Source organism: Hyperoodon ampullatus (assembly GCF_949752795.1).
Source record: "Hyperoodon ampullatus genome assembly, chromosome: 6".
In the NCBI taxonomy this organism is placed as follows: Eukaryota; Metazoa; Chordata; class Mammalia; order Artiodactyla; family Ziphiidae; genus Hyperoodon; species Hyperoodon ampullatus.
Window position 1 is genome coordinate 95,407,526 of NC_136919.1, and position 144,179 is coordinate 95,551,704.

A 144,179-nucleotide genomic window follows, 5' to 3' on the forward strand; every position below is an offset into this window, starting at 1 on the left:
TCAGGTGCAAGGCAGAATATATACATAAAACTGGAACTGGAACAAGGAACAAGGATGTTTTCAAAGACTGGTAGGATCTCTAAAACATTTGTAAAGTACATGTCATTGATAAAGCTAAATACTCAAAGGTTGTGTAATACAACAGATTAATCATTGAGAAGAGTGAAATTATGCTGTTTTGAAAACTATGGCAGGTCAGATTTTCTGCCTAATGATATAAGAAGATTTCTCTCAAAAATACACATTATTTCAAAGACTTATTGGCTGTGAAATAAGTGAAGGGTATTTCAAATGGCTTGTCTGCAAAGAAAGGTGAGATGTAGGGAATCACAGAAAGTCGAGGGGAAAATATGTCAATATATACATTGCTATATGGTGAACTAAGCCTTAGGCCAGCAACAATGGAGAGGACCTGACCCTTAGAAACTTACAAGTAAGCTGGAATCTTCAAAAGTTCAAATCTTTATAAGTAAAAAGATTTATTAAAATGAATAACCAAGTGTTTTAATTGACATCAGATGATCCAAACAACAAACCCTGAGAACATAGAAAAAATATAAATAAAGATATGAGCAGAACTTAATACAACAGAAAACGTATAAAATTGAGGTGATTTAGTAAGTCCAAAGAATATTCTTTGAAAAGATTTAAAAGACACACTTTGATTAAGGAAAACATAAACATATGTAAAGAATATACAGAAAGAATCAGGACAATGTTATAGCAGAGAATATATGAAATGCCAGTAAATTTGAACATTTCTGTAAAGGGGACCATTTCCTAGCTCCTAAAGTTGACCAAAACTGACACAAGAGGAAATCATTGAAGGTCATCATGTCTGCCCTTGGCATTCTTGGAACGCCCTGGCCTCAGAATGCAGCATCGGTAGTCCATGGTAACCTGCGGAGAGGGGGTGGGGCTGAAGGAGGTTGGAACACTGCCCTCACTGAGGGAGTGGGTGTGGCCATCTCTGCTGTGACTGAACAAAGGGCAGGGGAGCAGGGGGCCCAGGGCAGGGCCCTCAGAGCCCGGCAGGACCAGGGGAGTGTCACAAGCATTTGGCCCAGGCCAAAGGGCGCCTTCTTTGTCTGCACAGCTTCCCAAACACTCACATTTCCACTCAGGCCGCCCTCTTTGTTGAAGTGTGTGTGGAACGTGTCCTCGCAGTACACCTCGCTGCACAGCTAACCATAGGACTGGGCATCGTACCTTCCTGCCAGGTGACCGAAGTTCGCAGGCAGATGGGTCACTGGGACCAACGCGGAGAGGCTCCTGCCCTGACCACAGGTCAACCACAGCCGCTGCCCCAGATCGGGGGTTGCAAAGCAGCCCTGTCTGAATCCCCTGCCTCTAGAGGGAGTATTGGACCAACACTTCTAAAAAATGGGGTCCTTGCGGGCAACTCATCGGAGGGACACAAAAAAATCTTTGCCGACTTTCTCCTGAAGCTTACGAGCGTTCACACTTAAGCCTTTTACAATGTCAGCTGTTTAGCTAAACATGAGCTCAAGATCTAAATTTACACAATAATGAAGAAATCAGCTACAAGGGGAGACAATCAGCAAAAACAATCAATATGAGAATTAGTTTCCCAAGGCCACCCATCAGATGTTGGAATAATCAGGTGCAAGGCAGAATATATACATAAAACTGGAACTGGAACAAGGAACAAGGATGTTTTCAAAGACTGGTAGGATCTCTAAAACATTTGTAAAGTACATGTCATTGAGAAAGCTAAATACTCAAAGGTTGTGTAATACAACAGATTAATCATTGAGAAGAGTGAAATTATGCTGTTTTGAAAACTATGGCAGGTCAGATTTTCTGCCTAATGATATAAGAAGATTTCTCTCAAAAATACACATTATTTCAAAGACTTATTGGCTGTGAAATAAGTGAAGGGTATTTCAAATGGCTTGTCTGCAAAGAAAGGTGAGATGTAGGGAATCACAGAAAGTCGAGGGGAAAATATGTCAATATATACATTGCTATATGGTGAACTAAGCCTTAGGCCAGCAACAATGGAGAGGACCTGACCCTTAGAAACTTACAAGTAAGCTGGAATCTTCAAAAGTTCAAATCTTTATAAGTAAAAAGATTTATTAAAATGAATAACCAAGTGTTTTAATTGACATCAGATGATCCAAACAACAAACCCTGAGAACATAGAAAAAATATAAATAAAGATATGAGCAGAACTTAATACAACAGAAAACGTATAAAATTGAGGTGATTTAGTAAGTCCAAAGAATATTCTTTGAAAAGATTTAAAAGACACACTTTGATTAAGGAAAACATAAACATATGTAAAGAATATACAGAAAGAATCAGGACAATGTTATAGCAGAGAATATATGAAATGCCAGTAAATTAGAACATTTCTGTAAAGGGGACCATTTCCTAGCTCCTAAAGTTGACCAAAACTGACACAAGAGGAAATCATTGAAGGTCATCATGTCTGCCCTTGGCATTCTTGGAACGCCCTGGCCTCAGAATGCAGCATCGGTAGTCCATGGTAACCTGCGGAGAGGGGGTGGGGCTGAAGGAGGTTGGAACACTGCCCTCACTGAGGGAGTGGGTGTGGCCATCTCTGCTGTGACTGAACAAAGGGCAGGGGAGCAGGGGGCCCAGGGCAGGGCCCTCAGAGCCCGGCAGGACCAGGGGAGTGTCACAAGCATTTGGCCCAGGCCAAAGGGCGCCTTCTTTGTCTGCACAGCTTCCCAAACACTCACATTTCCACTCAGGCCGCCCTCTTTGTTGAAGTGTGTGTGGAACGTGTCCTCGCAGTACACCTCGCTGCACAGCTAACCATAGGACTGGGCATCGTACCTTCCTGCCAGGTGACCGAAGTTCGCAGGCAGATGGGTCACTGGGACCAACGCGGAGAGGCTCCTGCTCTGACCACAGGTCGACCACAGCCGCTGCCCCAGATCGGGGGTTGCAAAGCAGCCCTGTCTGAATCCCCTGCCTCTAGAGGGAGTATTGGACCAACACTTCTAAAAAATGGGGTCCTTGCGGGCAACTCATCGGAGGGACACAAAAAAATCTTTGCCGACTTTCTCCTGAAGCTTACGAGCGTTCACACTTAAGCCTTTTACAATGTCAGCTGTTTAGCTAAACATGAGCTCAAGATCTAAATTTACACAATAATGAAGAAATCAGCTACAAGGGGAGACAATCAGCCAAAACAATCAATATGAGAATTAGTTTCCCAAGGCCACCCATCAGATGTTGGAATAATCAGGTGCAAGGCAGAATATATACATAAAACTGGAACTGGAACAAGGAACAAGGATGTTTTCAAAGACTGGTAGGATCTCTAAAACATTTGTAAAGTACATGTCATTGAGAAAGCTAAATACTCAAAGGTTGTGTAATACAACAGATTAATCATTGAGAAGAGTGAAATTATGCTGTTTTGAAAACTATGGCAGGTCAGATTTTCTGCCTAATGATATAAGAAGATTTCTCTCAAAAATACACATTATTTCAAAGACTTATTGGCTGTGAAATAAGTGAAGGGTATTTCAAATGGCTTGTCTGCAAAGAAAGGTGAGATGTAGGGAATCACAGAAAGTCGAGGGGAAAATATGTCAATATATACATTGCTATATGGTGAACTAAGCCTTAGGCCAGCAACAATGGAGAGGACCTGACCCTTAGAAACTTACAAGTAAGCTGGAATCTTCAAAAGTTCAAATCTTTATAAGTAAAAAGATTTATTAAAATGAATAACCAAGTGTTTTAATTGACATCAGATGATCCAAACAACAAACCCTGAGAACATAGAAAAAATATAAATAAAGATATGAGCAGAACTTAATACAACAGAAAACGTATAAAATTGAGGTGATTTAGTAAGTCCAAAGAATATTCTTTGAAAAGATTTAAAAGACACACTTTGATTAAGGAAAACATAAACATATGTAAAGAATATACAGAAAGAATCAGGACAATGTTATAGCAGAGAATATATGAAATGCCAGTAAATTAGAACATTTCTGTAAAGGGGACCATTTCCTAGCTCCTAAAGTTGACCAAAACTGACACAAGAGGAAATCATTGAAGGTCATCATGTCTGCCCTTGGCATTCTTGGAACGCCCTGGCCTCAGAATGCAGCATCGGTAGTCCATGGTAACCTGCGGAGAGGGGGTGGGGCTGAAGGAGGTTGGAACACTGCCCTCACTGAGGGAGTGGGTGTGGCCATCTCTGCTGTGACTGAACAAAGGGCAGGGGAGCAGGGGGCCCAGGGCAGGGCCCTCAGAGCCCGGCAGGACCAGGGGAGTGTCACAAGCATTTGGCCCAGGCCAAAGGGCGCCTTCTTTGTCTGCACAGCTTCCCAAACACTCACATTTCCACTCAGGCCGCCCTCTTTGTTGAAGTGTGTGTGGAACGTGTCCTCGCAGTACACCTCGCTGCACAGCTAACCATAGGACTGGGCATCGTACCTTCCTGCCAGGTGACCGAAGTTCGCAGGCAGATGGGTCACTGGGACCAACGCGGAGAGGCTCCTGCTCTGACCACAGGTCGACCACAGCCGCTGCCCCAGATCGGGGGTTGCAAAGCAGCCCTGTCTGAATCCCCTGCCTCTAGAGGGAGTATTGGACCAACACTTCTAAAAAATGGGGTCCTTGCGGGCAACTCATCGGAGGGACACAAAAAAATCTTTGCCGACTTTCTCCTGAAGCTTACGAGCGTTCACACTTAAGCCTTTTACAATGTCAGCTGTTTAGCTAAACATGAGCTCAAGATCTAAATTTACACAATAATGAAGAAATCAGCTACAAGGGGAGACAATCAGCCAAAACAATCAATATGAGAATTAGTTTCCCAAGGCCACCCATCAGATGTTGGAATAATCAGGTGCAAGGCAGAATATATACATAAAACTGGAACTGGAACAAGGAACAAGGATGTTTTCAAAGACTGGTAGGATCTCTAAAACATTTGTAAAGTACATGTCATTGAGAAAGCTAAATACTCAAAGGTTGTGTAATACAACAGATTAATCATTGAGAAGAGTGAAATTATGCTGTTTTGAAAACTATGGCAGGTCAGATTTTCTGCCTAATGATATAAGAAGATTTCTCTCAAAAATACACATTATTTCAAAGACTTATTGGCTGTGAAATAAGTGAAGGGTATTTCAAATGGCTTGTCTGCAAAGAAAGGTGAGATGTAGGGAATCACAGAAAGTCGAGGGGAAAATATGTCAATATATACATTGCTATATGGTGAACTAAGCCTTAGGCCAGCAACAATGGAGAGGACCTGACCCTTAGAAACTTACAAGTAAGCTGGAATCTTCAAAAGTTCAAATCTTTATAAGTAAAAAGATTTATTAAAATGAATAACCAAGTGTTTTAATTGACATCAGATGATCCAAACAACAAACCCTGAGAACATAGAAAAAATATAAATAAAGATATGAGCAGAACTTAATACAACAGAAAACGTATAAAATTGAGGTGATTTAGTAAGTCCAAAGAATATTCTTTGAAAAGATTTAAAAGACACACTTTGATTAAGGAAAACATAAACATATGTAAAGAATATACAGAAAGAATCAGGACAATGTTATAGCAGAGAATATATGAAATGCCAGTAAATTAGAACATTTCTGTAAAGGGGACCATTTCCTAGCTCCTAAAGTTGACCAAAACTGACACAAGAGGAAATCATTGAAGGTCATCATGTCTGCCCTTGGCATTCTTGGAACGCCCTGGCCTCAGAATGCAGCATCGGTAGTCCATGGTAACCTGCGGAGAGGGGGTGGGGCTGAAGGAGGTTGGAACACTGCCCTCACTGAGGGAGTGGGTGTGGCCATCTCTGCTGTGACTGAACAAAGGGCAGGGGAGCAGGGGGCCCAGGGCAGGGCCCTCAGAGCCCGGCAGGACCAGGGGAGTGTCACAAGCATTTGGCCCAGGCCAAAGGGCGCCTTCTTTGTCTGCACAGCTTCCCAAACACTCACATTTCCACTCAGGCCGCCCTCTTTGTTGAAGTGTGTGTGGAACGTGTCCTCGCAGTACACCTCGCTGCACAGCTAACCATAGGACTGGGCATCGTACCTTCCTGCCAGGTGACCGAAGTTCGCAGGCAGATGGGTCACTGGGACCAACGCGGAGAGGCTCCTGCCCTGACCACAGGTCAACCACAGCCGCTGCCCCAGATCGGGGGTTGCAAAGCAGCCCTGTCTGAATCCCCTGTCTCTAGAGGGAGTATTGGACCAACACTTCTAAAAAATGGGGTCCTTGCGGGCAACTCATCGGAGGGACACAAAAAAATCTTTGCCGACTTTCTCCTGAAGCTTACGAGCGTTCACACTTAAGCCTTTTACAATGTCAGCTGTTTAGCTAAACATGAGCTCAAGATCTAAATTTACACAATAATGAAGAAATCAGCTACAAGGGGAGACAATCAGCAAAAACAATCCATATGAGAATTAGTTTCCCAAGGCCACCCATCAGATGTTGGAATAATCAGGTGCAAGGCAGAATATATACATAAAACTGGAACTGGAACAAGGAACAAGGATGTTTTCAAAGACTGGTAGGATCTCTAAAACATTTGTAAAGTACATGTCATTGATAAAGCTAAATACTCAAAGGTTGTGTAATACAACAGATTAATCATTGAGAAGAGTGAAATTATGCTGTTTTGAAAACTATGGCAGGTCAGATTTTCTGCCTAATGATATAAGAAGATTTCTCTCAAAAATACACATTATTTCAAAGACTTATTGGCTGTGAAATAAGTGAAGGGTATTTCAAATGGCTTGTCTGCAAAGAAAGGTGAGATGTAGGGAATCACAGAAAGTCGAGGGGAAAATATGTCAATATATACATTGCTATATGGTGAACTAAGCCTTAGGCCAGCAACAATGGAGAGGACCTGACCCTTAGAAACTTACAAGTAAGCTGGAATCTTCAAAAGTTCAAATCTTTATAAGTAAAAAGATTTATTAAAATGAATAACCAAGTGTTTTAATTGACATCAGATGATCCAAACAACAAACCCTGAGAACATAGAAAAAATATAAATAAAGATATGAGCAGAACTTAATACAACAGAAAACGTATAAAATTGAGGTGATTTAGTAAGTCCAAAGAATATTCTTTGAAAAGATTTAAAAGACACACTTTGATTAAGGAAAACATAAACATATGTAAAGAATATACAGAAAGAATCAGGACAATGTTATAGCAGAGAATATATGAAATGCCAGTAAATTTGAACATTTCTGTAAAGGGGACCATTTCCTAGCTCCTAAAGTTGACCAAAACTGACACAAGAGGAAATCATTGAAGGTCATCATGTCTGCCCTTGGCATTCGTGGAACGCCCTGGCCTCAGAATGCAGCATCGGTAGTCCATGGTAACCTGCGGAGAGGGGGTGGGGCTGAAGGAGGTTGGAACACTGCCCTCACTGAGGGAGTGGGTGTGGCCATCTCTGCTGTGACTGAACAAAGGGCAGGGGAGCAGGGGGCCCAGGGCAGGGCCCTCAGAGCCCGGCAGGACCAGGGGAGTGTCACAAGCATTTGGCCCAGGCCAAAGGGCGCCTTCTTTGTCTGCACAGCTTCCCAAACACTCACATTTCCACTCAGGCCGCCCTCTTTGTTGAAGTGTGTGTGGAACGTGTCCTCGCAGTACACCTCGCTGCACAGCTAACCATAGGACTGGGCATCGTACCTTCCTGCCAGGTGACCGAAGTTCGCAGGCAGATGGGTCACTGGGACCAACGCGGAGAGGCTCCTGCCCTGACCACAGGTCGACCACAGCCGCTGCCCCAGATCGGGGGTTGCAAAGCAGCCCTGTCTGAATCCCCTGCCTCTAGAGGGAGTATTGGACCAACACTTCTAAAAAATGGGGGCCTTGCGGGCAACTCATCGGAGGGACACAAAAAAATCTTTGCCGACTTTCTCCTGAAGCTTACGAGCGTTCACACTTAAGCCTTTTACAATGTCAGCTGTTTAGCTAAACATGAGCTCAAGATCTAAATTTACACAATAATGAAGAAATCAGCTACAAGGGGAGACAATCAGCCAAAACAATCAATATGAGAATTAGTTTCCCAAGGCCACCCATCAGATGTTGGAATAATCAGGTGCAAGGCAGAATATATACATAAAACTGGAACTGGAACAAGGAACAAGGATGTTTTCAAAGACTGGTAGGATCTCTAAAACATTTGTAAAGTACATGTCATTGATAAAGCTAAATACTCAAAGGTTGTGTAATACAACAGATTAATCATTGAGAAGAGTGAAATTATGCTGTTTTGAAAACTATGGCAGGTCAGATTTTCTGCCTAATGATATAAGAAGATTTCTCTCAAAAATACACATTATTTCAAAGACTTATTGGCTGTGAAATAAGTGAAGGGTATTTCAAATGGCTTGTCTGCAAAGAAAGGTGAGATGTAGGGAATCACAGAAAGTCGAGGGGAAAATATGTCAATATATACATTGCTATATGGTGAACTAAGCCTTAGGCCAGCAACAATGGAGAGGACCTGACCCTTAGAAACTTACAAGTAAGCTGGAATCTTCAAAAGTTCAAATCTTTATAAGTAAAAAGATTTATTAAAATGAATAACCAAGTGTTTTAATTGACATCAGATGATCCAAACAACAAACCCTGAGAACATAGAAAAAATATAAATAAAGATATGAGCAGAACTTAATACAACAGAAAACGTATAAAATTGAGGTGATTTAGTAAGTCCAAAGAATATTCTTTGAAAAGATTTAAAAGACACACTTTGATTAAGGAAAACATAAACATATGTAAAGAATATACAGAAAGAATCAGGACAATGTTATAGCAGAGAATATATGAAATGCCAGTAAATTTGAACATTTCTGTAAAGGGGACCATTTCCTAGCTCCTAAAGTTGACCAAAACTGACACAAGAGGAAATCATTGAAGGTCATCATGTCTGCCCTTGGCATTCTTGGAACGCCCTGGCCTCAGAATGCAGCATCGGTAGTCCATGGTAACCTGCGGAGAGGGGGTGGGGCTGAAGGAGGTTGGAACACTGCCCTCACTGAGGGAGTGGGTGTGGCCATCTCTGCTGTGACTGAACAAAGGGCAGGGGAGCAGGGGGCCCAGGGCAGGGCCCTCAGAGCCCGGCAGGACCAGGGGAGTGTCACAAGCATTTGGCCCAGGCCAAAGGGCACCTTCTTTGTCTGCACAGCTTCCCAAACACTCACATTTCCACTCAGGCCGCCCTCTTTGTTGAAGTGTGTGTGGAACGTGTCCTCGCAGTACACCTCGCTGCACAGCTAACCATAGGACTGGGCATCGTACCTTCCTGCCAGGTGACCGAAGTTCGCAGGCAGATGGGTCACTGGGACCAACGCGGAGAGGCTCCTGCCCTGACCACAGGTCGACCACAGCCGCTGCCCCAGATCGGGGGTTGCAAAGCAGCCCTGTCTGAATCCCCTGCCTCTAGAGGGAGTATTGGACCAACACTTCTAAAAAATGGGGTCCTTGCGGGCAACTCATCGGAGGGACACAAAAAAATCTTTGCCGACTTTCTCCTGAAGCTTACGAGCGTTCACACTTAAGCCTTTTACAATGTCAGCTGTTTAGCTAAACATGAGCTCAAGATCTAAATTTACACAATAATGAAGAAATCAGCTACAAGGGGAGACAATCAGCCAAAACAATCAATATGAGAATTAGTTTCCCAAGGCCACCCATCAGATGTTGGAATAATCAGGTGCAAGGCAGAATATATACATAAAACTGGAACTGGAACAAGGAACAAGGATGTTTTCAAAGACTGGTAGGATCTCTAAAACATTTGTAAAGTACATGTCATTGATAAAGCTAAATACTCAAAGGTTGTGTAATACAACAGATTAATCATTGAGAAGAGTGAAATTATGCTGTTTTGAAAACTATGGCAGGTCAGATTTTCTGCCTAATGATATAAGAAGATTTCTCTCAAAAATACACATTATTTCAAAGACTTATTGGCTGTGAAATAAGTGAAGGGTATTTCAAATGGCTTGTCTGCAAAGAAAGGTGAGATGTAGGGAATCACAGAAAGTCGAGGGGAAAATATGTCAATATATACATTGCTATATGGTGAACTAAGCCTTAGGCCAGCAACAATGGAGAGGACCTGACCCTTAGAAACTTACAAGTAAGCTGGAATCTTCAAAAGTTCAAATCTTTATAAGTAAAAAGATTTATTAAAATGAATAACCAAGTGTTTTAATTGACATCAGATGATCCAAACAACAAACCCTGAGAACATAGAAAAAATATAAATAAAGATATGAGCAGAACTTAATACAACAGAAAACGTATAAAATTGAGGTGATTTAGTAAGTCCAAAGAATATTCTTTGAAAAGATTTAAAAGACACACTTTGATTAAGGAAAACATAAACATATGTAAAGAATATACAGAAAGAATCAGGACAATGTTATAGCAGAGAATATATGAAATGCCAGTAAATTAGAACATTTCTGTAAAGGGGACCATTTCCTAGCTCCTAAAGTTGACCAAAACTGACACAAGAGGAAATCATTGAAGGTCATCATGTCTGCCCTTGGCATTCTTGGAACGCCCTGGCCTCAGAATGCAGCATCGGTAGTCCATGGTAACCTGCGGAGAGGGGGTGGGGCTGAAGGAGGTTGGAACACTGCCCTCACTGAGGGAGTGGGTGTGGCCATCTCTGCTGTGACTGAACAAAGGGCAGGGGAGCAGGGGGCCCAGGGCAGGGCCCTCAGAGCCCGGCAGGACCAGGGGAGTGTCACAAGCATTTGGCCCAGGCCAAAGGGCGCCTTCTTTGTCTGCACAGCTTCCCAAACACTCACATTTCCACTCAGGCCGCCCTCTTTGTTGAAGTGTGTGTGGAACGTGTCCTCGCAGTACACCTCGCTGCACAGCTAACCATAGGACTGGGCATCGTACCTTCCTGCCAGGTGACCGAAGTTCGCAGGCAGATGGGTCACTGGGACCAACGCGGAGAGGCTCCTGCCCTGACCACAGGTCGACCACAGCCGCTGCCCCAGATCGGGGGTTGCAAAGCAGCCCTGTCTGAATCCCCTGCCTCTAGAGGGAGTATTGGACCAACACTTCTAAAAAATGGGGTCCTTGCGGGCAACTCATCGGAGGGACACAAAAAAATCTTTGCCAACTTTCTCCTGAAGCTTACGAGCGTTCACACTTAAGCCTTTTACAATGTCAGCTGTTTAGCTAAACATGAGCTCAAGATCTAAATTTACACAATAATGAAGAAATCAGCTACAAGGGGAGACAATCAGCAAAAACAATCCATATGAGAATTAGTTTCCCAAGGCCACCCATCAGATGTTGGAATAATCAGGTGCAAGGCAGAATATATACATAAAACTGGAACTGGAACAAGGAACAAGGATGTTTTCAAAGACTGGTAGGATCTCTAAAACATTTGTAATGTACATGTCATTGAGAAAGCTAAATACTCAAAGGTTGTGTAATACAACAGATTAATCATTGAGAAGAGTGAAATTATGCTGTTTTGAAAACTATGGCAGGTCAGATTTTCTGCCTAATGATATAAGAAGATTTCTGTCAAAAATACACATTATTTCAAAGACTTATTGGCTGTGAAATAAGTGAAGGGTATTTCAAATGGCTTGTCTGCAAAGAAAGGTGAGATGTAGGGAATCACAGAAAGTCGAGGGGAAAATATGTCAATATATACATTGCTATATGGTGAACTAAGCCTTAGGCCAGCAACAATGGAGAGGACCTGACCCTTAGAAACTTACAAGTAAGCTGGAATCTTCAAAAGTTCAAATCTTTATAAGTAAAAAGATTTATTAAAATGAATAACCAAGTGTTTTAATTGACATCAGATGATCCAAACAACAAACCCTGAGAACATAGAAAAAATATAAATAAAGATATGAGCAGAACTTAATACAACAGAAAACGTATAAAATTGAGGTGATTTAGTAAGTCCAAAGAATATTCTTTGAAAAGATTTAAAAGACACACTTTGATTAAGGAAAACATAAACATATGTAAAGAATATACAGAAAGAATCAGGACAATGTTATAGCAGAGAATATATGAAATGCCAGTAAATTAGAACATTTCTGTAAAGGGGACCATTTCCTAGCTCCTAAAGTTGACCAAAACTGACACAAGAGGAAATCATTGAAGGTCATCATGTCTGCCCTTGGCATTCTTGGAACGCCCTGGCCTCAGAATGCAGCATCGGTAGTCCATGGTAACCTGCGGAGAGGGGGTGGGGCTGAAGGAGGTTGGAACACTGCCCTCACTGAGGGAGTGGGTGTGGCCATCTCTGCTGTGACTGAACAAAGGGCAGGGGAGCAGGGGGCCCAGGGCAGGGCCCTCAGAGCCCGGCAGGACCAGGGGAGTGTCACAAGCATTTGGCCCAGGCCAAAGGGCGCCTTCTTTGTCTGCACAGCTTCCCAAACACTCACATTTCCACTCAGGCCGCCCTCTTTGTTGAAGTGTGTGTGGAACGTGTCCTCGCAGTACACCTCGCTGCACAGCTAACCATAGGACTGGGCATCGTACCTTCCTGCCAGGTGACCGAAGTTCGCAGGCAGATGGGTCACTGGGACCAACGCGGAGAGGCTCCTGCCCTGACCACAGGTCGACCACAGCCGCTGCCCCAGATCGGGGGTTGCAAAGCAGCCCTGTCTGAATCCCCTGCCTCTAGAGGGAGTATTGGACCAACACTTCTAAAAAATGGGGTCCTTGCGGGCAACTCATCGGAGGGACACAAAAAAATCTTTGCCGACTTTCTCCTGAAGCTTACGAGCGTTCACACTTAAGCCTTTTACAATGTCAGCTGTTTAGCTAAACATGAGCTCATGATCTAAATTTACACAATAATGAAGAAATCAGCTACAAGGGGAGACAATCAGCAAAAACAATCCATATGAGAATTAGTTTCCCAAGGCCACCCATCAGATGTTGGAATAATCAGGTGCAAGGCAGAATATATACATAAAACTGGAACTGGAACAAGGAACAAGGATGTTTTCAAAGACTGGTAGGATCTCTAAAACATTTGTAAAGTACATGTCATTGATAAAGCTAAATACTCAAAGGTTGTGTAATACAACAGATTAATCATTGAGAAGAGTGAAATTATGCTGTTTTGAAAACTATGGCAGGTCAGATTTTCTGCCTAATGATATAAGAAGATTTCTCTCAAAAATACACATTATTTCAAAGACTTATTGGCTGTGAAATAAGTGAAGGGTATTTCAAATGGCTTGTCTGCAAAGAAAGGTGAGATGTAGGGAATCACAGAAAGTCGAGGGGAAAATATGTCAATATATACATTGCTATATGGTGAACTAAGCCTTAGGCCAGCAACAATGGAGAGGACCTGACCCTTAGAAACTTACAAGTAAGCTGGAATCTTCAAAAGTTCAAATCTTTATAAGTAAAAAGATTTATTAAAATGAATAACCAAGTGTTTTAATTGACATCAGATGATCCAAACAACAAACCCTGAGAACATAGAAAAAATATAAATAAAGATATGAGCAGAACTTAATACAACAGAAAACGTATAAAATTGAGGTGATTTAGTAAGTCCAAAGAATATTCTTTGAAAAGATTTAAAAGACACACTTTGATTAAGGAAAACATAAACATATGTAAAGAATATACAGAAAGAATCAGGACAATGTTATAGCAGAGAATATATGAAATGCCAGTAAATTTGAACATTTCTGTAAAGGGGACCATTTCCTAGCTCCTAAAGTTGACCAAAACTGACACAAGAGGAAATCATTGAAGGTCATCATGTCTGCCCTTGGCATTCTTGGAACGCCCTGGCCTCAGAATGCAGCATCGGTAGTCCATGGTAACCTGCGGAGAGGGGGTGGGGCTGAAGGAGGTTGGAACACTGCCCTCACTGAGGGAGTGGGTGTGGCCATCTCTGCTGTGACTGAACAAAGGGCAGGGGAGCAGGGGGCCCAGGGCAGGGCCCTCAGAGCCCGGCAGGACCAGGGGAGTGTCACAAGCATTTGGCCCAGGCCAAAGGGCGCCTTCTTTGTCTGCACAGCTTCCCAAACACTCACATTTCCACTCAGGCCGCCCTCTTTGTTGAAGTGTGTGTGGAACGTGTCCTCGCAGTACACCTCGCTGCACAGCTAACCATAGGACTGGGCATCGTACCTTCCTGCCAGGTGACCGAAGTTCGCAGGCAGATGGGTCACTGGGACCAACGCGGAGAGGCTCCTGCCCTGACCACAGGTCGACCACAGCCGCTGCCCCAGATCGGGGGTTGCAAAGCAGCCCTGTCTGAATCCCCTGCCTCTAGAGGGAGTATTGGACCAACACTTCTAAAAAATGGGGTCCTTGCGGGCAACTCATCGGAGGGACACAAAAAAATCTTTGCCGACTTTCTCCTGAAGCTTACGAGCGTTCACACTTAAGCCTTTTACAATGTCAGCTGTTTAGCTAAACATGAGCTCAAGATCTAAATTTACACAATAATGAAGAAATCAGCTACAAGGGGAGACAATCAGCAAAAACAATCCATATGAGAATTAGTTTCCCAAGGCCACCCATCAGATGTTGGAATAATCAGGTGCAAGGCAGAATATATACATAAAACTGGAACTGGAACAAGGAACAAGGATGTTTTCAAAGACTGGTAGGATCTCTAAAACATTTGTAAAGTACATGTCATTGATAAAGCTAAATACTCAAAGGTTGTGTAATACAACAGATTAATCATTGAGAAGAGTGAAATTATGCTGTTTTGAAAACTATGGCAGGTCAGATTTTCTGCCTAATGATATAAGAAGATTTCTCTCAAAAATACACATTATTTCAAAGACTTATTGGCTGTGAAATAAGTGAAGGGTATTTCAAATGGCTTGTCTGCAAAGAAAGGTGAGATGTAGGGAATCACAGAAAGTCGAGGGGAAAATATGTCAATATATACATTGCTATATGGTGAACTAAGCCTTAGGCCAGCAACAATGGAGAGGACCTGACCCTTAGAAACTTACAAGTAAGCTGGAATCTTCAAAAGTTCAAATCTTTATAAGTAAAAAGATTTATTAAAATGAATAACCAAGTGTTTTAATTGACATCAGATGATCCAAACAACAAACCCTGAGAACATAGAAAAAATATAAATAAAGATATGAGCAGAACTTAATACAACAGAAAACGTATAAAATTGAGGTGATTTAGTAAGTCCAAAGAATATTCTTTGAAAAGATTTAAAAGACACACTTTGATTAAGGAAAACATAAACATATGTAAAGAATATACAGAAAGAATCAGGACAATGTTATAGCAGAGAATATATGAAATGCCAGTAAATTTGAACATTTCTGTAAAGGGGACCATTTCCTAGCTCCTAAAGTTGACCAAAACTGACACAAGAGGAAATCATTGAAGGTCATCATGTCTGCCCTTGGCATTCTTGGAACGCCCTGGCCTCAGAATGCAGCATCGGTAGTCCATGGTAACCTGCGGAGAGGGGGTGGGGCTGAAGGAGGTTGGAACACTGCCCTCACTGAGGGAGTGGGTGTGGCCATCTCTGCTGTGACTGAACAAAGGGCAGGGGAGCAGGGGGCCCAGGGCAGGGCCCTCAGAGCCCGGCAGGACCAGGGGAGTGTCACAAGCATTTGGCCCAGGCCAAAGGGCGCCTTCTTTGTCTGCACAGCTTCCCAAACACTCACATTTCCACTCAGGCCGCCCTCTTTGTTGAAGTGTGTGTGGAACGTGTCCTCGCAGTACACCTCGCTGCACAGCTAACCATAGGACTGGGCATCGTACCTTCCTGCCAGGTGACCGAAGTTCGCAGGCAGATGGGTCACTGGGACCAACGCGGAGAGGCTCCTGCCCTGACCACAGGTCGACCACAGCCGCTGCCCCAGATCGGGGGTTGCAAAGCAGCCCTGTCTGAATCCCCTGCCTCTAGAGGGAGTATTGGACCAACACTTCTAAAAAATGGGGTCCTTGCGGGCAACTCATCGGAGGGACACAAAAAAATCTTTGCCGACTTTCTCCTGAAGCTTACGAGCGTTCACACTTAAGCCTTTTACAATGTCAGCTGTTTAGCTAAACATGAGCTCAAGATCTAAATTTACACAATAATGAAGAAATCAGCTACAAGGGGAGACAATCAGCAAAAACAATCCATATGAGAATTAGTTTCCCAAGGCCACCCATCAGATGTTGGAATAATCAGGTGCAAGGCAGAATATATACATAAAACTGGAACTGGAACAAGGAACAAGGATGTTTTCAAAGACTGGTAGGATCTCTAAAACATTTGTAAAGTACATGTCATTGATAAAGCTAAATACTCAAAGGTTGTGTAATACAACAGATTAATCATTGAGAAGAGTGAAATTATGCTGTTTTGAAAACTATGGCAGGTCAGATTTTCTGCCTAATGATATAAGAAGATTTCTCTCAAAAATACACATTATTTCAAAGACTTATTGGCTGTGAAATAAGTGAAGGGTATTTCAAATGGCTTGTCTGCAAAGAAAGGTGAGATGTAGGGAATCACAGAAAGTCGAGGGGAAAATATGTCAATATATACATTGCTATATGGTGAACTAAGCCTTAGGCCAGCAACAATGGAGAGGACCTGACCCTTAGAAACTTACAAGTAAGCTGGAATCTTCAAAAGTTCAAATCTTTATAAGTAAAAAGATTTATTAAAATGAATAACCAAGTGTTTTAATTGACATCAGATGATCCAAACAACAAACCCTGAGAACATAGAAAAAATATAAATAAAGATATGAGCAGAACTTAATACAACAGAAAACGTATAAAATTGAGGTGATTTAGTAAGTCCAAAGAATATTCTTTGAAAAGATTTAAAAGACACACTTTGATTAAGGAAAACATAAACATATGTAAAGAATATACAGAAAGAATCAGGACAATGTTATAGCAGAGAATATATGAAATGCCAGTAAATTTGAACATTTCTGTAAAGGGGACCATTTCCTAGCTCCTAAAGTTGACCAAAACTGACACAAGAGGAAATCATTGAAGGTCATCATGTCTGCCCTTGGCATTCTTGGAACGCCCTGGCCTCAGAATGCAGCATCGGTAGTCCATGGTAACCTGCGGAGAGGGGGTGGGGCTGAAGGAGGTTGGAACACTGCCCTCACTGAGGGAGTGGGTGTGGCCATCTCTGCTGTGACTGAACAAAGGGCAGGGGAGCAGGGGGCCCAGGGCAGGGCCCTCAGAGCCCGGCAGGACCAGGGGAGTGTCACAAGCATTTGGCCCAGGCCAAAGGGCGCCTTCTTTGTCTGCACAGCTTCCCAAACACTCACATTTCCACTCAGGCCGCCCTCTTTGTTGAAGTGTGTGTGGAACGTGTCCTCGCAGTACACCTCGCTGCACAGCTAACCATAGGACTGGGCATCGTACCTTCCTGCCAGGTGACCGAAGTTCGCAGGCAGATGGGTCACTGGGACCAACGCGGAGAGGCTCCTGCCCTGACCACAGGTCGACCACAGCCGCTGCCCCAGATCGGGGGTTGCAAAGCAGCCCTGTCTGAATCCCCTGCCTCTAGAGGGAGTATTGGACCAACACTTCTAAAAAATGGGGTCCTTGCGGGCAACTCATCGGAGGGACACAAAAAAATCTTTGCCGACTTTCTCCTGAAGCTTACGAGCGTTCACACTTAAGCCTTTTACAATGTCAGCTGTTTAGCTAAACATGAGCTCAAGATCTAAATTTACACAATAATGAAGAAATCAGCTACAAGGGGAGACAATCAGCAAAAACAATCCATATGAGAATTAGTTTCCCAAGGCCACCCATCAGATGTTGGAATAATCAGGTGCAAGGCAGAATATATACATAAAACTGGAACTGGAACAAGGAACAAGGATGTTTTCAAAGACTGGTAGGATCTCTAAAACATTTGTAAAGTACATGTCATTGATAAAGCTAAATACTCAAAGGTTGTGTAATACAACAGATTAATCATTGAGAAGAGTGAAATTATGCTGTTTTGAAAACTATGGCAGGTCAGATTTTCTGCCTAATGATATAAGAAGATTTCTCTCAAAAATACACATTATTTCAAAGACTTATTGGCTGTGAAATAAGTGAAGGGTATTTCAAATGGCTTGTCTGCAAAGAAAGGTGAGATGTAGGGAATCACAGAAAGTCGAGGGGAAAATATGTCAATATATACATTGCTATATGGTGAACTAAGCCTTAGGCCAGCAACAATGGAGAGGACCTGACCCTTAGAAACTTACAAGTAAGCTGGAATCTTCAAAAGTTCAAATCTTTATAAGTAAAAAGATTTATTAAAATGAATAACCAAGTGTTTTAATTGACATCAGATGATCCAAACAACAAACCCTGAGAACATAGAAAAAATATAAATAAAGATATGAGCAGAACTTAATACAACAGAAAACGTATAAAATTGAGGTGATTTAGTAAGTCCAAAGAATATTCTTTGAAAAGATTTAAAAGACACACTTTGATTAAGGAAAACATAAACATATGTAAAGAATATACAGAAAGAATCAGGACAATGTTATAGCAGAGAATATATGAAATGCCAGTAAATTTGAACATTTCTGTAAAGGGGACCATTTCCTAGCTCCTAAAGTTGACCAAAACTGACACAAGAGGAAATCATTGAAGGTCATCATGTCTGCCCTTGGCATTCTTGGAACGCCCTGGCCTCAGAATGCAGCATCGGTAGTCCATGGTAACCTGCGGAGAGGGGGTGGGGCTGAAGGAGGTTGGAACACTGCCCTCACTGAGGGAGTGGGTGTGGCCATCTCTGCTGTGACTGAACAAAGGGCAGGGGAGCAGGGGGCCCAGGGCAGGGCCCTCAGAGCCCGGCAGGACCAGGGGAGTGTCACAAGCATTTGGCCCAGGCCAAAGGGCGCCTTCTTTGTCTGCACAGCTTCCCAAACACTCACATTTCCACTCAGGCCGCCCTCTTTGTTGAAGTGTGTGTGGAACGTGTCCTCGCAGTACACCTCGCTGCACAGCTAACCATAGGACTGGGCATCGTACCTTCCTGCCAGGTGACCGAAGTTCGCAGGCAGATGGGTCACTGGGACCAACGCGGAGAGGCTCCTGCCCTGACCACAGGTCGACCACAGCCGCTGCCCCAGATCGGGGGTTGCAAAGCAGCCCTGTCTGAATCCCCTGCCTCTAGAGGGAGTATTGGACCAACACTTCTAAAAAATGGGGTCCTTGCGGGCAACTCATCGGAGGGACACAAAAAAATCTTTGCCGACTTTCTCCTGAAGCTTACGAGCGTTCACACTTAAGCCTTTTACAATGTCAGCTGTTTAGCTAAACATGAGCTCAAGATCTAAATTTACACAATAATGAAGAAATCAGCTACAAGGGGAGACAATCAGCAAAAACAATCCATATGAGAATTAGTTTCCCAAGGCCACCCATCAGATGTTGGAATAATCAGGTGCAAGGCAGAATATATACATAAAACTGGAACTGGAACAAGGAACAAGGATGTTTTCAAAGACTGGTAGGATCTCTAAAACATTTGTAAAGTACATGTCATTGATAAAGCTAAATACTCAAAGGTTGTGTAATACAACAGATTAATCATTGAGAAGAGTGAAATTATGCTGTTTTGAAAACTATGGCAGGTCAGATTTTCTGCCTAATGATATAAGAAGATTTCTCTCAAAAATACACATTATTTCAAAGACTTATTGGCTGTGAAATAAGTGAAGGGTATTTCAAATGGCTTGTCTGCAAAGAAAGGTGAGATGTAGGGAATCACAGAAAGTCGAGGGGAAAATATGTCAATATATACATTGCTATATGGTGAACTAAGCCTTAGGCCAGCAACAATGGAGAGGACCTGACCCTTAGAAACTTACAAGTAAGCTGGAATCTTCAAAAGTTCAAATCTTTATAAGTAAAAAGATTTATTAAAATGAATAACCAAGTGTTTTAATTGACATCAGATGATCCAAACAACAAACCCTGAGAACATAGAAAAAATATAAATAAAGATATGAGCAGAACTTAATACAACAGAAAACGTATAAAATTGAGGTGATTTAGTAAGTCCAAAGAATATTCTTTGAAAAGATTTAAAAGACACACTTTGATTAAGGAAAACATAAACATATGTAAAGAATATACAGAAAGAATCAGGACAATGTTATAGCAGAGAATATATGAAATGCCAGTAAATTTGAACATTTCTGTAAAGGGGACCATTTCCTAGCTCCTAAAGTTGACCAAAACTGACACAAGAGGAAATCATTGAAGGTCATCATGTCTGCCCTTGGCATTCTTGGAACGCCCTGGCCTCAGAATGCAGCATCGGTAGTCCATGGTAACCTGCGGAGAGGGGGTGGGGCTGAAGGAGGTTGGAACACTGCCCTCACTGAGGGAGTGGGTGTGGCCATCTCTGCTGTGACTGAACAAAGGGCAGGGGAGCAGGGGGCCCAGGGCAGGGCCCTCAGAGCCCGGCAGGACCAGGGGAGTGTCACAAGCATTTGGCCCAGGCCAAAGGGCGCCTTCTTTGTCTGCACAGCTTCCCAAACACTCACCTTTCCACTCAGGCCGCCCTCTTTGTTGAAGTGTGTGTGGAACGTGTCCTCGCAGTACACCTCGCTGCACAGCTAACCATAGGACTGGGCATCGTACCTTCCTGCCAGGTGACCGAAGTTCGCAGGCAGATGGGTCACTGGGACCAACGCGGAGAGGCTCCTGCCCTGACCACAGGTCGACCACAGCCGCTGCCCCAGATCGGGGGTTGCAAAGCAGCCCTGTCTGAATCCCCTGCCTCTAGAGGGAGTATTGGACCAACACTTCTAAAAAATGGGGTCCTTGCGGGCAACTCATCGGAGGGACACAAAAAAATCTTTGCCGACTTTCTCCTGAAGCTTACGAGCGTTCACACTTAAGCCTTTTACAATGTCAGCTGTTTAGCTAAACATGAGCTCATGATCTAAATTTACACAATAATGAAGAAATCAGCTACAAGGGGAGACAATCAGCAAAAACAATCAATATGAGAATTAGTTTCCCAAGGCCACCCATCAGATGTTGGAATAATCAGGTGCAAGGCAGAATATATACATAAAACTGGAACTGGAACAAGGAACAAGGATGTTTTCAAAGACTGGTAGGATCTCTAAAACATTTGTAAAGTACATGTCATTGAGAAAGCTAAATACTCAAAGGTTGTGTAATACAACAGATTAATCATTGAGAAGAGTGAAATTATGCTGTTTTGAAAACTATGGCAGGTCAGATTTTCTGCCTAATGATATAAGAAGATTTCTCTCAAAAATACACATTATTTCAAAGACTTATTGGCTGTGAAAAAAGTGAAGGGTATTTCAAATGGCTTGTCTGCAAAGAAAGGTGAGATGTAGGGAACCACAGAAAGTCGAGGGGAAAATATGTCAATATATACATTGCTATATGGTGAACTAAGCCTTAGGCCAGCAACAATGGAGAGGACCTGACCCTTAGAAACTTACAAGTAAGCTGGAATCTTCAAAAGTTCAAATCTTTCTAAGTAAAAAGATTTATTAAAATGAATAACCAAGTGTTTTAATTGACATCAGATGATCCAAACAACAAACCCTGAGAACATAGAAAAAATATAAATAAAGATATGAGCAGAACTTAATACAACAGAAAACGTATAAAATTGAGGTGATTTAGTAAGTCCAAAGAATATTCTTTGAAAAGATTTAAAAGACACACTTTGATTAAGGAAAACATAAACATATGTAAAGAATATACAGAAAGAATCAGGACAATGTTATAGCAGAGAATATATGAAATGCCAGTAAATTTGAACATTTCTGTAAAGGGGACCATTTCCTAGCTCCTAAAGTTGACCAAAACTGACACAAGAGGAAATCATTGAAGGTCATCATGTCTGCCCTTGGCATTCTTGGAACGCCCTGGCCTCAGAATGCAGCATCGGTAGTCCATGGTAACCTGCGGAGAGGGGGTGGGGCTGAAGGAGGTTGGAACACTGCCCTCACTGAGGGAGTGGGTGTGGCCATCTCTGCTGTGACTGAACAAAGGGCAGGGGAGCAGGGGGCCCAGGGCAGGGCCCTCAGAGCCCGGCAGGACCAGGGGAGTGTCACAAGCATTTGGCCCAGGCCAAAGGGCGCCTTCTTTGTCTGCACAGCTTCCCAAACACTCACATTTCCACTCAGGCCGCCCTCTTTGTTGAAGTGTGTGTGGAACGTGTCCTCGCAGTACACCTCGCTGCACAGCTAACCATAGGACTGGGCATCGTACCTTCCTGCCAGGTGACCGAAGTTTGCAGGCAGATGGGTCACTGGGACCAACACGGAGAGGCTCCTGCCCTGACCACAGGTCGACCACAGCCGCTGCCCCAGATCGGGGGTTGCAAAGCAGCCCTGTCTGAATCCCCTGCCTCTAGAGGGAGTATTGGACCAACACTTCTAAAAAATGGGGGCCTTGCGGGCAACTCATCGGAGGGACACAAAAAAATCTTTGCCGACTTTCTCCTGAAGCTTACGAGCGTTCACACTTAAGCCTTTTACAATGTCAGCTGTTTAGCTAAACATGAGCTCATGATCTAAATTTACACAATAATGAAGAAATCAGCTACAAGGGGAGACAATCAGCAAAAACAATCAATATGAGAATTAGTTTCCCAAGGCCACCCATCAGATGTTGGAATAATCAGGTGCAAGGCAGAATATATACATAAAACTGGAACTGGAACAAGGAACAAGGATGTTTTCAAAGACTGGTAGGATCTCTAAAACATTTGTAAAGTACATGTCATTGATAAAGCTAAATACTCAAAGGTTGTGTAATACAACAGATTAATCATTGAGAAGAGTGAAATTATGCTGTTTTGAAAACTATGGCAGGTCAGATTTTCTGCCTAATGATATAAGAAGATTTCTCTCAAAAATACACATTATTTCAAAGACTTATTGGCTGTGAAATAAGTGAAGGGTATTTCAAATGGCTTGTCTGCAAAGAAAGGTGAGATGTAGGGAATCACAGAAAGTCGAGGGGAAAATATGTCAATATATACATTGCTATATGGTGAACTAAGCCTTAGGCCAGCAACAATGGAGAGGACCTGACCCTTAGAAACTTACAAGTAAGCTGGAATCTTCAAAAGTTCAAATCTTTCTAAGTAAAAAGATTTATTAAAATGAATAACCAAGTGTTTTAATTGACATCAGATGATCCAAACAACAAACCCTGAGAACATAGAAAAAATATAAATAAAGATATGAGCAGAACTTAATACAACAGAAAACGTATAAAATTGAGGTGATTTAGTAAGTCCAAAGAATATTCTTTGAAAAGATTTAAAAGACACACTTTGATTAAGGAAAACATAAACATATGTAAAGAATATACAGAAAGAATCAGGACAATGTTATAGCAGAGAATATATGAAATGCCAGTAAATTTGAACATTTCTGTAAAGGGGACCATTTCCTAGCTCCTAAAGTTGACCAAAACTGACACAAGAGGAAATCATTGAAGGTCATCATGTCTGCCCTTGGCATTCTTGGAACGCCCTGGCCTCAGAATGCAGCATCGGTAGTCCATGGTAACCTGCGGAGAGGGGGTGGGGCTGAAGGAGGTTGGAACACTGCCCTCACTGAGGGAGTGGGTGTGGCCATCTCTGCTGTGACTGAACAAAGGGCAGGGGAGCAGGGGGCCCAGGGCAGGGCCCTCAGAGCCCGGCAGGACCAGGGGAGTGTCACAAGCATTTGGCCCAGGCCAAAGGGCGCCTTCTTTGTCTGCACAGCTTCCCAAACACTCACATTTCCACTCAGGCCGCCCTCTTTGTTGAAGTGTGTGTGGAACGTGTCCTCGCAGTACACCTCGCTGCACAGCTAACCATAGGACTGGGCATCGTACCTTCCTGCCAGGTGACCGAAGTTCGCAGGCAGATGGGTCACTGGGACCAACGCGGAGAGGCTCCTGCCCTGACCACAGGTCGACCACAGCCGCTGCCCCAGATCGGGGGTTGCAAAGCAGCCCTGTCTGAATCCCCTGCCTCTAGAGGGAGTATTGGACCAACACTTCTAAAAAATGGGGTCCTTGCGGGCAACTCATCGGAGGGACACAAAAAAATCTTTGCCGACTTTCTCCTGAAGCTTACGAGCGTTCACACTTAAGCCTTTTACAATGTCAGCTGTTTAGCTAAACATGAGCTCATGATCTAAATTTACACAATAATGAAGAAATCAGCTACAAGGGGAGACAATCAGCAAAAACAATCCATATGAGAATTAGTTTCCCAAGGCCACCCATCAGATGTTGGAATAATCAGGTGCAAGGCAGAATATATACATAAAACTGGAACTGGAACAAGGAACAAGGATGTTTTCAAAGACTGGTAGGATCTCTAAAACATTTGTAAAGTACATGTCATTGATAAAGCTAAATACTCAAAGGTTGTGTAATACAACAGATTAATCATTGAGAAGAGTGAAATTATGCTGTTTTGAAAACTATGGCAGGTCAGATTTTCTGCCTAATGATATAAGAAGATTTCTCTCAAAAATACACATTATTTCAAAGACTTATTGGCTGTGAAATAAGTGAAGGGTATTTCAAATGGCTTGTCTGCAAAGAAAGGTGAGATGTAGGGAATCACAGAAAGTCGAGGGGAAAATATGTCAATATATACATTGCTATATGGTGAACTAAGCCTTAGGCCAGCAACAATGGAGAGGACCTGACCCTTAGAAACTTACAAGTAAGCTGGAATCTTCAAAAGTTCAAATCTTTATAAGTAAAAAGATTTATTAAAATGAATAACCAAGTGTTTTAATTGACATCAGATGATCCAAACAACAAACCCTGAGAACATAGAAAAAATATAAATAAAGATATGAGCAGAACTTAATACAACAGAAAACGTATAAAATTGAGGTGATTTAGTAAGTCCAAAGAATATTCTTTGAAAAGATTTAAAAGACACACTTTGATTAAGGAAAACATAAACATATGTAAAGAATATACAGAAAGAATCAGGACAATGTTATAGCAGAGAATATATGAAATGCCAGTAAATTTGAACATTTCTGTAAAGGGGACCATTTCCTAGCTCCTAAAGTTGACCAAAACTGACACAAGAGGAAATCATTGAAGGTCATCATGTCTGCCCTTGGCATTCTTGGAACGCCCTGGCCTCAGAATGCAGCATCGGTAGTCCATGGTAACCTGCGGAGAGGGGGTGGGGCTGAAGGAGGTTGGAACACTGCCCTCACTGAGGGAGTGGGTGTGGCCATCTCTGCTGTGACTGAACAAAGGGCAGGGGAGCAGGGGGCCCAGGGCAGGGCCCTCAGAGCCCGGCAGGACCAGGGGAGTGTCACAAGCATTTGGCCCAGGCCAAAGGGCGCCTTCTTTGTCTGCACAGCTTCCCAAACACTCACATTTCCACTCAGGCCGCCCTCTTTGTTGAAGTGTGTGTGGAACGTGTCCTCGCAGTACACCTCGCTGCACAGCTAACCATAGGACTGGGCATCGTACCTTCCTGCCAGGTGACCGAAGTTCGCAGGCAGATGGGTCACTGGGACCAACGCGGAGAGGCTCCTGCCCTGACCACAGGTCGACCACAGCCGCTGCCCCAGATCGGGGGTTGCAAAGCAGCCCTGTCTGAATCCCCTGCCTCTAGAGGGAGTATTGGACCAACACTTCTAAAAAATGGGGGCCTTGCGGGCAACTCATCGGAGGGACACAAAAAAATCTTTGCCGACTTTCTCCTGAAGCTTACGAGCGTTCACACTTAAGCCTTTTACAATGTCAGCTGTTTAGCTAAACATGAGCTCATGATCTAAATTTACACAATAATGAAGAAATCAGCTACAAGGGGAGACAATCAGCAAAAACAATCCATATGAGAATTAGTTTCCCAAGGCCACCCATCAGATGTTGGAATAATCAGGTGCAAGGCAGAATATATACATAAAACTGGAACTGGAACAAGGAACAAGGATGTTTTCAAAGACTGGTAGGATCTCTAAAACATTTGTAAAGTACATGTCATTGATAAAGCTAAATACTCAAAGGTTGTGTAATACAACAGATTAATCATTGAGAAGAGTGAAATTATGCTGTTTTGAAAACTATGGCAGGTCAGATTTTCTGCCTAATGATATAAGAAGATTTCTCTCAAAAATACACATTATTTCAAAGACTTATTGGCTGTGAAATAAGTGAAGGGTATTTCAAATGGCTTGTCTGCAAAGAAAGGTGAGATGTAGGGAATCACAGAAAGTCGAGGGGAAAATATGTCAATATATACATTGCTATATGGTGAACTAAGCCTTAGGCCAGCAACAATGGAGAGGACCTGACCCTTAGAAACTTACAAGTAAGCTGGAATCTTCAAAAGTTCAAATCTTTATAAGTAAAAAGATTTATTAAAATGAATAACCAAGTGTTTTAATTGACATCAGATGATCCAAACAACAAACCCTGAGAACATAGAAAAAATATAAATAAAGATATGAGCAGAACTTAATACAACAGAAAACGTATAAAATTGAGGTGATTTAGTAAGTCCAAAGAATATTCTTTGAAAAGATTTAAAAGACACACTTTGATTAAGGAAAACATAAACATATGTAAAGAATATACAGAAAGAATCAGGACAATGTTATAGCAGAGAATATATGAAATGCCAGTAAATTTGAACATTTCTGTAAAGGGGACCATTTCCTAGCTCCTAAAGTTGACCAAAACTGACACAAGAGGAAATCATTGAAGGTCATCATGTCTGCCCTTGGCATTCTTGGAACGCCCTGGCCTCAGAATGCAGCATCGGTAGTCCATGGTAACCTGCGGAGAGGGGGTGGGGCTGAAGGAGGTTGGAACACTGCCCTCACTGAGGGAGTGGGTGTGGCCATCTCCGCTGTGACTGAACAAAGGGCAGGGGAGCAGGGGGCCCAGGGCAGGGCCCTCAGAGCCCGGCAGGACCAGGGGAGTGTCACAAGCATTTGGCCCAGGCCAAAGGGCGCCTTCTTTGTCTGCACAGCTTCCCAAACACTCACATTTCCACTCAGGCCGCCCTCTTTGTTGAAGTGTGTGTGGAACGTGTCCTCGCAGTACACCTCGCTGCACAGCTAACCATAGGACTGGGCATCGTACCTTCCTGCCAGGTGACCGAAGTTCGCAGGCAGATGGGTCACTGGGACCAACGCGGAGAGGCTCCTGCCCTGACCACAGGTCGACCACAGCCGCTGCCCCAGATCGGGGGTTGCAAAGCAGCCCTGTCTGAATCCCCTGCCTCTAGAGGGAGTATTGGACCAACACTTCTAAAAAATGGGGGCCTTGCGGGCAACTCATCGGAGGGACACAAAAAAATCTTTGCCGACTTTCTCCTGAAGCTTACGAGCGTTCACACTTAAGCCTTTTACAATGTCAGCTGTTTAGCTAAACATGAGCTCATGATCTAAATTTACACAATAATGAAGAAATCAGCTACAAGGGGAGACAATCAGCAAAAACAATCAATATGAGAATTAGTTTCCCAAGGCCACCCATCAGATGTTGGAATAATCAGGTGCAAGGCAGAATATATACATAAAACTGGAACTGGAACAAGGAACAAGGATGTTTTCAAAGACTGGTAGGATCTCTAAAACATTTGTAAAGTACATGTCATTGAGAAAGCTAAATACTCAAAGGTTGTGTAATACAACAGATTAATCATTGAGAAGAGTGAAATTATGCTGTTTTGAAAACTATGGCAGGTCAGATTTTCTGCCTAATGATATAAGAAGATTTCTCTCAAAAATACACATTATTTCAAAGACTTATTGGCTGTGAAATAAGTGAAGGGTATTTCAAATGGCTTGTCTGCAAAGAAAGGTGAGATGTAGGGAATCACAGAAAGTCGAGGGGAAAATATGTCAATATATACATTGCTATATGGTGAACTAAGCCTTAGGCCAGCAACAATGGAGAGGACCTGACCCTTAGAAACTTACAAGTAAGCTGGAATCTTCAAAAGTTCAAATCTTTATAAGTAAAAAGATTTATTAAAATGAATAACCAAGTGTTTTAATTGACATCAGATGATCCAAACAACAAACCCTGAGAACATAGAAAAAATATAAATAAAGATATGAGCAGAACTTAATACAACAGAAAACGTATAAAATTGAGGTGATTTAGTAAGTCCAAAGAATATTCTTTGAAAAGATTTAAAAGACACACTTTGATTAAGGAAAACATAAACATATGTAAAGAATATACAGAAAGAATCAGGACAATGTTATAGCAGAGAATATATGAAATGCCAGTAAATTTGAACATTGCTGTAAAGGGGATCATTTCCTAGCTCCTAAAGTTGACCAAAACTGACACAAGAGGAAATCATTGAAGGTCATCATGTCTGCCCTTGGCATTCTCGGAACGCCCTGGCCTCAGAATGCAGCATGGGTGGTCCATGGTAACCTGCGGAGAGGGGGTGGGGTTGAAGGAGGTTGGAACACTGCCCTCACTGAGGGAGTGGGTGTGGCCATCTCTGCTGTGACTGAACAAAGGGCAGGGGAGCAGGGGGCCCAGGGCAGGGCCCTCAGAGCCCGGCAGGACCAGGGGAGTGTCACAAGCATTTGGCCCAGGCCAAAGGGCGCCTTCTTTGTCTGCACAGCTTCCCAAACACTCACATTTCCACTCAGGCCGCCCTCTTTGTTGAAGTGTGTGTGGAACGTGTCCTCGCAGTACACCTCGCTGCACAGCTAACCATAGGACTGGGCATCGTACCTTCCTGCCAGGTGACCGAAGTTCGCAGGCAGATGGGTCACTGGGACCAACGCGGAGAGGCTCCTGCCCTGACCACAGGTCGACCACAGCCTCTGCCCCAGATCGGGGGTTGCAAAGCAGCCCTGTCTGAATCCCCTGCCTCTAGAGGGAGTATTGGACCAACACTTCTAAAAAATGGGGTCCTTGCGGGCAACTCATCGGAGGGACACAAAAAAATCTTTGCCGACTTTCTCCTGAAGCTTACGAGCGTTCACACTTAAGCCTTTTACAATGTCAGCTGTTTAGCTAAACATGAGCTCATGATCTAAATTTACACAATAATGAAGAAATCAGCTACAAGGGGAGACAATCAGCAAAAACAATCAATATGAGAATTAGTTTCCCAAGGCCACCCATCAGATGTTGGAATAATCAGGTGCAAGGCAGAATATATACATAAAACTGGAACTGGAACAAGGAACAAGGATGTTTTCAAAGACTGGTAGGATCTCTAAAACATTTGTAAAGTACATGTCATTGATAAAGCTAAATACTCAAAGGTTGTGTAATACAACAGATTAATCATTGAGAAGAGTGAAATTATGCTGTTTTGAAAACTATGGCAGGTCAGATTTTCTGCCTAATGATATAAGAAGATTTCTCTCAAAAATACACATTATTTCAAAGACTTATTGGCTGTGAAATAAGTGAAGGGTATTTCAAATGGCTTGTCTGCAAAGAAAGGTGAGATGTAGGGAATCACAGAAAGTCGAGGGGAAAATATGTCAATATATACATTGCTATATGGTGAACTAAGCCTTAGGCCAGCAACAATGGAGAGGACCTGACCCTTAGAAACTTACAAGTAAGCTGGAATCTTCAAAAGTTCAAATCTTTATAAGTAAAAAGATTTATTAAAATGAATAACCAAGTGTTTTAATTGACATCAGATGATCCAAACAACAAACCCTGAGAACATAGAAAAAATATAAATAAAGATATGAGCAGAACTTAATACAACAGAAAACGTATAAAATTGAGGTGATTTAGTAAGTCCAAAGAATATTCTTTGAAAAGATTTAAAAGACACACTTTGATTAAGGAAAACATAAACATATGTAAAGAATATACAGAAAGAATCAGGACAATGTTATAGCAGAGAATATATGAAATGCCAGTAAATTTGAACATTTCTGTAAAGGGGACCATTTCCTAGCTCCTAAAGTTGACCAAAACTGACACAAGAGGAAATCATTGAAGGTCATCATGTCTGCCCTTGGCATTCTTGGAACGCCCTGGCCTCAGAATGCAGCATCGGTAGTCCATGGTAACCTGCGGAGAGGGGGTGGGGCTGAAGGAGGTTGGAACACTGCCCTCACTGAGGGAGTGGGTGTGGCCATCTCTGCTGTGACTGAACAAAGGGCAGGGGAGCAGGGGGCCCAGGGCAGGGCCCTCAGAGCCCGGCAGGACCAGGGGAGTGTCACAAGCATTTGGCCCAGGCCAAAGGGCGCCTTCTTTGTCTGCACAGCTTCCCAAACACTCACATTTCCACTCAGGCCGCCCTCTTTGTTGAAGTGTGTGTGGAACGTGTCCTCGCAGTACACCTCGCTGCACAGCTAACCATAGGACTGGGCATCGTACCTTCCTGCCAGGTGACCGAAGTTCGCAGGCAGATGGGTCACTGGGACCAACGCGGAGAGGCTCCTGCCCTGACCACAGGTCGACCACAGCCGCTGCCCCAGATCGGGGGTTGCAAAGCAGCCCTGTCTGAATCCCCTGCCTCTAGAGGGAGTATTGGACCAACACTTCTAAAAAATGGGGTCCTTGCGGGCAACTCATCGGAGGGACACAAAAAAATCTTTGCCGACTTTCTCCTGAAGCTTACGAGCGTTCACACTTAAGCCTTTTACAATGTCAGCTGTTTAGCTAAACATGAGCTCATGATCTAAATTTACACAATAATGAAGAAATCAGCTACAAGGGGAGACAATCAGCAAAAACAATCAATATGAGAATTAGTTTCCCAAGGCCACCCATCAGATGTTGGAATAATCAGGTGCAAGGCAGAATATATACATAAAACTGGAACTGGAACAAGGAACAAGGATGTTTTCAAAGACTGGTAGGATCTCTAAAACATTTGTAAAGTACATGTCATTGATAAAGCTAAATACTCAAAGGTTGTGTAATACAACAGATTAATCATTGAGAAGAGTGAAATTATGCTGTTTTGAAAACTATGGCAGGTCAGATTTTCTGCCTAATGATATAAGAAGATTTCTCTCAAAAATACACATTATTTCAAAGACTTATTGGCTGTGAAATAAGTGAAGGGTATTTCAAATGGCTTGTCTGCAAAGAAAGGTGAGATGTAGGGAATCACAGAAAGTCGAGGGGAAAATATGTCAATATATACATTGCTATATGGTGAACTAAGCCTTAGGCCAGCAACAATGGAGAGGACCTGACCCTTAGAAACTTACAAGTAAGCTGGAATCTTCAAAAGTTCAAATCTTTCTAAGTAAAAAGATTTATTAAAATGAATAACCAAGTGTTTTAATTGACATCAGATGATCCAAACAACAAACCCTGAGAACATAGAAAAAATATAAATAAAGATATGAGCAGAACTTAATACAACAGAAAACGTATAAAATTGAGGTGATTTAGTAAGTCCAAAGAATATTCTTTGAAAAGATTTAAAAGACACACTTTGATTAAGGAAAACATAAACATATGTAAAGAATATACAGAAAGAATCAGGACAATGTTATAGCAGAGAATATATGAAATGCCAGTAAATTTGAACATTTCTGTAAAGGGGACCATTTCCTAGCTCCTAAAGTTGACCAAAACTGACACAAGAGGAAATCATTGAAGGTCATCATGTCTGCCCTTGGCATTCTTGGAACGCCCTGGCCTCAGAATGCAGCATCGGTAGTCCATGGTAACCTGCGGAGAGGGGGTGGGGCTGAAGGAGGTTGGAACACTGCCCTCACTGAGGGAGTGGGTGTGGCCATCTCTGCTGTGACTGAACAAAGGGCAGGGGAGCAGGGGGCCCAGGGCAGGGCCCTCAGAGCCCGGCAGGACCAGGGGAGTGTCACAAGCATTTGGCCCAGGCCAAAGGGCGCCTTCTTTGTCTGCACAGCTTCCCAAACACTCACATTTCCACTCAGGCCGCCCTCTTTGTTGAAGTGTGTGTGGAACGTGTCCTCGCAGTACACCTCGCTGCACAGCTAACCATAGGACTGGGCATCGTACCTTCCTGCCAGGTGACCGAAGTTCGCAGGCAGATGGGTCACTGGGACCAACGCGGAGAGGCTCCTGCCCTGACCACAGGTCGACCACAGCCGCTGCCCCAGATCGGGGGTTGCAAAGCAGCCCTGTCTGAATCCCCTGCCTCTAGAGGGAGTATTGGACCAACACTTCTAAAAAATGGGGGCCTTGCGGGCAACTCATCGGAGGGACACAAAAAAATCTTTGCCGACTTTCTCCTGAAGCTTACGAGCATTCACACTTAAGCCTTTTACAATGTCAGCTGTTTAGCTAAACATGAGCTCAAGATCTAAATTTACACAATAATGAAGAAATCAGCTACAAGGGGAGACAATCAGCAAAAACAATCAATATGAGAATTAGTTTCCCAAGGCCACCCATCAGATGTTGGAATAATCAGGTGCAAGGCAGAATATATACATAAAACTGGAACTGGAACAAGGAACAAGGATGTTTTCAAAGACTGGTAGGATCTCTAAAACATTTGTAAAGTACATGTCATTGATAAAGCTAAATACTCAAAGGTTGTGTAATACAACAGATTAATCATTGAGAAGAGTGAAATTATGCTGTTTTGAAAACTATGGCAGGTCAGATTTTCTGCCTAATGATATAAGAAGATTTCTCTCAAAAATACACATTATTTCAAAGACTTATTGGCTGTGAAATAAGTGAAGGGTATTTCAAATGGCTTGTCTGCAAAGAAAGGTGAGATGTAGGGAATCACAGAAAGTCGAGGGGAAAATATGTCAATATATACATTGCTATATGGTGAACTAAGCCTTAGGCCAGCAACAATGGAGAGGACCTGACCCTTAGAAACTTATAAGTAAGCTGGAATCTTCAAAAGTTCAAATCTTTATAAGTAAAAAGATTTATTAAAATGAATAACCAAGTGTTTTAATTGACATCAGATGATCCAAACAACAAACCCTGAGAACATAGAAAAAATATAAATAAAGATATGAGCAGAACTTAATACAACAGAAAACGTATAAAATTGAGGTGATTTAGTAAGTCCAAAGAATATTCTTTGAAAAGATTTAAAAGACACACTTTGATTAAGGAAAACATAAACATATGTAAAGAATATACAGAAAGAATCAGGACAATGTTATAGCAGAGAATATATGAAATGCCAGTAAATTTGAACATTTCTGTAAAGGGGACCATTTCCTAGCTCCTAAAGTTGACCAAAACTGACACAAGAGGAAATCATTGAAGGTCATCATGTCTGCCCTTGGCATTCTTGGAACGCCCTGGCCTCAGAATGCAGCATCGGTAGTCCATGGTAACCTGCGGAGAGGGGGTGGGGCTGAAGGAGGTTGGAACACTGCCCTCACTGAGTGAGTGGGTGTGGCCATCTCTGCTGTGACTGAACAAAGGGCAGGGGAGCAGGGGGCCCAGGGCAGGGCCCTCAGAGCCCGGCAGGACCAGGGGAGTGTCACAAGCATTTGGCCCAGGCCAAAGGGCGCCTTCTTTGTCTGCACAGCTTCCCAAACACTCACCTTTCCACTCAGGCCGCCCTCTTTGTTGAAGTGTGTGTGGAACGTGTCCTCGCAGTACACCTCGCTGCACAGCTAACCATAGGACTGGGCATCGTACCTTCCTGCCAGGTGACCGAAGTTCGCAGGCAGATGGGTCACTGGGAGCAACGCGGAGAGGCTCCTGCCCTGACCACAGGTCGACCACAGCCGCTGCCCCAGATCGGGGGTTGCAAAGCAGCCCTGTCTGAATCCCCTGCCTCTAGAGGGAGTATTGGACCAACACTTCTAAAAAATGGGGTCCTTGCGGGCAACTCATCGGAGGGACACAAAAAAATCTTTGCCGACTTTCTCCTGAAGCTTACGAGCGTTCACACTTAAGCCTTTTACAATGTCAGCTGTTTAGCTAAACATGAGCTCATGATCTAAATTTACACAATAATGAAGAAATCAGCTACAAGGGGAGACAATCAGCAAAAACAATCAATATGAGAATTAGTTTCCCAAGGCCACCCATCAGATGTTGGAATAATCAGGTGCAAGGCAGAATATATACATAAAACTGGAACTGGAACAAGGAACAAGGATGTTTTCAAAGACTGGTAGGATCTCTAAAACATTTGTAAAGTACATGTCATTGATAAAGCTAAATACTCAAAGGTTGTGTAATACAACAGATTAATCATTGAGAAGAGTGAAATTATGCTGTTTTGAAAACTATGGCAGGTCAGATTTTCTGCCTAATGATATAAGAAGATTTCTCTCAAAAATACACATTATTTCAAAGACTTATTGGCTGTGAAATAAGTGAAGGGTATTTCAAATGGCTTGTCTGCAAAGAAAGGTGAGATGTAGGGAATCACAGAAAGTCGAGGGGAAAATATGTCAATATATACATTGCTATATGGTGAACTAAGCCTTAGGCCAGCAACAATGGAGAGGACCTGACCCTTAGAAACTTACAAGTAAGCTGGAATCTTCAAAAGTTCAAATCTTTATAAGTAAAAAGATTTATTAAAATGAATAACCAAGTGTTTTAATTGACATCAGATGATCCAAACAACAAACCCTGAGAACATAGAAAAAATATAAATAAAGATATGAGCAGAACTTAATACAACAGAAAACGTATAAAATTGAGGTGATTTAGTAAGTCCAAAGAATATTCTTTGAAAAGATTTAAAAGACACACTTTGATTAAGGAAAACATAAACATATGTAAAGAATATACAGAAAGAATCAGGACAATGTTATAGCAGAGAATATATGAAATGCCAGTAAATTTGAACATTTCTGTAAAGGGGACCATTTCCTAGCTCCTAAAGTTGACCAAAACTGACACAAGAGGAAATCATTGAAGGTCATCATGTCTGCCCTTGGCATTCTTGGAACGCCCTGGCCTCAGAATGCAGCATCGGTAGTCCATGGTAACCTGCGGAGAGGGGGTGGGGCTGAAGGAGGTTGGAACACTGCCCTCACTGAGGGAGTGGGTGTGGCCATCTCTGCTGTGACTGAACAAAGGGCAGGGGAGCAGGGGGCCCAGGGCAGGGCCCTCAGAGCCCGGCAGGACCAGGGGAGTGTCACAAGCATTTGGCCCAGGCCAAAGGGCGCCTTCTTTGTCTGCACAGCTTCCCAAACACTCACATTTCCACTCAGGCCGCCCTCTTTGTTGAAGTGTGTGTGGAACGTGTCCTCGCAGTACACCTCGCTGCACAGCTAACCATAGGACTGGGCATCGTACCTTCCTGCCAGGTGACCGAAGTTCGCAGGCAGATGGGTCACTGGGACCAACGCGGAGAGGCTCCTGCCCTGACCACAGGTCGACCACAGCCGCTGCCCCAGATCGGGGGTTGCAAAGCAGCCCTGTCTGAATCCCCTGCCTCTAGAGGGAGTATTGGACCAACACTTCTAAAAAATGGGGGCCTTGCGGGCAACTCATCGGAGGGACACAAAAAAATCTTTGCCGACTTTCTCCTGAAGCTTACGAGCGTTCACACTTAAGCCTTTTACAATGTCAGCTGTTTAGCTAAACATGAGCTCATGATCTAAATTTACACAATAATGAAGAAATCAGCTACAAGGGGAGACAATCAGCAAAAACAATCAATATGAGAATTAGTTTCCCAAGGCCACCCATCAGATGTTGGAATAATCAGGTGCAAGGCAGAATATATACATAAAACTGGAACTGGAACAAGGAACAAGGATGTTTTCAAAGACTGGTAGGATCTCTAAAACATTTGTAAAGTACATGTCATTGATAAAGCTAAATACTCAAAGGTTGTGTAATACAACAGATTAATCATTGAGAAGAGTGAAATTATGCTGTTTTGAAAACTATGGCAGGTCAGATTTTCTGCCTAATGATATAAGAAGATTTCTCTCAAAAATACACATTATTTCAAAGACTTATTGGCTGTGAAAAAAGTGAAGGGTATTTCAAATGGCTTGTCTGCAAAGAAAGGTGAGATGTAGGGAACCACAGAAAGTCGAGGGGAAAATATGTCAATATATACATTGCTATATGGTGAACTAAGCCTTAGGCCAGCAACAATGGAGAGGACCTGACCCTTAGAAACTTACAAGTAAGCTGGAATCTTCAAAAGTTCAAATCTTTCTAAGTAAAAAGATTTATTAAAATGAATAACCAAGTGTTTTAATTGACATCAGATGATCCAAACAACAAACCCTGAGAACATAGAAAAAATATAAATAAAGATATGAGCAGAACTTAATACAACAGAAAACGTATAAAATTGAGGTGATTTAGTAAGTCCAAAGAATATTCTTTGAAAAGATTTAAAAGACACACTTTGATTAAGGAAAACATAAACATATGTAAAGAATATACAGAAAGAATCAGGACAATGTTATAGCAGAGAATATATGAAATGCCAGTAAATTTGAACATTTCTGTAAAGGGGACCATTTCCTAGCTCCTAAAGTTGACCAAAACTGACACAAGAGGAAATCATTGAAGGTCATCATGTCTGCCCTTGGCATTCTTGGAACGCCCTGGCCTCAGAATGCAGCATCGGTAGTCCATGGTAACCTGCGGAGAGGGGGTGGGGCTGAAGGAGGTTGGAACACTGCCCTCACTGAGGGAGTGGGTGTGGCCATCTCTGCTGTGACTGAACAAAGGGCAGGGGAGCAGGGGGCCCAGGGCAGGGCCCTCAGAGCCCGGCAGGACCAGGGGAGTGTCACAAGCATTTGGCCCAGGCCAAAGGGCGCCTTCTTTGTCTGCACAGCTTCCCAAACACTCACATTTCCACTCAGGCCGCCCTCTTTGTTGAAGTGTGTGTGGAACGTGTCCTCGCAGTACACCTCGCTGCACAGCTAACCATAGGACTGGGCATCGTACCTTCCTGCCAGGTGACCGAAGTTCGCTGGCAGATGTGTCACTGGGACCAACGCGGAGAGGCTCCTGCCCTGACCACAGGTCGACCACAGCCGCTGCCCCAGATCGGGGGTTGCAAAGCAGCCCTGTCTGAATCCCCTGCCTCTAGAGGGAGTATTGGACCAACACTTCTAAAAAATGGGGTCCTTACGGGCAACTCATCGGAGGGACACAAAAAAATCTTTGCCGACTTTCTCCTGAAGCTTACGAGCGTTCACACTTAAGCCTTTTACAATGTCAGCTGTTTAGCTAAACATGAGCTCATGATCTAAATTTACACAATAATGAAGAAATCAGCTACAAGGGGAGACAATCAGCAAAAACAATCAATATGAGAATTAGTTTCCCAAGGCCACCCATCAGATGTTGGAATAATCAGGTGCAAGGCAGAATATATATATAAAACTGGAACTGGAACAAGGAACAAGGATGTTTTCAAAGACTGGTAGGATCTCTAAAACATTTGTAAAGTACATGTCATTGATAAAGCTAAATACTCAAAGGTTGTGTAATACAACAGATTAATCATTGAGAAGAGTGAAATTATGCTGTTTTGAAAACTATGGCAGGTCAGATTTTCTGCCTAATGATATAAGAAGATTTCTCTCAAAAATACACATTATTTCAAAGACTTATTGGCTGTGAAATAAGTGAAGGGTATTTCAAATGGCTTGTCTGCAAAGAAAGGTGAGATGTAGGGAATCACAGAAAGTCGAGGGGAAAATATGTCAATATATACATTGCTATATGGTGAACTAAGCCTTAGGCCAGCAACAATGGAGAGGACCTGACCCTTAGAAACTTACAAGTAAGCTGGAATCTTCAAAAGTTCAAATCTTTATAAGTAAAAAGATTTATTAAAATGAATAACCAAGTGTTTTAATTGACATCAGATGATCCAAACAACAAACCCTGAGAACATAGAAAAAATATAAATAAAGATATGAGCAGAACTTAATACAACAGAAAACGTATAAAATTGAGGTGATTTAGTAAGTCCAAAGAATATTCTTTGAAAAGATTTAAAAGACACACTTTGATTAAGGAAAACATAAACATATGTAAAGAATATACAGAAAGAATCAGGACAATGTTATAGCAGAGAATATATGAAATGCCAGTAAATTTGAACATTTCTGTAAAGGGGACCATTTCCTAGCTCCTAAAGTTGACCAAAACTGACACAAGAGGAAATCATTGAAGGTCATCATGTCTGCCCTTGGCATTCTTGGAACGCCCTGGCCTCAGAATGCAGCATCGGTAGTCCATGGTAACCTGCGGAGAGGGGGTGGGGCTGAAGGAGGTTGGAACACTGCCCTCACTGAGGGAGTGGGTGTGGCCATCTCTGCTGTGACTGAACAAAGGGCAGGGGAGCAGGGGGCCCAGGGCAGGGCCCTCAGAGCCCGGCAGGACCAGGGGAGTGTCACAAGCATTTGGCCCAGGCCAAAGGGCGCCTTCTTTGTCTGCACAGCTTCCCAAACACTCACATTTCTACTCAGGCCGCCCTCTTTGTTGAAGTGTGTGTGGAACGTGTCCTCGCAGTACACCTCGCTGCACAGCTAACCATAGGACTGGGCATCGTACCTTCCTGCCAGGTGACCGAAGTTCGCAGGCAGATGGGTCACTGGGACCAACGCGGAGAGGCTCCTGCCCTGACCACAGGTCGACCACAGCCGCTGCCCCAGATCGGGGGTTGCAAAGCAGCCCTGTCTGAATCCCCTGCCTCTAGAGGGAGTATTGGACCAACACTTCTAAAAAATGGGGGCCTTGCGGGCAACTCATCGGAGGGACACAAAAAAATCTTTGCCGACTTTCTCCTGAAGCTTACGAGCGTTCACACTTAAGCCTTTTACAATGTCAGCTGTTTAGCTAAACATGAGCTCATGATCTAAATTTACACAATAATGAAGAAATCAGCTACAAGGGGAGACAATCAGCAAAAACAATCAATATGAGAATTAGTTTCCCAAGGCCACCCATCAGATGTTGGAATAATCAGGTGCAAGGCAGAATATATACATAAAACTGGAACTGGAACAAGGAACAAGGATGTTTTCAAAGACTGGTAGGATCTCTAAAACATTTGTAAAGTACATGTCATTGATAAAGCTAAATACTCAAAGGTTGTGTAATACAACAGATTAATCATTGAGAAGAGTGAAATTATGCTGTTTTGAAAACAATGGCAGGTCAGATTTTCTGCCTAATGATATAAGAAGATTTCTCTCAAAAATACACATTATTTCAAAGACTTATTGGCTGTGAAATAAGTTAAGGGTATTTCAAATGGCTTGTCTGCAAAGAAAGGTGAGATGTAGGGAATCACAGAAAGTCGAGGGGAAAATATGTCAATATATACATTGATATATGGTGAACTAAGCCTTAGGCCAGCAACAATGGAGAGGACCTGACCCTTAGAAACTTACAAGTAAGCTGGAATCTTCAAAAGTTCAAATCTTTATAAGTAAAAAGATTTATTAAAATGAATAACCAAGTGTTTTAATTGACATCAGATGATCAAAACAACAAACCCTGAGAACATAGAAAAAATATAAATAAAGATATGAGCAGAACTTAATACAACAGAAAACGTATAAAATTGAGGTGATTTAGTAAGTCCAAAGAATATTCTTTGAAAAGATTTAAAAGACACACTTTGATTAAGGAAAACATAAACATATGTAAAGAATATACAGAAAGAATCAGGACAATGTTATAGCAGAGAATATATGAAATGCCAGTAAATTTGAACATTTCTGTAAAGGGGACCATTTCCTAGCTCCTAAAGTTGACCAAAACTGACACAAGAGGAAATCATTGAAGGTCATCATGTCTGCCCTTGGCATTCTTGGAACGCCCTGGCCGCAGAATGCAGCATCGGTAGTCCATGGTAACCTGCGGAGAGGGGGTGGGGCTGAAGGAGGTTGGTACACTGCCCTCACTGAGGGAGTGGGTGTGGCCATCTCTGCTGTGACTGAACAAAGGGCAGGGGAGCAGGGGGCCCAGGTCAGGGCCCTCAGAGCCCGGCAGGACCAGGGGAGTGTCACAAGCATTTGGCCCAGGCCAAAGGGCGCCTTCTTTGTCTGCACAGCTTCCCAAACACTCACATTTCCACTCAGGCCGCCCTCTTTGTTGAAGTGTGTGTGGAACGTGTCCTCGCAGTACACCTCGCTGCACAGCTAACCATAGGACTGGGCATCGTACCTTCCTGCCAGGTGACCGAAGTTCGCAGGCAGATGGGTCACTGGGACCAACGCGGAGAGGCTCCTGCCCTGACCACCGGTCGACCACAGCCGCTGCCCCAGATCGGGGGTTGCAAAGCAGCCCTGTCTGAATCCCCTGCCTCTAGAGGGAATATTGGACCAACACTTCTAAAAAATGGGGGCCTTGCGGGCAACTCATCGGAGGGACACAAAAAAATCTTTGCCGACTTTCTCCTGAAGCTTACGAGCGTTCACACTTAAGCCTTTTACAATGTCAGCTGTTTAGCTAAACATGAGCTCATGATCTAAATTTACACAATAATGAAGAAATCAGCTACAAGGGGAGACAATCAGCAAAAACAATCAATATGAGAATTAGTTTCCCAAGGCCACCCATCAGATGTTGGAATAATCAGGTGCAAGGCAGAATATATACATAAAACTGGAACTGGAACAAGGAACAAGGATGTTTTCAAAGACTGGTAGGATCTCTAAAACATTTGTAAAGTACATGTCATTGATAAAGCTAAATACTCAAAGGTTGTGTTATACAACAGATTAATCATTGAGAAGAGTGAAATTATGCTGTTTTGAAAACTATGGCAGGTCAGATTTTCTGCCTAATGATATAAGAAGATTTCTCTCAAAAATACACATTATTTCAAAGACTTATTGGCTGTGAAATAAGTGAAGGGTATTTCAAATGGCTTGTCTGCAAAGAAAGGTGAGATGTAGGGAATCACAGAAAGTCGAGGGGAAAATATGTAAATATATACATTGCTATAGGGTGAACTAAGCCTTAGGCCAGCAACAATGGAGAGGACCTGACCCTTAGAAACTTACAAGTAAGCTGGAATCTTCAAAAGTTCAAATCTTTATAAGTAAAAAGATTTATTAAAATGAATAACCAAGTGTTTTAATTGACATCAGATGATCCAAACAACAAACCCTGAGAACATAGAAAAAATATAAATAAAGATATGAGCAGAACTTAATACAACAGAAAACGTATAAAATTGAGGTGATTTAGTAAGTCCAAAGAATATTCTTTGAAAAGATTTAAAAGACACACTTTGATTAAGGAAAACATAAACATATGTAAAGAATATACAGAAAGAATCAGGACAATGTTATAGCAGAGAATATATGAAATGCCAGTAAATTTGAACATTTCTGTAAAGGGGACCATTTCCTAGCTCCTAAAGTTGACCAAAACTGACACAAGAGGAAATCATTGAAGGTCATCATGTCTGCCCTTGGCATTCTTGGAACGCCCTGGCCTCAGAATGCAGCATCGGTAGTCCATGGTAACCTGCGGAGAGGGGGTGGGGCTGAAGGAGGTTGGAACACTGCCCTCACTGAGGGAGTGGGTGTGGCCATCTCTGCTGTGACTGAACAAAGGGCAGGGGAGCAGGGGGCCCAGGGCAGGGCCCTCAGAGCCCGGCAGGACCAGGGGAGTGTCACAAGCATTTGGCCCAGGCCAAAGGGCGCCTTCTTTGTCTGCACAGCTTCCCAAACACTCACATTTCCACTCAGGCCGCCCTCTTTGTTGAAGTGTGTGTGGAACGTGTCCTCGCAGTACACCTCGCTGCACAGCTAACCATAGGACTGGGCATCGTACCTTCCTGCCAGGTGACCGAAGTTCGCAGGCAGATGGGTCACTGGGACCAACGCGGAGAGGCTCCTGCCCTGACCACAGGTCGACCACAGCCGCTGCCCCAGATCGGGGGTTGCAAAGCAGCCCTGTCTGAATCCCCTGCCTCTAGAGGGAGTATTGGACCAACACTTCTAAAAAATGGGGGCCTTGCGGGCAACTCATCGGAGGGACACAAAAAAATCTTTGCCGACTTTCTCCTGAAGCTTACGAGCGTTCACACTTAAGCCTTTTACAATGTCAGCTGTTTAGCTAAACATGAGCTCATGATCTAAATTTACACAATAATGAAGAAATCAGCTACAAGGGGAGACAATCAGCAAAAACAATCAATATGAGAATTAGTTTCCCAAGGCCACCCATCAGATGTTGGAATAATCAGGTGCAAGGCAGAATATATACATAAAACTGGAACTGGAACAAGGAACAAGGATGTTTTCAAAGACTGGTAGGATCTCTAAAACATTTGTAAAGTACATGTCATTGATAAAGCTAAATACTCAAAGGTTGTGTAATACAACAGATTAATCATTGAGAAGAGTGAAATTATGCTGTTTTGAAAACTATGGCAGGTCAGATTTTCTGCCTAATGATATAAGAAGATTTCTCTCAAAAATACACATTATTTCAAAGACTTATTGGCTGTGAAATAAGTTAAGGGTATTTCAAATGGCTTGTCTGCAAAGAAAGGTGAGATGTAGGGAATCACAGAAAGTCGAGGGGAAAATATGTCAATATATACATTGATATATGGTGAACTAAGCCTTAGGCCAGCAACAATGGAGAGGACCTGACCCTTAGAAACTTACAAGTAAGGTGGAATCTTCAAAAGTTCAAATCTTTATAAGTAAAAAGATTTATTAAAATGAATAACCAAGTGTTTTAATTGACATCAGATGATCCAAACAACAAACCCTGAGAACATAGAAAAAATATAAATAAAGATATGAGCAGAACTTAATACAACAGAAAACGTATAAAATTGAGGTGATTTAGTAAGTCCAAAGAATATTCTTTGAAAAGATTTAAAAGACACACTTTGATTAAGGAAAACATAAACATATGTAAAGAATATACAGAAAGAATCAGGACAATGTTATAGCAGAGAATATATGAAATGCCAGTAAATTTGAACATTTCTGTAAAGGGGACCATTTCCTAGCTCCTAAAGTTGACCAAAACTGACACAAGAGGAAATCATTGAAGGTCATCATGTCTGCCCTTGGCATTCTTGGAACGCCCTGGCCTCAGAATGCAGCATCGGTAGTCCATGGTAACCTGCGGAGAGGGGGTGGGGCTGAAGGAGGTTGGAACACTGCCCTCACTGAGGGAGTGGGTGTGGCCATCTCTGCTGTGACTGAACAAAGGGCAGGGGAGCAGGGGGCCCAGGTCAGGGCCCTCAGAGCCCGGCAGGACCAGGGGAGTGTCACAAGCATTTGGCCCAGGCCAAAGGGCGCCTTCTTTGTCTGCACAGCTTCCCAAACACTCACATTTCCACTCAGGCCGCCCTCTTTGTTGAAGTGTGTGTGGAACGTGTCCTCGCAGTACACCTCGCTGCACAGCTAACCATAGGACTGGGCATCGTACCTTCCTGCCAGGTGACCGAAGTTTGCAGGCAGATGGGTCACTGGGACCAACACGGAGAGGCTCCTGCCCTGACCACAGGTCGACCACAGCCGCTGCCCCAGATCGGGGGTTGCAAAGCAGCCCTGTCTGAATCCCCTGCCTCTAGAGGGAGTATTGGACCAACACTTCTAAAAAATGGGGGCCTTGCGGGCAACTCATCGGAGGGACACAAAAAAATCTTTGCCGACTTTCTCCTGAAGCTTACGAGCGTTCACACTTAAGCCTTTTACAATGTCAGCTGTTTAGCTAAACATGAGCTCATGATCTAAATTTACACAATAATGAAGAAATCAGCTACAAGGGGAGACAATCAGCAAAAACAATCAATATGAGAATTAGTTTCCCAAGGCCACCCATCAGATGTTGGAATAATCAGGTGCAAGGCAGAATATATACATAAAACTGGAACTGGAACAAGGAACAAGGATGTTTTCAAAGACTGGTAGGATCTCTAAAACATTTGTAAAGTACATGTCATTGATAAAGCTAAATACTCAAAGGTTGTGTAATACAACAGATTAATCATTGAGAAGAGTGAAATTATGCTGTTTTGAAAACTATGGCAGGTCAGATTTTCTGCCTAATGATATAAGAAGATTTCTCTCAAAAATACACATTATTTCAAAGACTTATTGGCTGTGAAATAAGTGAAGGGTATTTCAAATGGCTTGTCTGCAAAGAAAGGTGAGATGTAGGGAATCACAGAAAGTCGAGGGGAAAATATGTCAATATATACATTGCTATAGGGTGAACTAAGCCTTAGGCCAGCAACAATGGAGAGGACCTGACCCTTAGAAACTTACAAGTAAGCTGGAATCTTCAAAAGTTCAAATCTTTATAAGTAAAAAGATTTATTAAAATGAATAACCAAGTGTTTTAATTGATATCAGATGATCCAAACAACAAACCCTGAGAACATAGAAAAAATATAAATAAAGATATGAGCAGAACTTAATACAACAGAAAACGTATAAAATTGAGGTGATTTAGTAAGTCCAAAGAATATTCTTTGAAAAGATTTAAAAGACACACTTTGATTAAGGAAAACATAAACATATGTAAAGAATATACAGAAAGAATCAGGACAATGTTATAGCAGAGAATATATGAAATGCCAGTAAATTTGAACATTTCTGTAAAGGGGACCATTTCCTAGCTCCTAAAGTTGACCAAAACTGACACAAGAGGAAATCATTGAAGGTCATCATGTCTGCCCTTGGCATTCTTGGAACGCCCTGGCCTCAGAATGCAGCATCGGTAGTCCATGGTAACCTGCGGAGAGGGGGTGGGGCTGAAGGAGGTTGGAACACTGCCCTCACTGAGGGAGTGGGTGTGGCCATCTCTGCTGTGACTGAACAAAGGGCAGGGGAGCAGGGGGCCCAGGGCAGGGCCCTCAGAGCCCGGCAGGACCAGGGGAGTGTCACAAGCATTTGGCCCAGGCCAAAGGGCGCCTTCTTTGTCTGCACAGCTTCCCAAACACTCACATTTCCACTCAGGCCGCCCTCTTTGTTGAAGTGTGTGTGGAACGTGTCCTCGCAGTACACCTCGCTGCACAGCTAACCATAGGACTGGGCATCGTACCTTCCTGCCAGGTGACCGAAGTTCGCAGGCAGATGGGTCACTGGGACCAACGCGGAGAGGCTCCTGCCCTGACCACAGGTCGACCACAGCCGCTGCCCCAGATCGGGGGTTGCAAAGCAGCCCTGTCTGAATCCCCTGCCTCTAGAGGGAGTATTGGACCAACACTTCTAAAAAATGGGGGCCTTGCGGGCAACTCATCGGAGGGACACAAAAAAATCTTTGCCGACTTTCTCCTGAAGCTTACGAGCGTTCACACTTAAGCCTTTTACAATGTCAGCTGTTTAGCTAAACATGAGCTCATGATCTAAATTTACACAATAATGAAGAAATCAGCTACAAGGGGAGACAATCAGCAAAAACAATCAATATGAGAATTAGTTTCCCAAGGCCACCCATCAGATGTTGGAATAATCAGGTGCAAGGCAGAATATATACATAAAACTGGAACTGGAACAAGGAACAAGGATGTTTTCAAAGACTGGTAGGATCTCTAAAACATTTGTAAAGTACATGTCATTGATAAAGCTAAATACTCAAAGGTTGTGTAATACAACAGATTAATCATTGAGAAGAGTGAAATTATGCTGTTTTGAAAACTATGGCAGGTCAGATTTTCTGCCTAATGATATAAGAAGATTTCTCTCAAAAATACACATTATTTCAAAGACTTATTGGCTGTGAAATAAGTTAAGGGTATTTCAAATGGCTTGTCTGCAAAGAAAGGTGAGATGTAGGGAATCACAGAAAGTCGAGGGGAAAATATGTCAATATATACATTGATATATGGTGAACTAAGCCTTAGGCCAGCAACAATGGAGAGGACCTGACCCTTAGAAACTTACAAGTAAGCTGGAATCTTCAAAAGTTCAAATCTTTATAAGTAAAAAGATTTATTAAAATGAATAACCAAGTGTTTTAATTGACATCAGATGATCCAAACAACAAACCCTGAGAACATAGAAAAAATATAAATAAAGATATGAGCAGAACTTAATACAACAGAAAACGTATAAAATTGAGGTGATTTAGTAAGTCCAAAGAATATTCTTTGAAAAGATTTAAAAGACACACTTTGATTAAGGAAAACATAAACATATGTAAAGAATATACAGAAAGAATCAGGACAATGTTATAGCAGAGAATATATGAAATGCCAGTAAATTTGAACATTTCTGTAAAGGGGACCATTTCCTAGCTCCTAAAGTTGACCAAAACTGACACAAGAGGAAATCATTGAAGGTCATCATGTCTGCCCTTGGCATTCTTGGAACGCCCTGGCCTCAGAATGCAGCATCGGTAGTCCATGGTAACCTGCGGAGAGGGGGTGGGGCTGAAGGAGGTTGGAACACTGCCCTCACTGAGGAAGTGGGTGTGGCCATCTCTGCTGTGACTGAACAAAGGGCAGGGGAGCAGGGGGCCCAGGTCAGGGCCCTCAGAGCCCGGCAGGACCAGGGGAGTGTCACAAGCATTTGGCCCAGGCCAAAGGGCGCCTTCTTTGTCTGCACAGCTTCCCAAACACTCACATTTCCACTCAGGCCGCCCTCTTTGTTGAAGTGTGTGTGGAAAGTGTCCTCGCAGTACACCTCGCTGCACAGCTAACCATAGGACTGGGCATCGTACCTTCCTGCCAGGTGACCGAAGTTTGCAGGCAGATGGGTCACTGGGACCAACACGGAGAGGCTCCTGCCCTGACCACAGGTCGACCACAGCCGCTGCCCCAGATCGGGGGTTGCAAAGCAGCCCTGTCTGAATCCCCTGCCTCTAGAGGGAGTATTGGACCAACACTTCTAAAAAATGGGGGCCTTGCGGGCAACTCATCGGAGGGACACAAAAAAATCTTTGCCGACTTTCTCCTGAAGCTTACGAGCGTTCACACTTAAGCCTTTTACAATGTCAGCTGTTTAGCTAAACATGAGCTCATGATCTAAATTTACACAATAATGAAGAAATCAGCTACAAGGGGAGACAATCAGCAAAAACAATCAATATGAGAATTAGTTTCCCAAGGCCACCCATCAGATGTTGGAATAATCAGGTGCAAGGCAGAATATATACATAAAACTGGAACTGGAACAAGGAACAAGGGTGTTTTCAAAGACTGGTAGGATCTCTAAAACATTTGTAAAGTACATGTCATTGATAAAGCTAAATACTCAAAGGTTGTGTAATACAACAGATTAATCATTGAGAAGAGTGAAATTATGCTGTTTTGAAAACTATGGCAGGTCAGATTTTCTGCCTAATGATATAAGAAGATTTCTCTCAAAAATACACATTATTTCAAAGACTTATTGGCTGTGAAATAAGTGAAGGGTATTTCAAATGGCTTGTCTGCAAAGAAAGGTGAGATGTAGGGAATCACAGAAAGTCGAGGGGAAAATATGTCAATATATACATTGCTATATGGTGAACTAAGCCTTAGGCCAGCAACAATGGAGAGGACCTGACCCTTAGAAACTTACAAGTAAGCTGGAATCTTCAAAAGTTCAAATCTTTATAAGTAAAAAGATTTATTAAAATGAATAACCAAGTGTTTTAATTGACATCAGATGATCAAAACAACAAACCCTGAGAACATAGAAAAAAATATAAATAAAGATATGAGCAGAACTTAATACAACAGAAAACGTATAAAATTGAGGTGATTTAGTAAGTCCAAAGAATATTCTTTGAAAAGATTTAAAAGACACACTTTGATTAAGGAAAACATAAACATATGTAAAGAATATACAGAAAGAATCAGGACAATGTTATAGCAGAGAATATATGAAATGCCAGTAAATTTGAACATTTCTGTAAAGGGGACCATTTCCTAGCTCCTAAAGTTGACCAAAACTGACACAAGAGGAAATCATTGAAGGTCATCATGTCTGCCCTTGGCATTCTTGGAACGCCCTGGCCTCAGAATGCAGCATCGGTAGTCCATGGTAACCTGCGGAGAGGGGGTGGGGCTGAAGGAGGTTGGAACACTGCCCTCACTGAGGGAGTGGGTGTGGCCATCTCTGCTGTGACTGAACAAAGGGCAGGGGAGCAGGGGGCCCAGGGCAGGGCCCTCAGAGCCCGGCAGGACCAGGGGAGTGTCACAAGCATTTGGCCCAGGCCAAAGGGCGCCTTCTTTGTCTGCACAGCTTCCCAAACACTCACATTTCCACTCAGGCCGCCCTCTTTGTTGAAGTGTGTGTGGAACGTGTCCTCGCAGTACACCTCGCTGCACAGCTAACCATAGGACTGGGCATCGTACCTTCCTGCCAGGTGACCGAAGTTCGCAGGCAGATGGGTCACTGGGACCAACGCGGAGAGGCTCCTGCCCTGACCACAGGTCGACCACAGCCGCTGCCCCAGATCGGGGGTTGCAAAGCAGCCCTGTCTGAATCCCCTGCCTCTAGAGGGAGTATTGGACCAACACTTCTAAAAAATGGGGGCCTTGCGGGCAACTCATCGGAGGGACACAAAAAAATCTTTGCCGACTTTCTCCTGAAGCTTACGAGCGTTCACACTTAAGCCTTTTACAATGTCAGCTGTTTAGCTAAACATGAGCTCATGATCTAAATTTACACAATAATGAAGAAATCAGCTACAAGGGGAGACAATCAGCAAAAACAATCAATATGAGAATTAGTTTCCCAAGGCCACCCATCAGATGTTGGAATAATCAGGTGCAAGGCAGAATATATACATAAAACTGGAACTGGAACAAGGAACAAGGATGTTTTCAAAGACTGGTAGGATCTCTAAAACATTTGTAAAGTACATGTCATTGATAAAGCTAAATACTCAAAGGTTGTGTAATACAACAGATTAATCATTGAGAAGAGTGAAATTATGCTGTTTTGAAAACTATGGCAGGTCAGATTTTCTGCCTAATGATATAAGAAGATTTCTCTCAAAAATACACATTATTTCAAAGACTTATTGGCTGTGAAATAAGTGAAGGGTATTTCAAATGGCTTGTCTGCAAAGAAAGGTGAGATGTAGGGAATCACAGAAAGTCGAGGGGAAAATATGTCAATATATACATTGCTATATGGTGAACTAAGCCTTAGGCCAGCAACAATGGAGAGGACCTGACCCTTAGAAACTTACAAGTAAGCTGGAATCTTCAAAAGTTCAAATCTTTATAAGTAAAAAGATTTATTAAAATGAATAACCAAGTGTTTTAATTGACATCAGATGATCAAAACAACAAACCCTGAGAACATAGAAAAAAATATAAATAAAGATATGAGCAGAACTTAATACAACAGAAAACGTATAAAATTGAGGTGATTTAGTAAGTCCAAAGAATATTCTTTGAAAAGATTTAAAAGACACACTTTGATTAAGGAAAACATAAACATATGTAAAGAATATACAGAAAGAATCAGGACAATGTTATAGCAGAGAATATATGAAATGCCAGTAAATTTGAACATTTCTGTAAAGGGGACCATTTCCTAGCTCCTAAAGTTGACCAAAACTGACACAAGAGGAAATCATTGAAGGTCATCATGTCTGCCCTTGGCATTCTTGGAACGCCCTGGCCTCAGAATGCAGCATCGGTAGTCCATGGTAACCTGCAGAGAGGGGGTGGGGCTGAAGGAGGTTGGAACACTGCCCTCACTGAGGGAGTGGGTGTGGCCATCTCCACTGTGACTGAACAAAGGGCAGGGGAGCAGGGGGCCCAGGGCAGGGCCCTCAGAGCCCGGCAGGACCAGGGGAGTGTCACAAGCATTTGGCCCAGGCCAAAGGGCGCCTTCTTTGTCTGCACAGCTTCCCAAACACTCACATTTCCACTCAGGCCGCCCTCTTTGTTGAAGTGTGTGTGGAACGTGTCCTCGCAGTACACCTCGCTGCACAGCTAACCATAGGACTGGGCATCGTACATTCCTGCCAGGTGACCGAAGTTCGCAGGCAGATGGGTCACTTGGACCAACGCGGAGAGGCTCCTGCCCTGACCACAGGTCGACCACAGCCGCTGCCCCAGATCGGGGGTTGCAAAGCAGCCCTGTCTGAATCCCCTGCCTCTAGAGGGAGTATTGGACCAACACTTCTAAAAAATGGGGGCCTTGCGGGCAACTCATCGGAGGGACACAAAAAAATCTTTGCCGACTTTCTCCTGAAGCTTACGAGGGTTCACACTTAAGCCTTTTACAATGTCAGCTGTTTAGCTAAACATGAGCTCATGATCTAAATTTACACAATAATGAAGAAATCAGCTACAAGGGGAGACAATCAGCAAAAACAATCCATATGAGAATTAGTTTCCCAAGGCCACCCATCAGATGTTGGAATAATCAGGTGCAAGGCAGAATATATACATAAAACTGGAACTGGAACAAGGAACAAGGATGTTTTCAAAGACTGGTAGGATCTCTAAAACATTTGTAAAGTACATGTCATTGATAAAGCTAAATACTCAAAGGTTGTGTAATACAACAGATTAATCATTGAGAAGAGTGAAATTATGCTGTTTTGAAAACTATGGCAGGTCAGATTTTCTGCCTAATGATATAAGAAGATTTCTCTCAAAAATACACATTATTTCAAAGACTTATTGGCTGTGAAATAAGTTAAGGGTATTTCAAATGGCTTGTCTGCAAAGAAAGGTGAGATGTAGGGAATCACAGAAAGTCGAGGGGAAAATATGTCAATATATACATTGCTATATGGTGAACTAAGCCTTAGGCCAGCAACAATGGAGAGGACCTGACACTTAGAAACTTACAAGTAAGTTGGAATCTTCAAAAGTTCAAATCTTTATAAGTAAAAAGATTTATTATAATGAATAACCAAGTGTTTTAATTGACATCAGATGATCCAAACAACAAACCCTGAGAACATAGAAAAAATATAAATAAAGATATGAGCAGAACTTAATACAACAGAAAACGTATAAAATTGAGGTGATTTAGTAAGTCCAAAGAATATTCTTTGAAAAGATTTAAAAGACACACTTTGATTAAGGAAAACAAAAACAGAAGTAAAGAATATACAGAAAGAATCAGGACAATGTTATAGCAGAGAATATATGAAATGCCAGTAAATTTGAACATTTCTGTAAAGGGGACCATTTCCTAGCTCCTAAAGTTGACCAAAACTGACACAAGAGGAAATCATTGAAGGTCATCATGTCTGCCCTTGGCATTCTCGGAATGCCCTGGCCTCAGAATGCAGCATCGGTAGTCCATGGTAACCTGCGGAGAGGGGGCGGGGCTGAAGGAGGTTGGAACACTGCCCTCACTGAGGGAGTGGGTGTGGCCATCTCTGCTGTGACTGAACAAAGGGCAGGGGAGCAGGGGGCCCAGGGCAGGGCCCTCAGAGGCCAGCAGGCCCAGTGGTGTGTCACAAGCATTTGGCCCAGGCCAAAGGGCACCTTCTTTGTCCGCACAGCTTCCCAAACACTCACCTTTCCACTCAGGCCGCCCTCTTTGTTGAAGTGTGTGTGGAACGTGTCCTCGCAGTACACCTCGCTGCACAGCTAACCATAGGACTGGGCATCGTACCTTCCTGCCAGGTGACTGAAGTTCACAGGCAGATGGGTCCCTGGGACCAACGCAGAGAGGCTCCTGCCCTGACCACAGGTCGACCACAGCCGCTGCCTCCGATCGGGGGCCGCAAAGCAGCCCTGTCTGAATCCCCTGCCTCTAGAGGGAGTATTGGACCAACACTTCTAAAAAATGGGGTCCTTGCGGGCAACTCATCGGAGGGACACAAATAAATCGTTGCCGACTTTCTCCTGGAGCTTACGAGCGTTCACACTTAAGGCTTTTACAATGTCAGCTGTTTAGCTAAACATGAGCTCATCATCTAAATTTACACAATAATGAAGAAATCAGCTACAAGGGGAGACAATCAGCAAAAACAATCCATATGACAATTAGTTTCCCAAGGCCACCCATCAGATGTTGGAATAATCAGGTGCAAGGCAGAATATATACATAAAACTGGAACTGGAACAAGGAACAAGGATGTTTTCAAAGACTGGTAGGATCTCTAAAACATTTGTAAAGTACATGTCATTGATAAAGCTAAATACTCAAAGGTTGTGTAATACAACAGATTAATCATTGAGAAGAGTGAAATTATGCTGTTTTGAAAACTATGGCAGGTCAGATTTTCTGCCTAATGATATAAGAAGATTTCTCTCAAAAATACACATTATTTCAAAGACTTATTGGCTGTGAAATAAGTGAAGGGTATTTCAAATGGCTTGTCTGCAAAGAAAGGTGAGATGTAGGGAATCACAGAAAGTCGAGGGGAAAATATGTCAATATATACATTGCTATATGGTGAACTAAGCCTTAGGCCAGCAACAATGGAGAGGACCTGACCCTTAGAAACTTACAAGTAAGCTGGAATCTTCAAAAGTTCAAATCTTTATAAGTAAAAAGATTTACTAAAATGAATAACCAAGTGTTTTAATTGACATCAGATGATCCAAACAACAAACCCTGAGAACATAGAAAAAATATAAATAAAGATATGAGCAGAACTTAATACAACAGAAAACGTATAAAATTGAGGTGATTTAGTAAGTCCAAAGAATATTCTTTGAAAAGATTTAAAAGACACACTTTGATTAAGGAAAACATAAACATATGTAAAGAATATACAGAAAGAATCAGGACAATGTTATAGCAGAGAATATATGAAATGCCAGTAAATTTGAACATTTCTGTAAAGGGGACCATTTCCTAGCTCCTAAAGTTGACCAAAACTGACACAAGAGGAAATCATTGAAGGTCATCATGTCTGCCCTTGGCATTCTTGGAACGCCCTGGCCTCAGAATGCAGCATCGGTAGTCCATGGTAACCTGCGGAGAGGGGGTGGGGCTGAAGGAGGTTGGAACACTGCCCTCACTGAGGGAGTGGGTGTGGCCATCTCTGCTGTGACTGAACAAAGGGCAGGGGAGCAGGGGGCCCAGGGCAGGGCCCTCAGAGCCCGGCAGGACCAGGGGAGTGTCACAAGCATTTGGCCCAGGCCAAAGGGCGCCTTCTTTGTCTGCACAGCTTCCCAAACACTCACATTTCCACTCAGGCCGCCCTCTTTGTTGAAGTGTGTGTGGAACGTGTCCTCACAGTACACCTCGCTGCACAGCTAACCATAGGACTGGGCATCGTACCTTCCTGCCAGGTGACCGAAGTTCGCAGGCAGATGGGTCACTGGGACCAACGCGGAGAGGCTCCTGCCCTGACCACAGGTCGACCACAGCCGCTGCCCCAGATCGGGGGTTGCAAAGCAGCCCTGTCTGAATCCCCTGCCTCTAGAGGGAGTATTGGACCAACACTTCTAAAAAATGGGGGCCTTGCGGGCAACTCATCGGAGGGACACAAAAAAATCTTTGCCGACTTTCTCCTGAAGCTTACGAGCGTTCACACTTAAGCCTGTTACAATGTCAGCTGTATAGCTAAACATGAGCTCATGATCTAAATTTACACAATAATGAAGAAATCAGCTACAAGGGGAGACAATCAGCAAAAACAATCAATATGAGAATTAGTTTCCCAAGGCCATCCATCAGATGTTGGAATAATCAGGTGCAAGGCAGAAAATATACATAAAACTGGAACTGAAACAAGGAACAAGGATGTTTACTAAGACTGATAGGATCTCTAAAACATTTGTAAAGTACATGTCATTGATAAAGCTAAATACTCAAAGGTTGTGTAATACAACAGATTAATCATTGAGAAGAGTGAAATTATGCTGTTTTGAAAACTATGGCAGGTCAGATTTTCTGCCTAATGATATAAGAAGATTTCTCTCAAAAATACACATTATTTCAAAGACTTATTGGCTGTGAAATAAGTGAAGGGTATTTCAAATGGCTTGTCTGCAAAGAAAGGTGAGATGTAGGGAATCACAGAAAGTCGAGGGGAAAATATGTCAATATATACATTGCTATATGGTGAACTAAGCCTTAGGCCAGCAACAATGGAGAGGACCTGATCCTTAGAAACTTACAAGTAAGCTGGAATCTTCAAAAGTTCAAATCTTTATAAGTAAAAAGATTTATTAAAATGAATAACCAAGTGTTTTAATTGACATCAGATGATCAAAACAACAAACCCTGAGAACATAGAAAAAAATATAAATAAAGATATGAGCAGAACTTAATACAACAGAAAACGTATAAAATTGAGGTGATTTAGTAAGTCCAAAGAATATTCTTTGAAAAGATTTAAAAGACACACTTTGATTAAGGAAAACATAAACATATGTAAAGAATATACAGAAAGAATCAGGACAATGTTATAGCAGAGAATATATGAAATGCCAGTAAATTTGAACATTTCTGTAAAGGGGACCATTTCCTAGCTCCTAAAGTTGACCAAAACTGACACAAGAGGAAATCATTGAAGGTCATCATGTCTGCCCTTGGCATTCTTGGAACGCCCTGGCCTCAGAATGCAGCATCGGTAGTCCATGGTAACCTGCGGAGAGGGGGTGGGGCTGAAGGAGGTTGGAACACTGCCCTCACTGAGGGAGTGGGTGTGGCCATCTCTGCTGTGACTGAACAAAGGGCAGGGGAGCAGGGGGCCCAGGGCAGGGCCCTCAGAGCCCGGCAGGACCAGGGGAGTGTCACAAGCATTTGGCCCAGGCCAAAGGGCGCCTTCTTTGTCTGCACAGCTTCCCAAACACTCACATTTCCACTCAGGCCGCCCTCTTTGTTGAAGTGTGTGTGGAACGTGTCCTCGCAGTACACCTCGCTGCACAGCTAACCATAGGACTGGGCATCGTACCTTCCTGCCAGGTGACCGAAGTTCCCAGGCAGATGGGTCACTGGGACCAACGCGGAGAGGCTCCTGCCCTGACCACAGGTCGACCACAGCCGCTGCCCCAGATCGGGGGTTGCAAAGCAGCCCTGTCTGAATCCCCTGCCTCTAGAGGGAGTATTGGACCAACACTTCTAAAAAATGGGGGCCTTGCGGGCAACTCATCGGAGGGACACAAAAAAATCTTTGCCGACTTTCTCCTGAAGCTTACGAGCGTTCACACTTAAGCCTTTTACAATGTCAGCTGTTTAGCTAAACATGAGCTCATGATCTAAATTTACACAATAATGAAGAAATCAGCTACAAGGGGAGACAATCAGCAAAAACAATCAATATGAGAATTAGTTTCCCAAGGCCACCCATCAGATGTTGGAATAATCAGGTGCAAGGCAGAATATATACATAAAACTGGAACTGGAACAAGGAACAAGGATGTTTTCAAAGACTGGTAGGATCTCTAAAACATTTGTAAAGTACATGTCATTGATAAAGCTAAATACTCAAAGGTTGTGTAATACAACAGATTAATCATTGAGAAGAGTGAAATTATGCTGTTTTGAAAACTATGGCAGGTCAGATTTTCTGCCTAATGATATAAGAAGATTTCTCTCAAAAATACACATTATTTCAAAGACTTATTGGCTGTGAAATAAGTGAAGGGTATTTCAAATGGCTTGTCTGCAAAGAAAGGTGAGATGTAGGGAATCACAGAAAGTCGAGGGGAAAATATGTCAATATATACATTGCTATATGGTGAACTAAGCCTTAGGCCAGCAACAATGGAGAGGACCTGACCCTTAGAAACTTACAAGTAAGCTGGAATCTTCAAAAGTTCAAATCTTTATAAGTAAAAAGATTTATTAAAATGAATAACCAAGTGTTTTAATTGACATCAGATGATCAAAACAACAAACCCTGAGAACATAGAAAAAAATATAAATAAAGATATGAGCAGAACTTAATACAACAGAAAACGTATAAAATTGAGGTGATTTAGTAAGTCCAAAGAATATTCTTTGAAAAGATTTAAAAGACACACTTTGATTAAGGAAAACATAAACATATGTAAAGAATATACAGAAAGAATCAGGACAATGTTATAGCAGAGAATATATGAAATGCCAGTAAATTTGAACATTTCTGTAAAGGGGACCATTTCCTAGCTCCTAAAGTTGACCAAAACTGACACAAGAGGAAATCATTGAAGGTCATCATGTCTGCCCTTGGCATTCTTGGAACGCCCTGGCCTCAGAATGCAGCATCGGTAGTCCATGGTAACCTGCGGAGAGGGGGTGGGGCTGAAGGAGGTTGGAACACTGCCCTCACTGAGGGAGTGGGTGTGGCCATCTCCACTGTGACTGAACAAAGGGCAGGGGAGCAGGGGGCCCAGGGCAGGGCCCTCAGAGCCCGGCAGGACCAGGGGAGTGTCACAAGCATTTGGCCCAGGCCAAAGGGCGCCTTCTTTATCTGCACAGCTTCCCAAACACTCACATTTCCACTCAGGCCGCCCTCTTTTTTGAAGTGTGTGTGGAACGTGTCCTCGCAGTACACCTCGCTGCACAGCTAACCATAGGACTGGGCATCGTACATTCCTGCCAGGTGACCGAAGTTCGCAGGCAGATGGGTCACTTGGACCAACGCGGAGAGGCTCCTGCCCTGACCACAGGTCGACCACAGCCGCTGCCCCAGATCGGGGGTTGCAAAGCAGCCCTGTCTGAATCCCCTGCCTCTAGAGGGAGTATTGGACCAACACTTCTAAAAAATGGGGGCCTTGCGGGCAACTCATCGGAGGGACACAAAAAAATCTTTGCCGACTTTCTCCTGAAGCTTACGAGGGTTCACACTTAAGCCTTTTACAATGTCAGCTGTTTAGCTAAACATGAGCTCATGATCTAAATTTACACAATAATGAAGAAATCAGCTACAAGGGGAGACAATCAGCAAAAACAATCCATATGAGAATTAGTTTCCCAAGGCCACCCATCAGATGTTGGAATAATCAGGTGCAAGGCAGAATATATACATAAAACTGGAACTGGAACAAGGAACAAGGATGTTTTCAAAGACTGGTAGGATCTCTAAAACATTTGTAAAGTACATGTCATTGATAAAGCTAAATACTCAAAGGTTGTGTAATACAACAGATTAATCATTGAGAAGAGTGAAATTATGCTGTTTTGAAAACTATGGCAGGTCAGATTTTCTGCCTAATGATATAAGAAGATTTCTCTCAAAAATACACATTATTTCAAAGACTTATTGGCTGTGAAATAAGTTAAGGGTATTTCAAATGGCTTGTCTGCAAAGAAAGGTGAGATGTAGGGAATCACAGAAAGTCGAGGGGAAAATATGTCAATATATACATTGCTATATGGTGAACTAAGCCTTAGGCCAGCAACAATGGAGAGGACCTGACACTTAGAAACTTACAAGTAAGTTGGAATCTTCAAAAGTTCAAATCTTTATAAGTAAAAAGATTTATTAAAATGAATAACCAAGTGTTTTAATTGACATCAGATGATCCAAACAACAAACCCTGAGAACATAGAAAAAATATAAATAAAGATATGAGCAGAACTTAATACAACAGAAAACGTATAAAATTGAGGTGATTTAGTAAGTCCAAAGAATATTCTTTGAAAAGATTTAAAAGACACACTTTGATTAAGGAAAACAAAAACATAAGTAAAGAATATTCAGAAAGAATCAGGACAATGTTATAGCAGAGAATATATGAAATGCCAGTAAATTTGAACATTTCTGTAAAGGGGACCATTTCCTAGCTCCTAAAGTTGACCAAAACTGACACAAGAGGAAATCATTGAAGGTCATCATGTCTGCCCTTGGCATTCTCGGAATGCCCTGGCCTCAGAATGCAGCATCGGTAGTCCATGGTAACCTGCGGAGAGGGGGCGGGGCTGAAGGAGGTTGGAACACTGCCCTCACTGAGGGAGTGGGTGTGGCCATCTCTGCTGTGACTGAACAAAGGGCAGGGGAGCAGGGGGCCCAGGGCAGGGCCCTCAGAGGCCAGCAGGCCCAGTGGTGTGTCACAAGCATTTGGCCCAGGCCAAAGGGCACCTTCTTTGTCCGCACAGCTTCCCAAACACTCACCTTTCCACTCAGGCCGCCCTCTTTGTTGAAGTGTGTGTGGAACGTGTCCTCGCAGTACACCTCGCTGCACAGCTAACCATAGGACTGGGCATCGTACCTTCCTGCCAGGTGACTGAAGTTCACAGGCAGATGGGTCCCTGGGACCAACGCAGAGAGGCTCCTGCCCTGACCACAGGTCGACCACAGCCGCTGCCTCCGATCGGGGGCCGCAAAGCAGCCCTGTCTGAATCCCCTGCCTCTAGAGGGAGTATTGGACCAACACTTCTAAAAAATGGGGTCCTTGCGGGCAACTCATCGGAGGGACACAAATAAATCGTTGCCGACTTTCTCCTGGAGCTTACGAGCGTTCACACTTAAGGCTTTTACAATGTCAGCTGTTTAGCTAAACATGAGCTCATCATCTAAATTTACACAATAATGAAGAAATCAGCTACAAGGGGAGACAATCAGCAAAAACAATCCATATGACAATTAGTTTCCCAAGGCCACCCATCAGATGTTGGAATAATCAGGTGCAAGGCAGAATATATACATAAAACTGGAACTGGAACAAGGAACAAGGATGTTTTCAAAGACTGGTAGGATCTCTAAAACATTTGTAAAGTACATGTCATTGATAAAGCTAAATACTCAAAGGTTGTGTAATACAACAGATTAATCATTGAGAAGAGTGAAATTATGCTGTTTTGAAAACTATGGCAGGTCAGATTTTCTGCCTAATGATATAAGAAGATTTCTCTCAAAAATACACATTATTTCAAAGACTTATTGGCTGTGAAATAAGTGAAGGGTATTTCAAATGGCTTGTCTGCAAAGAAAGGTGAGATGTAGGGAATCACAGAAAGTCGAGGGGAAAATATGTCAATATATACATTGCTATATGGTGAACTAAGCCTTAGGCCAGCAACAATGGAGAGGACCTGACCCTTAGAAACTTACAAGTAAGCTGGAATCTTCAAAAGTTCAAATCTTTATAAGTAAAAAGATTTACTAAAATGAATAACCAAGTGTTTTAATTGACATCAGATGATCCAAACAACAAACCCTGAGAACATAGAAAAAATATAAATAAAGATATGAGCAGAACTTAATACAACAGAAAACGTATAAAATTGAGGTGATTTAGTAAGTCCAAAGAATATTCTTTGAAAAGATTTAAAAGACACACTTTGATTAAGGAAAACATAAACATATGTAAAGAATATACAGAAAGAATCAGGACAATGTTATAGCAGAGAATATATGAAATGCCAGTAAATTTGAACATTTCTGTAAAGGGGACCATTTCCTAGCTCCTAAAGTTGACCAAAACTGACACAAGAGGAAATCATTGAAGGTCATCATGTCTGCCCTTGGCATTCTTGGAACGCCCTGGCCTCAGAATGCAGCATCGGTAGTCCATGGTAACCTGCGGAGAGGGGGTGGGGCTGAAGGAGGTTGGAACACTGCCCTCACTGAGGGAGTGGGTGTGGCCATCTCTGCTGTGACTGAACAAAGGGCAGGGGAGCAGGGGGCCCAGGGCAGGGCCCTCAGAGCCCGGCAGGACCAGGGGAGTGTCACAAGCATTTGGCCCAGGCCAAAGGGCGCCTTCTTTGTCTGCACAGCTTCCCAAACACTCACATTTCCACTCAGGCCGCCCTCTTTGTTGAAGTGTGTGTGGAACGTGTCCTCACAGTACACCTCGCTGCACAGCTAACCATAGGACTGGGCATCGTACCTTCCTGCCAGGTGACCGAAGTTCGCAGGCAGATGGGTCACTGGGACCAACGCGGAGAGGCTCCTGCCCTGACCACAGGTCGACCACAGCCGCTGCCCCAGATCGGGGGTTGCAAAGCAGCCCTGTCTGAATCCCCTGCCTCTAGAGGGAGTATTGGACCAACACTTCTAAAAAATGGGGGCCTTGCGGGCAACTCATCGGAGGGACACAAAAAAATCTTTGCCGACTTTCTCCTGAAGCTTACGAGCGTTCACACTTAAGCCTTTTACAATGTCAGCTGTTTAGCTAAACATGAGCTCATGATCTAAATTTACACAATAATGAAGAAATCAGCTACAAGGGGAGACAATCAGCAAAAACAATCAATATGAGAATTAGTTTCCCAAGGCCACCCATCAGATGTTGGAATAATCAGGTGCAAGGCAGAATATATACATAAAACTGGAACTGGAACAAGGAACAAGGGTGTTTTCAAAGACTGGTAGGATCTCTAAAACATTTGTAAAGTACATGTCATTGATAAAGCTAAATACTCAAAGGTTGTGTAATACAACAGATTAATCATTGAGAAGAGTGAAATTATGCTGTTTTGAAAACTATGGCAGGTCAGATTTTCTGCCTAATGATATAAGAAGATTTCTCTCAAAAATACACATTATTTCAAAGACTTATTGGCTGTGAAATAAGTGAAGGGTATTTCAAATGGCTTGTCTGCAAAGAAAGGTGAGATGTAGGGAATCACAGAAAGTCGAGGGGAAAATATGTCAATATATACATTGCTATATGGTGAACTAAGCCTTAGGCCAGCAACAATGGAGAGGACCTGACCCTTAGAAACTTACAAGTAAGCTGGAATCTTCAAAAGTTCAAATCTTTATAAGTAAAAAGATTTATTAAAATGAATAACCAAGTGTTTTAATTGACATCAGATGATCCAAACAACAAACCCTGAGAACATAGAAAAAAATATAAATAAAGATATGAGCAGAACTTAATACAACAGAAAACGTATAAAATTGAGGTGATTTAGTAAGTCCAAAGAATATTCTTTGAAAAGATTTAAAAGACACACTTTGATTAAGGAAAACATAAACATATGTAAAGAATATACAGAAAGAATCAGGACAATGTTATAGCAGAGAATATATGAAATGCCAGTAAATTTGAACATTTCTGTAAAGGGGACCATTTCCTAGCTCCTAAAGTTGACCAAAACTGACACAAGAGGAAATCATTGAAGGTCATCATGTCTGCCCTTGGCATTCTTGGAACGCCCTGGCCTCAGAATGCAGCATCGGTAGTCCATGGTAACCTGCGGAGAGGGGGTGGGGCTGAAGGAGGTTGGAACACTGCCCTCACTGAGGGAGTGGGTGTGGCCATCTCTGCTGTGACTGAACAAAGGGCAGGGGAGCAGGGGGCCCAGGGCAGGGCCCTCAGAGCCCGGCAGGACCAGGGGAGTGTCACAAGCATTTGGCCCAGGCCAAAGGGCGCCTTCTTTGTCTGCACAGCTTCCCAAACACTCACATTTCCACTCAGGCCGCCCTCTTTGTTGAAGTGTGTGTGGAACGTGTCCTCGCAGTACACCTCGCTGCACAGCTAACCATAGGACTGGGCATCGTACCTTCCTGCCAGGTGACCGAAGTTCGCAGGCAGATGGGTCACTGGGACCAACGCGGAGAGGCTCCTGCCCTGACCACAGGTCGACCACAGCCGCTGCCCCAGATCGGGGGTTGCAAAGCAGCCCTGTCTGAATCCCCTGCCTCTAGAGGGAGTATTGGACCAACACTTCTAAAAAATGGGGGCCTTGCGGGCAACTCATCGGAGGGACACAAAAAAATCTTTGCCGACTTTCTCCTGAAGCTTACGAGCGTTCACACTTAAGCCTTTTACAATGTCAGCTGTTTAGCTAAACATGAGCTCATGATCTAAATTTACACAATAATGAAGAAATCAGCTACAAGGGGAGACAATCAGCAAAAACAATCAATATGAGAATTAGTTTCCCAAGGCCACCCATCAGATGTTGGAATAATCAGGTGCAAGGCAGAATATATACATAAAACTGGAACTGGAACAAGGAACAAGGATGTTTTCAAAGACTGGTAGGATCTCTAAAACATTTGTAAAGTACATGTCATTGATAAAGCTAAATACTCAAAGGTTGTGTAATACAACAGATTAATCATTGAGAAGAGTGAAATTATGCTGTTTTGAAAACTATGGCAGGTCAGATTTTCTGCCTAATGATATAAGAAGATTTCTCTCAAAAATACACATTATTTCAAAGACTTATTGGCTGTGAAATAAGTGAAGGGTATTTCAAATGGCTTGTCTGCAAAGAAAGGTGAGATGTAGGGAATCACAGAAAGTCGAGGGGAAAATATGTCAATATATACATTGCTATATGGTGAACTAAGCCTTAGGCCAGCAACAATGGAGAGGACCTGACCCTTAGAAACTTACAAGTAAGCTGGAATCTTCAAAAGTTCAAATCTTTATAAGTAAAAAGATTTATTAAAATGAATAACCAAGTGTTTTAATTGACATCAGATGATCAAAACAACAAACCCTGAGAACATAGAAAAAAATATAAATAAAGATATGAGCAGAACTTAATACAACAGAAAACGTATAAAATTGAGGTGATTTAGTAAGTCCAAAGAATATTCTTTGAAAAGATTTAAAAGACACACTTTGATTAAGGAAAACATAAACATATGTAAAGAATATACAGAAAGAATCAGGACAATGTTATAGCAGAGAATATATGAAATGCCAGTAAATTTGAACATTTCTGTAAAGGGGACCATTTCCTAGCTCCTAAAGTTGACCAAAACTGACACAAGAGGAAATCATTGAAGGTCATCATGTCTGCCCTTGGCATTCTTGGAACGCCCTGGCCTCAGAATGCAGCATCGGTAGTCCATGGTAACCTGCGGAGAGGGGGTGGGGCTGAAGGAGGTTGGAACACTGCCCTCACTGAGGGAGTGGGTGTGGCCATCTCCACTGTGACTGAACAAAGGGCAGGGGAGCAGGGGGCCCAGGGCAGGGCCCTCAGAGCCCGGCAGGACCAGGGGAGTGTCACAGCATTTGGCCCAGGCCAAAGGGCGCCTTCTTTGTCTGCACAGCTTCCCAAACACTCACATTTCCACTCAGGCCGCCCTCTTTGTTGAAGTGTGTGTGGAACGTGTCCTCGCAGTACACCTCGCTGCACAGCTAACCATAGGACTGGGCATCGTACATTCCTGCCAGGTGACCGAAGTTCGCAGGCAGATGGGTCACTTGGACCAACGCGGAGAGGCTCCTGCCCTGACCACAGGTCGACCACAGCCGCTGCCCCAGATCAGGGGTTGCAAAGCAGCCCTGTCTGAATCCCCTGCCTCTAGAGGGAGTATTGGACCAACACTTCTAAAAAATGGGGTCCTTGCGGGCAACTCATCAGAGGGACACAAATAAATCTTTGCCGACTTTCTCCTGAAGCTTACGAGGGTTCACACTTAAGCCTTTTACAATGTCAGCTGTTTAGCTAAACATGAGCTCATGATCTAAATTTACACAATAATGAAGAAATCAGCTACAAGGGGAGACAATCAGCAAAAACAATCCATATGAGAATTAGTTTCCCAAGGCCACCCATCAGATGTTGGAATAATCAGGTGCAAGGCAGAATATATACATAAAACTGGAACTGGAACAAGGAACAAGGATGTTTTCAAAGACTGGTAGGATCTCTAAAACATTTGTAAAGTACATGTCATTGATAAAGCTAAATACTCAAAGGTTGTGTAATACAACAGATTAATCATTGAGAAGAGTGAAATTATGCTGTTTTGAAAACTATGGCAGGTCAGATTTTCTGCCTAATGATATAAGAAGATTTCTCTCAAAAATACACATTATTTCAAAGACTTATTGGCTGTGAAATAAGTTAAGGGTATTTCAAATGGCTTGTCTGCAAAGAAAGGTGAGATGTAGGGAATCACAGAAAGTCGAGGGGAAAATATGTCAATATATACATTGCTATATGGTGAACTAAGCCTTAGGCCAGCAACAATGGAGAGGACCTGACCCTTAGAAACTTACAAGTAAGTTGGAATCTTCAAAAGTTCAAATCTTTATAAGTAAAAAGATTTATTAAAATGAATAACCAAGTGTTTTAATTGACATCAGATGATCCAAACAACAAACCCTGAGAACATAGAAAAAATATAAATAAAGATATGAGCAGAACTTAATACAACAGAAAACGTATAAAATTGAGGTGATTTAGTAAGTCCAAAGAATATTCTTTGAAAAGATTTAAAAGACACACTTTGATTAAGGAAAACAAAAACATAAGTAAAGAATATACAGAAAGAATCAGGACAATGTTATAGCAGAGAATATATGAAATGCCAGTAAATTTGAACATTTCTGTAAAGGGGACCATTTCCTAGCTCCTAAAGTTGACCAAAACTGACACAAGAGGAAATCATTGAAGGTCATCATGTCTGCCCTTGGCATTCTCGGAATGCCCTGGCCTCAGAATGCAGCATCGGTAGTCCATGGTAACCTGCGGAGAGGGGGCGGGGCTGAAGGAGGTTGGAACACTGCCCTCACTGAGGGAGTGGGTGTGGCCATCTCTGCTGTGACTGAACAAAGGGCAGGGGAGCAGGGGGCCCAGGGCAGGGCCCTCAGAGGCCAGCAGGCCCAGTGGTGTGTCACAAGCATTTGGCCCAGGCCAAAGGGCACCTTCTTTGTCCGCACAGCTTCCCAAACACTCACCTTTCCACTCAGGCCGCCCTCTTTGTTGAAGTGTGTGTGGAACGTGTCCTCGCAGTACACCTCGCTGCACAGCTAACCATAGGACTGGGCATCGTACCTTCCTGCCAGGTGACTGAAGTTCACAGGCAGATGGGTCCCTGGGACCAACGCAGAGAGGCTCCTGCCCTGACCACAGGTCGACCACAGCCGCTGCCCCCGATCGGGGGCCGCAAAGCAGCCCTGTCTGAATCCCCTGCCTCTAGAGGGAGTATTGGACCAACACTTCTAAAAAATGGGGTCCTTGCGGGCAACTCATCGGAGGGACACAAATAAATCGTTGCCGACTTTCTCCTGGAGCTTACGAGCGTTCACACTTAAGCCTTTTACAATTTCAGCTGTTTAGCTAAACATGAGCTCATGATCTAAATTTACACAATAATGAAGAAATCAGCTACAAGGGGAGACAATCAGCAAAAACAATCCATATGAGAATTAGTTTCCCAAGGCCATCCATCAGATGTTGGAATAATCAGGTGCAAGGCAGAATATATACATAAAACTGGAACTGGAACAAGGAACAAGGATGTTTTCAAAGACTGGTAGGATCTCTAAAACATTTGTAAAGTACATGTCATTGATAAAGCTAAATACTCAAAGGTTGTGTAATACAACAGATTAATCATTGAGAAGAGTGAAATTATGCTGTTTTGAAAACTATGGCAGGTCAGATTTTCTGCCTAATGATATAAGAAGATTTCTCTCAAAAATACACATTATTTCAAAGACTTATTGGCTGTGAAATAAGTGAAGGGTATTTCAAATGGCTTGTCTGCAAAGAAAGGTGAGATGTAGGGAATCACAGAAAGTCGAGGGGAAAATATGTCAATATATACATTGCTATATGGTGAACTAAGCCTTAGGCCAGCAACAATGGAGAGGACCTGACCCTTAGAAACTTACAAGTAAGCTGGAATCTTCAAAAGTTCAAATCTTTATAAGTAAAAAGATTTACTAAAATGAATAACCAAGTGTTTTAATTGACATCAGATGATCCAAACAACAAACCCTGAGAACATAGAAAAAATATAAATAAAGATATGAGCAGAACTTAATACAACAGAAAACGTATAAAATTGAGGTGATTTAGTAAGTCCAAAGAATATTCTTTGAAAAGATTTAAAAGACACACTTTGATTAAGGAAAACATAAACATATGTAAAGAATATACAGAAAGAATCAGGACAATGTTATAGCAGAGAATATATGAAATGCCAGTAAATTTGAACATTTCTGTAAAGGGGACCATTTCCTAGCTCCTAAAGTTGACCAAAACTGACACAAGAGGAAATCATTGAAGGTCATCATGTCTGCCCTTGGCATTCTTGGAACGCCCTGGCCTCAGAATGCAGCATCGGTAGTCCATGGTAACCTGCGGAGAGGGGGTGGGGCTGAAGGAGGTTGGAACACTGCCCTCACTGAGGGAGTGGGTGTGGCCATCTCCACTGTGACTGAACAAAGGGCAGGGGAGCAGGGGGCCCAGGGCAGGGCCCTCAGAGCCCGGCAGGACCAGGGGAGTGTCACAAGCATTTGGCCCAGGCCAAAGGGCGCCTTCTTTGTCTGCACAGCTTCCCAAACACTCACATTTCCACTCAGGCCGCCCTCTTTGTTGAAGTGTGTGTGGAACGTGTCCTCGCAGTACACCTCGCTGCACAGCTAACCATAGGACTGGGCATCGTACCTTCCTGCCAGGTGACCGAAGTTCGCAGGCAGATGGGTCACTGGGACCAACGCGGAGAGGCTCCTGCCCTGACCACAGGTCGACCACAGCCGCTGCCCCAGATCGGGGGTTGCAAAGCAGCCCTGTCTGAATCCCCTGCCTCTAGAGGGAGTATTGGACCAACACTTCTAAAAAATGGGGTCCTTGCGGGCAACTCATCGGAGGGACACAAAAAAATCTTTGCCGACTTTCTCCTGAAGCTTACGAGCGTTCACACTTAAGCCTTTTACAATGTCAGCTGTTTAGCTAAACATGAGCTCATGATCTAAATTTACACAATAATGAAGAAATCAGCTACAAGGGGAGACAATCAGCAAAAACAATCAATATGAGAATTAGTTTCCCAAGGCCACCCATCAGATGTTGGAATAATCAGGTGCAAGGCAGAATATATACATAAAACTGGAACTGGAACAAGGAACAAGGATGTTTTCAAAGACTGGTAGGATCTCTAAAACATTTGTAAAGTACATGTCATTGATAAAGCTAAATACTCAAAGGTTGTGTAATACAACAGATTAATCATTGAGAAGAGTGAAATTATGCTGTTTTGAAAACTATGGCAGGTCAGATTTTCTGCCTAATGATATAAGAAGATTTCTCTCAAAAATACACATTATTTCAAAGACTTATTGGCTGTGAAATAAGTGAAGGGTATTTCAAATGGCTTGTCTGCAAAGAAAGGTGAGATGTAGGGAATCACAGAAAGTCGAGGGGAAAATATGTCAATATATACATTGCTATATGGTGAACTAAGCCTTAGGCCAGCAACAATGGAGAGGACCTGACCCTTAGAAACTTACAAGTAAGCTGGAATCTTCAAAAGTTCAAATCTTTATAAGTAAAAAGATTTATTAAAATGAATAACCAAGTGTTTTAATTGACATCAGATGATCCAAACAACAAACCCTGAGAACATAGAAAAAATATAAATAAAGATATGAGCAGAACTTAATACAACAGAAAACGTATAAAATTGAGGTGATTTAGTAAGTCCAAAGAATATTCTTTGAAAAGATTTAAAAGACACACTTTGATTAAGGAAAACATAAACATATGTAAAGAATATACAGAAAGAATCAGGACAATGTTATAGCAGAGAATATATGAAATGCCAGTAAATTTGAACATTTCTGTAAAGGGGACCATTTCCTAGCTCCTAAAGTTGACCAAAACTGACACAAGAGGAAATCATTGAAGGTCATCATGTCTGCCCTTGGCATTCTCGGAATGCCCTGGCCTCAGAATGCAGCATCGGTAGTCCATGGTAACCTGCGGAGAGGGGGCGGGGCTGAAGGAGGTTGGAACACTGCCCTCACTGAGGGAGTGGGTGTGGCCATCTCTGCTGTGACTGAACAAAGGGCAGGGGAGCAGGGGGCCCAGGGCAGGGCCCTCAGAGGCCAGCAGGCCCAGTGGTGTGTCACAAGCATTTGGCCCAGGCCAAAGGGCACCTTCTTTGTCCGCACAGCTTCCCAAACACTCACCTTTCCACTCAGGCCGCCCTCTTTGTTGAAGTGTGTGTGGAACGTGTCCTCGCAGTACACCTCGCTGCACAGCTAACCATAGGACTGGGCATCGTACCTTCCTGCCAGGTGACTGAAGTTCACAGGCAGATGGGTCCCTGGGACCAACGCAGAGAGGCTCCTGCCCTGACCACAGGTCGACCACAGCCGCTGCCCCCGATCGGGGGCCGCAAAGCAGCCCTGTCTGAATCCCCTGCCTCTAGAGGGAGTATTGGACCAACACTTCTAAAAAATGGGGTCCTTGCGGGCAACTCATCGGAGGGACACAAATAAATCGTTGCCGACTTTCTCCTGGAGCTTACGAGCGTTCACACTTAAGCCTTTTACAATGTCAGCTGTTTAGCTAAACATGAGCTCATGATCTAAATTTACACAATAATGAAGAAATCAGCTACAAGGGGAGACAATCAGCAAAAACAATCCATATGAGAATTAGTTTCCCAAGGCCATCCATCAGATGTTGGAATAATCAGGTGCAAGGCAGAATATATACATAAAACTGGAACTGGAACAAGGAACAAGGATGTTTTCAAAGACTGGTAGGATCTCTAAAACATTTGTAAAGTACATGTCATTGATAAAGCTAAATACTCAAAGGTTGTGTAATACAACAGATTAATCATTGAGAAGAGTGAAATTATGCTGTTTTGAAAACTATGGCAGGTCAGATTTTCTGCCTAATGATATAAGAAGATTTCTCTCAAAAATACACATTATTTCAAAGACTTATTGGCTGTGAAATAAGTGAAGGGTATTTCAAATGGCTTGTCTGCAAAGAAAGGTGAGATGTAGGGAATCACAGAAAGTCGAGGGGAAAATATGTCAATATATACATTGCTATATGGTGAACTAAGCCTTAGGCCAGCAACAATGGAGAGGACCTGACCCTTAGAAACTTACAAGTAAGCTGGAATCTTCAAAAGTTCAAATCTTTATAAGTAAAAAGATTTACTAAAATGAATAACCAAGTGTTTTAATTGACATCAGATGATCCAAACAACAAACCCTGAGAACATAGAAAAAATATAAATAAAGATATGAGCAGAACTTAATACAACAGAAAACGTATAAAATTGAGGTGATTTAGTAAGTCCAAAGAATATTCTTTGAAAAGATTTAAAAGACACACTTTGATTAAGGAAAACATAAACATATGTAAAGAATATACAGAAAGAATCAGGACAATGTTATAGCAGAGAATATATGAAATGCCAGTAAATTTGAACATTTCTGTAAAGGGGACCATTTCCTAGCTCCTAAAGTTGACCAAAACTGACACAAGAGGAAATCATTGAAGGTCATCATGTCTGCCCTTGGCATTCTTGGAACGCCCTGGCCTCAGAATGCAGCATCGGTAGTCCATGGTAACCTGCGGAGAGGGGGTGGGGCTGAAGGAGGTTGGAACACTGCCCTCACTGAGGGAGTGGGTGTGGCCATCTCCACTGTGACTGAACAAAGGGCAGGGGAGCAGGGGGCCCAGGGCAGGGCCCTCAGAGCCCGGCAGGACCAGGGGAGTGTCACAAGCATTTGGCCCAGGCCAAAGGGCGCCTTCTTTGTCTGCACAGCTTCCCAAACACTCACATTTCCACTCAGGCCGCCCTCTTTGTTGAAGTGTGTGTGGAACGTGTCCTCGCAGTACACCTCGCTGCACAGCTAACCATAGGACTGGGCATCGTACCTTCCTGCCAGGTGACCGAAGTTCGCAGGCAGATGGGTCACTGGGACCAACGCGGAGAGGCTCCTGCCCTGACCACAGGTCGACCACAGCCGCTGCCCCAGATCGGGGGTTGCAAAGCAGCCCTGTCTGAATCCCCTGCCTCTAGAGGGAGTATTGGACCAACACTTCTAAAAAATGGGGTCCTTGCGGGCAACTCATCGGAGGGACACAAAAAAATCTTTGCCGACTTTCTCCTGAAGCTTACGAGCGTTCACACTTAAGCCTTTTACAATGTCAGCTGTTTAGCTAAACATGAGCTCATGATCTAAATTTACACAATAATGAAGAAATCAGCTACAAGGGGAGACAATCAGCAAAAACAATCCATATGAGAATTAGTTTCCCAAGGCCACCCATCAGATGTTGGAATAATCAGGTGCAAGGCAGAATATATACATAAAACTGGAACTGGAACAAGGAACAAGGATGTTTTCAAAGACTGGTAGGATCTCTAAAACATTTGTAAAGTACATGTCATTGATAAAGCTAAATACTCAAAGGTTGTGTAATACAACAGATTAATCATTGAGAAGAGTGAAATTATGCTGTTTTGAAAACTATGGCAGGTCAGATTTTCTGCCTAATGATATAAGAAGATTTCTCTCAAAAATACACATTATTTCAAAGACTTATTGGCTGTGAAATAAGTGAAGGGTATTTCAAATGGCTTGTCTGCAAAGAAAGGTGAGATGTAGGGAATCACAGAAAGTCGAGGGGAAAATATGTCAATATATACATTGCTATATGGTGAACTAAGCCTTAGGCCAGCAACAATGGAGAGGACCTGACCCTTAGAAACTTACAAGTAAGCTGGAATCTTCAAAAGTTCAAATCTTTATAAGTAAAAAGATTTATTAAAATGAATAACCAAGTGTTTTAATTGACATCAGATGATCCAAACAACAAACCCTGAGAACATAGAAAAAAATATAAATAAAGATATGAGCAGAACTTAATACAACAGAAAACGTATAAAATTGAGGTGATTTAGTAAGTCCAAAGAATATTCTTTGAAAAGATTTAAAAGACACACTTTGATTAAGGAAAACATAAACATATGTAAAGAATATACAGAAAGAATCAGGACAATGTTATAGCAGAGAATATATGAAATGCCAGTAAATTTGAACATTTCTGTAAAGGGGACCATTTCCTAGCTCCTAAAGTTGACCAAAACTGACACAAGAGGAAATCATTGAAGGTCATCATGTCTGCCCTTGGCATTCTTGGAACGCCCTGGCCTCAGAATGCAGCATCGGTAGTCCATGGTAACCTGCGGAGAGGGGGTGGGGCTGAAGGAGGTTGGAACACTGCCCTCACTGAGGGAGTGGGTGTGGCCATCTCTGCTGTGACTGAACAAAGGGCAGGGGAGCAGGGGGCCCAGGGCAGGGCCCTCAGAGCCCGGCAGGACCAGGGGAGTGTCACAAGCATTTGGCCCAGGCCAAAGGGCGCCTTCTTTGTCTGCACAGCTTCCCAAACACTCACATTTCTACTCAGGCCGCCCTCTTTGTTGAAGTGTGTGTGGAACGTGTCCTCGCAGTACACCTCGCTGCACAGCTAACCATAGGACTGGGCATCGTACCTTCCTGCCAGGTGACCGAAGTTCGCAGGCAGATGGGTCACTGGGACCAACGCGGAGAGGCTCCTGCCCTGACCACAGGTCGACCACAGCCGCTGCCCCAGATCGGGGGTTGCAAAGCATCCCTGTCTGAATCCCCTGCCTCTAGAGGGAGTATTGGACCAACACTTCTAAAAAATGGGGGCCTTGCGGGCAACTCATCGGAGGGACACAAAAAAATCTTTGCCGACTTTCTCCTGAAGCTTACGAGCGTTCACACTTAAGCCTTTTACAATGTCAGCTGTTTAGCTAAACATGAGCTCATGATCTAAATTTACACAATAATGAAGAAATCAGCTACAAGGGGAGACAATCAGCAAAAACAATCCATATGAGAATTAGTTTCCCAAGGCCACCCATCAGATGTTGGAATAATCAGGTGCAAGGCAGAATATATACATAAAACTGGAACTGGAACAAGGAACAAGGATGTTTTCAAAGACTGGTAGGATCTCTAAAACATTTGTAAAGTACATGTCATTGATAAAGCTAAATACTCAAAGGTTGTGTAATACAACAGATTAATCATTGAGAAGAGTGAAATTATGCTGTTTTGAAAACTATGGCAGGTCAGATTTTCTGCCTAATGATATAAGAAGATTTCTCTCAAAAATACACATTATTTCAAAGACTTATTGGCTGTGAAATAAGTGAAGGGTATTTCAAATGGCTTGTCTGCAAAGAAAGGTGAGATGTAGGGAATCACAGAAAGTCGAGGGGAAAATATGTCAATATATACATTGCTATATGGTGAACTAAGCCTTAGGCCAGCAACAATGGAGAGGACCTGACCCTTAGAAACTTACAAGTAAGCTGGAATCTTCAAAAGTTCAAATCTTTATAAGTAAAAAGATTTATTAAAATGAATAACCAAGTGTTTTAATTGACATCAGATGATCAAAACAACAAACCCTGAGAACATAGAAAAAAATATAAATAAAGATATGAGCAGAACTTAATACAACAGAAAACGTATAAAATTGAGGTGATTTAGTAAGTCCAAAGAATATTCTTTGAAAAGATTTAAAAGACACACTTTGATTAAGGAAAACATAAACATATGTAAAGAATATACAGAAAGAATCAGGACAATGTTATAGCAGAGAATATATGAAATGCCAGTAAATTTGAACATTTCTGTAAAGGGGACCATTTCCTAGCTCCTAAAGTTGACCAAAACTGACACAAGAGGAAATCATTGAAGGTCATCATGTCTGCCCTTGGCATTCTTGGAACGCCCTGGCCTCAGAATGCAGCATCGGTAGTCCATGGTAACCTGCGGAGAGGGGGTGGGGCTGAAGGAGGTTGGAACACTGCCCTCACTGAGGGAGTGGGTGTGGCCATCTCTGCTGTGACTGAACAAAGGGCAGGGGAGCAGGGGGCCCAGGGCAGGGCCCTCAGAGCCCGGCAGGACCAGGGGAGTGTCACAAGCATTTGGCCCAGGCCAAAGGGCGCCTTCTTTGTCTGCACAGCTTCCCAAACACTCACATTTCCACTCAGGCCGCCCTCTTTGTTGAAGTGTGTGTGGAACGTGTCCTCACAGTACACCTCGCTGCACAGCTAACCATAGGACTGGGCATCGTACCTTCCTGCCAGGTGACCGAAGTTCGCAGGCAGATGGGTCACTGGGACCAACGCGGAGAGGCTCCTGCCCTGACCACAGGTCGACCACAGCCGCTGCCCCAGATCGGGGGTTGCAAAGCAGCCCTGTCTGAATCCCCTGCCTCTAGAGGGAGTATTGGACCAACACTTCTAAAAAATGGGGGCCTTGCGGGCAACTCATCGGAGGGACACAAAAAAATCTTTGCCGACTTTCTCCTGAAGCTTACGAGCGTTCACACTTAAGCCTTTTACAATGTCAGCTGTTTAGCTAAACATGAGCTCATGATCTAAATTTACACAATAATGAAGAAATCAGCTACAAGGGGAGACAATCAGCAAAAACAATCAATATGAGAATTAGTTTCCCAAGGCCACCCATCAGATGTTGGAATAATCAGGTGCAAGGCAGAATATATACATAAAACTGGAACTGGAACAAGGAACAAGGATGTTTTCAAAGACTGGTAGGATCTCTAAAACATTTGTAAAGTACATGTCATTGATAAAGCTAAATACTCAAAGGTTGTGTAATACAACAGATTAATCATTGAGAAGAGTGAAATTATGCTGTTTTGAAAACTATGGCAGGTCAGATTTTCTGCCTAATGATATAAGAAGATTTCTCTCAAAAATACACATTATTTCAAAGACTTATTGGCTGTGAAATAAGTGAAGGGTATTTCAAATGGCTTGTCTGCAAAGAAGGGTGAGATGTAGGGAATCACAGAAAGTCGAGGGGAAAATATGTCAATATATACATTGCTATATGGTGAACTAAGCCTTAGGCCAGCAACAATGGAGAGGACCTGACCCTTAGAAACTTACAAGTAAGTTGGAATCTTCAAAAGTTCAAATCTTTATAAGTAAAAAGATTTATTAAAATGAATAACCAAGTGTTTTAATTGACATCAGATGATCAAAACAACAAACCCTGAGAACATAGAAAAAATATAAATAAAGATATGAGCAGAACTTAATACAACAGAAAACGTATAAAATTGAGGTGATTTAGTAAGTCCAAAGAATATTCTTTGAAAAGATTTAAAAGACACACTTTGATTAAGGAAAACAAAAACATAAGTAAAGAATATACAGAAAGAATCAGGACAATGTTATAGCAGAGAATATATGAAATGCCAGTAAATTTGAACATTTCTGTAAAGGGGACCATTTCCTAGCTCCTAAAGTTGACCAAAACTGACACAAGAGGAAATCATTGAAGGTCATCATGTCTGCCCTTGGCATTCTCGGAATGCCCTGGCCTCAGAATGCAGCATCGGTAGTCCATGGTAACCTGCGGAGAGGGGGCGGGGCTGAAGGAGGTTGGAACACTGCCCTCACTGAGGGAGTGGGTGTGGCCATCTCTGCTGTGACTGAACAAAGGGCAGGGGAGCAGGGGGCCCAGGGCAGGGCCCTCAGAGGCCAGCAGGCCCAGTGGTGTGTCACAAGCATTTGGCCCAGGCCAAAGGGCACCTTCTTTGTCCGCACAGCTTCCCAAACACTCACCTTTCCACTCAGGCCGCCCTCTTTGTTGAAGTGTGTGTGGAACGTGTCCTCGCAGTACACCTCGCTGCACAGCTAACCATAGGACTGGGCATCGTACCTTCCTGCCAGGTGACTGAAGTTCACAGGCAGATGGGTCCCTGGGACCAACGCAGAGAGGCTCCTGCCCTGACCACAGGTCGACCACAGCCGCTGCCCCCGATCGGGGGCCGCAAAGCAGCCCTGTCTGAATCCCCTGCCTCTAGAGGGAGTATTGGACCAACACTTCTAAAAAATGGGGTCCTTGCGGGCAACTCATCGGAGGGACACAAATAAATCGTTGCCGACTTTCTCCTGGAGCTTACGAGCGTTCACACTTAAGCCTTTTACAATGTCAGCTGTTTAGCTAAACATGAGCTCATGATCTAAATTTACACAATAATGAAGAAATCAGCTACAAGGGGAGACAATCAGCAAAAACAATCCATATGAGAATTAGTTTCCCAAGGCCATCCATCAGATGTTGGAATAATCAGGTGCAAGGCAGAATATATACATAAAACTGGAACTGGAACAAGGAACAAGGATGTTTTCAAAGACTGGTAGGATCTCTAAAACATTTGTAAAGTACATGTCATTGATAAAGCTAAATACTCAAAGGTTGTGTAATACAACAGATTAATCATTGAGAAGAGTGAAATTATGCTGTTTTGAAAACTATGGCAGGTCAGATTTTCTGCCTAATGATATAAGAAGATTTCTCTCAAAAATACACATTATTTCAAAGACTTATTGGCTGTGAAATAAGTGAAGGGTATTTCAAATGGCTTGTCTGCAAAGAAAGGTGAGATGTAGGGAATCACAGAAAGTCGAGGGGAAAATATGTCAATATATACATTGCTATATGGTGAACTAAGCCTTAGGCCAGCAACAATGGAGAGGACCTGACCCTTAGAAACTTACAAGTAAGCTGGAATCTTCAAAAGTTCAAATCTTTATAAGTAAAAAGATTTACTAAAATGAATAACCAAGTGTTTTAATTGACATCAGATGATCCAAACAACAAACCCTGAGAACATAGAAAAAATATAAATAAAGATATGAGCAGAACTTAATACAACAGAAAACGTATAAAATTGAGGTGATTTAGTAAGTCCAAAGAATATTCTTTGAAAAGATTTAAAAGACACACTTTGATTTAGGAAAACATAAACATATGTAAAGAATATACAGAAAGAATCAGGACAATGTTATAGCAGAGAATATATGAAATGCCAGTAAATTTGAACATTTCTGTAAAGGGGACCATTTCCTAGCTCCTAAAGTTGACCAAAACTGACACAAGAGGAAATCATTGAAGGTCATCATGTCTGCCCTTGGCATTCTTGGAACGCCCTGGCCTCAGAATGCAGCATCGGTAGTCCATGGTAACCTGCGGAGAGGGGGTGGGGCTGAAGGAGGTTGGAACACTGCCCTCACTGAGGGAGTGGGTGTGGCCATCTCCACTGTGACTGAACAAAGGGCAGGGGAGCAGGGGGCCCAGGGCAGGGCCCTCAGAGCCCGGCAGGACCAGGGGAGTGTCACAAGCATTTGGCCCAAGCCAAAGGGCGCCTTCTTTGTCTGCACAGCTTCCCAAACACTCACATTTCCACTCAGGCCGCCCTCTTTGTTGAAGTGTGTGTGGAATGTGTCCTCGCAGTACACCTCGCTGCACAGCTAACCATAGGACTGGGCATCGTACCTTCCTGCCAGGTGACCGAAGTTCGCAGGCAGATGGGTCACTGGGACCAACGCGGAGAGGCTCCTGCCCTGACCACAGGTCGACCACAGCCGCTGCCCCAGATCGGGGGTTGCAAAGCAGCCCTGTCTGAATCCCCTGCCTCTAGAGGGAGTATTGGACCAACACTTCTAAAAAATGGGGTCCTTGCGGGCAACTCATCGGAGGGACACAAAAAAATCTTTGCCGACTTTCTCCTGAAGCTTACGAGCGTTCACACTTAAGCCTTTTACAATGTCAGCTGTTTAGCTAAACATGAGCTCATGATCTAAATTTACACAATAATGAAGAAATCAGCTACAAGGGGAGACAATCAGCAAAAACAATCAATATGAGAATTAGTTTCCCAAGGCCACCCATCAGATGTTGGAATAATCAGGTGCAAGGCAGAATATATACATAAAACTGGAACTGGAACAAGGAACAAGGATGTTTTCAAAGACTGGTAGGATCTCTAAAACATTTGTAAAGTACATGTCATTGATAAAGCTAAATACTCAAAGGTTGTGTAATACAACAGATTAATCATTGAGAAGAGTGAAATTATGCTGTTTTGAAAACTATGGCAGGTCAGATTTTCTGCCTAATGATATAAGAAGATTTCTCTCAAAAATACACATTATTTCAAAGACTTATTGGCTGTGAAATAAGTGAAGGGTATTTCAAATGGCTTGTCTGCAAAGAAAGGTGAGATGTAGGGAATCACAGAAAGTCGAGGGGAAAATATGTCAATATATACATTGCTATATGGTGAACTAAGCCTTAGGCCAGCAACAATGGAGAGGACCTGACCCTTAGAAACTTACAAGTAAGCTGGAATCTTCAAAAGTTCAAATCTTTATAAGTAAAAAGATTTATTAAAATGAATAACCAAGTGTTTTAATTGACATCAGATGATCCAAACAACAAACCCTGAGAACATAGAAAAAATATAAATAAAGATATGAGCAGAACTTAATACAACAGAAAACGTATAAAATTGAGGTGATTTAGTAAGTCCAAAGAATATTCTTTGAAAAGATTTAAAAGACACACTTTGATTAAGGAAAACATAAACATATGTAAAGAATATACAGAAAGAATCAGGACAATGTTATAGCAGAGAATATATGAAATGCCAGTAAATTTGAACATTTCTGTAAAGGGGACCATTTCCTAGCTCCTAAAGTTGACCAAAACTGACACAAGAGGAAATCATTGAAGGTCATCATGTCTGCCCTTGGCATTCTTGGAACGCCCTGGCCTCAGAATGCAGCATCGGTAGTCCATGGTAACCTGCGGAGAGGGGGTGGGGCTGAAGGAGGTTGGAACACTGCCCTCACTGAGGGAGTGGGTGTGGCCATCTCTGCTGTGACTGAACAAAGGGCAGGGGAGCAGGGGGCCCAGGGCAGGGCCCTCAGAGCCCGGCAGGACCAGGGGAGTGTCACAAGCATTTGGCCCAGGCCAAAGGGCGCCTTCTTTGTCTGCACAGCTTCCCAAACACTCACATTTCCACTCAGGCCGCCCTCTTTGTTGAAGTGTGTGTGGAACGTGTCCTCTCAGTACACCTCGCTGCACAGCTAACCATAGGACTGGGCATCGTACCTTCCTGCCAGGTGACCGAAGTTCGCAGGCAGATGGGTCACTGGGACCAACGCGGAGAGGCTCCTGCCCTGACCACAGGTCGACCACAGCCGCTGCCCCAGATCGGGGGTTGCAAAGCAGCCCTGTCTGAATCCCCTGCCTCTAGAGGGAGTATTGGACCAACACTTCTAAAAAATGGGGTCCTTGCGGGCAACTCATCGGAGGGACACAAAAAAATCTTTGCCGACTTTCTCCTGAAGCTTACGAGCGTTCACACTTAAGCCTTTTACAATGTCAGCTGTTTAGCTAAACATGAGCTCATGATCTAAATTTACACAATAATGAAGAAATCAGCTACAAGGGGAGACAATCAGCAAAAACAATCAATATGAGAATTAGTTTCCCAAGGCCACCCATCAGATGTTGGAATAATCAGGTGCAAGGCAGAATATATACATAAAACTGGAACTGGAACAAGGAACAAGGATGTTTTCAAAGACTGGTAGGATCTCTAAAACATTTGTAAAGTACATGTCATTGATAAAGCTAAATACTCAAAGGTTGTGTAATACAACAGATTAATCATTGAGAAGAGTGAAATTATGCTGTTTTGAAAACTATGGCAGGTCAGATTTTCTGCCTAATGATATAAGAAGATTTCTCTCAAAAATACACATTATTTCAAAGACTTATTGGCTGTGAAATAAGTGAAGGGTATTTCAAATGGCTTGTCTGCAAAGAAAGGTGAGATGTAGGGAATCACAGAAAGTCGAGGGGAAAATATGTCAATATATACATTGCTATATGGTGAACTAAGCCTTAGGCCAGCAACAATGGAGAGGACCTGACCCTTAGAAACTTACAAGTAAGCTGGAATCTTCAAAAGTTCAAATCTTTATAAGTAAAAAGATTTATTAAAATGAATAACCAAGTGTTTTAATTGACATCAGATGATCAAAACAACAAACCCTGAGAACATAGAAAAAATATAAATAAAGATATGAGCAGAACTTAATACAACAGAAAACGTATAAAATTGAGGTGATTTAGTAAGTCCAAAGAATATTCTTTGAAAAGATTTAAAAGACACACTTTGATTAAGGAAAACATAAACATATGTAAAGAATATACAGAAAGAATCAGGACAATGTTATAGCAGAGAATATATGAAATGCCAGTAAATTTGAACATTTCTGTAAAGGGGACCATTTCCTAGCTCCTAAAGTTGACCAAAACTGACACAAGAGGAAATCATTGAAGGTCATCATGTCTGCCCTTGGCATTCTTGGAACGCCCTGGCCTCAGAATGCAGCATCGGTAGTCCATGGTAACCTGCGGAGAGGGGGTGGGGCTGAAGGAGGTTGGAACACTGCCCTCACTGAGGGAGTGGGTGTGGCCATCTCTGCTGTGACTGAACAAAGGGCAGGGGAGCAGGGGGCCCAGGGCAGGGCCCTCAGAGCCCGGCAGGACCAGGGGAGTGTCACAAGCATTTGGCCCAGGCCAAAGGGCGCCTTCTTTGTCTGCACAGCTTCCCAAACACTCACATTTCCACTCAGGCCGCCCTCTTTGTTGAAGTGTGTGTGGAACGTGTCCTCGCAGTACACCTCGCTGCACAGCTAACCATAGGACTGGGCATCGTACCTTCCTGCCAGGTGACCGAAGTTCGCAGGCAGATGGGTCACTGGGACCAACGCGGAGAGGCTCCTGCCCTGACCACAGGTCGACCACAGCCGCTGCCCCAGATCGGGGGTTGCAAAGCAGCCCTGTCTGAATCCCCTGCCTCTAGAGGGAGTATTGGACCAACACTTCTAAAAAATGGGGGCCTTGCGGGCAACTCATCGGAGGGACACAAAAAAATCTTTGCCGACTTTCTCCTGAAGCTTACGAGCGTTCACACTTAAGCCTTTTACAATGTCAGCTGTTTAGCTAAACATGAGCTCATGATCTAAATTTACACAATAATGAAGAAATCAGCTACAAGGGGAGACAATCAGCAAAAACAATCCATATGAGAATTAGTTTCCCAAGGCCACCCATCAGATGTTGGAATAATCAGGTGCAAGGCAGAATATATACATAAAACTGGAACTGGAACAAGGAACAAGGATGTTTTCAAAGACTGGTAGGATCTCTAAAACATTTGTAAAGTACATGTCATTGATAAAGCTAAATACTCAAAGGTTGTGTAATACAACAGATTAATCATTGAGAAGAGTGAAATTATGCTGTTTTGAAAACTATGGCAGGTCAGATTTTCTGCCTAATGATATAAGAAGATTTCTCTCAAAAATACACATTATTTCAAAGACTTATTGGCTGTGAAATAAGTGAAGGGTATTTCAAATGGCTTGTCTGCAAAGAAAGGTGAGATGTAGGGAATCACAGAAAGTCGAGGGGAAAATATGTCAATATATACATTGCTATATGGTGAACTAAGCCTTAGGCCAGCAACAATGGAGAGGACCTGACCCTTAGAAACTTACAAGTAAGCTGGAATCTTCAAAAGTTCAAATCTTTATAAGTAAAAAGATTTATTAAAATGAATAACCAAGTGTTTTAATTGACATCAGATGATCCAAACAACAAACCCTGAGAACATAGAAAAAATATAAATAAAGATATGAGCAGAACTTAATACAACAGAAAACGTATAAAATTGAGGTGATTTAGTAAGTCCAAAGAATATTCTTTGAAAAGATTTAAAAGACACACTTTGATTAAGGAAAACATAAACATATGTAAAGAATATACAGAAAGAATCAGGACAATGTTATAGCAGAGAATATATGAAATGCCAGTAAATTTGAACATTTCTGTAAAGGGGACCATTTCCTAGCTCCTAAAGTTGACCAAAACTGACACAAGAGGAAATCATTGAAGGTCATCATGTCTGCCCTTGGCATTCTTGGAACGCCCTGGCCTCAGAATGCAGCATGGGTAGTCCATGGTAACCTGCGGAGAGGGGGTGGGGCTGAAGGAGGTTGGAACACTGCCCTCACTGAGGGAGTGGGTGTGGCCATCTCTGCTGTGACTGAACAAAGGGCAGGGGAGCAGGGGGCCCAGGGCAGGGCCCTCAGAGCCCGGCAGGACCAGGGGAGTGTCACAAGCATTTGGCCCAGGCCAAAGGGCGCCTTCTTTGTCTGCACAGCTTCCCAAACACTCACATTTCCACTCAGGCCGCCCTCTTTGTTGAAGTGTGTGTGGAACGTGTCCTCGCAGTACACCTCGCTGCACAGCTAACCATAGGACTGGGCATCGTACCTTCCTGCCAGGTGACCGAAGTTCGCAGGCAGATGGGTCACTGGGACCAACGCGGAGAGGCTCCTGCCCTGACCACAGGTCGACCACAGCCGCTGCCCCAGATCGGGGGTTGCAAAGCAGCCCTGTCTGAATCCCCTGCCTCTAGAGGGAGTATTGGACCAACACTTCTAAAAAATGGGGTCCTTGCGGGCAACTCATCGGAGGTACACAAAAAAATCTTTGCCGACTTTCTCCTGAAGCTTACGAGCGTTCACACTTAAGCCTTTTACAATGTCAGCTGTTTAGCTAAACATGAGCTCATGATCTAAATTTACACAATAATGAAGAAATCAGCTACAAGGGGAGACAATCAGCAAAAACAATCCATATGAGAATTAGTTTCCCAAGGCCACCCATCAGATGTTGGAATAATCAGGTGCAAGGCAGAATATATACATAAAACTGGAACTGGAACAAGGAACAAGGATGTTTTCAAAGACTGGTAGGATCTCTAAAACATTTGTAAAGTACATGTCATTGATAAAGCTAAATACTCAAAGGTTGTGTAATACAACAGATTAATCATTGAGAAGAGTGAAATTATGCTGTTTTGAAAACTATGGCAGGTCAGATTTTCTGCCTAATGATATAAGAAGATTTCTCTCAAAAATACACATTATTTCAAAGACTTATTGGCTGTGAAATAAGTGAAGGGTATTTCAAATGGCTTGTCTGCAAAGAAAGGTGAGATGTAGGGAATCACAGAAAGTCGAGGGGAAAATATGTCAATATATACATTGCTATATGGTGAACTAAGCCTTAGGCCAGCAACAATGGAGAGGACCTGACCCTTAGAAACTTACAAGTAAGCTGGAATCTTCAAAAGTTCAAATCTTTATAAGTAAAAAGATTTATTAAAATGAATAACCAAGTGTTTTAATTGATATCAGATGATCAAAACAACAAACCCTGAGAACATAGAAAAAATATAAATAAAGATATGAGCAGAACTTAATACAACAGAAAACGTATAAAATTGAGGTGATTTAGTAAGTCCAAAGAATATTCTTTGAAAAGATTTAAAAGACACACTTTGATTAAGGAAAACATAAACATATGTAAAGAATATACAGAAAGAATCAGGACAATGTTATAGCAGAGAATATATGAAATGCCAGTAAATTTGAACATTTCTGTAAAGGGGACCATTTCCTAGCTCCTAAAGTTGACCAAAACTGACACAAGAGGAAATCATTGAAGGTCATCATGTCTGCCCTTGGCATTCTTGGAACGCCCTGGCCTCAGAATGCAGCATCGGTAGTCCATGGTAACCTGCGGAGAGGGGGAGGGGCTGAAGGAGGTTGGAACACTGCCCTCACTGAGGGAGTGGGTGTGGCCATCTCTGCTGTGACTGAACAAAGGGCAGGGGAGCAGGGGGCCCAGGGCAGGGCCCGCAGAGCCCGGCAGGACCAGGGGAGTGTCACAAGCATTTGGCCCAGGCCAAAGGGCGCCTTCTTTGTCTGCACAGCTTCCCAAACACTCACATTTCCACTCAGGCCGCCCTCTTTGTTGAAGTGTGTGTGGAACGTGTCCTCACAGTACACCTCGCTGCACAGCTAACCATAGGACTGGGCATCGTACCTTCCTGCCAGGTGACCGAAGTTCGCAGGCAGATGGGTCACTGGGACCAACGCGGAGAGGCTCCTGCCCTGACCACAGGTCGACCACAGCCGCTGCCCCAGATCGGGGGTTGCAAAGCAGCCCTGTCTGAATCCCCTGCCTCTAGAGGGAGTATTGGACCAACACTTCTAAAAAATGGGGTCCTTGCGGGCAACTCATCGGAGGGACACAAAAAAATCTTTGCCGACTTTCTCCTGAAGCTTACGAGCGTTCACACTTAAGCCTTTTACAATGTCAGCGGTTTAGCTAAACATGAGCTCATGATCTAAATTTACACAATAATGAAGAAATCAGCTACAAGGGGAGACAATCAGCAAAAACAATCCATATGAGAATTAGTTTCCCAAGGCCACCCATCAGATGTTGGAATAATCAGGTGCAAGGCAGAATATATACATAAAACTGGAACTGGAACAAGGAACAAGGATGTTTTCAAAGACTGGTAGGATCTCTAAAACATTTGTAAAGTACATGTCATTGATAAAGCTAAATACTCAAAGGTTGTGTAATACAACAGATTAATCATTGAGAAGAGTGAAATTATGCTGTTTTGAAAACTATGGCAGGTCAGATTTTCTGCCTAATGATATAAGAAGATTTCTCTCAAAAATACACATTATTTCAAAGACTTATTGGCTGTGAAATAAGTGAAGGGTATTTCAAATGGCTTGTCTGCAAAGAAAGGTGAGATGTAGGGAATCACAGAAAGTCGAGGGGAAAATATGTCAATATATACATTGCTATATGGTGAACTAAGCCTTAGGCCAGCAACAATGGAGAGGACCTGACCCTTAGAAACTTACAAGTAAGCTGGAATCTTCAAAAGTTCAAATCTTTATAAGTAAAAAGATTTATTAAAATGAATAACCAAGTGTTTTAATTGACATCAGATGATCAAAACAACAAACCCTGAGAACATAGAAAAAATATAAATAAAGATATGAGCAGAACTTAATACAACAGAAAACGTATAAAATTGAGGTGATTTAGTAAGTCCAAAGAATATTCTTTGAAAAGATTTAAAAGACACACTTTGATTAAGGAAAACATAAACATATGTAAAGAATATACAGAAAGAATCAGGACAATGTTATAGCAGAGAATATATGAAATGCCAGTAAATTTGAACATTTCTGTAAAGGGGACCATTTCCTAGCTCCTAAAGTTGACCAAAACTGACACAAGAGGAAATCATTGAAGGTCATCATGTCTGCCCTTGGCATTCTTGGAACGCCCTGGCCTCAGAATGCAGCATCGGTAGTCCATGGTAACCTGCGGAGAGGGGGTGGGGCTGAAGGAGGTTGGAACACTGCCCTCACTGAGGGAGTGGGCGTGGCCATCTCTGCTGTGACTGAACAAAGGGCAGGGGAGCAGGGGGCCCAGGGCAGGGCCCTCAGAGCCCGGCAGGACCAGGGGAGTGTCACAAGCATTTGGCCCAGGCCAAAGGGCGCCTTCTTTGTCTGCACAGCTTCCCAAACACTCACATTTCCACTCAGGCCGCCCTCTTTGTTGAAGTGTGTGTGGAACGTGTCCTCGCAGTACACCTCGCTGCACAGCTAACCATAGGACTGGGCATCGTACCTTCCTGCCAGGTGACCGAAGTTCGCAGGCAGATGGGTCACTGGGACCAACGCGGAGAGGCTCCTGCCCTGACCACAGGTCGACCACAGCCGCTGCCCCAGATCCGGGGTTGCAAAGCAGCCCTGTCTGAATCCCCTGCCTCTAGAGGGAGTATTGGACCAACACTTCTAAAAAATGGGGTCCTTGCGGGCAACTCATCGGAGGGACACAAAAAAATCTTTGCCGACTTTCTCCTGAAGCTTACGAGCGTTCACACTTAAGCCTTTTACAATGTCAGCTGTTTAGCTAAACATGAGCTCATGATCTAAATTTACACAATAATGAAGAAATCAGCTACAAGGGGAGACAATCAGCAAAAACAATCAATATGAGAATTAGTTTCCCAAGGCCACCCATCAGATGTTGGAATAATCAGGTGCAAGGCAGAATATATACATAAAACTGGAACTGGAACAAGGAACAAGGATGTTTTCAAAGACTGGTAGGATCTCTAAAACATTTGTAAAGTACATGTCATTGATAAAGCTAAATACTCAAAGGTTGTGTAATACAACAGATTAATCATTGAGAAGAGTGAAATTATGCTGTTTTGAAAACTATGGCAGGTCAGATTTTCTGCCTAATGATATAAGAAGATTTCTCTCAAAAATACACATTATTTCAAAGACTTATTGGCTGTGAAATAAGTGAAGGGTATTTCAAATGGCTTGTCTGCAAAGAAAGGTGAGATGTAGGGAATCACAGAAAGTCGAGGGGAAAATATGTCAATATATACATTGCTATATGGTGAACTAAGCCTTAGGCCAGCAACAATGGAGAGGACCTGACCCTTAGAAACTTACAAGTAAGCTGGAATCTTCAAAAGTTCAAATCTTTATAAGTAAAAAGATTTATTAAAATGAATAACCAAGTGTTTTAATTGACATCAGATGATCCAAACAACAAACCCTGAGAACATAGAAAAAATATAAATAAAGATATGAGCAGAACTTAATACAACAGAAAACGTATAAAATTGAGGTGATTTAGTAAGTCCAAAGAATATTCTTTGAAAAGATTTAAAAGACACACTTTGATTAAGGAAAACATAAACATATGTAAAGAATATACAGAAAGAATCAGGACAATGTTATAGCAGAGAATATATGAAATGCCAGTAAATTTGAACATTTCTGTAAAGGGGACCATTTCCTAGCTCCTAAAGTTGACCAAAACTGACACAAGAGGAAATCATTGAAGGTCATCATGTCTGCCCTTGGCATTCTTGGAACGCCCTGGCCTCAGAATGCAGCATCGGTAGTCCATGGTAACCTGCGGAGAGGGGGTGGGGCTGAAGGAGGTTGGAACACTGCCCTCACTGAGGGAGTGGGTGTGGCCATCTCTGCTGTGACTGAACAAAGGGCAGGGGAGCAGGGGGCCCAGGGCAGGGCCCTCAGAGCCCGGCAGGACCAGGGGAGTGTCACAAGCATTTGGCCCAGGCCAAAGGGCGCCTTCTTTGTCTGCACAGCTTCCCAAACACTCACATTTCCACTCAGGCCGCCCTCTTTGTTGAAGTGTGTGTGGAACGTGTCCTCGCAGTACACCTCGCTGCACAGCTAACCATAGGACTGGGCATCGTACCTTCCTGCCAGGTGACCGAAGTTCGCAGGCAGATGGGTCACTGGGACCAACGCGGAGAGGCTCCTGCCCTGACCACAGGTCGACCACAGCCGCTGCCCCAGATCGGGGGTTGCAAAGCAGCCCTGTCTGAATCCCCTGCCTCTAGAGGGAGTATTGGACAAACACTTCTAAAAAATGGGGGCCTTGCGGGCAACTCATCGGAGGGACACAAAAAAATCTTTGCCGACTTTCTCCTGAAGCTTACGAGCGTTCACACTTAAGCCTTTTACAATGTCAGCTGTTTAGCTAAACATGAGCTCATGATCTAAATTTACACAATAATGAAGAAATCAGCTATAAGGGGAGACAATCAGCAAAAACAATCCATATGAGTATTAGTTTCCCAAGGCCACCCATCAGATGTTGGAATAATCAGGTGCAAGGCAGAATATATACATAAAACTGGAACTGGAACAAGGAACAAGGATGTTTTCAAAGACTGGTAGGATCTCTAAAACATTTGTAAAGTACATGTCATTGATAAAGCTAAATACTCAAAGGTTGTGTAATACAACAGATTAATCATTGAGAAGAGTGAAATTATGCTGTTTTGAAAACTATGGCAGGTCAGATTTTCTGCCTAATGATATAAGAAGATTTCTCTCAAAAATACACATTATTTCAAAGACTTATTGGCTGTGAAATAAGTGAAGGGTATTTCAAATGGCTTGTCTGCAAAGAAAGGTGAGATGTAGGGAATCACAGAAAGTCGAGGGGAAAATATGTCAATATATACATTGCTATATGGTGAACTAAGCCTTAGGCCAGCAACAATGGAGAGGACCTGACCCTTAGAAACTTACAAGTAAGCTGGAATCTTCAAAAGTTCAAATCTTTATAAGTAAAAAGATTTATTAAAATGAATAACCAAGTGTTTTAATTGACATCAGATGATCCAAACAACAAACCCTGAGAACATAGAAAAAATATAAATAAAGATATGAGCAGAACTTAATACAACAGAAAACGTATAAAATTGAGGTGATTTAGTAAGTCCAAAGAATATTCTTTGAAAAGATTTAAAAGACACACTTTGATTAAGGAAAACATAAACATATGTAAAGAATATACAGAAAGAATCAGGACAATGTTATAGCAGAGAATATATGAAATGCCAGTAAATTTGAACATTTCTGTAAAGGGGACCATTTCCTAGCTCCTAAAGTTGACCAAAACTGACACAAGAGGAAATCATTGAAGGTCATCATGTCTGCCCTTGGCATTCTTGGAACGCCCTGGCCTCAGAATGCAGCATCGGTAGTCCATGGTAACCTGCGGAGAGGGGGTGGGGCTGAAGGAGGTTGGAACACTGCCCTCACTGAGGGAGTGGGTGTGGCCATCTCTGCTGTGACTGAACAAAGGGCAGGGGAGCAGGGGGCCCAGGGCAGGGCCCTCAGAGCCCGGCAGGACCAGGGGAGTGTCACAAGCATTTGGCCCAGGCCAAAGGGCGCCTTCTTTGTCTGCACAGCTTCCCAAACACTCACATTTCCACTCAGGCCGCCCTCTTTGTTGAAGTGTGTGTGGAACGTGTCCTCGCAGTACACCTCGCTGCACAGCTAACCATAGGACTGGGCATCGTACCTTCCTGCCAGGTGACCGAAGTTCGCAGGCAGATGGGTCACTGGGACCAACGCGGAGAGGCTCCTGCCCTGACCACAGGTCGACCACAGCCGCTGCCCCAGATCGGGGGTTGCAAAGCAGCCCTGTCTGAATCCCCTGCCTCTAGAGGGAGTATTGGACCAACACTTCTAAAAAATGGGGGCCTTGCGGGCAACTCATCGGAGGGACACAAAAAAATCTTTGCCGACTTTCTCCTGAAGCTTACGAGCGTTCACACTTAAGCCTTTTACAATGTCAGCTGTTTAGCTAAACATGAGCTCATGATCTAAATTTACACAATAATGAAGAAATCAGCTATAAGGGGAGACAATCAGCAAAAACAATCCATATGAGAATTAGTTTCCCAAGGCCACCCATCAGATGTTGGAATAATCAGGTGCAAGGCAGAATATATACATAAAACTGGAACTGGAACAAGGAACAAGGATGTTTTCAAAGACTGGTAGGATCTCTAAAACATTTGTAAAGTACATGTCATTGATAAAGCTAAATACTCAAAGGTTGTGTAATACAACAGATTAATCATTGAGAAGAGTGAAATTATGCTGTTTTGAAAACTATGGCAGGTCAGATTTTCTGCCTAATGATATAAGAAGATTTCTCTCAAAAATACACATTATTTCAAAGACTTATTGGCTGTGAAATAAGTGAAGGGTATTTCAAATGGCTTGTCTGCAAAGAAAGGTGAGATGTAGGGAATCACAGAAAGTCGAGGGGAAAATATGTCAATATATACATTGCTATATGGTGAACTAAGCCTTAGGCCAGCAACAATGGAGAGGACCTGACCCTTAGAAACTTACAAGTAAGCTGGAATCTTCAAAAGTTCAAATCTTTATAAGTAAAAAGATTTATTAAAATGAATAACCAAGTGTTTTAATTGACATCAGATGATCCAAACAACAAACCCTGAGAACATAGAAAAAATATAAATAAAGATATGAGCAGAACTTAATACAACAGAAAACGTATAAAATTGAGGTGATTTAGTAAGTCCAAAGAATATTCTTTGAAAAGATTTAAAAGACACACTTTGATTAAGGAAAACAAAAACATAAGTAAAGAATATACAGAAAGAATCAGGACAATGTTATAGCAGAGAATATATGAAATGCCAGTAAATTTGAACATTTCTGTAAAGGGGACCATTTCCTAGCTCCTAAAGTTGACCAAAACTGACACAAGAGGAAATCATTGAAGGTCATCATGTCTGCCCTTGGCATTCTCGGAACGCCCTGGCCTCAGAATGCAGCATGGGTAGTCCATGGTAACCTGCGGAGAGGGGGCGGGGCTGAAGGAGGTTGGAACACTGCCCTCACTGAGGGAGTGGGTGTGGCCATCTCTGCTGTGACTGAACAAAGGGCAGGGGAGCAGGGGGCCCAGGGCAGGCCCCTCAGAGGCCGGCAGGCCCAGGGGTGTGTCACAAGCATTTGGCCCAGGCCAAAGGGCACCTTCTTTGTCCGCACAGCTTCCCAAACACTCACCTTTCCACTCAGGCCGCCCTCTTTGTTGAAGTGTGTGTGGAACGTGTCCTCGCAGTACACCTCGCTGCACAGCTAACCATAGGACTGGGCATCGTACCTTCCTGCCAGGTGACCGAAGTTCGCAGGCAGATGGGTCACTGGGACCAACGCGGAGAGGCTCCTGCCCTGACCACAGGTCGACCACAGCCGCTGCCCCAGATCGGGGGTTGCAAAGCAGCCCTGTCTGAATCCCCTGCCTCTAGAGGGAGTATTGGACCAACACTTCTAAAAATGGGGTCCTTGCGGGCAACTCATCGGAGGGACACAAAAAAATCTTTGCCGACTTTCTCCTGAAGCTTACGAGCGTTCACACTTAAGCCTTTTACAATGTCAGCTGTTTAGCTAAACATGAGCTCATGATCTAAATTTACACAATAATGAAGAAATCAGCTACAAGGGGAGACAATCAGCAAAAACAATCCATATGAGAATTAGTTTCCCAAGGCCACCCATCAGATGTTGGAATAATCAGGTGCAAGGCAGAATATATACATAAAACTGGAACTGGAACAAGGAACAAGGATGTTTTCAAAGACTGGTAGGATCTCTAAAACATTTGTAAATACATGTCATTGATAAAGCTAAATACTCAAAGGTTGTGTAATACAACAGATTAATCATTGAGAAGAGTGAAATTATGCTGTTTTGAAAACTATGGCAGGTCAGATTTTCTGCCTAATGATATAAGAAGATTTCTCTCAAAAATACACATTATTTCAAAGACTTATTGGCTGTGAAATAAGTGAAGGGTATTTCAAATGGCTTGTCTGCAAAGAAAGGTGAGATGTAGGGAATCACAGAAAGTCGAGGGGAAAATATGTCAATATATACATTGCTATATGGTGAACTAAGCCTTAGGCCAGCAACAATGGAGAGGACCTGACCCTTAGAAACTTACAAGTAAGCTGGAATCTTCAAAAGTTCAAATCTTTATAAGTAAAAAGATTTATTAAAATGAATAACCAAGTGTTTTAATTGACATCAGATGATCAAAACAACAAACCCTGAGAACATAGAAAAAATATAAATAAAGATATGAGCAGAACTTAATACAACAGAAAACGTATAAAATTGAGGTGATTTAGTAAGTCCAAAGAATATTCTTTGAAAAGATTTAAAAGACACACTTTGATTAAGGAAAACAAAAACATAAGTAAAGAATATACAGAAAGAATCAGGACAATGTTATAGCAGAGAATATATGAAATGCCAGTAAATTTGAACATTTCTGTAAAGGGGACCATTTCCTAGCTCCTAAAGTTGACCAAAACTGACACAAGAGGAAATCATTGAAGGTCATCATGTCTGCCCTTGGCATTCTCGGAACGCCCTGGCCTCAGAATGCAGCATGGGTAGTCCATGGTAACCTGCGGAGAGGGGGCGGGGCTGAAGGAGATTGGAACACTGCCCTCACTGAGGGAGTGGGTGTGGCCATCTCTGCTGTGACTGAACAAAGGGCAGGGGAGCAGGGGGCCCAGGGCAGGCCCATCAGAGGCCGGCAGGCCCAGGGGTGTGTCACAAGCATTTGGCCCAGGCCAAAGGGCACCTTATTTGTCCGCACAGCTTCCCAAACACTCACCTTTCCACTCAGGCCGCCCTCTTTGTTGAAGTGTGTGTGGAACGTGTCCTCGCAGTACACCTCGCTGCACAGCTAACCATAGGACTGGGCATCGTACCTTCCTGCCAGGTGACCGAAGTTCGCAGGCAGATGGGTCACTGGGACCAACGCGGAGAGGCTCCTGCCCTGACCACAGGTCGACCACAGCCGCTGCCCCAGATCGGGGGTTGCAAAGCAGCCCTGTCTGAATCCCCTGCCTCTAGAGGGAGTATTGGACCAACACTTCTAAAAAATGGGGTCCTTGCGGGCAACTCATCGGAGGGACACAAAAAAATCTTTGCCGACTTTCTCCTGAAGCTTACGAGCGTTCACACTTAAGCCTTTTACAATGTCAGCTGTTTAGCTAAACATGAGCTCATGATCTAAATTTACACAATAATGAAGAAATCAGCTACAAGGGGAGACAATCAGCAAAAACAATCAATATGAGAATTAGTTTCCCAAGGCCACCCATCAGATGTTGGAATAATCAGGTGCAAGGCAGAATATATACATAAAACTGGAACTGGAACAAGGAACAAGGATGTTTTCAAAGACTGGTAGGATCTCTAAAACATTTGTAAAGTACATGTCATTGATAAAGCTAAATACTCAAAGGTTGTGTAATACAACAGATTAATCATTGAGAAGAGTGAAATTATGCTGTTTTGAAAACTATGGCAGGTCAGATTTTCTGCCTAATGATATAAGAAGATTTCTCTCAAAAATACACATTATTTCAAAGACTTATTGGCTGTGAAATAAGTGAAGGGTATTTCAAATGGCTTGTCTGCAAAGAAAGGTGAGATGTAGGGAATCACAGAAAGTCGAGGGGAAAATATGTCAATATATACATTGCTATAGGGTGAACTAAGCCTTAGGCCAGCAACAATGGAGAGGACCTGACCCTTAGAAACTTACAAGTAAGCTGGAATCTTCAAAAGTTCAAATCTTTATAAGTAAAAAGATTTATTAAAATGAATAACCAAGTGTTTTAATTGACATCAGATGATCAAAACAACAAACCCTGAGAACATAGAAAAAATATAAATAAAGATATGAGCAGAACTTAATACAACAGAAAACGTATAAAATTGAGGTGATTTAGTAAGTCCAAAGAATATTCTTTGAAAAGATTTAAAAGACACACATTGATTAAGGAAAACAAAAACATAAGTAAAGAATATACAGAAAGAATCAGGACAATGTTATAGCAGAGAATATATGAAATGCCAGTAAATTTGAACATTTCTGTAAAGGGGACCATTTCCTAGCTCCTAAAGTTGACCAAAACTGACACAAGAGGAAATCATTGAAGGTCATCATGTCTGCCCTTGGCATTCTTGGAACGCCCTGGCCTCAGAATGCAGCATCGGTAGTCCATGGTAACCTGCGGAGAGGGGGTGGGGCTGAAGGAGGTTGGAACACTGCCCTCACTGAGGGAGTGGGTGTGGCCATCTCTGCTGTGACTGAACAAAGGGCAGGGGAGCAGGGGGCCCAGGGCAGGGCCCTCAGAGCCCGGCAGGACCAGGGGAGTGTCACAAGCATTTGGCCCAGGCCAAAGGGCGCCTTCTTTGTCTGCACAGCTTCCCAAACACTCACATTTCCACTCAGGCCGCCCTCTTTGTTGAAGTGTGTGTGGAACGTGTCCTCGCAGTACACCTCGCTGCACAGCTAACCATAGGACTGGGCATCGTACCTTCCTGCCAGGTGACCGAAGTTCGCAGGCAGATGGGTCACTGGGACCAACGCGGAGAGGCTCCTGCCCTGACCACAGGTCGACCACAGCCGCTGCCCCAGATCGGGGGTTGCAAAGCAGCCCTGTCTGAATCCCCTGCCTCTAGAGGGAGTATTGGACCAACACTTCTAAAAAATGGGGTCCTTGCGGGCAACTCATCGGAGGGACACAAAAAAATCTTTGCCGACTTTCTCCTGAAGCTTACCAGCGTTCACACTTAAGCCTTTTACAATGTCAGCTGTTTAGCTAAACATGAGCTCATGATCTAAATTTACACAATAATGAAGAAATCAGCTACAAGGGGAGACAATCAGCAAAAACAATCAATATGAGAATTAGTTTCCCAAGGCCACCCATCAGATGTTGGAATAATCAGGTGCAAGGCAGAATATATACATAAAACTGGAACTGGAACAAGGAACAAGGATGTTTTCAAAGACTGGTAGGATCTCTAAAACATTTGTAAAGTACATGTCATTGATAAAGCTAAATACTCAAAGGTTGTGTAATACAACAGATTAATCATTGAGAAGAGTGAAATTATGCTGTTTTGAAAACTATGGCAGGTCAGATTTTCTGCCTAATGATATAAGAAGATTTCTCTCAAAAATACACATTATTTCAAAGACTTATTGGCTGTGAAATAAGTGAAGGGTATTTCAAATGGCTTGTCTGCAAAGAAAGGTGAGATGTAGGGAATCACAGAAAGTCGAGGGGAAAATATGTCAATATATACATTGCTATATGGTGAACTAAGCCTTAGGCCAGCAACAATGGAGAGGACCTGACCCTTAGAAACTTACAAGTAAGCTGGAATCTTCAAAAGTTCAAATCTTTATAAGTAAAAAGATTTATTAAAATGAATAACCAAGTGTTTTAATTGACATCAGATGATCAAAACAACAAACCCTGAGAACATAGAAAAAATATAAATAAAGATATGAGCAGAACTTAATACAACAGAAAACGTATAAAATTGAGGTGATTTAGTAAGTCCAAAGAATATTCTTTGAAAAGATTTAAAAGACACACTTTGATTAAGGAAAACATAAACATATGTAAAGAATATACAGAAAGAATCAGGACAATGTTATAGCAGAGAATATATGAAATGCCAGTAAATTTGAACATTTCTGTAAAGGGGACCATTTCCTAGCTCCTAAAGTTGACCAAAACTGACACAAGAGGAAATCATTGAAGGTCATCATGTCTGCCCTTGGCATTCTTGGAACGCCCTGGCCTCAGAATGCAGCATCGGTAGTCCATGGTAACCTGCGGAGAGGGGGTGGGGCTGAAGGAGGTTGGAACACTGCCCTCACTGAGGGAGTGGGCGTGGCCATCTCTGCTGTGACTGAACAAAGGGCAGGGGAGCAGGGGGCCCAGGGCAGGGCCCTCAGAGCCCGGCAGGACCAGGGGAGTGTCACAAGCATTTGGCCCAGGCCAAAGGGCGCCTTCTTTGTCTGCACAGCTTCCCAAACACTCACATTTCCACTCAGGCCGCCCTCTTTGTTGAAGTGTGTGTGGAACGTGTCCTCGCAGTACACCTCGCTGCACAGCTAACCATAGGACTGGGCATCGTACCTTCCTGCCAGGTGACCGAAGTTCGCAGGCAGATGGGTCACTGGGACCAACGCGGAGAGGCTCCTGCCCTGACCACAGGTCGACCACAGCCGCTGCCCCAGATCCGGGGTTGCAAAGCAGCCCTGTCTGAATCCCCTGCCTCTAGAGGGAGTATTGGACCAACACTTCTAAAAAATGGGGTCCTTGCGGGCAACTCATCGGAGGGACACAAAAAAATCTTTGCCGACTTTCTCCTGAAGCTTACGAGCGTTCACACTTAAGCCTTTTACAATGTCAGCTGTTTAGCTAAACATGAGCTCATGATCTAAATTTACACAATAATGAAGAAATCAGCTACAAGGGGAGACAATCAGCAAAAACAATCAATATGAGAATTAGTTTCCCAAGGCCACCCATCAGATGTTGGAATAATCAGGTGCAAGGCAGAATATATACATAAAACTGGAACTGGAACAAGGAACAAGGATGTTTTCAAAGACTGGTAGGATCTCTAAAACATTTGTAAAGTACATGTCATTGATAAAGCTAAATACTCAAAGGTTGTGTAATACAACAGATTAATCATTGAGAAGAGTGAAATTATGCTGTTTTGAAAACTATGGCAGGTCAGATTTTCTGCCTAATGATATAAGAAGATTTCTCTCAAAAATACACATTATTTCAAAGACTTATTGGCTGTGAAATAAGTGAAGGGTATTTCAAATGGCTTGTCTGCAAAGAAAGGTGAGATGTAGGGAATCACAGAAAGTCGAGGGGAAAATATGTCAATATATACATTGCTATATGGTGAACTAAGCCTTAGGCCAGCAACAATGGAGAGGACCTGACCCTTAGAAACTTACAAGTAAGCTGGAATCTTCAAAAGTTCAAATCTTTATAAGTAAAAAGATTTATTAAAATGAATAACCAAGTGTTTTAATTGACATCAGATGATCCAAACAACAAACCCTGAGAACATAGAAAAAATATAAATAAAGATATGAGCAGAACTTAATACAACAGAAAACGTATAAAATTGAGGTGATTTAGTAAGTCCAAAGAATATTCTTTGAAAAGATTTAAAAGACACACTTTGATTAAGGAAAACATAAACATATGTAAAGAATATACAGAAAGAATCAGGACAATGTTATAGCAGAGAATATATGAAATGCCAGTAAATTTGAACATTTCTGTAAAGGGGACCATTTCCTAGCTCCTAAAGTTGACCAAAACTGACACAAGAGGAAATCATTGAAGGTCATCATGTCTGCCCTTGGCATTCTTGGAACGCCCTGGCCTCAGAATGCAGCATCGGTAGTCCATGGTAACCTGCGGAGAGGGGGTGGGGCTGAAGGAGGTTGGAACACTGCCCTCACTGAGGGAGTGGGTGTGGCCATCTCTGCTGTGACTGAACAAAGGGCAGGGGAGCAGGGGGCCCAGGGCAGGGCCCTCAGAGCCCGGCAGGACCAGGGGAGTGTCACAAGCATTTGGCCCAGGCCAAAGGGCGCCTTCTTTGTCTGCACAGCTTCCCAAACACTCACATTTCCACTCAGGCCGCCCTCTTTGTTGAAGTGTGTGTGGAACGTGTCCTCGCAGTACACCTCGCTGCACAGCTAACCATAGGACTGGGCATCGTACCTTCCTGCCAGGTGACCGAAGTTCGCAGGCAGATGGGTCACTGGGACCAACGCGGAGAGGCTCCTGCCCTGACCACAGGTCGACCACAGCCGCTGCCCCAGATCGGGGGTTGCAAAGCAGCCCTGTCTGAATCCCCTGCCTCTAGAGGGAGTATTGGACAAACACTTCTAAAAAATGGGGGCCTTGCGGGCAACTCATCGGAGGGACACAAAAAAATCTTTGCCGACTTTCTCCTGAAGCTTACGAGCGTTCACACTTAAGCCTTTTACAATGTCAGCTGTTTAGCTAAACATGAGCTCATGATCTAAATTTACACAATAATGAAGAAATCAGCTATAAGGGGAGACAATCAGCAAAAACAATCCATATGAGTATTAGTTTCCCAAGGCCACCCATCAGATGTTGGAATAATCAGGTGCAAGGCAGAATATATACATAAAACTGGAACTGGAACAAGGAACAAGGATGTTTTCAAAGACTGGTAGGATCTCTAAAACATTTGTAAAGTACATGTCATTGATAAAGCTAAATACTCAAAGGTTGTGTAATACAACAGATTAATCATTGAGAAGAGTGAAATTATGCTGTTTTGAAAACTATGGCAGGTCAGATTTTCTGCCTAATGATATAAGAAGATTTCTCTCAAAAATACACATTATTTCAAAGACTTATTGGCTGTGAAATAAGTGAAGGGTATTTCAAATGGCTTGTCTGCAAAGAAAGGTGAGATGTAGGGAATCACAGAAAGTCGAGGGGAAAATATGTCAATATATACATTGCTATATGGTGAACTAAGCCTTAGGCCAGCAACAATGGAGAGGACCTGACCCTTAGAAACTTACAAGTAAGCTGGAATCTTCAAAAGTTCAAATCTTTATAAGTAAAAAGATTTATTAAAATGAATAACCAAGTGTTTTAATTGACATCAGATGATCCAAACAACAAACCCTGAGAACATAGAAAAAATATAAATAAAGATATGAGCAGAACTTAATACAACAGAAAACGTATAAAATTGAGGTGATTTAGTAAGTCCAAAGAATATTCTTTGAAAAGATTTAAAAGACACACTTTGATTAAGGAAAACATAAACATATGTAAAGAATATACAGAAAGAATCAGGACAATGTTATAGCAGAGAATATATGAAATGCCAGTAAATTTGAACATTTCTGTAAAGGGGACCATTTCCTAGCTCCTAAAGTTGACCAAAACTGACACAAGAGGAAATCATTGAAGGTCATCATGTCTGCCCTTGGCATTCTTGGAACGCCCTGGCCTCAGAATGCAGCATCGGTAGTCCATGGTAACCTGCGGAGAGGGGGTGGGGCTGAAGGAGGTTGGAACACTGCCCTCACTGAGGGAGTGGGTGTGGCCATCTCTGCTGTGACTGAACAAAGGGCAGGGGAGCAGGGGGCCCAGGGCAGGGCCCTCAGAGCCCGGCAGGACCAGGGGAGTGTCACAAGCATTTGGCCCAGGCCAAAGGGCGCCTTCTTTGTCTGCACAGCTTCCCAAACACTCACATTTCCACTCAGGCCGCCCTCTTTGTTGAAGTGTGTGTGGAACGTGTCCTCGCAGTACACCTCGCTGCACAGCTAACCATAGGACTGGGCATCGTACCTTCCTGCCAGGTGACCGAAGTTCGCAGGCAGATGGGTCACTGGGACCAACGCGGAGAGGCTCCTGCCCTGACCACAGGTCGACCACAGCCGCTGCCCCAGATCGGGGGTTGCAAAGCAGCCCTGTCTGAATCCCCTGCCTCTAGAGGGAGTATTGGACCAACACTTCTAAAAAATGGGGGCCTTGCGGGCAACTCATCGGAGGGACACAAAAAAATCTTTGCCGACTTTCTCCTGAAGCTTACGAGCGTTCACACTTAAGCCTTTTACAATGTCAGCTGTTTAGCTAAACATGAGCTCATGATCTAAATTTACACAATAATGAAGAAATCAGCTATAAGGGGAGACAATCAGCAAAAACAATCCATATGAGAATTAGTTTCCCAAGGCCACCCATCAGATGTTGGAATAATCAGGTGCAAGGCAGAATATATACATAAAACTGGAACTGGAACAAGGAACAAGGATGTTTTCAAAGACTGGTAGGATCTCTAAAACATTTGTAAAGTACATGTCATTGATAAAGCTAAATACTCAAAGGTTGTGTAATACAACAGATTAATCATTGAGAAGAGTGAAATTATGCTGTTTTGAAAACTATGGCAGGTCAGATTTTCTGCCTAATGATATAAGAAGATTTCTCTCAAAAATACACATTATTTCAAAGACTTATTGGCTGTGAAATAAGTGAAGGGTATTTCAAATGGCTTGTCTGCAAAGAAAGGTGAGATGTAGGGAATCACAGAAAGTCGAGGGGAAAATATGTCAATATATACATTGCTATATGGTGAACTAAGCCTTAGGCCAGCAACAATGGAGAGGACCTGACCCTTAGAAACTTACAAGTAAGCTGGAATCTTCAAAAGTTCAAATCTTTATAAGTAAAAAGATTTATTAAAATGAATAACCAAGTGTTTTAATTGACATCAGATGATCCAAACAACAAACCCTGAGAACATAGAAAAAATATAAATAAAGATATGAGCAGAACTTAATACAACAGAAAACGTATAAAATTGAGGTGATTTAGTAAGTCCAAAGAATATTCTTTGAAAAGATTTAAAAGACACACTTTGATTAAGGAAAACAAAAACATAAGTAAAGAATATACAGAAAGAATCAGGACAATGTTATAGCAGAGAATATATGAAATGCCAGTAAATTTGAACATTTCTGTAAAGGGGACCATTTCCTAGCTCCTAAAGTTGACCAAAACTGACACAAGAGGAAATCATTGAAGGTCATCATGTCTGCCCTTGGCATTCTCGGAACGCCCTGGCCTCAGAATGCAGCATGGGTAGTCCATGGTAACCTGCGGAGAGGGGGCGGGGCTGAAGGAGGTTGGAACACTGCCCTCACTGAGGGAGTGGGTGTGGCCATCTCTGCTGTGACTGAACAAAGGGCAGGGGAGCAGGGGGCCCAGGGCAGGCCCCTCAGAGGCCGGCAGGCCCAGGGGTGTGTCACAAGCATTTGGCCCAGGCCAAAGGGCACCTTCTTTGTCCGCACAGCTTCCCAAACACTCACCTTTCCACTCAGGCCGCCCTCTTTGTTGAAGTGTGTGTGGAACGTGTCCTCGCAGTACACCTCGCTGCACAGCTAACCATAGGACTGGGCATCGTACCTTCCTGCCAGGTGACCGAAGTTCGCAGGCAGATGGGTCACTGGGACCAACGCGGAGAGGCTCCTGCCCTGACCACAGGTCGACCACAGCCGCTGCCCCAGATCGGGGGTTGCAAAGCAGCCCTGTCTGAATCCCCTGCCTCTAGAGGGAGTATTGGACCAACACTTCTAAAAATGGGGTCCTTGCGGGCAACTCATCGGAGGGACACAAAAAAATCTTTGCCGACTTTCTCCTGAAGCTTACGAGCGTTCACACTTAAGCCTTTTACAATGTCAGCTGTTTAGCTAAACATGAGCTCATGATCTAAATTTACACAATAATGAAGAAATCAGCTACAAGGGGAGACAATCAGCAAAAACAATCCATATGAGAATTAGTTTCCCAAGGCCACCCATCAGATGTTGGAATAATCAGGTGCAAGGCAGAATATATACATAAAACTGGAACTGGAACAAGGAACAAGGATGTTTTCAAAGACTGGTAGGATCTCTAAAACATTTGTAAATACATGTCATTGATAAAGCTAAATACTCAAAGGTTGTGTAATACAACAGATTAATCATTGAGAAGAGTGAAATTATGCTGTTTTGAAAACTATGGCAGGTCAGATTTTCTGCCTAATGATATAAGAAGATTTCTCTCAAAAATACACATTATTTCAAAGACTTATTGGCTGTGAAATAAGTGAAGGGTATTTCAAATGGCTTGTCTGCAAAGAAAGGTGAGATGTAGGGAATCACAGAAAGTCGAGGGGAAAATATGTCAATATATACATTGCTATATGGTGAACTAAGCCTTAGGCCAGCAACAATGGAGAGGACCTGACCCTTAGAAACTTACAAGTAAGCTGGAATCTTCAAAAGTTCAAATCTTTATAAGTAAAAAGATTTATTAAAATGAATAACCAAGTGTTTTAATTGACATCAGATGATCAAAACAACAAACCCTGAGAACATAGAAAAAATATAAATAAAGATATGAGCAGAACTTAATACAACAGAAAACGTATAAAATTGAGGTGATTTAGTAAGTCCAAAGAATATTCTTTGAAAAGATTTAAAAGACACACTTTGATTAAGGAAAACAAAAACATAAGTAAAGAATATACAGAAAGAATCAGGACAATGTTATAGCAGAGAATATATGAAATGCCAGTAAATTTGAACATTTCTGTAAAGGGGACCATTTCCTAGCTCCTAAAGTTGACCAAAACTGACACAAGAGGAAATCATTGAAGGTCATCATGTCTGCCCTTGGCATTCTCGGAACGCCCTGGCCTCAGAATGCAGCATGGGTAGTCCATGGTAACCTGCGGAGAGGGGGCGGGGCTGAAGGAGATTGGAACACTGCCCTCACTGAGGGAGTGGGTGTGGCCATCTCTGCTGTGACTGAACAAAGGGCAGGGGAGCAGGGGGCCCAGGGCAGGCCCATCAGAGGCCGGCAGGCCCAGGGGTGTGTCACAAGCATTTGGCCCAGGCCAAAGGGCACCTTATTTGTCCGCACAGCTTCCCAAACACTCACCTTTCCACTCAGGCCGCCCTCTTTGTTGAAGTGTGTGTGGAACGTGTCCTCGCAGTACACCTCGCTGCACAGCTAACCATAGGACTGGGCATCGTACCTTCCTGCCAGGTGACCGAAGTTCGCAGGCAGATGGGTCACTGGGACCAACGCGGAGAGGCTCCTGCCCTGACCACAGGTCGACCACAGCCGCTGCCCCAGATCGGGGGTTGCAAAGCAGCCCTGTCTGAATCCCCTGCCTCTAGAGGGAGTATTGGACCAACACTTCTAAAAAATGGGGTCCTTGCGGGCAACTCATCGGAGGGACACAAAAAAATCTTTGCCGACTTTCTCCTGAAGCTTACGAGCGTTCACACTTAAGCCTTTTACAATGTCAGCTGTTTAGCTAAACATGAGCTCATGATCTAAATTTACACAATAATGAAGAAATCAGCTACAAGGGGAGACAATCAGCAAAAACAATCAATATGAGAATTAGTTTCCCAAGGCCACCCATCAGATGTTGGAATAATCAGGTGCAAGGCAGAATATATACATAAAACTGGAACTGGAACAAGGAACAAGGATGTTTTCAAAGACTGGTAGGATCTCTAAAACATTTGTAAAGTACATGTCATTGATAAAGCTAAATACTCAAAGGTTGTGTAATACAACAGATTAATCATTGAGAAGAGTGAAATTATGCTGTTTTGAAAACTATGGCAGGTCAGATTTTCTGCCTAATGATATAAGAAGATTTCTCTCAAAAATACACATTATTTCAAAGACTTATTGGCTGTGAAATAAGTGAAGGGTATTTCAAATGGCTTGTCTGCAAAGAAAGGTGAGATGTAGGGAATCACAGAAAGTCGAGGGGAAAATATGTCAATATATACATTGCTATAGGGTGAACTAAGCCTTAGGCCAGCAACAATGGAGAGGACCTGACCCTTAGAAACTTACAAGTAAGCTGGAATCTTCAAAAGTTCAAATCTTTATAAGTAAAAAGATTTATTAAAATGAATAACCAAGTGTTTTAATTGACATCAGATGATCAAAACAACAAACCCTGAGAACATAGAAAAAATATAAATAAAGATATGAGCAGAACTTAATACAACAGAAAACGTATAAAATTGAGGTGATTTAGTAAGTCCAAAGAATATTCTTTGAAAAGATTTAAAAGACACACATTGATTAAGGAAAACAAAAACATAAGTAAAGAATATACAGAAAGAATCAGGACAATGTTATAGCAGAGAATATATGAAATGCCAGTAAATTTGAACATTTCTGTAAAGGGGACCATTTCCTAGCTCCTAAAGTTGACCAAAACTGACACAAGAGGAAATCATTGAAGGTCATCATGTCTGCCCTTGGCATTCTTGGAACGCCCTGGCCTCAGAATGCAGCATCGGTAGTCCATGGTAACCTGCGGAGAGGGGGTGGGGCTGAAGGAGGTTGGAACACTGCCCTCACTGAGGGAGTGGGTGTGGCCATCTCTGCTGTGACTGAACAAAGGGCAGGGGAGCAGGGGGCCCAGGGCAGGGCCCTCAGAGCCCGGCAGGACCAGGGGAGTGTCACAAGCATTTGGCCCAGGCCAAAGGGCGCCTTCTTTGTCTGCACAGCTTCCCAAACACTCACATTTCCACTCAGGCCGCCCTCTTTGTTGAAGTGTGTGTGGAACGTGTCCTCGCAGTACACCTCGCTGCACAGCTAACCATAGGACTGGGCATCGTACCTTCCTGCCAGGTGACCGAAGTTCGCAGGCAGATGGGTCACTGGGACCAACGCGGAGAGGCTCCTGCCCTGACCACAGGTCGACCACAGCCGCTGCCCCAGATCGGGGGTTGCAAAGCAGCCCTGTCTGAATCCCCTGCCTCTAGAGGGAGTATTGGACCAACACTTCTAAAAAATGGGGTCCTTGCGGGCAACTCATCGGAGGGACACAAAAAAATCTTTGCCGACTTTCTCCTGAAGCTTACCAGCGTTCACACTTAAGCCTTTTACAATGTCAGCTGTTTAGCTAAACATGAGCTCATGATCTAAATTTACACAATAATGAAGAAATCAGCTACAAGGGGAGACAATCAGCAAAAACAATCAATATGAGAATTAGTTTCCCAAGGCCACCCATCAGATGTTGGAATAATCAGGTGCAAGGCAGAATATATACATAAAACTGGAACTGGAACAAGGAACAAGGATGTTTTCAAAGACTGGTAGGATCTCTAAAACATTTGTAAAGTACATGTCATTGATAAAGCTAAATACTCAAAGGTTGTGTAATACAACAGATTAATCATTGAGAAGAGTGAAATTATGCTGTTTTGAAAACTATGGCAGGTCAGATTTTCTGCCTAATGATATAAGAAGATTTCTCTCAAAAATACACATTATTTCAAAGACTTATTGGCTGTGAAATAAGTGAAGGGTATTTCAAATGGCTTGTCTGCAAAGAAAGGTGAGATGTAGGGAATCACAGAAAGTCGAGGGGAAAATATGTCAATATATACATTGCTATATGGTGAACTAAGCCTTAGGCCAGCAACAATGGAGAGGACCTGACCCTTAGAAACTTACAAGTAAGCTGGAATCTTCAAAAGTTCAAATCTTTATAAGTAAAAAGATTTATTAAAATGAATAACCAAGTGTTTTAATTGACATCAGATGATCAAAACAACAAACCCTGAGAACATAGAAAAAATATAAATAAAGATATGAGCAGAACTTAATACAACAGAAAACGTATAAAATTGAGGTGATTTAGTAAGTCCAAAGAATATTCTTTGAAAAGATTTAAAAGACACACTTTGATTAAGGAAAACATAAACATATGTAAAGAATATACAGAAAGAATCAGGACAATGTTATAGCAGAGAATATATGAAATGCCAGTAAATTTGAACATTTCTGTAAAGGGGACCATTTCCTAGCTCCTAAAGTTGACCAAAACTGACACAAGAGGAAATCATTGAAGGTCATCATGTCTGCCCTTGGCATTCTTGGAACGCCCTGGCCTCAGAATGCAGCATCGGTAGTCCATGGTAACCTGCGGAGAGGGGGTGGGGCTGAAGGAGGTTGGAACACTGCCCTCACTGAGGGAGTGGGTGTGGCCATCTCTGCTGTGACTGAACAAAGGGCAGGGGAGCAGGGGGCCCAGGGCAGGGCCCTCAGAGCCCGGCAGGACCAGGGGAGTGTCACAAGCATTTGGCCCAGGCCAAAGGGCGCCTTCTTTGTCTGCACAGCTTCCCAAACACTCACATTTCCACTCAGGCCGCCCTCTTTGTTGAAGTGTGTGTGGAACGTGTCCTCGCAGTACACCTCGCTGCACAGCTAACCATAGGACTGGGCATCGTACCTTCCTGCCAGGTGACCGAAGTTCGCAGGCAGATGGGTCACTGGGACCAACGCGGAGAGGCTCCTGCCCTGACCACAGGTCGACCACAGCCGCTGCCCCAGATCGGGGGTTGCAAAGCAGCCCTGTCTGAATCCCCTGCCTCTAGAGGGAGTATTGGACCAACACTTCTAAAAAATGGGGTCCTTGCGGGCAACTCATCGGAGGGACACAAAAAAATCTTTGCCGACTTTCTCCTGAAGCTTACGAGCGTTCACACTTAAGCCTTTTACAATGTCAGCTGTTTAGCTAAACATGAGCTCATGATCTAAATTTACACAATAATGAAGAAATCAGCTACAAGGGGAGACAATCAGCAAAAACAATCCATATGAGAATTAGTTTCCCAAGGCCACCCATCAGATGTTGGAATAATCAGGTGCAAGGCAGAATATATACATAAAACTGGAACTGGAACAAGGAACAAGGATGTTTTCAAAGACTGGTAGGATCTCTAAAACATTTGTAAAGTACATGTCATTGATAAAGCTAAATACTCAAAGGTTGTGTAATACAACAGATTAATCATTGAGAAGAGTGAAATTATGCTGTTTTGAAAACTATGGCAGGTCAGATTTTCTGCCTAATGATATAAGAAGATTTCTCTCAAAAATACACATTATTTCAAAGACTTATTGGCTGTGAAATAAGTGAAGGGTATTTCAAATGGCTTGTCTACAAAGAAAGGTGAGATGTAGGGAATCACAGAAAGTCGAGGGGAAAATATGTCAATATATACATTGCTATATGGTGAACTAAGCCTTAGGCCAGCAACAATGGAGAGGACCTGACCCTTAGAAACTTACAAGTAAGCTGGAATCTTCAAAAGTTCAAATCTTTCTAAGTAAAAAGATTTATTAAAATGAATAACCAAGTGTTTTAATTGACATCAGACGATCAAAACAACAAACCCTGAGAACATAGAAAAAATATAAATAAAGATATGAGCAGAACTTAATACAACAGAAAACGTATAAAATTGAGGTGATTTAGTAAGTCCAAAGAATATTCTTTGAAAAGATTTAAAAGACACACTTTGATTAAGGAAAACATAAACATATGTAAAGAATATACAGAAAGAATCAGGACAATGTTATAGCAGAGAATATATGAAATGCCAGTAAATTTGAACATTTCTGTAAAGGGGACCATTTCCTAGCTCCTAAAGTTGACCAAAACTGACACAAGAGGAAATCATTGAAGGTCATCATGTCTGCCCTTGGCATTCTTGGAACGCCCTGGCCTCAGAATGCAGCATCGGTAGTCCATGGTAACCTGCGGAGAGGGGGTGGGGCTGAAGGAGGTTGGAACACTGCCCTCACTGAGGGAGTGGGTGTGGCCATCTCTGCTGTGACTGAACAAAGGGCAGGGGAGCAGGGGGCCCAGGGCAGGGCCCTTAGAGCCCGGCAGGACCAGGGGAGTGTCACAAGCATTTGGCCCAGGCCAAAGGGCGCCTTCTTTGTCTGCACAGCTTCCCAAACACTCAGATTTCCACACAGCCCGCCCTCTTTGTTGAAGTGTGTGTGGAACGTGTCCTCGCAGTACACCTCGCTGCACAGCTAACCATAGGACTGGGCATCGTACCTTCCTGCCAGGTGACCGAAGTTCGCAGGCAGATGGGTCACTGGGACCAACGCGGAGAGGCTCCTGCCCTGACCACAGGTCGACCACAGCCACTGCCCCAGATCGGGGGTTGCAAAGCAGCCCTGTCTGAATCCCCTGCCTCTAGACGGAGTATTGGACCAACACTTCTAAAAAATGGGGTCCTTGCGGGCAACTCATCGGAGGGACACAAAAAAATCTTTGCCGACTTTCTCCTGAAGCTTACGAGCGTTCACACTTAAGCCTTTTACAATGTCAGCTGTATAGCTAAACATGAGCTCATGATCTAAATTTACACAATAATGAAGAAATCAGCTACAAGGGGAGACAATCAGCAAAAACAATCCATATGAGAATTAGTTTCCCAAGGCCACCCATCAGATGTTGGAATAATCAGGTGCAAGGCAGAATATATACATAAAACTGGAACTGGAACAAGGAACAAGGATGTTTTCAAAGACTGGTAGGATCTCTAAAACATTTGTAAAGTACATGTCATTGATAAAGCTAAATACTCAAAGGTTGTGTAATACAACAGATTAATCATTGAGAAGAGTGAAATTATGCTGTTTTGAAAACTATGGCAGGTCAGATTTTCTGCCTAATGATATAAGAAGATTTCTCTCAAAAATACACATTATTTCAAAGACTTATTGGCTGTGAAATAAGTGAAGGGTATTTCAAATGGCTTGTCTGCAAAGAAAGGTGAGATGTAGGGAATCACAGAAAGTCGAGGGGAAAATATGTCAATATATACATTGCTATATGGTGAACTAAGCCTTAGGCCAGCAACAATGGAGAGGACCTGACCCTTAGAAACTTACAAGTAAGCTGGAATCTTCAAAAGTTCAAATCTTTATAAGTAAAAAGATTTATTAAAATGAATAACCAAGTGTTTCAATTGACATCAGATGATCAAAACAACAAACCCTGAGAACATAGAAAAAATATAAATAAAGATATGAGCAGAACTTAATACAACAGAAAACGTATAAAATTGAGGTGATTTAGTAAGTCCAAAGAATATTCTTTGAAAAGATTTAAAAGACACACTTTGATTAAGGAAAACATAAACATATGTAAAGAATATACAGAAAGAATCAGGACAATGTTATAGCAGAGAATATATGAAATGCCAGTAAATTTGAACATTTCTGTAAAGGGGACCATTTCCTAGCTCCTAAAGTTGACCAAAACTGACACAAGAGGAAATCATTGAAGGTCATCATGTCTGCCCTTGGCATTCTTGGAACGCCCTGGCCTCAGAATGCAGCATCGGTAGTCCATGGTAACCTGCGGAGAGGGGGTGGGGCTGAAGGAGGTTGGAACACTGCCCTCACTGATGGAGTGGGTGTGGCCATCTCTGCTGTGACTGAACAAAGGGCAGGGGAGCAGGGGGCCCAGGGCAGGGCCCTCAGAGCCCGGCAGGACCAGGGGAGTGTCACAAGCATTTGGCCCAGGCCAAAGGGCGCCTTCTTTGTCTGCACAGCTTCCCAAACACTCACATTTCCACTCAGGCCGCCCTCTTTGTTGAAGTGTGTGTGGAACGTGTCCTCGCAGTACACCTCGCTGCACAGCTAACCATAGGACTGGGCATCGTACCTTCCTGCCAGGTGACCGAAGTTCCCAGGCAGATGGGTCACTGGGACCAACGCGGAGAGGCTCCTGCCCTGACCACAGGTCGACCACAGCCGCTGCCCCAGATCGGGGGTTGCAAAGCAGCCCTGTCTGAATCCCCTGCCTCTAGAGGGAGTATTGGACCAACACTTCTAAAAAATGGGGGCCTTGCGGGCAACTCATCGGAGGGACACAAAAAAATCTTTGCCGACTTTCTCCTGAAGCTTACGAGCGTTCACACTTAAGCCTTTTACAATGTCAGCTGTTTAGCTAAACATGAGCTCATGATCTAAATTTACACAATAATGAAGAAATCAGCTACAAGGGGAGACAATCAGCAAAAACAATCAATATGAGAATTAGTTTCCCAAGGCCACCCATCAGATGTTGGAATAATCAGGTGCAAGGCAGAATATATACATAAAACTGGAACTGGAACAAGGAACAAGGATGTTTTCAAAGACTGGTAGGATCTCTAAAACATTTGTAAAGTACATGTCATTGATAAAGCTAAATACTCAAAGGTTGTGTAATACAACAGATTAATCATTGAGAAGAGTGAAATTATGCTGTTTTGAAAACTATGGCAGGTCAGATTTTCTGCCTAATGATATAAGAAGATTTCTCTCAAAAATACACATTATTTCAAAGACTTATTGGCTGTGAAATAAGTGAAGGGTATTTCAAATGGCTTGTCTGCAAAGAAAGGTGAGATGTAGGGAATCACAGAAAGTCGAGGGGAAAATATGTCAATATAAACATTGCTATATGGTGAACTAAGCCTTAGGCCAGCAACAATGGAGAGGACCTGACCCTTAGAAACTTACAAGTAAGCTGGAATCTTCAAAAGTTCAAATCTTTATAAGTAAAAAGATTTATTAAAATGAATAACCAAGTGTTTTAATTGACATCAGATGATCAAAACAACAAACCCTGAGAACATAGAAAAAATATAAATAAAGATATGAGCAGAACTTAATACAACAGAAAACGTATAAAATTGAGGTGATTTAGTAAGTCCAAAGAATATTCTTTGAAAAGATTTAAAAGACACACTTTGATTAAGGAAAACATAAACATATGTAAAGAATATACAGAAAGAATCAGGACAATGTTATAGCAGAGAATATATGAAATGCCAGTAAATTTGAACATTTCTGTAAAGGGGACCATTTCCTAGCTCCTAAAGTTGACCAAAACTGACACAAGAGGAAATCATTGAAGGTCATCATGTCTGCCCTTGGCATTCTTGGAACGCCCTGGCCTCAGAATGCAGCATCGGTAGTCCATGGTAACCTGCGGAGAGGGGGTGGGGCTGAAGGAGGTTGGAACACTGCCCTCACTGAGGGAGTGGGTGTGGCCATCTCTGCTGTGACTGAACAAAGGGCAGGGGAGCAGGGGGCCCAGGGCAGGGCCCTCAGAGCCCGGCAGGACCAGGGGAGTGTCACAAGCATTTGGCCCAGGCCAAAGGGCGCCTTCTTTGTCTGCACAGCTTCCCAAACACTCACATTTCCACTCAGGCCGCCCTCTTTGTTGAAGTGTGTGTGGAACGTGTCCTCGCAGTACACCTCGCTGCACAGCTAACCATAGGACTGGGCATCGTACCTTCCTGCCAGGTGACCGAAGTTCGCAGGCAGATGGGTCACTGGGACCAACGCGGAGAGGCTCCTGCCCTGACCACAGGTCGACCACAGCCGCTGCCCCAGATCGGGGGTTGCAAAGCAGCCCTGTCTGAATCCCCTGCCTCTAGAGGGAGTATTGGACCAACACTTCTAAAAAATGGGGTCCTTGCGGGCAACTCATCGGAGGGACACAAAAAAATCTTTGCCGACTTTCTCCTGAAGCTTACGAGCGTTCACACTTAAGCCTTTTACAATGTCAGCTGTTTAGCTAAACATGAGCTCATGATCTAAATTTACACAATAATGAAGAAATCAGCTACAAGGGGAGACAATCAGCAAAAACAATCCATATGAGAATTAGTTTCCCAAGGCCACCCATCAGATGTTGGAATAATCAGGTGCAAGGCAGAATATATACATAAAACTGGAACTGGAACAAGGAACAAGGATGTTTTCAAAGACTGGTAGGATCTCTAAAACATTTGTAAAGTACATGTCATTGATAAAGCTAAATACTCAAAGGTTGTGTAATACAACAGATTAATCATTGAGAAGAGTGAAATTATGCTGTTTTGAAAACTATGGCAGGTCAGATTTTCTGCCTAATGATATAAGAAGATTTCTCTCAAAAATACACATTATTTCAAAGACTTATTGGCTGTGAAATAAGTGAAGGGTATTTCAAATGGCTTGTCTACAAAGAAAGGTGAGATGTAGGGAATCACAGAAAGTCGAGGGGAAAATATGTCAATATATACATTGCTATATGGTGAACTAAGCCTTAGGCCAGCAACAATGGAGAGGACCTGACCCTTAGAAACTTACAAGTAAGCTGGAATCTTCAAAAGTTCAAATCTTTCTAAGTAAAAAGATTTATTAAAATGAATAACCAAGTGTTTTAATTGACATCAGACGATCAAAACAACAAACCCTGAGAACATAGAAAAAATATAAATAAAGATATGAGCAGAACTTAATACAACAGAAAACGTATAAAATTGAGGTGATTTAGTAAGTCCAAAGAATATTCTTTGAAAAGATTTAAAAGACACACTTTGATTAAGGAAAACATAAACATATGTAAAGAATATACAGAAAGAATCAGGACAATGTTATAGCAGAGAATATATGAAATGCCAGTAAATTTGAACATTTCTGTAAAGGGGACCATTTCCTAGCTCCTAAAGTTGACCAAAACTGACACAAGAGGAAATCATTGAAGGTCATCATGTCTGCCCTTGGCATTCTTGGAACGCCCTGGCCTCAGAATGCAGCATCGGTAGTCCATGGTAACCTGCGGAGAGGGGGTGGGGCTGAAGGAGGTTGGAACACTGCCCTCACTGAGGGAGTGGGTGTGGCCATCTCTGCTGTGACTGAACAAAGGGCAGGGGAGCAGGGGGCCCAGGGCAGGGCCCTCAGAGCCCGGCAGGACCAGGGGAGTGTCACAAGCATTTGGCCCAGGCCAAAGGGCGCCTTCTTTGTCTGCACAGCTTCCCAAACACTCACATTTCCACTCAGGCCGCCCTCTTTGTTGAAGTGTGTGTGGAACGTGTCCTCGCAGTACACCTCGCTGCACAGCTAACCATAGGACTGGGCATCGTACCTTCCTGCCAGGTGACCGAAGTTCGCAGGCAGATGGGTCACTGGGACCAACGCGGAGAGGCTCCTGCCCTGACCACAGGTCGACCACAGCCACTGCCCCAGATCGGGGGTTGCAAAGCAGCCCTGTCTGAATCCCCTGCCTCTAGACGGAGTATTGGACCAACACTTCTAAAAAATGGGGTCCTTGCGGGCAACTCATCGGAGGGACACAAAAAAATCTTTGCCGACTTTCTCCTGAAGCTTACGAGCGTTCACACTTAAGCCTTTTACAATGTCAGCTGTTTAGCTAAACATGAGCTCATGATCTAAATTTACACAATAATGAAGAAATCAGCTACAAGGGGAGACAATCAGCAAAAACAATCCATATGAGAATTAGTTTCCCAAGGCCACCCATCAGATGTTGGAATAATCAGGTGCAAGGCAGAATATATACATAAAACTGGAACTGGAACAAGGAACAAGGATGTTTTCAAAGACTGGTAGGATCTCTAAAACATTTGTAAAGTACATGTCATTGATAAAGCTAAATACTCAAAGGTTGTGTAATACAACAGATTAATCATTGAGAAGAGTGAAATTATGCTGTTTTGAAAACTATGGCAGGTCAGATTTTCTGCCTAATGATATAAGAAGATTTCTCTCAAAAATACACATTATTTCAAAGACTTATTGGCTGTGAAATAAGTGAAGGGTATTTCAAATGGCTTGTCTGCAAAGAAAGGTGAGATGTAGGGAATCACAGAAAGTCGAGGGGAAAATATGTCAATATATACATTGCTATATGGTGAACTAAGCCTTAGGCCAGCAACAATGGAGAGGACCTGACCCTTAGAAACTTACAAGTAAGCTGGAATCTTCAAATGTTCAAATCTTTATAAGTAAAAAGATTTATTAAAATGAATAACCAAGTGTTTTAATTGACATCAGATGATCAAAACAACAAACCCTGAGAACATAGAAAAAATATAAATAAAGATATGAGCAGAACTTAATACAACAGAAAACGTATAAAATTGAGGTGATTTAGTAAGTCCAAAGAATATTCTTTGAAAAGATTTAAAAGACACACTTTGATTAAGGAAAACATAAACATATGTAAAGAATATACAGAAAGAATCAGGACAATGTTATAGCAGAGAATATATGAAATGCCAGTAAATTTGAACATTTCTGTAAAGGGGACCATTTCCTAGCTCCTAAAGTTGACCAAAACTGACACAAGAGGAAATCATTGAAGGTCATCATGTCTGCCCTTGGCATTCTTGGAACGCCCTGGCCTCAGAATGCAGCATCGGTAGTCCATGGTAACCTGCGGAGAGGGGGTGGGGCTGAAGGAGGTTGGAACACTGCCCTCACTGATGGAGTGGGTGTGGCCATCTCTGCTGTGACTGAACAAAGGGCAGGGGAGCAGGGGGCCCAGGGCAGGGCCCTCAGAGCCCGGCAGGACCAGGGGAGTGTCACAAGCATTTGGCCCAGGCCAAAGGGCGCCTTCTTTGTCTGCACAGCTTCCCAAACACTCACATTTCCACTCAGGCCGCCCTCTTTGTTGAAGTGTGTGTGGAACGTGTCCTCGCAGTACACCTCGCTGCACAGCTAACCATAGGACTGGGCATCGTACCTTCCTGCCAGGTGACCGAAGTTCGCAGGCAGATGGGTCACTGGGACCAACGCGGAGAGGCTCCTGCCCTGACCACAGGTCGACCACAGCCGCTGCCCCAGATCGGGGGTTGCAAAGCAGCCCTGTCTGAATCCCCTGCCTCTAGAGGGAGTATTGGACCAACACTTCTAAAAAATGGGGTCCTTGCGGGCAACTCATCGGAGGGACACAAAAAAATCTTTGCCGACTTTCTCCTGAAGCTTACGAGCGTTCACACTTAAGCCTTTTACAATGTCAGCTGTTTAGCTAAACATGAGCTCATGATCTAAATTTACACAATAATGAAGAAATCAGCTACAAGGGGAGACAATCAGCAAAAACAATCCATATGAGAATTAGTTTCCCAAGGCCACCCATCAGATGTTGGAATAATCAGGTGCAAGGCAGAATATATACATAAAACTGGAACTGGAACAAGGAACAAGGATGTTTTCAAAGACTGGTAGGATCTCTAAAAGATTTGTAAAGTACATGTCATTGATAAAGCTAAATACTCAAAGGTTGTGTAATACAACAGATTAATCATTGAGAAGAGTGAAATTATGCTGTTTTGAAAACTATGGCAGGTCAGATTTTCTGCCTAATGATATAAGAAGATTTCTCTCAAAAATGCACATTATTTCAAAGACTTATTGGCTGTGAAATAAGTGAAGGGTATTTCAAATGGCTTGTCTGCAAAGAAAGGTGAGATGTAGGGAATCACAGAAAGTCGAGGGGAAAATATGTCAATATATACATTGCTATATGGTGAACTAAGCCTTAGGCCAGCAACAATGGAGAGGACCTGACCCTTAGAAACTTACAAGTAAGCTGGAATCTTCAAAAGTTCAAATCTTTATAAGTAAAAAGATTTATTAAAATGAATAACCAAGTGTTTTAATTGACATCAGATGATCAAAACAACAAACCCTGAGAACATAGAAAAAATATAAATAAAGATATGAGCAGAACTTAATACAACAGAAAACGTATAAAATTGAGGTGATTTAGTAAGTCCAAAGAATATTCTTTGAAAAGATTTAAAAGACACACTTTGATTAAGGAAAACATAAACATATGTAAAGAATATACAGAAAGAATCAGGACAATGTTATAGCAGAGAATATATGAAATGCCAGTAAATTTGAACATTTCTGTAAAGGGGACCATTTCCTAGCTCCTAAAGTTGACCAAAACTGACACAAGAGGAAATCATTGAAGGTCATCATGTCTGCCCTTGGCATTCTTGGAACGCCCTGGCCTCAGAATGCAGCATGGGTAGTCCATGGTAACCTGCGGAGAGGGGGTGGGGCTGAAGGAGGTTGGAACACTGCCCTCACTGAGGGAGTGGGTGTGGCCATCTCTGCTGTGACTGAACAAAGGGCAGGGGAGCAGGGGGCCCAGGGCAGGGCCCTCAGAGCCCGGCAGGACCAGGGGAGTGTCACAAGCATTTGGCCCAGGCCAAAGGGCGCCTTCTTTGTCTGCACAGCTTCCCAAGCACTCACATTTCCACTCAGGCCGCCCTCTTTGTTGAAGTGTGTGTGGAACGTGTCCTCGCAGTACACCTCGCTGCACAGCTAACCATAGGACTGGGCATCGTACCTTCCTGCCAGGTGACCGAAGTTCGCAGGCAGATGGGTCACTGGGACCAACGCGGAGAGGCTCCTGCCCTGACCACAGGTCGACCACAGCCGCTGCCCCAGATCGGGGGTTGCAAAGCAGCCCTGTCTGAATCCCCTGCCTCTAGAGGGAGTATTGGACCAACACTTCTAAAAAATGGGGGCCTTGCGGGCAACTCATCGGAGGGACACAAAAAAATCTTTGCCGACTTTCTCCTGAAGCTTACGAGCGTTCACACTTAAGCCTTTTACAATGTCAGCTGTTTAGCTAAACATGAGCTCATGATCTAAATTTACACAATAATGAAGAAATCAGCTACAAGGGGAGACAATCAGCAAAAACAATCCATATGAGAATTAGTTTCCCAAGGCCACCCATCAGATGTTGGAATAATCAGGTGCAAGGCAGAATATATACATAAAACTGGAACTGGAACAAGGAACAAGGATGTTTTCAAAGACTGGTAGGATCTCTAAAACATTTGTAAAGTACATGTCATTGATAAAGCTAAATACTCAAAGGTTGTGTAATACAACAGATTAATCATTGAGAAGAGTGAAATTATGCTGTTTTGAAAACTATGGCAGGTCAGATTTTCTGCCTAATGATATAAGAAGATTTCTCTCAAAAATACACATTATTTCAAAGACTTATTGGCTGTGAAATAAGTGAAGGGTATTTCAAATGGCTTGTCTACAAAGAAAGGTGAGATGTAGGGAATCACAGAAAGTCGAGGGGAAAATATGTCAATATATACATTGCTATATGGTGAACTAAGCCTTAGGCCAGCAACAATGGAGAGGACCTGACCCTTAGAAACTTACAAGTAAGCTGGAATCTTCAAAAGTTCAAATCTTTCTAAGTAAAAAGATTTATTAAAATGAATAACCAAGTGTTTTAATTGACATCAGACGATCAAAACAACAAACCCTGAGAACATAGAAAAAATATAAATAAAGATATGAGCAGAACTTAATACAACAGAAAACGTATAAAATTGAGGTGATTTAGTAAGTCCAAAGAATATTCTTTGAAAAGATTTAAAAGACACACTTTGATTAAGGAAAACATAAACATATGTAAAGAATATACAGAAAGAATCAGGACAATGTTATAGCAGAGAATATATGAAATGCCAGTAAATTTGAACATTTCTGTAAAGGGGACCATTTCCTAGCTCCTAAAGTTGACCAAAACTGACACAAGAGGAAATCATTGAAGGTCATCATGTCTGCCCTTGGCATTCTTGGAACGCCCTGGCCTCAGAATGCAGCATCGGTAGTCCATGGTAACCTGCGGAGAGGGGGTGGGGCTGAAGGAGGTTGGAACACTGCCCTCACTGAGGGAGTGGGTGTGGCCATCTCTGCTGTGACTGAACAAAGGGCAGGGGAGCAGGGGGCCCAGGGCAGGGCCCTCAGAGCCCGGCAGGACCAGGGGAGTGTCACAAGCATTTGGCCCAGGCCAAAGGGCGCCTTCTTTGTCTGCACAGCTTCCCAAACACTCAGATTTCCACACAGCCCGCCCTCTTTGTTGAAGTGTGTGTGGAACGTGTCCTCGCAGTACACCTCGCTGCACAGCTAACCATAGGACTGGGCATCGTACCTTCCTGCCAGGTGACCGAAGTTCGCAGGCAGATGGGTCACTGGGACCAACGCGGAGAGGCTCCTGCCCTGACCACAGGTCGACCACAGCCACTGCCCCAGATCGGGGGTTGCAAAGCAGCCCTGTCTGAATCCCCTGCCTCTAGACGGAGTATTGGACCAACACTTCTAAAAAATGGGGTCCTTGCGGGCAACTCATCGGAGGGACACAAAAAAATCTTTGCCGACTTTCTCCTGAAGCTTACGAGCGTTCACACTTAAGCCTTTTACAATGTCAGCTGTTTAGCTAAACATGAGCTCAAGATCTAAATTTACACAATAATGAAGAAATCAGCTACAAGGGGAGACAATCAGCAAAAACAATCCATATGAGAATTAGTTTCCCAAGGCCACCCATCAGATGTTGGAATAATCAGGTGCAAGGCAGAATATATACATAAAACTGGAACTGGAACAAGGAACAAGGATGTTTTCAAAGACTGGTAGGATCTCTAAAACATTTGTAAAGTACATGTCATTGATAAAGCTAAATACTCAAAGGTTGTGTAATACAACAGATTAATCATTGAGAAGAGTGAAATTATGCTGTTTTGAAAACTATGGCAGGTCAGATTTTCTGCCTAATGATATAAGAAGATTTCTCTCAAAAATACACATTATTTCAAAGACTTATTGGCTGTGAAATAAGTGAAGGGTATTTCAAATGGCTTGTCTGCAAAGAAAGGTGAGATGTAGGGAATCACAGAAAGTCGAGGGGAAAATATGTCAATATATACATTGCTATATGGTGAACTAAGCCTTAGGCCAGCAACAATGGAGAGGACCTGACCCTTAGAAACTTACAAGTAAGCTGGAATCTTCAAATGTTCAAATCTTTATAAGTAAAAAGATTTATTAAAATGAATAACCAAGTGTTTTAATTGACATCAGATGATCCAAACAACAAACCCTGAGAACATAGAAAAAATATAAATAAAGATATGAGCAGAACTTAATACAACAGAAAACGTATAAAATTGAGGTGATTTAGTAAGTCCAAAGAATATTCTTTGAAAAGATTTAAAAGACACACTTTGATTAAGGAAAACAAAAACATAAGTAAAGAATATACAGAAAGAATCAGGACAATGTTATAGCAGAGAATATATGAAATGCCAGTAAATTTGAACATTTCTGTAAAGGGGACCATTTCCTAGCTCCTAAAGTTGACCAAAACTGACACAAGAGGAAATCATTGAAGGTCATCATGTCTGCCCTTGGCATTCTTGGAATGCCCTGGCCTCAGAATGCAGCATCGGTAGTCCATGGTAACCTGCGGAGAGGGGGTGGGGCTGAAGGAGGTTGGAACACTGCCCTCACTGAGGGAGTGGGTGTGGCCATCTCTGCTGTGACTGAACAAAGGGCAGGGGAGCAGGGGGCCCAGTGCAGGGCCCTCAGAGCCTGGCAGGACCAGGGGAGTGTCACAAGCATTTGGCCCAGGCCAAAGGGCGCCTTCTTTGTCTGCACAGCTTCCCAAACACTCACATTTCCACTCAGGCCGCCCTCTTTGTTGAAGTGTGTGTGGAACGTGTCCTCGCAGTACACCTCGCTGCACAGCTAACCATAGGACTGGGCATCGTACCTTCCTGCCAGGTGACCGAAGTTCGCAGGCAGATGGGTCACTGGGACCAACGCGGAGAGGCTCCTGCCCTGACCACAGGTCGACCACAGCCGCTGCCCCAGATCGGGGGTTGCAAAGCAGCCCTGTCTGAATCCCCTGCCTCTAGAGGGAGTATTGGACCAACACTTCTAAAAAATGGGGGCCTTGCGGGCAACTCATCGGAGGGACACAAAAAAATCTTTGCCGACTTTCTCCTGAAGCTTACGAGCGTTCACACTTAAGCCTTTTACAATGTCAGCTGTTTAGCTAAACATGAGCTCATGATCTAAATTTACACAATAATGAAGAAATCAGCTACAAGGGGAGACAATCAGCCAAAACAATCCATATGAGAATTAGTTTCCCAAGGCCACCCATCAGATGTTGGAATAATCAGGTGCAAGGCAGAATATATACATAAAACTGGAACTGGAACAAGGAACAAGGATGTTTTCAAAGACTGGTAGGATCTCTAAAACATTTGTAAAGTACATGTCATTGATAAAGCTAAATACTCAAAGGTTGTGTAATACAACAGATTAATCATTGAGAAGAGTGAAATTATGCTGTTTTGAAAACTATGGCAGGTCAGATTTTCTGCCTAATGATATAAGAAGATTTCTCTCAAAAATAAACATTATTTCAAAGACTTATTGGCTGTGAAATAAGTGAAGGGTATTTCAAATGGCTTGTCTGCAAAGAAAGGTGAGATGTAGGGAATCACAGAAAGTCGAGGGGAAAATATGTCAATATATACATTGCTATATGGTGAACTAAGCCTTAGGCCAGCAACAATGGAGAGGACCTGACCCTTAGAAACTTACAAGTAAGCTGGAATCTTCAAAAGTTCAAATCTTTATAAGTAAAAAGATTTATTAAAATGAATAACCAAGTGTTTTAATTGACATCAGATGATCCAAACAACAAACCCTGAGAACATAGAAAAAATATAAATAAAGATATGAGCAGAACTTAATACAACAGAAAACGTATAAAATTGAGGTGATTTAGTAAGTCCAAAGAATATTCTTTGAAAAGATTTAAAAGACACACTTTGATTAAGGAAAACATAAACATATGTAAAGAATATACAGAAAGAATCAGGACAATGTTATAGCAGAGAATATATGAAATGCCAGTAAATTTGAACATTTCTGTAAAGGGGACCATTTCCTAGCTCCTAAAGTTGACCAAAACTGACACAAGAGGAAATCATTGAAGGTCATCATGTCTGCCCTTGGCATTCTTGGAACGCCCTGGCCTCAGAATGCAGCATCGGTAGTCCATGGTAACCTGCGGAGAGGGGGTGGGGCTGAAGGAGGTTGGAACACTGCCCTCACTGAGGGAGTGGGTGTGGCCATCTCTGCTGTGACTGAACAAAGGGCAGGGGAGCAGGGGGCCCAGGGCAGGGCCCTCAGAGCCCGGCAGGACCAGGGGAGTGTCACAAGCATTTGGCCCAGGCCAAAGGGCGCCTTCTTTGTCTGCACAGCTTCCCAAACACTCACATTTCCACTCAGGCCGCCCTCTTTGTTGAAGTGTGTGTGGAACGTGTCCTCGCAGTACACCTCGCTGCACAGCTAACCATAGGACTGGGCATCGTACCTTCCTGCCAGGTGACCGAAGTTCGCAGGCAGATGGGTCACTGGGACCAACGCGGAGAGGCTCCTGCCCTGACCACAGGTCAACCACAGCCGCTGCCCCAGATCGGGGGTTGCAAAGCAGCCCTGTCTGAATCCCCTGCCTCTAGAGGGAGTATTGGACCAACACTTCTAAAAAATGGGGTCCTTGCGGGCAACTCATCGGAGGGACACAAAAAAATCTTTGCCGACTTTCTCCTGAAGCTTACGAGCGTTCACACTTAAGCCTTTTACAATGTCAGCTGTTTAGCTAAACATGAGCTCAAGATCTAAATTTACACAATAATGAAGAAATCAGCTACAAGGGGAGACAATCAGCCAAAACAATCAATATGAGAATTGGTTTCCCAAGGCCACCCATCAGATGTTGGAATAATCAGGTGCAAGGCAGAATATATACATAAAACTGGAACTGGAACAAGGAACAAGGATGTTTTCAAAGACTGGTAGGATCTCTAAAACATTTGTAAAGTACATGTCATTGATAAAGCTAAATACTCAAAGGTTGTGTAATACAACAGATTAATCATTGAGAAGAGTGAAATTATGCTGTTTTGAAAACTATGGCAGGTCAGATTTTCTGCCTAATGATATAAGAAGATTTCTCTCAAAAATACACATTATTTCAAAGACTTATTGGCTGTGAAATAAGTGAAGGGTATTTCAAATGGCTTGTCTGCAAAGAAGGGTGAGATGTAGGGAATCACAGAAAGTCGAGGGGAAAATATGTCAATATATACATTGCTATATGGTGAACTAAGCCTTAGGCCAGCAACAATGGAGAGGACCTGACCCTTAGAAACTTACAAGTAAGCTGGAATCTTCAAAAGTTCAAATCTTTATAAGTAAAAAGATTTATTAAAATGAATAACCAAGTGTTTTAATTGACATCAGATGATCCAAACAACAAACCCTGAGAACATAGAAAAAATATAAATAAAGATATGAGCAGAACTTAATACAACAGAAAACGTATAAAATTGAGGTGATTTAGTAAGTCCAAAGAATATTCTTTGAAAAGATTTAAAAGACACACTTTGATTAAGGAAAACATAAACATATGTAAAGAATATACAGAAAGAATCAGGACAATGTTATAGCAGAGAATATATGAAATGCCAGTAAATTTGAACATTTCTGTAAAGGGGACCATTTCCTAGCTCCTAAAGTTGACCAAAACTGACACAAGAGGAAATCATTGAAGGTCATCATGTCTGCCCTTGGCATTCTTGGAACGCCCTGGCCTCAGAATGCAGCATCGGTAGTCCATGGTAACCTGCGGAGAGGGGGTGGGGCTGAAGGAGGTTGGAACACTGCCCTCACTGAGGGAGTGGGTGTGGCCATCTCTGCTGTGACTGAACAAAGGGCAGGGGAGCAGGGGGCCCAGGGCAGGGCCCTCAGAGCCCGGCAGGACCAGGGGAGTGTCACAAGCATTTGGCCCAGGCCAAAGGGCGCCTTCTTTGTCTGCACAGCTTCCCAAACACTCACATTTCCACTCAGGCCGCCCTCTTTGTTGAAGTGTGTGTGGAACGTGTCCTCGCAGTACACCTCGCTGCACAGCTAACCATAGGACTGGGCATCGTACCTTCCTGCCAGGTGACCGAAGTTCGCAGGCAGATGGGTCACTGGGACCAACGCGGAGAGGCTCCTGCCCTGACCACAGGTCGACCACAGCCGCTGCCCCAGATCGGGGGTTGCAAAGCAGCCCTGTCTGAATCCCCTGCCTCTAGAGGGAGTATTGGACCAACACTTCTAAAAAATGGGGGCCTTGCGGGCAACTCATCGGAGGGACACAAAAAAATCTTTGCCGACTTTCTCCTGAAGCTTACGAGCGTTCACACTTAAGCCTTTTACAATGTCAGCTGTTTAGCTAAACATGAGCTCAAGATCTAAATTTACACAATAATGAAGAAATCAGCTACAAGGGGAGACAATCAGCAAAAACAATCAATATGAGAATTAGTTTCCCAAGGCCACCCATCAGATGTTGGAATAATCAGGTGCAAGGCAGAATATATACATAAAACTGGAACTGGAACAAGGAACAAGGATGTTTTCAAAGACTGGTAGGATCTCTAAAACATTTGTAAAGTACATGTCATTGATAAAGCTAAATACTCAAAGGTTGTGTAATACAACAGATTAATCATTGAGAAGAGTGAAATTATGCTGTTTTGAAAACTATGGCAGGTCAGATTTTCTGCCTAATGATATAAGAAGATTTCTCTCAAAAATACACATTATTTCAAAGACTTATTGGCTGTGAAATAAGTGAAGGGTATTTCAAATGGCTTGTCTGCAAAGAAAGGTGAGATGTAGGGAATCACAGAAAGTCGAGGGGAAAATATGTCAATATATACATTGCTATATGGTGAACTAAGCCTTAGGCCAGCAACAATGGAGAGGACCTGACCCTTAGAAACTTACAAGTAAGCTGGAATCTTCAAAAGTTCAAATCTTTATAAGTAAAAAGATTTATTAAAATGAATAACCAAGTGTTTTAATTGACATCAGATGATCCAAACAACAAACCCTGAGAACATAGAAAAAATATAAATAAAGATATGAGCAGAACTTAATACAACAGAAAACGTATAAAATTGAGGTGATTTAGTAAGTCCAAAGAATATTCTTTGAAAAGATTTAAAAGACACACTTTGATTAAGGAAAACATAAACATATGTAAAGAATATACAGAAAGAATCAGGACAATGTTATAGCAGAGAATATATGAAATGCCAGTAAATTTGAACATTTCTGTAAAGGGGACCATTTCCTAGCTCCTAAAGTTGACCAAAACTGACACAAGAGGAAATCATTGAAGGTCATCATGTCTGCCCTTGGCATTCTTGGAACGCCCTGGCCTCAGAATGCAGCATCGGTAGTCCATGGTAACCTGCGGAGAGGGGGTGGGGCTGAAGGAGGTTGGAACACTGCCCTCACTGAGGGAGTGGGTGTGGCCATCTCTGCTGTGACTGAACAAAGGGCAGGGGAGCAGGGGGCCCAGGGCAGGGCCCTCAGAGCCCGGCAGGACCAGGGGAGTGTCACAAGCATTTGGCCCAGGCCAAAGGGCACCTTCTTTGTCTGCACAGCTTCCCAAACACTCACATTTCCACTCAGGCCGCCCTCTTTGTTGAAGTGTGTGTGGAACGTGTCCTCGCAGTACACCTCGCTGCACAGCTAACCATAGGACTGGGCATCGTACCTTCCTGCCAGGTGACCGAAGTTCGCAGGCAGATGGGTCACTGGGACCAACGCGGAGAGGCTCCTGCCCTGACCACAGGTCGACCACAGCCGCTGCCCCAGATCGGGGGTTGCAAAGCAGCCCTGTCTGAATCCCCTGCCTCTAGAGGGAGTATTGGACCAACACTTCTAAAAAATGGGGGCCTTGCGGGCAACTCATCGGAGGGACACAAAAAAATCTTTGCCGACTTTCTCCTGAAGCTTACGAGCGTTCACACTTAAGCCTTTTACAATGTCAGCTGTTTAGCTAAACATGAGCTCAAGATCTAAATTTACACAATAATGAAGAAATCAGCTACAAGGGGAGACAATCAGCCAAAACAATCAATATGAGAATTAGTTTCCCAAGGCCACCCATCAGATGTTGGAATAATCAGGTGCAAGGCAGAATATATACATAAAACTGGAACTGGAACAAGGAACAAGGATGTTTTCAAAGACTGGTAGGATCTCTAAAACATTTGTAAAGTACATGTCATTGATAAAGCTAAATACTCAAAGGTTGTGTAATACAACAGATTAATCATTGAGAAGAGTGAAATTATGCTGTTTTGAAAACTATGGCAGGTCAGATTTTCTGCCTAATGATATAAGAAGATTTCTCTCAAAAATACACATTATTTCAAAGACTTATTGGCTGTGAAATAAGTGAAGGGTATTTCAAATGGCTTGTCTGCAAAGAAAGGTGAGATGTAGGGAATCACAGAAAGTCGAGGGGAAAATATGTCAATATATACATTGCTATATGGTGAACTAAGCCTTAGGCCAGCAACAATGGAGAGGACCTGACCCTTAGAAACTTACAAGTAAGCTGGAATCTTCAAAAGTTCAAATCTTTATAAGTAAAAAGATTTATTAAAATGAATAACCAAGTGTTTTAATTGACATCAGATGATCCAAACAACAAACCCTGAGAACATAGAAAAAATATAAATAAAGATATGAGCAGAACTTAATACAACAGAAAACGTATAAAATTGAGGTGATTTAGTAAGTCCAAAGAATATTCTTTGAAAAGATTTAAAAGACACACTTTGATTAAGGAAAACATAAACATATGTAAAGAATATACAGAAAGAATCAGGACAATGTTATAGCAGAGAATATATGAAATGCCAGTAAATTAGAACATTTCTGTAAAGGGGACCATTTCCTAGCTCCTAAAGTTGACCAAAACTGACACAAGAGGAAATCATTGAAGGTCATCATGTCTGCCCTTGGCATTCTTGGAACGCCCTGGCCTCAGAATGCAGCATCGGTAGTCCATGGTAACCTGCGGAGAGGGGGTGGGGCTGAAGGAGGTTGGAACACTGCCCTCACTGAGGGAGTGGGTGTGGCCATCTCTGCTGTGACTGAACAAAGGGCAGGGGAGCAGGGGGCCCAGGGCAGGGCCCTCAGAGCCCGGCAGGACCAGGGGAGTGTCACAAGCATTTGGCCCAGGCCAAAGGGCGCCTTCTTTGTCTGCACAGCTTCCCAAACACTCACATTTCCACTCAGGCCGCCCTCTTTGTTGAAGTGTGTGTGGAACGTGTCCTCGCAGTACACCTCGCTGCACAGCTAACCATAGGACTGGGCATCGTACCTTCCTGCCAGGTGACCGAAGTTCGCAGGCAGATGGGTCACTGGGACCAACGCGGAGAGGCTCCTGCCCTGACCACAGGTCGACCACAGCCGCTGCCCCAGATCGGGGGTTGCAAAGCAGCCCTGTCTGAATCCCCTGCCTCTAGAGGGAGTATTGGACCAACACTTCTAAAAAATGGGGTCCTTGCGGGCAACTCATCGGAGGGACACAAAAAAATCTTTGCCGACTTTCTCCTGAAGCTTACGAGCGTTCACACTTAAGCCTTTTACAATGTCAGCTGTTTAGCTAAACATGAGCTCAAGATCTAAATTTACACAATAATGAAGAAATCAGCTACAAGGGGAGACAATCAGCAAAAACAATCCATATGAGAATTAGTTTCCCAAGGCCACCCATCAGATGTTGGAATAATCAGGTGCAAGGCAGAATATATACATAAAACTGGAACTGGAACAAGGAACAAGGATGTTTTCAAAGACTGGTAGGATCTCTAAAACATTTGTAAAGTACATGTCATTGAGAAAGCTAAATACTCAAAGGTTGTGTAATACAACAGATTAATCATTGAGAAGAGTGAAATTATGCTGTTTTGAAAACTATGGCAGGTCAGATTTTCTGCCTAATGATATAAGAAGATTTCTCTCAAAAATACACATTATTTCAAAGACTTATTGGCTGTGAAATAAGTGAAGGGTATTTCAAATGGCTTGTCTGCAAAGAAAGGTGAGATGTAGGGAATCACAGAAAGTCGAGGGGAAAATATGTCAATATATACATTGCTATATGGTGAACTAAGCCTTAGGCCAGCAACAATGGAGAGGACCTGACCCTTAGAAACTTACAAGTAAGCTGGAATCTTCAAAAGTTCAAATCTTTATAAGTAAAAAGATTTATTAAAATGAATAACCAAGTGTTTTAATTGACATCAGATGATCCAAACAACAAACCCTGAGAACATAGAAAAAATATAAATAAAGATATGAGCAGAACTTAATACAACAGAAAACGTATAAAATTGAGGTGATTTAGTAAGTCCAAAGAATATTCTTTGAAAAGATTTAAAAGACACACTTTGATTAAGGAAAACATAAACATATGTAAAGAATATACAGAAAGAATCAGGACAATGTTATAGCAGAGAATATATGAAATGCCAGTAAATTTGAACATTTCTGTAAAGGGGACCATTTCCTAGCTCCTAAAGTTGACCAAAACTGACACAAGAGGAAATCATTGAAGGTCATCATGTCTGCCCTTGGCATTCTTGGAACGCCCTGGCCTCAGAATGCAGCATCGGTAGTCCATGGTAACCTGCGGAGAGGGGGTGGGGCTGAAGGAGGTTGGAACACTGCCCTCACTGAGGGAGTGGGTGTGGCCATCTCTGCTGTGACTGAACAAAGGGCAGGGGAGCAGGGGGCCCAGGGCAGGGCCCTCAGAGCCCGGCAGGACCAGGGGAGTGTCACAAGCATTTGGCCCAGGCCAAAGGGCGCCTTCTTTGTCTGCACAGCTTCCCAAACACTCACATTTCCACTCAGGCCGCCCTCTTTGTTGAAGTGTGTGTGGAACGTGTCCTCGCAGTACACCTCGCTGCACAGCTAACCATAGGACTGGGCATCGTACCTTCCTGCCAGGTGACCGAAGTTCGCAGGCAGATGGGTCACTGGGACCAACGCGGAGAGGCTCCTGCCCTGACCACAGGTCGACCACAGCCGCTGCCCCAGATCGGGGGTTGCAAAGCAGCCCTGTCTGAATCCCCTGCCTCTAGAGGGAGTATTGGACCAACACTTCTAAAAAATGGGGTCCTTGCGGGCAACTCATCGGAGGGACACAAAAAAATCTTTGCCGACTTTCTCCTGAAGCTTACGAGCGTTCACACTTAAGCCTTTTACAATGTCAGCTGTTTAGCTAAACATGAGCTCAAGATCTAAATTTACACAATAATGAAGAAATCAGCTACAAGGGGAGACAATCAGCAAAAACAATCCATATGAGAATTAGTTTCCCAAGGCCACCCATCAGATGTTGGAATAATCAGGTGCAAAGCAGAATATATACATAAAACTGGAACTGGAACAAGGAACAAGGATGTTTTCAAAGACTGGTAGGATCTCTAAAACATTTGTAAAGTACATGTCATTGATAAAGCTAAATACTCAAAGGTTGTGTAATACAACAGATTAATCATTGAGAAGAGTGAAATTATGCTGTTTTGAAAACTATGGCAGGTCAGATTTTCTGCCTAATGATATAAGAAGATTTCTCTCAAAAATACACATTATTTCAAAGACTTATTGGCTGTGAAATAAGTGAAGGGTATTTCAAATGGCTTGTCTGCAAAGAAAGGTGAGATGTAGGGAATCACAGAAAGTCGAGGGGAAAATATGTCAATATATACATTGCTATATGGTGAACTAAGCCTTAGGCCAGCAACAATGGAGAGGACCTGACCCTTAGAAACTTACAAGTAAGCTGGAATCTTCAAAAGTTCAAATCTTTATAAGTAAAAAGATTTATTAAAATGAATAACCAAGTGTTTTAATTGACATCAGATGATCCAAACAACAAACCCTGAGAACATAGAAAAAATATAAATAAAGATATGAGCAGAACTTAATACAACAGAAAACGTATAAAATTGAGGTGATTTAGTAAGTCCAAAGAATATTCTTTGAAAAGATTTAAAAGACACACTTTGATTAAGGAAAACATAAACATATGTAAAGAATATACAGAAAGAATCAGGACAATGTTATAGCAGAGAATATATGAAATGCCAGTAAATTTGAACATTTCTGTAAAGGGGACCATTTCCTAGCTCCTAAAGTTGACCAAAACTGACACAAGAGGAAATCATTGAAGGTCATCATGTCTGCCCTTGGCATTCTTGGAACGCCCTGGCCTCAGAATGCAGCATCGGTAGTCCATGGTAACCTGCGGAGAGGGGGTGGGGCTGAAGGAGGTTGGAACACTGCCCTCACTGAGGGAGTGGGTGTGGCCATCTCTGCTGTGACTGAACAAAGGGCAGGGGAGCAGGGGGCCCAGGGCAGGGCCCTCAGAGCCCGGCAGGACCAGGGGAGTGTCACAAGCATTTGGCCCAGGCCAAAGGGCGCCTTCTTTGTCTGCACAGCTTCCCAAACACTCACCTTTCCACTCAGGCCGCCCTCTTTGTTGAAGTGTGTGTGGAACGTGTCCTCGCAGTACACCTCGCTGCACAGCTAACCATAGGACTGGGCATCGTACCTTCCTGCCAGGTGACCGAAGTTCGCAGGCAGATGGGTCACTGGGACCAACGCGGAGAGGCTCCTGCCCTGACCACAGGTCGACCACAGCCGCTGCCCCAGATCGGGGGTTGCAAAGCAGCCCTGTCTGAATCCCCTGCCTCTAGAGGGAGTATTGGACCAACACTTCTAAAAAATGGGGGCCTTGCGGGCAACTCATCGGAGGGACACAAAAAAATCTTTGCCGACTTTCTCCTGAAGCTTACGAGCGTTCACACTTAAGCCTTTTACAATGTCAGCTGTTTAGCTAAACATGAGCTCATGATCTAAATTTACACAATAATGAAGAAATCAGCTACAAGGGGAGACAATCAGCAAAAACAATCAATATGAGAATTAGTTTCCCAAGGCCACCCATCAGATGTTGGAATAATCAGGTGCAAGGCAGAATATATACATAAAACTGGAACTGGAACAAGGAACAAGGATGTTTTCAAAGACTGGTAGGATCTCTAAAACATTTGTAAAGTACATGTCATTGAGAAAGCTAAATACTCAAAGGTTGTGTAATACAACAGATTAATCATTGAGAAGAGTGAAATTATGCTGTTTTGAAAACTATGGCAGGTCAGATTTTCTGCCTAATGATATAAGAAGATTTCTCTCAAAAATACACATTATTTCAAAGACTTATTGGCTGTGAAAAAAGTGAAGGGTATTTCAAATGGCTTGTCTGCAAAGAAAGGTGAGATGTAGGGAACCACAGAAAGTCGAGGGGAAAATATGTCAATATATACATTGCTATATGGTGAACTAAGCCTTAGGCCAGCAACAATGGAGAGGACCTGACCCTTAGAAACTTACAAGTAAGCTGGAATCTTCAAAAGTTCAAATCTTTCTAAGTAAAAAGATTTATTAAAATGAATAACCAAGTGTTTTAATTGACATCAGATGATCCAAACAACAAACCCTGAGAACATAGAAAAAATATAAATAAAGATATGAGCAGAACTTAATACAACAGAAAACGTATAAAATTGAGGTGATTTAGTAAGTCCAAAGAATATTCTTTGAAAAGATTTAAAAGACACACTTTGATTAAGGAAAACATAAACATATGTAAAGAATATACAGAAAGAATCAGGACAATGTTATAGCAGAGAATATATGAAATGCCAGTAAATTTGAACATTTCTGTAAAGGGGACCATTTCCTAGCTCCTAAAGTTGACCAAAACTGACACAAGAGGAAATCATTGAAGGTCATCATGTCTGCCCTTGGCATTCTTGGAACGCCCTGGCCTCAGAATGCAGCATCGGTAGTCCATGGTAACCTGCGGAGAGGGGGTGGGGCTGAAGGAGGTTGGAACACTGCCCTCACTGAGGGAGTGGGTGTGGCCATCTCTGCTGTGACTGAACAAAGGGCAGGGGAGCAGGGGGCCCAGGGCAGGGCCCTCAGAGCCCGGCAGGACCAGGGGAGTGTCACAAGCATTTGGCCCAGGCCAAAGGGCGCCTTCTTTGTCTGCACAGCTTCCCAAACACTCACCTTTCCACTCAGGCCGCCCTCTTTGTTGAAGTGTGTGTGGAACGTGTCCTCGCAGTACACCTCGCTGCACAGCTAACCATAGGACTGGGCATCGTACCTTCCTGCCAGGTGACCGAAGTTCGCAGGCAGATGGGTCACTGGGACCAACGCGGAGAGGCTCCTGCCCTGACCACAGGTCGACCACAGCCGCTGCCCCAGATCGGGGGTTGCAAAGCAGCCCTGTCTGAATCCCCTGCCTCTAGAGGGAGTATTGGACCAACACTTCTAAAAAATGGGGTCCTTGCGGGCAACTCATCGGAGGGACACAAAAAAATCTTTGCCGACTTTCTCCTGAAGCTTACGAGCGTTCACACTTAAGCCTTTTACAATGTCAGCTGTTTAGCTAAACATGATCTCATGATCTAAATTTACACAATAATGAAGAAATCAGCTACAAGGGGAGACAATCAGCAAAAACAATCAATATGAGAATTAGTTTCCCAAGGCCACCCATCAGATGTTGGAATAATCAGGTGCAAGGCAGAATATATACATAAAACTGGAACTGGAACAAGGAACAAGGATGTTTTCAAAGACTGGTAGGATCTCTAAAACATTTGTAAAGTACATGTCATTGATAAAGCTAAATACTCAAAGGTTGTGTAATACAACAGATTAATCATTGAGAAGAGTGAAATTATGCTGTTTTGAAAACTATGGCAGGTCAGATTTTCTGCCTAATGATATAAGAAGATTTCTCTCAAAAATACACATTATTTCAAAGACTTATTGGCTGTGAAATAAGTGAAGGGTATTTCAAATGGCTTGTCTGCAAAGAAAGGTGAGATGTAGGGAATCACAGAAAGTCGAGGGGAAAATATGTCAATATATACATTGCTATATGGTGAACTAAGCCTTAGGCCAGCAACAATGGAGAGGACCTGACCCTTAGAAACTTACAAGTAAGCTGGAATCTTCAAAAGTTCAAATCTTTCTAAGTAAAAAGATTTATTAAAATGAATAACCAAGTGTTTTAATTGACATCAGATGATCCAAACAACAAACCCTGAGAACATAGAAAAAATATAAATAAAGATATGAGCAGAACTTAATACAACAGAAAACGTATAAAATTGAGGTGATTTAGTAAGTCCAAAGAATATTCTTTGAAAAGATTTAAAAGACACACTTTGATTAAGGAAAACATAAACATATGTAAAGAATATACAGAAAGAATCAGGACAATGTTATAGCAGAGAATATATGAAATGCCAGTAAATTTGAACATTTCTGTAAAGGGGACCATTTCCTAGCTCCTAAAGTTGACCAAAACTGACACAAGAGGAAATCATTGAAGGTCATCATGTCTGCCCTTGGCATTCTTGGAACGCCCTGGCCTCAGAATGCAGCATCGGTAGTCCATGGTAACCTGCGGAGAGGGGGTGGGGCTGAAGGAGGTTGGAACACTGCCCTCACTGAGGGAGTGGGTGTGGCCATCTCTGCTGTGACTGAACAAAGGGCAGGGGAGCAGGGGGCCCAGGGCAGGGCCCTCAGAGCCCGGCAGGACCAGGGGAGTGTCACAAGCATTTGGCCCAGGCCAAAGGGCGCCTTCTTTGTCTGCACAGCTTCCCAAACACTCACATTTCCACTCAGGCCGCCCTCTTTGTTGAAGTGTGTGTGGAACGTGTCCTCGCAGTACACCTCGCTGCACAGCTAACCATAGGACTGGGCATCGTACCTTCCTGCCAGGTGACCGAAGTTCGCAGGCAGATGGGTCACTGGGACCAACGCGGAGAGGCTCCTGCCCTGACCACAGGTCGACCACAGCCGCTGCCCCAGATCGGGGGTTGCAAAGCAGCCCTGTCTGAATCCCCTGCCTCTAGAGGGAGTATTGGACCAACACTTCTAAAAAATGGGGGCCTTGCGGGCAACTCATCGGAGGGACACAAAAAAATCTTTGCCGACTTTCTCCTGAAGCTTACGAGCGTTCACACTTAAGCCTTTTACAATGTCAGCTGTTTAGCTAAACATGAGCTCATGATCTAAATTTACACAATAATGAAGAAATCAGCTACAAGGGGAGACAATCAGCAAAAACAATCAATATGAGAATTAGTTTCCCAAGGCCACCCATCAGATGTTGGAATAATCAGGTGCAAGGCAGAATATATACATAAAACTGGAACTGGAACAAGGAACAAGGATGTTTTCAAAGACTGGTAGGATCTCTAAAACATTTGTAAAGTACATGTCATTGATAAAGCTAAATACTCAAAGGTTGTGGAATACAACAGATTAATCATTGAGAAGAGTGAAATTATGCTGTTTTGAAAACTATGGCAGGTCAGATTTTCTGCCTAATGATATAAGAAGATTTCTCTCAAAAATACACATTATTTCAAAGACTTATTGGCTGTGAAATAAGTGAAGGGTATTTCAAATGGCTTGTCTGCAAAGAAAGGTGAGATGTAGGGAATCACAGAAAGTCGAGGGGAAAATATGTCAATATATACATTGCTATATGGTGAACTAAGCCTTAGGCCAGCAACAATGGAGAGGACCTGACCCTTAGAAACTTACAAGTAAGCTGGAATCTTCAAAAGTTCAAATCTTTATAAGTAAAAAGATTTATTAAAATGAATAACCAAGTGTTTTAATTGACATCAGATGATCCAAACAACAAACCCTGAGAACATAGAAAAAATATAAATAAAGATATGAGCAGAACTTAATACAACAGAAAACGTATAAAATTGAGGTGATTTAGTAAGTCCAAAGAATATTCTTTGAAAAGATTTAAAAGACACACTTTGATTAAGGAAAACATAAACATATGTAAAGAATATACAGAAAGAATCAGGACAATGTTATAGCAGAGAATATATGAAATGCCAGTAAATTTGAACATTTCTGTAAAGGGGACCATTTCCTAGCTCCTAAAGTTGACCAAAACTGACACAAGAGGAAATCATTGAAGGTCATCATGTCTGCCCTTGGCATTCTTGGAACGCCCTGGCCTCAGAATGCAGCATCGGTAGTCCATGGTAACCTGCGGAGAGGGGGTGGGGCTGAAGGAGGTTGGAACACTGCCCTCACTGAGGGAGTGGGTGTGGCCATCTCTGCTGTGACTGAACAAAGGGCAGGGGAGCAGGGGGCCCAGGGCAGGGCCCTCAGAGCCCGGCAGGACCAGGGGAGTGTCACAAGCATTTGGCCCAGGCCAAAGGGCGCCTTCTTTGTCTGCACAGCTTCCCAAACACTCACATTTCCACTCAGGCCGCCCTCTTTGTTGAAGTGTGTGTGGAACGTGTCCTCGCAGTACACCTCGCTGCACAGCTAACCATAGGACTGGGCATCGTACCTTCCTGCCAGGTGACCGAAGTTCGCAGGCAGATGGGTCACTGGGACCAACGCGGAGAGGCTCCTGCCCTGACCACAGGTCGACCACAGCCTCTGCCCCAGATCGGGGGTTGCAAAGCAGCCCTGTCTGAATCCCCTGCCTCTAGAGGGAGTATTGGACCAACACTTCTAAAAAATGGGGTCCTTGCGGGCAACTCATCGGAGGGACACAAAAAATTCTTTGCCGACTTTCTCCTGAAGCTTACGAGCGTTCACACTTAAGCCTTTTACAATGTCAGCTGTTTAGCTAAACATGAGCTCATGATCTAAATTTACACAATAATGAAGAAATCAGCTACAAGGGGAGACAATCAGCAAAAACAATCAATATGAGAATTAGTTTCCCAAGGCCACCCATCAGATGTTGGAATAATCAGGTGCAAGGCAGAATATATACATAAAACTGGAACTGGAACAAGGAACAAGGATGTTTTCAAAGACTGGTAGGATCTCTAAAACATTTGTAAAGTACATGTCATTGATAAAGCTAAATACTCAAAGGTTGTGTAATACAACAGATTAATCATTGAGAAGAGTGAAATTATGCTGTTTTGAAAACTATGGCAGGTCAGATTTTCTGCCTAATGATATAAGAAGATTTCTCTCAAAAACACATTATTTCAAAGACTTATTGGCTGTGAAATAAGTGAAGGGTATTTCAAATGGCTTGTCTGCAAAGAAAGGTGAGATGTAGGGAATCACAGAAAGTCGAGGGGAAAATATGTCAATATATACATTGCTATATGGTGAACTAAGCCTTAGGCCAGCAACAATGGAGAGGACCTGACCCTTAGAAACTTACAAGTAAGCTGGAATCTTCAAAAGTTCAAATCTTTATAAGTAAAAAGATTTATTAAAATGAATAACCAAGTGTTTTAATTGACATCAGATGATCCAAACAACAAACCCTGAGAACATAGAAAAAATATAAATAAAGATATGAGCAGAACTTAATACAACAGAAAACGTATAAAATTGAGGTGATTTAGTAAGTCCAAAGAATATTCTTTGAAAAGATTTAAAAGACACACTTTGATTAAGGAAAACATAAACATATGTAAAGAATATACAGAAAGAATCAGGACAATGTTATAGCAGAGAATATATGAAATGCCAGTAAATTTGAACATTTCTGTAAAGGGGACCATTTCCTAGCTCCTAAAGTTGACCAAAACTGACACAAGAGGAAATCATTGAAGGTCATCATGTCTGCCCTTGGCATTCTTGGAACGCCCTGGCCTCAGAATGCAGCATCGGTAGTCCATGGTAACCTGCGGAGAGGGGGTGGGGCTGAAGGAGGTTGGAACACTGCCCTCACTGAGGGAGTGGGTGTGGCCATCTCTGCTGTGACTGAACAAAGGGCAGGGGAGCAGGGGGCCCAGGGCAGGGCCCTCAGAGCCCGGCAGGACCAGGGGAGTGTCACAAGCATTTGGCCCAGGCCAAAGGGCGCCTTCTTTGTCTGCACAGCTTCCCAAACACTCACATTTCCACTCAGGCCGCCCTCTTTGTTGAAGTGTGTGTGGAACGTGTCCTCGCAGTACACCTCGCTGCACAGCTAACCATAGGACTGGGCATCGTACCTTCCTGCCAGGTGACCGAAGTTCGCAGGCAGATGGGTCACTGGGACCAACGCGGAGAGGCTCCTGCCCTGACCACAGGTCGACCACAGCCGCTGCCCCAGATCGGGGGTTGCAAAGCAGCCCTGTCTGAATCCCCTGCCTCTAGAGGGAGTATTGGACCAACACTTCTAAAAAATGGGGTCCTTGCGGGCAACTCATCGGAGGGACACAAAAAAATCTTTGCCGACTTTCTCCTGAAGCTTACGAGCGTTCACACTTAAGCCTTTTACAATGTCAGCTGTTTAGCTAAACATGAGCTCATGATCTAAATTTACACAATAATGAAGAAATCAGCTACAAGGGGAGACAATCAGCAAAAACAATCAATATGAGAATTAGTTTCCCAAGGCCACCCATCAGATGTTGGAATAATCAGGTGCAAGGCAGAATATATACATAAAACTGGAACTGGAACAAGGAACAAGGATGTTTTCAAAGACTGGTAGGATCTCTAAAACATTTGTAAAGTACATGTCATTGATAAAGCTAAATACTCAAAGGTTGTGTAATACAACAGATTAATCATTGAGAAGAGTGAAATTATGCTGTTTTGAAAACTATGGCAGGTCAGATTTTCTGCCTAATGATATAAGAAGATTTCTCTCAAAAATACACATTATTTCAAAGACTTATTGGCTGTGAAATAAGTGAAGGGTATTTCAAATGGCTTGTCTGCAAAGAAAGGTGAGATGTAGGGAATCACAGAAAGTCGAGGGGAAAATATGTCAATATATACATTGCTATATGGTGAACTAAGCCTTAGGCCAGCAACAATGGAGAGGACCTGACCCTTAGAAACTTACAAGTAAGCTGGAATCTTCAAAAGTTCAAATCTTTCTAAGTAAAAAGATTTATTAAAATGAATAACCAAGTGTTTTAATTGACATCAGATGATCCAAACAACAAACCCTGAGAACATAGAAAAAATATAAATAAAGATATGAGCAGAACTTAATACAACAGAAAACGTATAAAATTGAGGTGATTTAGTAAGTCCAAAGAATATTCTTTGAAAAGATTTAAAAGACACACTTTGATTAAGGAAAACATAAACATATGTAAAGAATATACAGAAAGAATCAGGACAATGTTATAGCAGAGAATATATGAAATGCCAGTAAATTTGAACATTTCTGTAAAGGGGACCATTTCCTAGCTCCTAAAGTTGACCAAAACTGACACAAGAGGAAATCATTGAAGGTCATCATGTCTGCCCTTGGCATTCTTGGAACGCCCTGGCCTCAGAATGCAGCATCGGTAGTCCATGGTAACCTGCGGAGAGGGGGTGGGGCTGAAGGAGGTTGGAACACTGCCCTCACTGAGGGAGTGGGTGTGGCCATCTCTGCTGTGACTGAACAAAGGGCAGGGGAGCAGGGGGCCCAGGGCAGGGCCCTCAGAGCCCGGCAGGACCAGGGGAGTGTCACAAGCATTTGGCCCAGGCCAAAGGGCGCCTTCTTTGTCTGCACAGCTTCCCAAACACTCACCTTTCCACTCAGGCCGCCCTCTTTGTTGAAGTGTGTGTGGAACGTGTCCTCGCAGTACACCTCGCTGCACAGCTAACCATAGGACTGGGCATCGTACCTTCCTGCCAGGTGACCGAAGTTCGCAGGCAGATGGGTCACTGGGACCAACGCGGAGAGGCTCCTGCCCTGACCACAGGTCGACCACAGCCGCTGCCCCAGATCGGGGGTTGCAAAGCAGCCCTGTCTGAATCCCCTGCCTCTAGAGGGAATATTGGACCAACACTTCTAAAAAATGGGGGCCTTGCGGGCAACTCATCGGAGGGACACAAAAAAATCTTTGCCGACTTTCTCCTGAAGCTTACGAGCGTTCACACTTAAGCCTTTTACAATGTCAGCTGTTTAGCTAAACATGAGCTCATGATCTAAATTTACACAATAATGAAGAAATCAGCTACAAGGGGAGACAATCAGCAAAAACAATCAATATGAGAATTAGTTTCCCAAGGCCACCCATCAGATGTTGGAATAATCAGGTGCAAGGCAGAATATATACATAAAACTGGAACTGGAACAAGGAACAAGGATGTTTTCAAAGACTGGTAGGATCTCTAAAACATTTGTAAAGTACATGTCATTGATAAAGCTAAATACTCAAAGGTTGTGTTATACAACAGATTAATCATTGAGAAGAGTGAAATTATGCTGTTTTGAAAACTATGGCAGGTCAGATTTTCTGCCTAATGATATAAGAAGATTTCTCTCAAAAATACACATTATTTCAAAGACTTATTGGCTGTGAAATAAGTGAAGGGTATTTCAAATGGCTTGTCTGCAAAGAAAGGTGAGATGTAGGGAATCACAGAAAGTCGAGGGGAAAATATGTCAATATATACATTGCTATAGGGTGAACTAAGCCTTAGGCCAGCAACAATGGAGAGGACCTGACCCTTAGAAACTTACAAGTAAGCTGGAATCTTCAAAAGTTCAAATCTTTATAAGTAAAAAGATTTATTAAAATGAATAACCAAGTGTTTTAATTGACATCAGATGATCAAAACAACAAACCCTGAGAACATAGAAAAAATATAAATAAAGATATGAGCAGAACTTAATACAACAGAAAACGTATAAAATTGAGGTGATTTAGTAAGTCCAAAGAATATTCTTTGAAAAGATTTAAAAGACACACTTTGATTAAGGAAAACATAAACATATGTAAAGAATATACAGAAAGAATCAGGACAATGTTATAGCAGAGAATATATGAAATGCCAGTAAATTTGAACATTTCTGTAAAGGGGACCATTTCCTAGCTCCTAAAGTTGACCAAAACTGACACAAGAGGAAATCATTGAAGGTCATCATGTCTGCCCTTGGCATTCTTGGAACGCCCTGGCCTCAGAATGCAGCATCGGTAGTCCATGGTAACCTGCGGAGAGGGGGTGGGGCTGAAGGAGGTTGGAACACTGCCCTCACTGAGGGAGTGGGTGTGGCCATCTCTGCTGTGACTGAACAAAGGGCAGGGGAGCAGGGGGCCCAGGGCAGGGCCCTCAGAGCCCGGCAGGACCAGGGGAGTGTCACAAGCATTTGGCCCAGGCCAAAGGGCGCCTTCTTTGTCTGCACAGCTTCCCAAACACTCACATTTCCACTCAGGCCGCCCTCTTTGTTGAAGTGTGTGTGGAACGTGTCCTCGCAGTACACCTCGCTGCACAGCTAACCATAGGACTGGGCATCGTACCTTCCTGCCAGGTGACCGAAGTTCGCAGGCAGATGGGTCACTGGGACCAACGCGGAGAGGCTCCTGCCCTGACCACAGGTCGACCACAGCCGCTGCCCCAGATCGGGGGTTGCAAAGCAGCCCTGTCTGAATCCCCTGCCTCTAGAGGGAGTATTGGACCAACACTTCTAAAAAATGGGGTCCTTACGGGCAACTCATCGGAGGGACACAAAAAAATCTTTGCCGACTTTCTCCTGAAGCTTACGAGCGTTCACACTTAAGCCTTTTACAATGTCAGCTGTTTAGCTAAACATGAGCTCATGATCTAAATTTACACAATAATGAAGAAATCAGCTACAAGGGGAGACAATCAGCAAAAACAATCAATATGAGAATTAGTTTCCCAAGGCCACCCATCAGATGTTGGAATAATCAGGTGCAAGGCAGAATATATATATAAAACTGGAACTGGAACAAGGAACAAGGATGTTTTCAAAGACTGGTAGGATCTCTAAAACATTTGTAAAGTACATGTCATTGATAAAGCTAAATACTCAAAGGTTGTGTAATACAACAGATTAATCATTGAGAAGAGTGAAATTATGCTGTTTTGAAAACTATGGCAGGTCAGATTTTCTGCCTAATGATATAAGAAGATTTCTCTCAAAAATACACATTATTTCCAAGACTTATTGGCTGTGAAATAAGTGAAGGGTATTTCAAATGGCTTGTCTGCAAAGAAAGGTGAGATGTAGGGAATCACAGAAAGTCGAGGGGAAAATATGTCAATATATACATTGCTATATGGTGAACTAAGCCTTAGGCCAGCAACAATGGAGAGGACCTGACCCTTAGAAACTTACAAGTAAGCTGGAATCTTCAAAAGTTCAAATCTTTATAAGTAAAAAGATTTATTAAAATGAATAACCAAGTGTTTTAATTGACATCAGATGATCCAAACAACAAACCCTGAGAACATAGAAAAAATATAAATAAAGATATGAGCAGAACTTAATACAACAGAAAACGTATAAAATTGAGGTGATTTAGTAAGTCCAAAGAATATTCTTTGAAAAGATTTAAAAGACACACTTTGATTAAGGAAAACATAAACATATGTAAAGAATATACAGAAAGAATCAGGACAATGTTATAGCAGAGAATATATGAAATGCCAGTAAATTTGAACATTTCTGTAAAGGGGACCATTTCCTAGCTCCTAAAGTTGACCAAAACTGACACAAGAGGAAATCATTGAAGGTCATCATGTCTGCCCTTGGCATTCTTGGAACGCCCTGGCCTCAGAATGCAGCATCGGTAGTCCATGGTAACCTGCGGAGAGGGGGTGGGGCTGAAGGAGGTTGGAACACTGCCCTCACTGAGGGAGTGGGTGTGGCCATCTCTGCTGTGACTGAACAAAGGGCAGGGGAGCAGGGGGCCCAGGGCAGGGCCCTCAGAGCCCGGCAGGACCAGGGGAGTGTCACAAGCATTTGGCCCAGGCCAAAGGGCGCCTTCTTTGTCTGCACAGCTTCCCAAACACTCACATTTCCACTCAGGCCGCCCTCTTTGTTGAAGTGTGTGTGGAACGTGTCCTCGCAGTACACCTCGCTGCACAGCTAACCATAGGACTGGGCATCGTACCTTCCTGCCAGGTGACCGAAGTTCGCAGGCAGATGGGTCACTGGGACCAACGCGGAGAGGCTCCTGCCCTGACCACAGGTCGACCACAGCCGCTGCCCCAGATCGGGGGTTGCAAAGCAGCCCTGTCTGAATCCCCTGCCTCTAGAGGGAGTATTGGACCAACACTTCTAAAAAATGGGGGCCTTGCGGGCAACTCATCGGAGGGACACAAAAAAATCTTTGCCGACTTTCTCCTGAAGCTTACGAGCGTTCACACTTAAGCCTTTTACAATGTCAGCTGTTTAGCTAAACATGAGCTCATGATCTAAATTTACACAATAATGAAGAAATCAGCTACAAGGGGAGACAATCAGCAAAAACAATCAATATGAGAATTAGTTTCCCAAGGCCACCCATCAGATGTTGGAATAATCAGGTGCAAGGCAGAATATATACATAAAACTGGAACTGGAACAAGGAACAAGGATGTTTTCAAAGACTGGTAGGATCTCTAAAACATTTGTAAAGTACATGTCATTGATAAAGCTAAATACTCAAAGGTTGTGTAATACAACAGATTAATCATTGAGAAGAGTGAAATTATGCTGTTTTGAAAACTATGGCAGGTCAGATTTTCTGCCTAATGATATAAGAAGATTTCTCTCAAAAATACACATTATTTCAAAGACTTATTGGCTGTGAAATAAGTTAAGGGTATTTCAAATGGCTTGTCTGCAAAGAAAGGTGAGATGTAGGGAATCACAGAAAGTCGAGGGGAAAATATGTCAATATATACATTGATATATGGTGAACTAAGCCTTAGGCCAGCAACAATGGAGAGGACCTGACCCTTAGAAACTTACAAGTAAGCTGGAATCTTCAAAAGTTCAAATCTTTATAAGTAAAAAGATTTATTAAAATGAATAACCAAGTGTTTTAATTGACATCAGATGATCCAAACAACAAACCCTGAGAACATAGAAAAAATATAAATAAAGATATGAGCAGAACTTAATACAACAGAAAACGTATAAAATTGAGGTGATTTAGTAAGTCCAAAGAATATTCTTTGAAAAGATTTAAAAGACACACTTTGATTAAGGAAAACATAAACATATGTAAAGAATATACAGAAAGAATCAGGACAATGTTATAGCAGAGAATATATGAAATGCCAGTAAATTTGAACATTTCTGTAAAGGGGACCATTTCCTAGCTCCTAAAGTTGACCAAAACTGACACAAGAGGAAATCATTGAAGGTCATCATGTCTGCCCTTGGCATTCTTGGAACGCCCTGGCCTCAGAATGCAGCATCGGTAGTCCATGGTAACCTGCGGAGAGGGGGTGGGGCTGAAGGAGGTTGGAACACTGCCCTCACTGAGGGAGTGGGTGTGGCCATCTCTGCTGTGACTGAACAAAGGGCAGGGGAGCAGGGGGCCCAGGGCAGGGCCCTCAGAGCCCGGCAGGACCAGGGGAGTGTCACAAGCATTTGGCCCAGGCCAAAGGGCGCCTTCTTTGTCTGCACAGCTTCCCAAACACTCACATTTCCACTCAGGCCGCCCTCTTTGTTGAAGTGTGTGTGGAACGTGTCCTCGCAGTACACCTCGCTGCACAGCTAACCATAGGACTGGGCATCGTACCTTCCTGCCAGGTGACCGAAGTTTGCAGGCAGATGGGTCACTGGGACCAACGCGGAGAGGCTCCTGCCCTGACCACAGGTCGACCACAGCCGCTGCCCCAGATCGGGGGTTGCAAAGCAGCCCTGTCTGAATCCCCTGCCTCTAGAGGGAGTATTGGACCAACACTTCTAAAAAATGGGGGCCTTGCGGGCAACTCATCGGAGGGACACAAAAAAATCTTTGCCGACTTTCTCCTGAAGCTTACGAGCGTTCACACTTAAGCCTTTTACAATGTCAGCTGTTTAGCTAAACATGAGCTCATGATCTAAATTTACACAATAATGAAGAAATCAGCTACAAGGGGAGACAATCAGCAAAAACAATCAATATGAGAATTAGTTTCCCAAGGCCACCCATCAGATGTTGGAATAATCAGGTGCAAGGCAGAATATATACATAAAACTGGAACTGGAACAAGGAACAAGGATGTTTTCAAAGACTGGTAGGATCTCTAAAACATTTGTAAAGTACATGTCATTGATAAAGCTAAATACTCAAAGGTTGTGTAATACAACAGATTAATCATTGAGAAGAGTGAAATTATGCTGTTTTGAAAACTATGGCAGGTCAGATTTTCTGCCTAATGATATAAGAAGATTTCTCTCAAAAATACACATTATTTCCAAGACTTATTGGCTGTGAAATAAGTGAAGGGTATTTCAAATGGCTTGTCTGCAAAGAAAGGTGAGATGTAGCGAATCACAGAAAGTCGAGGGGAAAATATGTCAATATATACATTGCTATATGGTGAACTAAGCCTTAGGCCAGCAACAATGGAGAGGACCTGACCCTTAGAAACTTACAAGTAAGCTGGAATCTTCAAAAGTTCAAATCTTTATAAGTAAAAAGATTTATTAAAATGAATAACCAAGTGTTTTAATTGACATCAGATGATCAAAACAACAAACCCTGAGAACATAGAAAAAAATATAAATAAAGATATGAGCAGAACTTAATACAACAGAAAACGTATAAAATTGAGGTGATTTAGTAAGTCCAAAGAATATTCTTTGAAAAGATTTAAAAGACACACTTTGATTAAGGAAAACATAAACATATGTAAAGAATATACAGAAAGAATCAGGACAATGTTATAGCAGAGAATATATGAAATGCCAGTAAATTTGAACATTTCTGTAAAGGGGACCATTTCCTAGCTCCTAAAGTTGACCAAAACTGACACAAGAGGAAATCATTGAAGGTCATCATGTCTGCCCTTGGCATTCTTGGAACGCCCTGGCCTCAGAATGCAGCATCGGTAGTCCATGGTAACCTGCGGAGAGGGGGTGGGGCTGAAGGAGGTTGGAACACTGCCCTCACTGAGGGAGTGGGTGTGGCCATCTCTGCTGTGACTGAACAAAGGGCAGGGGAGCAGGGGGCCCAGGGCAGGGCCCTCAGAGCCCGGCAGGACCAGGGGAGTGTCACAAGCATTTGGCCCAGGCCAAAGGGCGCCTTCTTTGTCTGCACAGCTTCCCAAACACTCACATTTCCACTCAGGCCGCCCTCTTTGTTGAAGTGTGTGTGGAACGTGTCCTCGCAGTACACCTCGCTGCACAGCTAACCATAGGACTGGGCATCGTACCTTCCTGCCAGGTGACCGAAGTTTGCAGGCAGATGGGTCACTGGGACCAACGCGGAGAGGCTCCTGCCCTGACCACAGGTCGACCACAGCCGCTGCCCCAGATCGGGGGTTGCAAAGCAGCCCTGTCTGAATCCCCTGTCTCTAGAGGGAGTATTGGACCAACACTTCTAAAAAATGGGGTCCTTGCGGGCAACTCATCGGAGGGACACAAAAAAATCTTTGCCGACTTTCTCCTGAAGCTTACGAGCGTTCACACTTAAGCCTTTTACAATGTCAGCTGTTTAGCTAAACATGAGCTCATGATATAAATTTACACAATAATGAAGAAATCAGCTACAAGGGGAGACAATCAGCAAAAACAATCAATATGAGAATTAGTTTCCCAAGGCCACCCATCAGATGTTGGAATAATCAGGTGCAAGGCAGAATATATACATAAAACTGGAACTGGAACAAGGAACAAGGGTGTTTTCAAAGACTGGTAGGATCTCTAAAACATTTGTAAAGTACATGTCATTGATAAAGCTAAATACTCAAAGGTTGTGTAATACAACAGATTAATCATTGAGAAGAGTGAAATTATGCTGTTTTGAAAACTATGGCAGGTCAGATTTTCTGCCTAATGATATAAGAAGATTTCTCTCAAAAATACACATTATTTCAAAGACTTATTGGCTGTGAAATAAGTGAAGGGTATTTCAAATGGCTTGTCTGCAAAGAAAGGTGAGATGTAGGGAATCACAGAAAGTCGAGGGGAAAATATGTCAATATATACATTGCTATATGGTGAACTAAGCCTTAGGCCAGCAACAATGGAGAGGACCTGACCCTTAGAAACTTACAAGTAAGCTGGAATCTTCAAAAGTTCAAATCTTTATAAGTAAAAAGATTTATTAAAATGAATAACCAAGTGTTTTAATTGACATCAGATGATCAAAACAACAAACCCTGAGAACATAGAAAAAAATATAAATAAAGATATGAGCAGAACTTAATACAACAGAAAACGTATAAAATTGAGGTGATTTAGTAAGTCCAAAGAATATTCTTTGAAAAGATTTAAAAGACACACTTTGATTAAGGAAAACATAAACATATGTAAAGAATATACAGAAAGAATCAGGACAATGTTATAGCAGAGAATATATGAAATGCCAGTAAATTTGAACATTTCTGTAAAGGGGACCATTTCCTAGCTCCTAAAGTTGACCAAAACTGACACAAGAGGAAATCATTGAAGGTCATCATGTCTGCCCTTGGCATTCTTGGAACGCCCTGGCCTCAGAATGCAGCATCGGTAGTCCATGGTAACCTGCGGAGAGGGGGTGGGGCTGAAGGAGGTTGGAATACTGCCCTCACTGAGGGAGTGGGTGTGGCCATCTCTGCTGTGACTGAACAAAGGGCAGGGGAGCAGGGGGCCCAGGGCAGGGCCCTCAGAGCCCGGCAGGACCAGGGGAGTGTCACAAGCATTTGGCCCAGGCCAAAGGGCGCCTTCTTTGTCTGCACAGCTTCCCAAACACTCACATTTCCACTCAGGCCGCCCTCTTTGTTGAAGTGTGTGTGGAACGTGTCCTCGCAGTACACCTCGCTGCACAGCTAACCATAGGACTGGGCATCGTACCTTCCTGCCAGGTGACCGAAGTTCGCAGGCAGATGGGTCACTGGGACCAACGCGGAGAGGCTCCTGCCCTGACCACAGGTCGACCACAGCCGCTGCCCCAGATCGGGGGTTGCAAAGCAGCCCTGTCTGAATCCCCTGCCTCTAGAGGGAGTATTGGACCAACACTTCTAAAAAATGGGGGCCTTGCGGGCAACTCATCGGAGGGACACAAAAAAATCTTTGCCGACTTTCTCCTGAAGCTTACGAGCGTTCACACTTAAGCCTTTTACAATGTCAGCTGTTTAGCTAAACATGAGCTCATGATCTAAATTTACACAATAATGAAGAAATCAGCTACAAGGGGAGACAATCAGCCAAAACAATCAATATGAGAATTAGTTTCCCAAGGCCACCCATCAGATGTTGGAATAATCAGGTGCAAGGCAGAATATATACATAAAACTGGAACTGGAACAAGGAACAAGGATGTTTTCAAAGACTGGTAGGATCTCTAAAACATTTGTAAAGTACATGTCATTGATAAAGCTAAATACTCAAAGGTTGTGTAATACAACAGATTAATCATTGAGAAGAGTGAAATTATGCTGTTTTGAAAACTATGGCAGGTCAGATTTTCTGCCTAATTATAAGAAGATTTCTCTCAAAAATACACATTATTTCAAAGACTTATTGGCTGTGAAATAAGTGAAGGGTATTTCAAATGGCTTGTCTGCAAAGAAAGGTGAGATGTAGGGAATCACAGAAAGTCGAGGGGAAAATATGTCAATATATACATTGCTATATGGTGAACTAAGCCTTAGGCCAGCAACAATGGAGAGGACCTGACCCTTAGAAACTTACAAGTAAGCTGGAATCTTCAAAAGTTCAAATCTTTATAAGTAAAAAGATTTATTAAAATGAATAACCAAGTGTTTAATTGACATCAGATGATCAAAACAACAAACCCTGAGAACATAGAAAAAAATATAAATAAAGATATGAGCAGAACTTAATACAACAGAAAACGTATAAAATTGAGGTGATTTAGTAAGTCCAAAGAATATTCTTTGAAAAGATTTAAAAGACACACTTTGATTAAGGAAAACATAAACATATGTAAAGAATATACAGAAAGAATCAGGACAATGTTATAGCAGAGAATATATGAAATGCCAGTAAATTTGAACATTTCTGTAAAGGGGACCATTTCCTAGCTCCTAAAGTTGACCAAAACTGACACAAGAGGAAATCATTGAAGGTCATCATGTCTGCCCTTGGCATTCTTGGAACGCCCTGGCCTCAGAATGCAGCATCGGTAGTCCATGGTAACCTGCAGAGAGGGGGTGGGGCTGAAGGAGGTTGGAACACTGCCCTCACTGAGGGAGTGGGTGTGGCCATCTCCACTGTGACTGAACAAAGGGCAGGGGAGCAGGGGGCCCAGGGCAGGGCCCTCAGAGCCCGGCAGGACCAGGGGAGTGTCACAAGCATTTGGCCCAGGCCAAAGGGCGCCTTCTTTGTCTGCACAGCTTCCCAAACACTCACATTTCCACTCAGGCCGCCCTCTTTGTTGAAGTGTGTGTGGAACGTGTCCTCGCAGTACACCTCGCTGCACAGCTAACCATAGGACTGGGCATCGTACATTCCTGCCAGGTGACCGAAGTTCGCAGGCAGATGGGTCACTTGGACCAACGCGGAGAGGCTCCTGCCCTGACCACAGGTCGACCACAGCCGCTGCCCCAGATCGGGGGTTGCAAAGCAGCCCTGTCTGAATCCCCTGCCTCTAGAGGGAGTATTGGACCAACACTTCTAAAAAATGGGGGCCTTGCGGGCAACTCATCGGAGGGACACAAAAAAATCTTTGCCGACTTTCTCCTGAAGCTTACGAGGGTTCACACTTAAGCCTTTTACAATGTCAGCTGTTTAGCTAAACATGAGCTCATGATCTAAATTTACACAATAATGAAGAAATCAGCTACAAGGGGAGACAATCAGCAAAAACAATCCATATGAGAATTAGTTTCCCAAGGCCACCCATCAGATGTTGGAAT